The sequence below is a fragment of the Sinohyriopsis cumingii genome, chromosome 19, assembly GCF_028554795.1.
Source record: "Sinohyriopsis cumingii isolate HCF-2022 chromosome 19, ASM2855479v2, whole genome shotgun sequence".
Classification (NCBI taxonomy): Eukaryota; Metazoa; Mollusca; class Bivalvia; order Unionida; family Unionidae; genus Sinohyriopsis; species Sinohyriopsis cumingii.
This window is the reverse complement of record NC_142979.1, coordinates 67,832,456-67,954,351: the sequence shown is the minus strand read 5'-3', so window position 1 is coordinate 67,954,351 and position 121,896 is coordinate 67,832,456. Positions and strand designations below refer to the sequence as shown.

The 121,896-nt window shown below is 35.7% G+C and overlaps 1 protein-coding gene across 1 annotated transcript; it reads right to left on the bottom strand.

Annotated features, from left to right (window-relative positions):
• Nucleotides 1-6,582: 6,582 nt before the first annotated feature.
• Nucleotides 6,583-45,704, bottom strand: LOC149775885 (uncharacterized). The gene is made up of 2 exons (XM_089943074.1): nt 45,622-45,704; nt 6,583-11,765 (listed from the first exon to the last, which is right to left on the bottom strand). Exon 2 carries the CDS (start codon nt 11,752-11,754, stop codon nt 9,670-9,672), a length of 2,085 nt encoding a protein of 694 aa, XP_089799200.1. The 5' UTR covers nt 11,755-11,765; nt 45,622-45,704; the 3' UTR covers nt 6,583-9,669.
• Nucleotides 45,705-121,896: the final 76,192 nt, after the last annotated feature.

Sequence of the window (121,896 nt, the reverse complement as noted above, 5' to 3'; positions counted from 1 at the left end):
TACGAATATGGGTCATGGCTCACGCTTTGAACTGTCATTATTTGACTTGAAATAGCAGCTTGTTTTTTCAATACGGAAATGAATTTTCACAGTATAGGCATTCAAAATTTTCTAAATGTTCCGTATTGAATTGCTAAAATATACAAAAAAAAAACTGTTGATTATTATTATCAGGCCTATTTAAGGACAGATGGAAGTAAAAAGGAGAGAAGCCTAAAAGTAACAAGACGACGTCAGCGATATCCCTCAAGACCAAAATATGCATTAGGACACAGAAGGATTTGTCGAAGAATTAATTTAAAATCGGTTAAAGATATCGAAGAGTTCTTAGTAGTGGCGATTAGGTATGTAAATCATTTGAATATATATATATATATATATATATATATATATATATATATATATATATATATATATATATATATATATATATATATATATATATATATATATATATATATATATATATATATATATATATATATATATATATATTAATGCGTGTGTGTGTGTGCAGTTGAATATTTTTGATATTACAACATGTTATCTGTTCACTTTATTGATTCTGATTGGTCCAAATAAGCCCATGAAATTATTGCACAGTAACCTTTTTACTGATTGGGTGCCATCGTGGGAAAAGTTTCCTAACCCTGCCTTCTGGAACCTTTTTGCCACTACTATGAACATTTTGGCGGCTATTTTTTTAATCGATTCCCGAAATGGAATTGGAAAAAATAGCTAACGTCAGTTTGACTATCGCCAATTTATCCCACAGATGTCTAACAAATCATAATGATCTGGAAAATGGCCTCAAGCCCCAAGAAAAGAATAACAAATAAAACACATGTTATCAATCAGTTGATAGCGGGTCAGGTGGGGTGGGGTAGGGTGCATAGGTGGGAGCTATATCTGTAACATTGAATCCGCCCTATATACAAACATGTAAAATATTAACTTAAAAAAATTATTCTCTGTTCACAAAAGAATCTGGACATAAACCGATCTCCCAGCTGACATCACTTTATTCAACCGCAGCATATTTACGGGGTGAAATAGCTCATATCAGCTAATGTTTCTTATGTGATGCATTCCTGACTCTAAATAAAACTTGCTTATGTTTTCTGTAGTCTACTGTTCCAAATCAAATAATGCAAATATACGGCCACAAACCCATTACAATAAATCTGGGAATTTCTCCATTCAGTAAAATAATATTTTCACATTAATATCCCACCAATGGAATGCTTAGCAGTGAAACTGAAACAATTTGTCATTGACATGGATTGTCTACCCTAACCGGTATCAAGCCATTTGACAACACATGCATTGGACATGTGTTTAAGAACGACTTTGTCCGTGTAAAATGTTCAATTTCTTCAAAAGGACACTTGCTCTTTTATTTATAACTTGCAAAATCAAAACTACTTTTAAATGTTAATTGTTGTCGAAATGTATCTGAGACTATTTTACGAGCAACAAATGAAAGGTGCCCGTCTGCGTCAGAATCAACGAAGTTATTCATTCTTCTTTCTCTATAAACAATTTCCAATCAAATCAAGAAATGTTATAAAAAGAATCTCAAATGGGTAATGATTTAATATCAAATTTATGAAACTCGTTAAACATTGTCCTGTAGGACAACTGTTCGCTTCAAATTTTCAACCATCACGTTTGGTTTTATTACAAGGCAAGCGGTTAATTTACATCAGAACTATTGGTTTCAGCAATAAATCAAGCGAAGAATTTCATTTCAGCAACATCTGTGTCGCTTAAATTACGTAAACAAGTCTGAATGTATAAAATATGAGAATTTAAAAATGGAAGGAACAAAACTTGAACGACGTGTCAAGATTTGATATGATGCTCTTGCACAAATCACACCATATACACCATTACATGAGCTTAAATATTCGGACCTTAGTGTGATCAATGTCCAATTCCACTGGAGAAAAGTGTTCTTATTTAAATGTAAAGCACATACTCTAAATTTATATAAATTGATCTTGCAAATATACACATTTTCAGAAAATTAGAATTTACGATTTAAACGCAAAATATAAAATATTTTGTTTGAACATCCTGGTTTTGAAGTATAACATTAAAGCTGACAAGTATAAGACATTAAATATAACAAGTCATGAAGATTCATGGACCAATTTCAGCTTTGCTCTTTAAAAAAATACTAGCAGAAATATTTAAATTCATTGCCATTTAACACGAAATTCTGGACATTTATACTGTTTACTCAGCAATAGGTTATAGCAAGCCTGCTAATCAGAATCAACCTTTATAAATTTGATCAGTGTCATAAGCAAACGGCAAATGCCTTTGGTCTGCTGGCACACTATACGACGGGATAAGTAGGTTTACGTCCCTCGCATTAGGATGCACGCTATAGATGGTACAAGTTGGTATTGTTGTGCTGTTCTTTCGAGAGACGAGCCAGATTTCAACCATAACACATGGCATTCGGCATTCTAGTAAAACCAACTTTTGGGGTTGCATTGGAAACCAGCAAAGATAGACTTCCTATTCGAACTACTAAGCTCTAGTCTTCTCATTTGCAATACAACTCTCCCAGAGCAATTATATACAGTTTCTTCTTTAGGACTTGTTATAATTTAGAGAAAAGAAGCTTTAAATCTAACAGTGATTCAAAATAGGCGAACTTCTCAGAATCATTCTAAGGTGTTGTAGACATTTTATTCTGCAAGCGAGATCTACAAAAACAACGAGTAAATAATCTTGTTCTATGCCCTCCATATACGCCTCGTTCCAAAGAGCTACTCTTTCATTTTGGAAAACAATTTGAGGATATCAAACGGTAAGATTAAAGGAGGTCAACCAATTTAAAAGTGGAGTACTGACGGATCTGTAAGAGTTTACACTGTATTTGTAACATATGACTCCGGTGAAAGTTTTATAAGATAACCTGTTTTCAGAGGGAAAATAGTGTTGTTGAAAATATTTCCATATTTAGTTTGACAAAATTATTCGAGAAAGATCGCATACTCTTTTATTTTGACGGGTAATAGCCGCTGACAGTAGAGACTAAAATGCTCTCTCTAGCTGCTGATAGTAGAGACAGGAATCCCTTGTTCTCTCCAATGTGTTCCCCTCTGAATACTGGTTATCTCATAAAGCTTTCACTGGAGTTAGATGCAACACATACAGTGTAAACTTATATAGACGACTATAACCATGTATTATATCCAGCTTGAGATGTCACCCCCTTTATCCTATTTCCACCCATGCTAAGCCTGTCTATATAAACTATATAAACTATATACGACATTTTGTAAGCGGCACCAAGGCTGACGTTATGTGGAATTGGAGGTGGAGAAAGCCGGAAACCCAGATAAAGTCACTAAATTTAAATGTCGACAAGTCACTCTGGTATGCATCTGAGCTACAGCTCCAACCCAGGGCCTTAGATGTGCAAAGCGATCGCATTAGTTGTATTTTCTGCATGTTGTAAAGGATCGTCTTTGGAACAAAGCTTCCACGTATCTAGTGGACCATAAAGTTATGATTGTTGGAAGTACTGACAGAAGTTACGTTCCTCATAGAAGCTGTATCTAGTTGCATTTTTAGAATCAAAAGAACAGCAGTATATTTGAACTGAGATTGGGTTATACTTTATAAAGATTCTCTGAACCGTATTCCTACAAAAAATTATGCATGGTCTTCACTGAAGTAATCTCCACTTTTAATTTATTCTTTCTTTCTTTCCTTCGTTCTTTCTTTCTTTCTTTCTTTAGTTCCTCAACTTCATACACATTTTAATTGACAGATTCTCACTTAGCATCTCTCTTTTCCTAATTCTATCTTTTACCAACTCATCCGTTGAGCATCTTTGTGCTTGATATACCTTGTCAAAATGACAATATTTAAGTATTAGACTATTTGGCCTATTCAGTAATTAAACTGATATCATTAAGTCTCTTAATCATTCACCGTACATTCCTATGGATTTAAAATGTTTTAATTCAAAGAAGAAGGAAATTATCAGCCATTGGCTTTCACTTTATCAATCACCTTTTATAATGTACATCTTCGAACTTTCAGCTATACATTAAAACAAATACTGTATCTTAAACTAAACGAAAATAGGTACGTTTGTGTTTTTATATTGCACGTCACTTTTGTCACTATTGTATTATAATTGACAGACAGCTGTTGACAGTAATTGATAAGACTTAAACGCATAAAGTAACCACTATGAAAATATACTTGCCACGACAATGAAATCGTTTAAACAATATTTAATATATTTTTTCAATAATCTTCCATCTTTACTAAACTTTAGGTATACTATTTTGGACGCTAAAAGTTGTATATGTATGTATGTATGTATGTATGTATGTATGCATGTTAATGGCGTTAAACACAAAAAACAGCAACCATTCATACATGTTTCGTAACGAAATTTGTAAAACTGAATCTTTAAATTTGCTCTGTGGATAGAAGCTACAGAGTTAATGCTAACACATCTACATCTCAGGCATGGAACGGTAATATATGTGAACAATCTATTCACTTGACAAACGTCATCACCCACAAGGGAAGGCAATTTGTGTACAATATCTTCTCCGTACTTTAATTCGTACATTCAAGAGAAAGCACATATCTTGTTCCAGATTCAATGTTAGCATATATTCTAATTTGAACAGGACGTTTAAAAATATCTTGTTCTAAATGACAACTATTGCTTACTATGCATTAAGAAAATGAGATATAAATGCAAAGAGAGAACGAATATTTGTTTATAAAATTATAATCCTATTTACGAAAGGTCATATGGAGTCACATTTGTTAAGTAAAAAGTTGAACAATGTTTGTCTGTCTACAAGATTAGCTAGCATCTTTCACACCAATGGCATCTTTGACTTCAAGTTACCAATTTTCGACGTTGTTTGAATTGATGAAGAATATTTGTCAAATTAGAACGAAAATTTTGTGTAGCTGCCGAAATGTAATCGGATTAAGCCAACAGATAATGCAGTATTGTTAAAGAAAAACGTCTCCTAAAATAAGAATTTAGAATTTAATTCTTTAAATTAGTTTATGTAATATATTACAAATTTTTACACGAAAACTGAGAACATCAATCTTTTGTGAACTTTTGCACTCTGTTAATTCCTATTTCCATTTCCCTTCGTGTCAGTGTAAATGACTTACCTGCACTAAATGTCGCCGCAGATGGCGACAGCAATACATATCGCATTAAATGGAATCAGTCGAGAAAGATTTCTGTAGTAATATATTACACATAATCCGGAACATCTCTCACTTTGTTAATTATTAATCTTAATTAGACATTTTAACACCGTTACAAATTTCATCACTTTCAGTCTTAACTGATAATATAATTCTTCCTCGCAGATAATGAAGAAACACTCTGAGAATAAATACGTTGATCACCGCTAGCTTCGTTTTTATACTGGATGGATTATTCTTTCTCTGCACGTGCCATTGATGGTTGCATATATAATTGCGTTATCGTCACAAGTCAGTTACGATTGTAAATAACATTGTTTATTAAGGTGCTTCTAAAATAGAGTATGAACTTCAAATGTTGAACTATTACACCTGTGTAATGTCTGTGTGATTTAATCACATGTTAATGTCAAATCCTAAATATAAACACGATGGGTTGACACATGTTCTATTATCCATACCCGATATGCCGTAACATCCGTAAAGGAATGGAACAGGAAATATATGCAAGTGGAAGTATGATGTTGGTGAGCTGTAATTACATTGATAGCACGGGCATCGGCAGAGAAGGGAGGATGAATGTGGGACTGTTATTCCTCACCGCGATCCACAATTTGTTAACAAGTCAGTTATGTAGTACATAGATATATCCTTCTGATGTTCCCCACTGCTTCCGAAGAATATGGCTCTCCCCCTGAAAAATCCTACAAACGCCCATGATTGACAAATATCTAGATATAAATTTATACTCATGTATATGCATTCGTACGCACATACAATACAGGCACATTCTGATCCATCCAGATGCGTACGTTACATGCATGGATAAATATTGTTTCCATAGCGAGCTGTCCAAAATATACATGTAAAGCGCAAAAAATTATCTTACATGGGAAGGTTCGTTTGATTGATATTATACTCGACGCAGTTGTAAATCAAATCATGCGTACTCAGTAAACGTCCGAGGTAGTAAAATTCGTGAGTGACAATAACTTGTTTCACACACATAAGAAGAAACAATGAACATAGTCAGAAGTCTAATACAGCTAATCATGGAAGACGATTATAAACTTAACCACTGATGGTGTTACAAGCATCGTTCTACACACACGGTCGCGAAATGTTAGATGATGCACTGAATACAGCATTCTAGAATACCCAGAGATTACATGGTGAAACTGATCTTTAATAAACAACAAAATGAAAATTTTATGTCGCTTGTCCCAAGCACTGTACAGAGAGCTCCGATCGCTTCCATTTCTCCAGAGAAGTCAAAATAACGTACGAATGAGAAGCAAGGGAAAATGGATTTGAGATGTACACAAGAGTAAACAAATTTAAAAAATATAAGAAAAGAAAAAATAATTGCAATACAATTTAATACCAAAGAATAAAAAAGGTTTGCGTGTACACCATCCATCGTTAGCCTAACTGCTGTGGATGGACATTTTCAATTTTACTTCGCACTATTATTGCAGTATTTTCGATAAAAATGTGTTGCTTTTTTTCCTCAAAACTTGAGCAGGCTATTCTGTATCATAAGCCTTTTAAGTTTTCATATTTGTTTTCTTCTCCAAAGTAGAGATCGAACTTTGTTTTAACGTCCATTTTTATCCGTTAAAACGTTCAGCTTGAATTTCTTTTTTCGTCTTGCTTGTACTATTTTCAAGTTCAATGTACGTCAACATCACTAGTGCTGTTGTTGAATCTACCAACGCTGTTGCTATGCAAAAAGATTTGCACCCTTCGGTGATACGACAATACTATACGTAAAGATACACAGTCCGTATTTTGTAAATTGTATATCTCGTGCTGGTCTTATGTATATCTATATTTTGTGTAACTCATGGTAAATGATTTTGTCTAATTTTTGTAATTTGTATTCATGACTGTAAATTTTAAATTGTGTACGTGCATATTGTGAAGGTGCATATGGTCTGTTTTAAGATGCTCTAGAGCGTACAATTGCATAGGATCTATAAATAGATACTTAGGTATATGCTGACAATTACTAATAGTAGAACTATTAGTAAATATGTTTACAAGACTAAGCCTTATTCCCTTTGGCCAGATCAATTAGCTGGTATATTAGAAAAAATAAGTTAATTCCTATCGGATAAGTTAAGTCACATGAATATGTATTTTGAAATATTAAATTGAGTAGCATGATTTGTCACGAGATATTGCGACTTTTAGTCGTAATAGACTCTTGAAGGTGTATATAAGGAGAGAACTGAGCATTGCGATTTATTCTTATTTTGGAGTCATTCTCATATCGTGTTTCTGTTGTTATATCAAGTCTTCAGACGTGTTTATGTTGTACTTATGTATTTTTTGAGAGGAAAAACTTTGTTCGAACTTTTAAATGGAACTAGAGTTGGACAACGCCATTTTGACAACGTAATGATTCTTGGCGGACCAGTACATTTCCCATTCGGAAGTTTATACCAAATTGTTCATGAACCTTAATTTAATTATCTCAGGATTATTTTGGAACACTTCAATTATCTCAGGATTATTTTGGATTCACTTCTTAATACTATAAGTTACTCTCATGGTTTCATTAATATCTTTGATAACTAAATTATTTGTTAAGTTTTACCAAACTTGCTGGTTTTGCTTCTTTCTTTTACTCGGTTTATAATCATAGAGTCGTAACACTGGGTACGGGGGAACACGAGACTATTTGTAGTTTTAGAGTTGCAAAGTAAAGTAGTAAAACGTAGTGACATTTTAGACAATGGGTGCCGCTGAAGCGTCATTTTTCTAAATTGTCTATTTTCCTTTCTTATTTAGTAATTGTAGCACTTAACATTCATTTTAGTATTTTTTTAAGCAACTGAGTGACTACGAAGGTGATTAACACCCTTTTGTAGTTTTTATTCTGTTTTTGTTTGTTAACTGTCATTCTTTTTAAAGAATGAAGAAAAACGAGTAGCTACATATAGCAGGATTAAGTGTTCTACCTATTCTAGCTACATTTATATATCAGCATACCTTAAATGTAAATATTGGTATTTTTATAATGTTGAGCACACTCATTTCTCTATTGAAGCTTCACATGGATTGACAAGACTACACGTAAGGAAGAAAGTTAAATGTAGACTACTGTCTTTTTTGTTTTGAATAATTGTTAAACTTAGATATGACAAAGGCATTCAATTAAATTCTATACACAGTCTATAACCGACAAGACAGTATCGACGGTTTTATAGGTATTTGCAAGCGCGATGAAATATTTATGAACGTGCAAGTTCAACGTAGTTCTCATCCGACATCGCAATTATCTAAAAGATTCTTCTAGTTCAAATATTAATAAAATTTCTCATTTTTCATCAACAATACATGGATCGTTTAGCTATATGATTAAAATGTGTATTTTACAACCACTGGGTGGAGACGGATCAAACCTGACACGACGTTTTAGCAATATGTGTTTTCTTATCAGAATTTACTCTATGCAAGGAAAATTTTGAAAAATTACTTCAATTCATAGCGCTTAACCAATGAAATTTCCTTGAAATTATTGTAACATTCAATCATGCAATGAATGTCTTATTTATCGATCGGGAGACACAGGTCTTTGGAAAGCCTTTAATTACCATTTTATAAAAGGAATCATGAACAATTAATAAACAAGTATTAAATGTTTCTGAGTAATGACTGCCCAAGAAATTGCACTTCTTAGATTACAAAAATCTATAGTTATTCGAATACATATTCATGCCACTCAACCTGATATATTCATTTTGAATTCCAACTGAGCCGTTTTCCTTACAGTTATTCTGACACTGCTTTTTAGAATTTTAATTTATAATTGTACGTATGATAGTTGTGTTAACTCAGCTACTATTACTGGAGAGGATCCATACATTCTACATGGCTTAAGTAGCAAAATAAAAACAAAAAACAAAAGCAAATTAAAACAAACAACAACAACAACATCAACAACAACAAAACAAACTGGGAATAAATTTTAAGATGACGAGTAAGGTAAGTTGATACTTAATTAATTATTTTGTGTTGATGAAGGATGATGAGTCTGAAGACATCACCGAATCCTCTGCTAACATGATATAATTTAATAAAACTCGGTTCAGTAAGTTCAAGACGGTGGGCGAGAACACCTAAGCAAAACCGGGGCAATAACTCAGTTTAATATGAATTAATTCAAAGGCGAACTTAATCCACGCCTGTTTATTTCTAAGCCCCATACTGAACAGGGGTGTACGTGCTCCCTCTATAACTGATTGGATGGGTGTGCTGATACGTATAACACTCTATGCTCCCGTCATAGATGATTGCAGTAGGATATGCGTAAGGTAATGGCGTAACTCTTTCAAAAATATCTGTATAGGTTTTAGTATTGTCGTTCAAAACAATAATGGCCACCTTTTTGTCTGATATGTATTAGAATATTATTGTTTTACAATTTAATATGGCACGTTGTTACTTGACTATTATAAAAATGTGAATGACAAAAAGGAGCGATATGAAACTGAAACGTCTGAAGCGTGTCATGGAAGTTGAACTTCTATTTATATGTACAGTAGCAGATTTTTTATCGTTTTTGTCTGTACTGCCTTTATTATTAATGTTTTCTTTTTGTTTTTCTTTCTTTTCCTCACTGGCACGATGATATCGTGGTGAAGTAGATACAAAACGTCCCGAGCTTTCAACAATGTGATTGGATGGGAGTTCATCATTTGAATTACCTTGCCACCCATCATTTACAGGAATAGGATAAAATTCTGTAGGCATTGGAATGGTTCGACACGGAAGGTCTTCGACTGTTACATTGAAATCTATGATTGGAATTCTCATTTTTGCATTGGTATATGTCCAACTGTACCTATCACACTGAGCAGCATGTAGCATAAGAATTCGTTTAGGTTCAAGGTCAGAAAATATTAAACATCGGACATCTTCTAAATCATTCATATTTTCCATTAGAACAATTTTCTCCCAATAATGCCCTTTATATACAGCAGCACACTTATAATCCACCAATTCCGGAAGGGACTTACAGCCATTGAATTCGATTCGAATTCTAGTATCGTTTCTACAATGCTGATAAATCAATCCTTGACACATATTCCCATCTGCAAATACTCCATTGAAGATATAACTGTTTTTTAATCCGCAAGGTTGAAGTAGTATTTCATTTGCTATTTGTAAGATAGGTTTATATATATCCCTGAATGTTCGATACGTGTCTTTGATTGGTGCCGCGTCGGGCTGAAAGCGACCTCTATTACATATTTCAGTACCAAAATTAGATCCTTTGATTGGCCACGTATCACTTTGGCTAAGAGAATAGCCTATTACAGATCGACTAAATCTATGAAAACCAACACATGTGAGTTTTGGTCTGCAGCCATTTGTGAAAAGAGACAGCGTAGTGAATAAACGTTCGTCACGCGAGGGTGAATCCAGAAAAGACACACACTTAAACGTCCCGAATGAATCGATATGAAAATAAGATTCCGATAAATTTACATATTTTGCACCAAATTGGTCCCTTAGCAACCATTCTCCGAACAGTCTTCTCGGGAAGGAACAAGTAGGAGGGGAGATGTTAGGATCACATGCACTGCACGTCTTAGGACATTGCTGCTTAATATACTCATTGCATGGGAGACCGGCACAGTTTGAATGTTCATCTGAACAAAGGTTGTTAAGGAAGATCATCTCCAACAGTAGGGTGTAGTTCATAGCAGAATTATTTTGGGAACTGGGAGAAATGCAAGCTAGATCTGTGTACAGATATGCAAACATTTCATTTAAATGCTCCGTACGAGGCGGAAATCGAAGGCACCAAAGGTCATCTTGGCCACTTTTTCTCAAAACTATGTAGACGTTTTCTTCTTGGCGCCAATGTGCAATGCAGACTGTTTTTTGTACAATATCCATGGGTAGAAAATTAGAACAGTCACTTGACCTGAAATCGAAAGTTATCCCTTCACCGATCAGACATTCACTTTCAAATCTCATTGGTACATTCATAAAATTACATCCATGAACGTTTCCGAAACCATCTTTAATTTTCATATTGTAGCCGCCAGAAAGAGGGCAAGTGGTAAACTCTTGTTTCATTAGTGGATAAGACACAAGCAGCCAGGGGTCCCATTTTAGTTCGTTCTCATCACAGCTGCCGGAAATTGGTTTCTCAGTCAAATGCGTCATCTTAATCTGCGTTATTGATCTACTTCTAAAAACAAATTCGATACAGCCAAATTTTTCTTGACCGTAATTATCTCTATGTTTAATAAAAAATCTTCCACGATCTATTAAGTTCTCGCATAATCGTCTTTCTGTGTAAAATACCCGTCCGGTTTCTGTATCCTGTTCTTGTATTTCCATTATGTGTTCTCGGAAGTTGACCGCCGTGCGACGCCCGGTGCTAGTTCTTATATTCGTGTGCCATGCGTGTGGCTGGAGATATTCCGGAAATACACATAGAGAAACAAGATGGCGCACTAAGGTCAATACTAATAAGATTACAAGGTGGAGGTCTTCGCGTCGTCTGGCCATTTTTCATTCATCTGAAATTCAGAAAAAGGTACTTATTATATAAACATCAGGTTTATAAACTTAGCGTTTAATTTGGTATGGGTTCTATTTGGATGTATATGAAAATAATAACAAGAAGCTACAGGAGTGAAATCAAGATGTATGAATTTTATCTATATCATTTTATGCTTTCATAACAAACGGATTTCATTTTACAACTCGGTTTTCATTTTGGTCTAAACTCTTTAATTAATTTCGAGCAGAAAGTTGCGATTAAAGCCTGTGATGTACCAGAAAAGGAGTTGTAATTACGTACACAAGCACAATCATGCGTTAGAATTTTCAACAAGAACTGTAGGTGTTTCTGATACTGACTCTATCGATATAGAAGGCTATAAGTTGACACGTAACTTACGTCCTATGATGACTTTTTAAGCTATCCGATATCAAGAGACCAGACAAAAACAGGCTCACCCACTAATTGTATTGACTACCGCCTAAGGATAGAACATGTAATCATTGGTATTAGTGATAAACTGCTGTATATGTTGCTTCATCACCTTGTTTATTGTCTAATTATGGTCGGCAGACGAAGTGGAACCCTGCCTTACATATACCTTTCACATTCTATGAGTCAATAATTGTGGACAGAAGGAGTTAAGATAATTACTTGAATGTAACCAAATAATTAATAATGCAAAGGACGTCCGCAGAGAAAGATTTACTCTGAGATCATCAGATTTGCTTGAAACCAATTGTATATACTGTTCTAGGAAAATAGGTTACTTGTAGCGAAGTCATTAGAACTATCTAATATAATGTCTGACCTCGTATAAAAGATGTTACATAAGGCACACGTGAATCGGATTATCTCTTGTTACATCGTTGGGAACACAGTTCTTTATAAACCCATTGACTATTGTACAAAAAGTTTAAATGTCTCGATATTATGTGTAAATATTGCTACACATCACATAATTGTAATAGCCTAAGAGTACAAATAGAGAAAATACATGTAAAATTTTGTGTTGAAATTTTATTTTCTCGTGTGGACTGGCAGTGGCGTCGCTAGGGGGGTGCGGGGGGTGCGGACCGCACCGGGTGACACCATCTCAGAGGGGTGACACCAAAATGAAAAATTTCAAATTTTACAGAGCACACACTGCTCGGTCTAGTCGGATTTCATAAGCGGATAACCGATCATAGTTAAATACATGACTAGCAGGCACAGGGTGCCACCATGCAGTCTGCAGAGCGTCTGGTGCTTATTTCCAATACTCTCGCTAAGCCTTCAATTATTTCTCACGATCTGTGTGTCTGTGGCTTCATGTGAGCGAAGCTTTTCAAAACTAAAGCTTATAAGGAACTATTTACGATCCACCATATCAATTGAAAGTGATACGGTGAAGGATATTGATTTTGATGAAGTGATTGACAGGTTTGCAGCTTTGAAGACCAGGAAAGGAAAATTTTAAATAAAGTAAGTTTAATGTAAAAATAGCTATAACTTAACGTTGTTAAAGTTCTTAAATACTTTTACCTTCTGACCTTCGATTAATTTGTTTTTGTTCTTGTCATTTTTATACTGTGGACTTATTTTAAGAAGAAGAAATCCATGGTGGAAGTCTGGAGGGGTGACACCATGAGTTTACCGCACTGGGTGACACCAACCCTAGCGACGCCGCTGTGGACTGGAATTTCTGAAATACTCGCTTTATTCTTTTTGTCACGCAAGTTTTCAGCTGAACCGCCACCATTGAACAAAAAGTACATCGTTCAAACAACACATAAGGGAACAACATTTTTTTTTTCTAGTATGATTGAATGCTATACCCATCAATGCAGTTGTAATGTTGACACCCAGACCGCCTGAAGGAGACGTTTGTGTGATAAATTCAGTTCAACAAGTTCGTTCAGCATGTTGCTGGATCATTAACTAATCGCATGCTGCCATTTTGTTGTTTTGTATATTATGCTTATACTGATATTCTGTATGTACCACTATTTTCTCTCACTAAAGAACGTCCTTTAAGTGACTACCGTGTGTTTTTGGATCCAATTGCGATTCTCCAATTGGTCTCGCGAGGGGATCTAATGATGCAATTAATATAGCAAAAACATTCAAAGTTGTCAAACAGAGGTAAAATCGAACAGCACAGTCAACACATAGGGACTTACAATCATGTTCGTTTTATCAGCACATCAAATACACAGTAATATAGCCTGGTGCCAGACTGCCTAGAATATTCAAATATTCTGATCTTTATGGGACAGAGGTCGTCTCCTACGTGAGAAAAGTTCAGTTTGTGTCATCCCTCTCTCTCTCTCTCTCTGGAAATACTATAATTCATATATATCCTCAATTCGTATGAACAATTCTGACAATTTGCAACATTGAAATTTTTTATAAAAAATATACGAAATCAACGGCAAAATATCTCCATTTCAACCATAGTTGTCCCGCAGCGTTAACATTTATGAAACAAAAATATTAAATCGCAAAAAAATATTAGATGAGGTCTCTATCTAAAATTTCAGCTTTAAGTTGTTCTAAAGTAGAGCTGATACTAAATAAATTCAAATTCCTTCGAAACCTAATTCTTGTCATTCTTGAAATAGTTGTAATTTAATCCTCAATACGTTATTTCGCGGTAACATGCGCAATAATGCACAAGGACTACTTTCTATCTCACTTTTTTCTTACTGATTGTGACCACAAAATCGTCCATAGTTTATCTTCCAAGAGATCTTGCTGTACGTATAGTTCCCTCAATGTTTGTCAATTAAGTGTGAAACGTGAAGAGTAGGAAAGAACCAAATTCGCCGTGCAAAGACTGCGAAAGTATTATTTGACAAAAAAGATTCGATACCGTGAGAATGGTGGTTTTAGATGAGACGTTTATTCCACTAAGACAGGACTGAATTTGATTGTCCCTGCTTTCCTATTCTCTCGTGATACTGCTTTTATAATAGGGCGAACAGGTCATATATTCTGGCAAACGAACATATGATGATTGTACAAGCGCGACATCAATCACGATCAACTAAGGGCTCTCTTTTAGAACCGTTAAATTAAATTAATTAGTTCACGTTTCGAAGATATGCCTTCACGCTTCAGTCTCCGGAGGGTATGGTCGACGATCATAAATGGTGATACAGCTGAAATTTACAGCTTGGAATGTTCTTTGTGGTAATTCAAGGTAAGGAATCATGTAGTTCGTCGTCTGAGTTAATCTCATGATACAATATAAAATAGCTTATCTCCAGGAAATGAAAATGAACTTTTTTCCTAGTATAACTAAAGAATGCATCGAATATAATTGATTTCACAAAGTTTTCAGCAACAAAAAAAAAAAGTTGGAAAAATTAAAGCAAGGTTTTCGAATTAAAGCATAAAATCTTTCAGCTAGATTTTGTTAATTGGACACAAATTCAAAAAATTCACCCACCGATTAAACAGTTTTAGGATGCACGTCGAACTGTAAAATTAAATATGCATGAAATATCTTGATATGATGACGAGAAAACCGCTACGAGAGATAACTACTCTCTGCTGATTTTCACATACACTTGGAATCTCTCTCTCTCTCTCTCTCTCTCTGTGCTCGTTATAGTATATGTGCATTAAAGTTGCATGAAGCATATTAGTTGTTTTTTATTTCTTCATACGGTTAACTACTGAAAGCTAAACATTGTAGGAGCTGGATACCTTTTATTCCAAGTAGGCTAAAAATTTTTGGGAGGACAGCATTCTTTATAGGCTATGGGGCATGCGATTAAAATTATTTTATGATCACTTCTTCTCTCTGTTTGTCTCTTCATTTTGTGAAATATTAGTCACCATCATTTGTGTTCGCCACATTTGAGAAAACACTAACGCGCAATTATTCCTTATCCTACATCGAATTCGAAAGTTACATAGTACCTCAAATAAATGTGGCTGGCGCCCCTTGTCCACTGCACGTATTTTAGAATTGTTTGTATGTCTGGTACTTAATTTAAATACATGCAGTTGAAATGTTGGAAGTCATTTCTTCTACTCGCTGTACCTTTACATGGTGGTTGCATGAGTTTTGGGGAGCTATTATATCTTTGAGACTTTCCTATCTGCACACATAAAGACGCAAGGTGTTTCGGATGACTTAACTACAGTTGCTATAAACCTCTAAGTGTATATAAGCTGTTAGTCTGCTGCTGTTACTATGTATCTCTTTATGTATGTATGTATGTATGCATGTATGTATGAGAACAGTTTTACACAGCATATATCGAACAATGGCATGCCTGGAATATTATCCTGTCTAGGAAATCAAACTACTGATGCTCCTTACCAAAGCAAATCAATATTTCATTATTCTGACATAGTCTAATTCATCATATTTTGCTGCATCAAATTAGACGGTTGGCACGCGATTCTAATCGTTTTCCAACTTGTGCTATTCTCCCACAGAAAGTTTCAATTTCTGATCGAAAATCAACTTTTAGCTGTAAAATTCAGTGTTTAAATATGCACGTGGATAAATAAAAGGAAAATCAGAAAATTAGATAATAAATCACCTCCCTGTCCTGACAACCCTAATATAGCACAGCTTGATCAAGGTAACGTTTTATTGAGCAAATCGTTTTAGTCAAGTAAGTATAATTTGTAAGTGCCAATAATAGCTAGGAATTAACTACTAGTATAAAAATAGAATCAAAGATCGTACCAAAGAACAGTTAATTGCCATAAATAGCTTTATTAGCATCATGTGTAAGCAGCATTCTATAAAGAGAGAGAATTCCTAACAAGGCTATGTCTTTTGCTAAAAAAAGCATAATGATCTGATTAAGGTTACGCATGATAACAGACTATACGCATCGATAAATTAGAAGTCCAAGGTCAACACAAGGAACACTAAAGGAATTGCTAATAACTTTGTACCATAACAGTTAACTACATTGCAAATTAGGAACGAAATGAAGAATAACAATACACAGCAACGCCAGCACGGCTTGACTGCTTCAGCGTGTTCCTGGTAAAAATACTTAACTCTTATTTCATCGATATGATCTAGCCATTAATGTGTTAAAAATGTAGTTAGAACCAGCAAATACAAAAATCAACTATGGCATGTTCCGTGCACTTTCGATTAAGAAAAGGCCCAGCTTCCGACTTTAATATTTTACCAAATGTATCCACTATTTATGTATCTCAACGAATAGCTTTGTTTTCGACATAGTTCTAAGTCTTGACTGTGTTTTAATTTTAAAACCATGATGGCTTCATATCTAGCACCAAACACGAAACGATGCGAGTCAGGTGTCATGTACAGGTGACGTGTTTTGTTTGTGTATTGCAGTGTATTCAGGGATGCAGAGGAGGGAGTTTTTTTGTACTACAGTGTATTCAGAGATGCAGAGGAGGGAGTTCATATCCACTGTTTTCTTTAAGTATTGATGTATGTTTACAAAAACTGATTTGTGAACTTATTGGCCACGTGAAACACTTTTTTTTTTAAAATATGAAGAATCTTCTGGTATTCTTTACGAGGATTTAGCATCAGACAATAACAATTCTAAATTACATCGTTACGAAAAATAGATTTGCTGAAAGTATTCAATTTAAATCCAATATATATCTTAGTAATTTAGAATAGTAATTGTTTTTGAAATACTGTTTTGATTATATTACTTTAAGAAATAGTAGTCGCTGTTATAAAATATATGTCCCGCTGAATTCCGCGTCGTCATTTTCGGATTTTAATTCCAGTCAGAATCGACTGAAATGGGTTGTTAATGTAAACCGATTGATTTTGGCGACCATTCTTCTTGCCAACACTCTAACTGATTCATCTACATGAGATAATTGTTTGATGAAAGCAATAACCGTATAGATTCACAATTTAATAGGCTAGAGGTAGAATCTGAAACATCCGAATAATGATTCAATTAAATGTTAAAAATCCTTCTTAACATAATATTGTACTTAGCTAACAATTCCTTGAGTGAAATAAAACAAAACAAACCCAAAGCATATATATTTAAAAGTGGGAAGCTAGAGTCAATACATCAAAGATGCCACCTCTTTAATCAAAGGTTCAACGGACAAACTGTGGACTAATACCATTCCTGAAGTGTTGAATCAGCAGTTGTAATCAACTGTCTGTAACTTCCCCCCAATGTTTGTTCGAGACTTATCTCTATTTAGTTTATATTTTATAACACATTACCCATTCCAAAATATAGACTTCTTTTGCACGAATGTGGAGGCAACTATCCCAGTCGCATGTGGGTGTGTTTGCTACGTTCGAATGCTTATTCCAGCGGCTATGTTCCATCATGTTTTGGGACGTGCGTATGGTCGAGGAGGGTATAGGGGGCTGAGCATGCAGGCAAGGCGATTGTTGCCATAACAAGTAGACCCGGTTTCCAATCTCAAAAGGGTACGAATGAAAAATTCCCTAACTTGAATGTTACTATTCTTTTCCAATACAAACTTTCACTCCATAGAATCAAGGATCCTCATGTAGAATCCACTTTACGGTGTCATGTGTGTGTGTGTGTGTGTGTGTGTGTGCAATTTCGATTTTTAACTTAGCTTTAACAATTTTCATTGCTATGATGTCTGCAGTGTGGCAGTTTATAGTGATGTCTAGCACTGTGGCATCATGTCGCAGACATGTAGAATGATGTCCCACCCAAACACATTATCCTGACACCAGGCTGACCAGTCCTAACACTAAGCTCTTAATGTCGAGCTCCTATCGAGGCAGCTGTTAGTACAATTTTTATACATTTTTGGTATGACTCGACCGGGGTTCGAACCCGTGACTTCCTGCGGACGCTCTAACCACTAGGCCACCTGAGCGGTGTGTGTGTGTGTGTGTGTGTGTGTAGGTTACTGCATTTGTATGGAAAAATGAGAACGAGTTTTTCGGATGTAATACTGCACGACCTTGGAAGTGCAGTATATCCATCCGACAAAACGAGTTCATATTTTCCTATACAAATGCAGTAACCTTTTTATTATATACTCATTTTCTTATTCTACCTAAGGCTTAATTATATAAACAAAATACACTACAAGAAACAAAGTAAATGAATGTATGCCGTATTCCAAACTAAATACACAAGCGCAGATTTCATCATTACACAACACCATCACTATTAATCGCACATAATTCCGCCCAGAAAAATTTGAACTTGTCACGAGCTAGACATAAGTTTCGAAAGAAAATGGCGTTTTTGTCTACTTAACATTCAAATTTGGAGTCATATTGTGAATGAATGCGCATTGCAACAAGTTTTCCATTTGAAATCTGGAATGAACAGATTTTGGTATTTTTGTCGATTCAACGAAATTTCGTGATTATGGACTGGATTCATCTGTGCAAACTGTATATTAAATACATCGGATTGAAGCAGCGCGGGAGAAGCGTGTTGACATCTGCAAGTGTATTTGTTCTGTCATTGACTATTTGAAATCATAATGTGGGGAAAATATGAAGTCTTTCAATTGCAATTATCTAAAAGACGCTATTGAATTTAATGTTTATTTCATTTTGAGTGCATTAAGGAGGGTGTAATTGCACTTGGAATATAGTCGAAATTAGAGTACAATTTCGAAATGTGTAATCAAGCTTGAAAACTCATGACATGGCTCATGTAATTCGGATTTGCAGTACTAAGAAAGTACATTTTGAGGAAATCCAGGATGTAATACTGTAAATATATTTTTTGCCATTCTTATTACCAGCTAAGGAAGAAAAGTTTATGCCTTGTAATTTGCATGTTATTTGTAAGGACCCTGTCTGGCGTCTACTGTACAGCTAGCCTAAATCCGAAAAAAATGTATCAGAAAAGCTAACGCGGAATGTGCCAAAGCAGCTGGGATGTGGCAGTCCACGAAACATCTGCTTTTAGTTCATTCAGAAACAAATTTCATCAACAAAAACGTAAAGCGCCCACTACGCGAGTGTACATGATTTGTTTACAAATCAAAAGTGCTGGCGTCTGCGTCCATTGTTTGTTTACAATAGAAAGTAGTTTCTTTATGCACGTGAATGCAATATGAAGGTGTGAAATATCTTAAAATACTGAACGATTCTGACAATGTAAAGTTAACGGAGAAAAAAAATGAGCATATAAAAATTGCAAATATTATCTCCATTCATATAGTTCTACATGCACAATATTCCGTGTTATATTATTTGTAAGCATGCTTAAGAGCTTCAGATTTTGTCTTACTCCCAATTAAACTTTACCGGACATCAAAATTAACATCATATTCCATAGCAGCTTTACCTATGATATTAGTTGTTTACTCCTTTTATGTCTATTCGTTCACGGGATTACGAACCCAGGTTACAATTTTCTCCCTTGTGGATTTAATAATTTAACTATAATTTCCGACTCAGTGTAATGGAATTGAATTGGCTCCAACTCTGTGTCGTCATTTATCATTCCTATGCCAGCAACGAAAATTACAAACTCGTAGTGTCTGCCAATATTCTTTTACGTGATTTATAGATCGGCCTGTCCTAATATGAAATTTCAAACGATCGTATAAACATTGGCCTAGATTGATATCAGCACCAATTTCTGGCCGCCAAAATCAATCGGTTTCCACTAACACCCAAATATCAAAACAGCTACGGAGAGGCTACCATTTTAAACATACATCGCTTTTGAGCAGATCGCGATAATCCTGAAACAAATCGGAGTGGGTGCCTACACGTGTTTCCTGTTACAGTTTTTTACGCTAGCAGCAAACAAGCGTGAATGCAGTTTCCCAATATAATTTGTTACGTCATGAACATTCTGTGCCCTTTTAGGTAATGTAGTTACACGTCTCATACGAAGATCATTCGGATCTTTTTGGCATCGGGTTAAGTCTGTTTTAAGATCTAGTTTTATTCCTTTGAAAAAATCCACAATTTAACCACTCATAATAGCTTATACAACATCATCCCTGGCCACAGAGAAGGGTCATGCAATCTGATTGATTGATCTTGAATCATCCCACTAGTCTTCCTTACTTCAGAATGCTTATATCAACAGAATGTGAAAAGAGTGTTTCAGTTTAGACTCTTACGTATAGACTGTGCCTAATATAATGAATCTCATGAGACACATGCGGATCTTCTTGGCTTCAGTCCAGGTCAATTTCAATACTAATTTCTCTTCTCCCAAAATGTGTCATTCGAAATTAATCTCCCAATCTGATATGACTTAAGTTTGACAGCAGAAAGAATATTCCTCTTTCAGCCATTTTTTATTTCTGGGTGTCAATATGAGAACTAGCTTTCTCAAATTTTTGAAATGCATACCAAACATTAAAATAAATAAGAGGAATTTACTCCCTGCGAATGGCAGATATTGATTAGAAAAATAATAATTTGATGTTGATTTATCCGAAAATGTCAAATCACAGAGTGTCTTAATAATACATTTTAACATGAAACAATCCATCTTAAAGTCATTGCATCCAAGACAATCTATGTTATTGGGGTTTGTTTCCTTATTAAAAGAAAAGATTTAGAAGTACACTAGTTGTTTGAATAACCTCATTCAAAGCTTGGAGTGTCTGTGCACAGATTACGTGATAAGTATGATCATAAATAAATAATAAAAGACAAAGACTAATATTTTTTATGAAATAGCTCAAGATAATTAATACAGCATCAATTGAATTTCATATTTAATATTTTTCTATAGATGGCCAATTTTCCCAACACGACAAAGTGTTGGCCATTTTGTTCGGGATTTTTATGCTAGGGAAAGTAATTGTGTTTTTTTAATGATCTGTAATTGTATTAATGACTGTTATAGCAATTTTAAAGTCTTAATCAATAGTTATCGATCTTTCTAATATAAAAATGATTAATTGCCGGTTTCACAATACAGTACAATTACAAGTTGGTAAATTATAACGTACATCCAACCATTTATGTATCGAAATTACGTGTATTCAGAAGGGATGTTATGAATGGGGGGGAGGGGGTGATACCATTCATGCCTTAAATATGTCAAAGTATTCTGCAGTGTTGTGATAGCGATTTTTTAAGTAAGGTGGTTTATTTAAGTGAAAAATGGAGCTTATAAAACGTGTGGAGTGTGAATAGTATCCAAATTCGGTACAGAGGAATTAAAGGAAGTAAAATGGGCTAATGTCGCTATCCAAGCCTTCCTATTCTATTTCAAACCAAAACAGAAACTGGAGTAAGTTACTACACTGGTACTTCGACCGCACAAACAGCCTATGTTCCCCGTCGACAATCAGGATAAGGTTATGTGCAGTCCAATTTTTTTTTATTTGCACTAGAATGAAATAATTCAGAGATGACATTATAATGTGTTTGACTCCAGCGACATAATTAAAATCAGACAGAGAAAGGTTTTTGTTTTACCTCTGACGTTCACATAAAAAAAATTAGATTTGTAAGGAAATAGTGGCAACAAGAAGAAATTTCACAGTTTTAGTGTTGAAAAGTGGAACGCAATGGAAAAACAATGCCGACCTCTGCACTAAAACATGTGGCGTTTGGGCTGACTGTAAGAACTTTACTGGTTTTGACCGTGTGAATCCGGAAAATAGAGTAATGATGATTACTCATAGAAACAAAATAGACAAAATATAGATAAATAGACAAAAAAACATTATTGTATCTTGTCTGGATATCTACTGTACTGTGTTGTAAACAAAACCGATCAAAATAGCAAACAAAGGTTCCCCCAAATGTTGAGGCTTAACATATTTTTGTTCTTATCGTGTATTTGCTGCATTTAATGCGGTGCAATTTCGGTATTACGAAGTCGTAGATCTCGAATGTTCATCTTTTGTACATTTAAAGGGATTCTACGTCTTTTGATACTCCAAGTATGCTTAAATGAAAGTACGTTTCCTAATCCATGATATTAGCCCAAAATGACAAATGTTTGGTTGTATATTCCATAAAACATGTCCATGATGTTTATTTGTGTAACGTGTCAGTGTCGCAATCTCCTGAATTGCTATCATTAAAGGCAATTAACTTTCACTCTGAGACCAATGCGACGAAGTTTGATTACAAATTTCGAATGATTTTTTTTTTTATGGTGACCTACCATTTAAACCATGGTGATTTTGAAGATGTATCGTAATTGACAACTTTTGGTTTGCCTTACATGGGGGAGGTTCGTGCTGGATGTTTTGATAAACGTATCTGATGGCCATTGCCGTGTTGTCTATGCCCAGACGTACTATGCAGACATAATGTATTCCAGATTGTACATATAATGTACATTCAGCTAATAACAACTGCGAACAGATGGTGTTAGATTGCTGTTTAACATAATGTTAAGTCAATACAAGCATACTTTTAATTCAATTTCTTGCAAAATGAAGACAGAGGAAAAGTTTTAAATCCCGAATGAAAACATTCTGTGCACATTTCGAAATTGAGGATGTCATGAACTCGGAATGTTAGCAAGATCCCGGTGCTAGCATGTATATTGACGTGTCCGGGGAAAAATATCTATCAATATATCATGCCCCAAGTAAAGAAAAAGGTACATGCAATTAGTTTCATAAAGAAAGTATTCCCATATATATATATATATATATATATATATATATATATATATATATATATATATATATATATATATATATATATATATATATATATATATATATATATATATATATATATATATATATATATATATATATATATATATATATATATATATATATATATATATATATATATTCTTATGTTACGTGTTTAGGCTCGAATAAACAGTAACACAAGGAAGAGTGAAAACAACAAGCTTTCAAAAATATAACAAATAATTTATTTCCCTGGAAAAATACTGTAAAAAATATTTAAAAAATTAACTAACGGTTTCCAGAATCCAATCCAAGAATACTCCACGAATACAATTTTACAAGTTCTAATAATGAAATGTTCTAATGATTTCAAGTTCTATTCCCGACGAAGAATCCAAGATGGAAGGCGATGACACACGCTGTAACTTGTGTTGTATTTGTAAGAAATGTCTTTGTTCAAGAATTATGTAATAGCACAAAATATTTCCAGAGAAACTAATTTATCTTTTAGAATCCGAAAAATTAAAATACAACTCAAACACTCAAAGCTAGTCACAACAAAAAAAAAACAAAAAAACCTCAACTTGACATCAAGTGTTTAAAAGCCCCAAAACTCTGAGATCTCTCTCTCTAAACATCACTATTAATACTAAGTATTTCGCAATTTTGGAAATGACTGATTACGAATAAGAGGATCGCGTGATCATGTTTACATATAAAAAGCACGTAGCCATTGTATGTCCTTGATGAGACCCAATCATTTTACTTCGAGAATAACTTGTTTACTTGACCCTCAATCAAGGCCAGGAACTATGTTAAAAATAGAAACAGTTTTTCTATTATTAGGTATTTATGGAGAGATTCAGGTCAAACAATTTTTTTTTTGGAAAATATCAAATTCCTAGTAAACAAAATTACATTACATTGACATGTAAAGAAAATAAAAAGATTCCAAAACCCACTAACAATCAATTCAAATCAAACACAAATGAAATGAAATATAAATTAAATCAAATATATTTATCTGTGTGTGTGTGTGTGTGTTGAGGTCCCCTTCTGATTTTATCTGTAGAGACGGGTTGGTTACTTTGAAACAACTTTCTTTTTAAAAAATCCCCGACATAGTCATTTGTTTTGACTGCTGAAGGAGGATTGTGACACCAGAATAAGATGAATTCATAATATCTCCAAGATTACTGGCTCATCGAATAAGACTACCGAAAACTTGCAGTGTCTTGATCTTCACAGAATGACACTTTGACAAGAAATTGCACTTAGGTCTTTCACAACTTATTACTCCCCTTGACATAAATTAATTGGATGAGCGATGTACCACCGGAAATTGCTGAACTTCAAGTACAATGCATGATGTTCTCCGGAATAGATTATGAAAATATCATGTTTGTATTTTGTTTGCATTACAGCCATGTGTCAAATCGGTTATGAAGACCACTTGCATAAGGCAAACACCTGTCTATATCTCCTCACGTAAATAAGAAGGACTGCTTATTCTGGTCAGTTTAGTGACGACTAAACATACCCTTTAATCACAATCCAAATGTTTTGCATAAAATAAGACAATTTAGATTGCATCTGTCTTACATTTTATAAATTAACCAGAGTGTTCAACGAGGAATACTTACAACAAAAATAAAACTTATGTTAAAGAGACTCATTAAAACTTGATTAAAGTTTATGTTTGAGTCATTGTTCACAAAACTCAAACCTAGCTATCAGAACACTTTCCCAATATTTTGTTTTCCTCCCTGTTCCCTAAAATGTTGGAAAGACCTATTGGTAAAGGGTGCAACTAATGCGTGACAGTGGAAAGATTCAACACTGCTCCACTTTTTCAGAAACTTTTGTCCATGTCACACTGGCACTCCTTAAGCTGCATTCCATTCAGCTATTATCTGATTATCTTGGCAAATTTTCGTTTGTGTTATCAGATAAGGTCCCTTTCGCGTTCTGTGGTATCATTCGATAATTTGAACAATCAGTTTTGTTGGAAAAAATTCCGTACACGTAAACTTTATTTGTCTGCTTGCACATTGTCCTGGAGGCAATGCTTCCCTTGTAGTGCATGACGTGTTTCTGCTGTTTCCTCTTAATTTTTCCTATACCGTGATTTGACAGAAGCTTGCACAGAATTAAATGATGAATTTGCACGGAGCACCCAAGGCAGGCAGGACAGTAGCTGAACATTGATAAATTATAGCTCGGTTTATTTTTGTCCTTGAGTTAATTGAGTTTTATAACACCATGCTGTAAAATTTGGTATTTAATGGAAATTTTCCGAAAACTTTGGAATTATATAAACAATGTAAAGTATCTATGAAAGGTCATTACAAGAAATACGTTCAGTCAAGTACTACAAATACATATGGAGTTTTAATATCCCGTTCCTATAACAGGACTGAATATTGAAATTGATCTCGTGTGTGTGTGTGTGTCTGTATGTCTGTCTGTGTGTGTGTGTGTGTGTGTGTGTGTAACAGCTTGAAAGCTGTTAACGAGACTTGCACCAGAAAAGAAAATGAAAGATTCAACAACAACTGGAATACTGCCATAATGAGATTGCATTTGAACTGGCTTTTCAACTGTATCAGCAAGTAAGTTGGGCGTCCATCAATTAAATATTTAAATTTTGAGAGATATTTTATGCGACCAAGGTCGTTCTCGATGCACTGATTCAGCCACCATTGAACTGATAATAATAATAATATTAATAATAATAAACAAAAACTATGCCATTATGCCAAAGTTACATCCACTAAAACAATCGAACGCTGCCGCGCAAATATTGCTGGAGTAAGTAGGTTTGATTGAGTTATTGAGAGTTACATCTAAATAGGTAATTTAAGAGACTGAATGATTAAAATGAATGTAACATGTCTGTTTCCGTATACAAATAGCCTCGTTGATAACTTTTCTTACATTCCTTTCATCATCGCCTACAATTCCTCTAACATGGAATCTATTGCAGGAAAACTTTTGTTTCTAATGATAATTTTACGTAACATTATGTGAAGAATTTATCGGCTTGTATGTTATACAGTATATACTAAGCAACTATTGAAATAAAGAACTTATTTAAGTAATTCTTTTACACAGAATTGGCTGAAGTGACTAAGTCTATATATAAAATAATAGCAAAACAATATAAGTACAAACACGACAAACATGATTTACAGTTATAAGCAGTAATCTAAATCCGACAAAGCGGTATATTTGGTATAACGGTACCAATTGCGCAAGTTCAGGTGGGTGGAGCTTAAGGTGTAGAGAACATTGCATTCAGAAATAAAGAACAACACTAGCTGTGATTGGTGCATTATGTAAGAGCTGTACTGTCTCTTAGGCTTAAAAGAAGTTGTACCTCTTGGCAACATGTGAGATTATGTTAATTCATATCTAGATCATATTTTGTATTTTTTATGATTTTTTTTAAAAATGTGGTACACATGGCTGTAACTGTATTGTGACTAGATAACTCTTATCCCTGTCCAGTTCCAGCGGAGTTATCTCTCCTAAATGTAATGGAGTATCTGGTTTTGTCCTTGTCAAATTGACAATCTAGCATTGTTCTCTGTGCCAGTTGTGACATGCATGCTGAGGTGAGATAGGAAGTATATTTATTTTACAAAACATTAGCATTGAGGTATATGGAAAAACAATTGGTACCGTGATACCATTTACATCAATACATGATGTAGCAAGGTAATTTTAAGGGCCCCAAGAGGATTGTCCTACATCTGTTGTATTGTAATAAGGGTAGGCATGGAATAAAAGAAAAGATTCTTCAACATCGATAGACAGATTACTTTTCCAATTCATTTAATAGAGATCGATAGTTGTAAAGGAAAGCATCCCGTCTGATTAAACAAATGATTTAATTTTGTTAAGAAGGGATGGGAACAGATGTTTTTGAAAAAACAACTTTACAAAATTTTATATTAAAATTCTTTGTATCATGTATGTTCCAATTGTTGGTTTCCTGGAAATAGAAAATAGAATATCAAAGGAATCTAGACGGATTAGTGAAAGTAAGCTTTTATCGAGGCCAAAACAAGAAGATTCAAACAGTACGAAGTCAGTCAATAAATATATGCCCACCTCCTCTATTGGAGTAATTCATCGAATCGGTATTTACTGAGGCTTCATTCGATCCAATCACAAACATAACTGATACTGCACGTTGATTAGAAGCTCTGTTTTATTGTCATTACCATTAGTTGTCCTTCATGTGTGGAACAAACATACCTTGCAGATTTCTAATTAAAGACAATGATACACACTATAATTATTGGCTGTTAAAGTCAATTATTCATTTCTCTGACAAATTATTATACTTTGTAAATTGATCAGGTTAGCTTTTTATTATTAATCTGTCTATCCGATAATCTAAAAAATTATTCTATCTTTTTAAGACCGCGGAATGTAATAATTTCTGATTTTCCACATCGCAAATTCAAACCACGGTTCTGAAAAATATTAGGACAACACTAGTAATCACACACTATCATAAACACATCATTAATGTCGTTTCTCGTTGAAATAAAAGTAAATGTTAGCAATAATCATCAATGAGACATATGAAAGTCACCAATTTTACTCGAATTTTTTTAATAAGATCGATCATTATGTGGAACTTTATCAATATGGTAACAAATACACTGTGTATTATTCAAGAAAACTGTAGTAGCCTTTTTTGAGCTCCATGAAAGAGGAAACCCTTTCTCTATGTATAAGTCTGCAAAGGCTTAATAAAAAGGAAAAGAAATACACTTTCAAAATGTCGATACATGTATGTATGCATGTATGTATGTATGTATGTATGTATGTATGTATGTATGCGTGTGTGTGTGTATGTATGTATGTATGTGTGTATGCGTGTGTGTTTTTGTGCGTGTGTGTGTGTGCGTGCGTGCGTGTGTGTATGTATGTCCTTGACATTTAGGATGATATTAAAGGGTTGAAAAAATAAACCCGCTTCTCTTAATATAACGAAGTTTTCCTTTAACCAAAATTGTTAGCTTGACGCTACCTGGCCATTTTGATAACAGAGAATCCATGCTCTTTGTTAAGAATCAAGTTTAATATTTATCACGATATATTTGTCAATCATTCAGAATACTTATATAATATTATTTACGATTCTATGAAACACACAAAGCATGTAAATAGTTTAGGCCGAAAAACTGACATCGTCTTGTAAATTGTGAATTCCATTAAAATAGAAACTTAGAAAGTGAATCTCTTCATGATTGTCATCCTATAGCTTTTCTTATCAGCAGAATCGGTCACAACATGACCTGTTTCCTTAGAGGTGCCGATTATATGTTTTCACATTTTCTATAATTTTGCGTACAGGTTCTTACTACACCCCATGTCGCAGAACTTAAGTGAAGTAAAGAAACACTATGTCGATCATTTCGGCTTTCATTCGGAGTTTAAAATAATGATATGGATTGACCCTTTACCTTGAGACTTAATATATAACTGATGGAGGAAGAACCCAGGAAAATCTCTGGAAGAACCACCGACCCACCGGAGCTACTGGCTTGCTTTTTCACGTGCCCACATAGGCCAAATCCCGAGACTCGAATCCACGCAGCTAAAGTTGAGATGGCAGTGATCAGCAAGAGCGAGCACATTAGACCGCTCGGCCACATGCAACCCCTGCCTATTTATTTAAAACTAATCTCAGTATAGAAACGCTTTCAAGTCAAAAGCAATAACCCTGTAATGATAATTGTGGAAAAACTGTTTAATGCTTCTGTGACATAAATGTTGATTGCCTTTGTTGCAGAACTGTTTATTGCCTCTGTTTCATACATGTTTATTGCTTTTGTTGCATAACCGTTTATCGCTTTTGTTGCATCACTGCTAAACTCTATTGGAGCATAATTGTTTAATAATACTCAAAATCTAGTACTGAATCAAACCGCGGAATATACTATGCATTACGTTTCAAAGCAAATCACATTTATTGTCCAGAACACTCCTCGACAGATCTAGTAAGGATCAAAGCACATATGTTTACTGAAAGTATTAGTTGATATGACCACAGTGAAACAATTGCGTTTTAACACCATGATTTTCCTGTTAGAAATGAGTAAGCTAAAAAACTAAAAACAGTGTACAATGATGGATTATCATACGCTCAGTCTTTGCAGTTATTTTCTTTATATCAGTTAGCTGAGAATAAAACCTCATTCTGAAGTGATTAAACACTGAAACAATATATACACTCTTGAATAACAGATTTTACTCAGGTTTCACTAGTATTCGAACGCCACCCAATGTCACTCTGTATATATATATACATATACATATATATATATATATATATATATATATATATATATATATATATATATATATATATATATATATATATATATATATATATATATATATATATATATATATATATATATATATATATATATATATATATATATATATATATATATATATATATATATATATATATATATATATATATATATCACAGAGGCAAGCAACATTTTATTAGTACATGTGAAATAATTTGAATGCTTTGGTTAGAAGAGAAAACCAATATAAGTTAGTCTCTCAATATTTAAAAATTGATAGGTTGTGTATAGGAAGGTTAACGTATTTTCTTGATAATGGGAACGATAAATATTTCTTACCTATGTTAAAAGAAAACAAGTGAAGGTATCATTGACATGATTTCATTTGATGGAGTTTGATAAGAATAATTCTTATCATGGCAGATGCATTTTGTCTAAACCAATAATAATCTCTAATTACTTATTAAAAATGAGTCCACCGTACAGTGACCTTTTAATCTTCGATCAATAACTCAGGGTCTATTTAGAAATTAGACCTATACCCATGTATATAACTGCTTTTAAATCTGCAATTAAGTTGCACAAATACTATGCTTTGTGCTAAAATTTATAAACACACGCACTTTACTACAGTTGGGCTTGCAGTTATATCACAGAAAATAATATAACGAAGTAAAAACCTTCCAAAATAGTATCGAATATCGTTTAATTGTTTGGTCTGTCATATTAACAATTGAAACCCATTTTCATCAAGTTCTGTTGTCTCTCGTGACAACAGAAAAGCATATCTAAATATTCAAATATGTATCAATATCTAACAATTGTCTGTTTGTTCTTTTTTTCTTCTGTTTTTTCTGGGTGTTTTTTTCTGAATCAGGCACGTTCTCCATTTTTGTATAAGATAATGAAGCCAAGTTATACAGATGGTGACGGGCGCGAGTGACGTATTAGCAGCCAAGTTCTAGATAAAAAAATAATCTGGAGTATGAAAAATGACAAGCGTTACAGGATCGCTTAGACGTTGAATTCGTTAAACACCAATTAGCACAAGGCAGAACACATATTCCTGATTTTTGATATATTCTAGGATTGCAAATGACTCCAAGAACAGTATACGATTGACTTCATATCTTTATAATTTGGCAGTATTTTTTTAAAAAAAACACGAAACATATAAATTTGTTCTTGTATTAAGGTATTTCTTTCGGTATTCATACAGATGAGTTGAATTTGTTTTTTTTTTTCTTGCATGAGAATCGCAATGAACTGCCGCTATTTAAAATAGGATTGTGTGGAATACAAAATAAAAGTATTTCAGAGATTAGTACATGCTAGTGTGTAACAACAGATAATATAATTATATAAATTTTAAGGATTTACCGCAAAATATAATAATAATGTATTTCAGATACTCACAGAAATAAAGTAAATGCGTAACTTTAATTTATCTAAACATAACTTAGTGATATTTCAAAAGAAGATCAAAAAACTATCTGCACCAATTGGTCGCAAAAACAGTAATTGCAACATTTTATACTTGGGAAAATGAACTCAGTCTGTAAAAGCTTTTAAGTAAAATATGCCAGATTCACGGCAATGTCGATAATTCATAATTGGTTGATCGACATACATATTAAATTTTAATGACATTGAAAGACTTTCAAAATTGTATGTAAATATTCATTGTAATGTTGAGCACAAATCCTTTTCTTATGTATGTTCAGATAGATTGGGCCTGCTGGAGAGGGAGCGATGAACAACAACTCAGACAAGTTTGAGCATGCCTGAGAGAGACTTGTACCAGTACTCAGACAGGTTTGATCTTGCAGGAGAGGGAGCGATGAACAGGAACTCGGACCGGTTTCCTCCTGCAAGTGATGGATAGGTGTGCCAGTGCTCAGACAGGTTTGAGCATGTAATACAGGAAGTAATGTACCAGTACTCACACAGGTTTGAGCAAACAACTAAACTAAATACAATACATACGAAGGCAAATGAATATAAAAACATAAGTTATTTATAAGAAGATATTGGAGATCAGGAGGGGCAAGAAAGATGAAATTACTATTCAGAAGCGTATTCTTTCCATCTGTTTTTTGTCGATTGCCAAGTTCAGGCCGTGGTTTCGGGGAAGTTGTTAGGTCTCGGTTGTATGGAAGTTATGTATGTCTGTAATTGCTTGTCGATCTGACAAGTTTAGGTCGTGACTTTGGGGAAGTTATATACTATTATAATTGTTTTGTCGTGGTTCTAGGAAAGTTTTATACTCATCTTATTGTTGTCAAGTCGTGGACCCAGGGAAATTACTGTTCTAATTGTTTGTCGATCAGCAGATTGTTAGATCTAGGTCTTATGGACCTTATGTGCACCTGTGATTTTTTGTCAATATGGAGAGTTCAGGTCGCAGTTCTGTGGACTTTAGATTTGCATCTAACTATTTGTCTGCAGAGTTCGTGTCGCGGTTTTAGAAACCGGTATTTACTACTTGAATTGTTTATTGTTGCGTTCATGATGAGGTTCTGCGAAGTTATTCACGGCTTTAGTTTGTAGAGTTGTAGAGTTCAGGTAGAGGTTGTAGTGAAATTATATACTACTTTAATTGTTGTTGATCTGCAGTGTTCACGTCGTGGTTCTAGGGAAATTATGTACTACTCTAATATTCTTTGCCTGCTATAATCGTTGATCGACAGAGTTCATTTCGTGAATCTAACAAAGCAATACACTGTTCTAATTGTTTGTCTGCAGAGTTCAATGCATGGTTCTAGCAAAAGGTATGTACTGCTATAATGGTTCATTGCATAGTTAATGTCACGGTTCTTTTGCAGTTAAATATTGCTCAATTGCTTGTCTGCAGAGTCCTGGTCTGTATATTGAAGTTATGTATTGCTCTAATTGTTTATCTGCAAAAAGCAGGTCGCTGTTCTATGGAAGTTATGTACTTCAATAATTATTTGTCGAACTGCAGAGCATAGGTTGCGGTTCTAGGGAAGATATTACTGCAGTAATTGTTTCTCAGCAAAGTTCAAGTTGCAGTTCTGGGAAAGTCAAGTACTGCTTTGTCGATCTGCACTGTTCAGATCGCGGTCTAGAGAACTGTGTATTGCACTGATCAAATTAGATTAAATTTGCCTTGTAAAAGATGTATCTGACTATTCCTTCATTAATGTTATTAGCGATTTTGGAGACTTCAATGTCTAAGGATTGCTTGGAAGAATTAATCTTAACTATGGATACTTGTCAAATGGTAGTATTCTTCAAATCGAAACGGAGACATTGGAGACTGCCGTGGCAGTGTGACATAGACTATCCATTCGTTTCTGCAGTGATCTCACGGCAGCATATTATTATTGTTGTAGAAACTCTTTCTTGACATGTGTAATCTTCTTTGCGGTTACTATAGGAAGGATTAAGTCATAAAAGTATATTTTAAAATATTTGCATCGTACTTTGGTGATCAGCTGTGCAGCTATATTTCAAATAGACCAGTAGACCATAGCTTAGATTTTGTTTTTCAAATACACGACTGACTAACCTTAATATAAGCACGAAGCAAAAGATGCATCCAAATACTTGTAATGTACCTTCCAACCCCTCAGTCAGTGTAGCTTCTGGGTATTTGCTTATAAAATTGCATCATAATTTTAGTCCTCGTTTTCAAAACCATGAAACTGTTTAACTTTGTTTCTTTACGTCCACACTTAAAAATGTAACAATGCTTGAATTATATCACAATTTGAGTATACATTTATTTTAAAATACAAAAGATTAGCAGCAATCTTCGCAGGTAAAGATGTTCAACCAGTCTTTAATTACTAAAATTATCGAACATTGTTTTAATTATAAAACTATTAGGCCAACAGTTTCAATGTAAATCACAATTTTATTATTCATTTATGATTAAAAATACAGTATATTAGCATATTTCTTCGACGTTACGGAAGCTGAAACTGTCTTTAATTGCTCAAAGTCATGTACTATTATTTAAATTGTAAATATACACTTATGATACTCCTATTCTGAGGAAAAACTCCACCGAATACGTTATACATACAAATATCATGCTTTGACCTTAAGGTGACATATATAATACGTTTATATTCCGCATCACTATTTCTATTGACTGAAGGTTATTAATGTGTCATGTTTTATTGAACTAGACGGTATACGGGGTTATACACGTTGTATATCAGTATACGTTATGTCATTTGTTTTCTTTTTCTAACACCCACAGAATGAAAACAGGGTAGGTAGACTTCTTATAGTAATCTTGGCTTAAATAACCTTTTAATTCATGAATTATTGCATCATTGTTGCTAGGGGAAGGGATCAAAGGATGTCTTGAATCTGATATCTGAAGAACTGGATAAGGTGGTAACACAATGAATGCATGGAAATTGTTTCCCGTGATATCTTTGGCGCAATTTGCAATACCATACCAGTCAACGTTACTTGTTAGAATCTCATAGTTTTCCCTCCAGGCCTGTGTTATCGAAACCTTTTGAGCATGAAATTCAAGCTCAAGTTCAAAACTTGAAAAAAAATTAAATTTAGCTGCCAAGATAAGAAGGGCTGAAGTTAATCGTTACAGTTCACTGATTCAGACTTTATTAATAAAGGTAAATTTCGGACTGTGCGTTTGTTTCTTTTCTGACTCAGATATTCGTATCACTTAGACATATCAAGTAGTTTAGTTGGCAGAGCGTAGGACTCGTATTCTAACGGTTTTATACCTGACTGGGTCAGATGCCGCTTCGTGTCTTTGGGAAAGGAGCTATGATCAGTTATGTCGGCTTAATATATATATTAATGTGTTTACAGTTCCGTAAAACCCGACAAAATAAAATTGAAAAATGATCAGTTATATCAATATGTGTGTGTGTGTGTGTGTGTGTGTGTGTGTGTGAGAGAGAGAGAGAGAGAGAGAGAGAGAAAAATACTCATTATTTATATTATAGAACCCTATCTTTATTGAAGGTCTGGGTTATGTTATGTTTGCCTAAATTGTAATTAGTTGACTGACACATAGGATTTCCCCTTAATATAACGTCTCACTGTAAATGGTCAAAATTATAAATTCAAGCTCGGGCATTTGCAGTTGCCAATTTTAAATTATATGGTTAGAAAATTTATTCTCTGTTGTCACAGTCTTTATGCATCTTAAAGAAGTGTAGGTTCGAGCTTTAACGGAAGGAGCAGCTAATAAAAGGGATAATACAGATCTTATATTAATATTATCACTGCCATTTGAATTGGTGCAAGCACTGCAATTCCACTCACGTCACGACAGATTAACCCATGGTAACAACCACTCGTATCTTATCTTATATATATACATGCACCTTAGAGGATTTTGTATTCAGCTTACCATAATCTGTGTTACTTGGAATCAGCTACGCTCCTTCCTTTGTGGACAAGATAGTAAAGGTCCAGTATACGACTTTTACAAAGACAGGGGAAGCCAATGACGCACGCACAGCTAAGGTCTGAATCAAATACACGCTTGGTCGTGTGGGCGTCTTACTAAAGGACATTACAGATGCTCAATAAGGCACGTGGCTTCATTGATCACTCCATGAAAATAATCAGCTGAAAGTTCTTTGTTGTCAAAGTACAACTGATCGGACACTATTTGATGAGAGAAAGCATATGGTGCTGTTTCTGAGATAACTGTAGGATTCAAATGATTTTAAATATTGATCTATCGTTGTAAACTTGATTTGTTTTCACATACACATACTTTGTAGACAATTTTGTTTCTGTGTGCATTCCTCATCGTGTATCTTTGCAGACGAATGAGAACCGTATGTAATTGTATATTAATGAACTGCAGAATGCAAAATAGGATTAAATTGAAATAAAAATAACAGCAATTTAGAAAGATGGTGGACAAATTATAAAAGATATATGATATATACGGCAGCGCCGTATAATTTATAGAGGAATATCAGTTATCTATCGCTATGATGAATGTTATATTATGTTTTAGTTCATCAGACGAAACAACGAATTAATAAATTAAACGATTTAATGGAATCGAGATATATTCTTCAGCAAAAATCCCAGAAATTGAAAGTAGTTCGTTGTACTATTAACACGGAGCAAATAAAATACAAGTTCATACAGATTTCTGGCTCCAATAGATACGTCAAAACATTTAGCACAAAATGTGTGATCAGACAGAAAGTATAATTTATGATAGCTTGAACATATCAAGACCATCTAATGCATTCTTTCTCATGAATATTCTAAATTTTGATGATAACTGAAACCTTACGGAGTGATCTTTAATGAAGGGGTTATGACCACGAGTTAAGCCTTTATGCCCGAAGAGATTTAAAAACATATGGTCTGGAGAGATGCAGTAACTTTCACAAATGGCTTATTAAACAAAGCGACATCATCTCGATTACATAGTTTGCACCATTTTATGTCCTCATAGAAATATTGATTTCACTGAGGGCAGGGAAGATAGTGCTCCAATAAGAAAGCTCCGCGGAAATGTACCTGTAAAGCAGTGCTCGCGTTGATTAAAGAACTTTTTTTTTGTTGTTAATAAATGTTCCCTATTAATTTCTTGCGTAAGCAAATAATTCCTGATAGGCGGTTACTTTCAACTATTCATTTATTTAGAAGAACTCATTAACAGTTGAACAGTTACTTAAAATAGACGACTGTTTGTGGAAATAAGATTAATTCTTCACCTTGGAAATATATGATTTGATACTTTATTTCTTTGTTCCTCACATGTGCACACATTTATTTTATCTGACATGAAAAGAGCGCACAAACATCAATATGTAATCTAAGCAGCAATTTGAAGGTGTTTTGATTTCTACCTAAATCACTTGTTTGCATATGTCCCTCTCGTGATCCAAAGTTGTAGTATTGTGATATTTGTTTCGTCAGTGTTTTGGGAATCATATTATCACGTTCTTTGTAAATGCTTTATACCACTCTGTGTTGTATGTTGTATGATGGCTCTTTTCTGGTCGATATAAAAAAAAATTACCATTGTCTCACTTTCAAGTCCTTACTACAAAATGTGGAACAATTTCCTTGAGTTCATGTCCTGACTTCAAAATTCCTTTCAACTTCATTTAAGCATGCCAGTTTTATTTAAATGAGTTGATGCGTTCGACAGTATCTCTTCTTGCCAGTTTTCTATGTATCAAAATGTTACTTATCTTTTCATCACGAAGAATGAAAACAGGGTTAGCAAAGGTAATAACTAAACCTTTTATTCATTCATGAAATATTTTTATTATTAAGAGAAACCAACCATGAGAAAAGTTTACAGGGCACTGCGATCTGGAGAACTGGATAAAGAGGTAACCTAATGACAGCATGAAAATTATTTCATTCTTAATTTTGCATATAAACTGTAACAGAATCTATGATATGACCGGTCCCACTGTGGATGCTTGGCCAAACTATATAAAGCTCAGTATAACCTTCTTGGAACCAGTCCAAGTTAATTTCAATAGACGCTTCTTTCCCAAAAATAAGATCAATTTCGATTAGAGATACCAATCTGCCAGTTGGAATTTCAAGTATGTATAGAATGACTTTTCTGTTCGACCTTTCATTGGAATATTATTGTGACATATTCTAACTAGAAAAAAGTATTGTGCCCATGTGTTTGGCTTGCATGATTCGGGAAATTTTCTCGTATGCATTCAGCATTCATCATGCAGTCAACCACTACATCTTTTACTCCAGTAGGATTGGTCCTTAAATCTATTCCATTAAAATATTAAATAACACACATGGTGAATAAATAGACGCACACACACTGCCTATGCTGGCGCTGGCGAGAGAGAGAGAGAGAGAGAGAGAGAGAGATGTTTATGTTACGAAACAGTATCGACAGAATATCTAGTCGATTTTGGTTTTGATTTTGATGTACAATTACCGAAATCCACTTTAATTCCTTTGCGTTAATGTGATACTGACGTTTAGAAATAAAGATAATAAAAAGGATGACGGCTTAACATAAACACCAGAAAATATTCAAACAGAGCCATATTGGGATCTTTTAAGTTTTAAAATGTCAGGGGAGATAATTTTGTTACGCAGCGTGGTATCACACTCTGAAATCTTGTTTGAGTGATTGGTTGTGAGCACGTTCAATTATTGCTGTTTTTTATTATAATAACTTGAAACGTGCACATCTTAAGATGTCATAGATGAGAATATTCAGAACTGTGATTCAGAAGGAAAACAGTATTAACGTATTGTTCAGAATTGGAGGCTGCTTAAAAGTATCACGTTGGTAAATGTCTCTGAAACAAAAATTGCAGCTGAGGCATACCTAACATAAAACTAACATCCATTAGACACATCCTAAAGAACACATCTCTAGCTAACGAACTGTTGTTCATATATGTATGTATGTATGTATGTATGTATGTATGTATGTATGTATGTATGTATGCATGTATGTATGTATGTATGTATGTATGTGGCTTGCTTTATCTTTCTTCTCACTGCCATGTAGGATTGTCTTTGACAGTTCAGATGAACTTAGGACGTGACCATTCCACCTTACTTTGTTTTTGTTTACAGTGGTGAGCATATATTCCTAAGATCCAATTACATTTTGGATTCTAATGCGCAACTCCTAATTATAAACGTGGTCTAAGTATGAGATGTTTAGGATCGTTCGATAACATCTCATTTCTAAGGCATGAATTCTTCTCTCTAGCTCAGATGTCAGGGTCGATGTTTTACATGCGTACAAGAATATGGACACGACGAGAGAGCGCATAAGCTTGATTTTATACACATGCATGATGTTACCATCCTTCCAAAAGGATTCATGCTACTCAGTGCAGCTGTTGTCTGAGGAATCATGGAAAGAACCTAATGTTTGGAACCTTTATCAGAGGCGATAACACCCAGGTACTTGAAGCTTGTAGCTTTGCTCTGCTTCTGGCCATTCACTCTTATTTCCTTTTGGATGCCATTCGGGTTGTTTGTCAATAGCTTTGTCTTTTCAGCACTGATCTTCATTCAATACTATAGTGATTGCTCAGTTGAGATGGTTCAATATGGTTTCTAGTTGTTCTTCTCGTGCTAAGCCATTAACATCATCAGCAAAGAGCAGGTTGGTGAGTGTTTTGTCTCCAACACTGACACTAACATTGTGGTCTTCAAATGCATTGGAAAAATCCTTTCCAGTAAATGTTGAAAGAGTGGATGACATAAAGCACCCCTGTCTGACTGCAAACGTAGTTCTGAACCAGTCTCTTATATTGTCATTGACGAGAAATGCACTGGTCTCTTTGTCACACAGGTTCATTTGGTATGTACAAAACTTTTCCTTTCCGAAATTTTTTATAAACAAAATAACGAGTTAGTGGTGCTCCTGTGTGGAAAAAGCAATCTGTAAATTCGAAAATATTGAAGACAATTAACTGCAATGCGCGGTCTACCTAAACGAAATTTGAATATCTGACACTGCCTTTAATATTCACATTGAATTATACGCAAACGAAAAATTATAGAACATTCAGCTAAGATGTCAATTTTAACAAATAGCGTTCTGTTGTACGTAACAAAAAATATTCAGGCACAAATTATATACACTCTCAGGCTTCTCTGCGCATGTAACGATTCCATCACCAATACTGGCGCAAAACGCATACCGAATGGGACCAATTGACGAAAACAAAACACTGCAATTCTCACCACTTGAAAGCGACAATTGTCACCGGATCATTCTGCTCAAAATAATACTAATTTTAGACACACGGGATACCACCTCTTTGTTTTCATGACTCGCAATATGTGGGCCGTTCTGTGCATGGCTTTGAAAATTTTGAAACTTGGATTAAAATGCAGTCTTGTTCTAAGGTAAGCATTTCTATCTTTTAAATAATGTATTTATTTATACAATGCTAATAGATAAATATTAAATATTTTTTTTGGGGGGGAGGGGGGTACAAGTTCAAGAAGGTCGTGGAATGAGTCTTCATGTTTACATTTAGAAATCACATATTCACATGCATTTGAAATATAAATGTGGGATATTTTTGTACACTTTATGAACGTCACTTTCCTTAATGAAAGGGCGATCGTTCTTTCATGATGCAAATTGGATTTTCGACGAAATAAAACCACGTGATCCAATGTTTACATAAATGACGTATCTTTGTGCAGAATTACATGACGTGCAGAATAGACCGACAGGGTGTGCCACTAAGGGGCAGGGGTCAGGTTTTATGTACAAATTTAATGTCTCAATCAGCGACGTAGTATAAAGAATCATAAAAAATCAAATACACAAGTAAGGTCGAAAAAACCCATATTTTTTATACCTATATTAAAACAAATCATGTAATATTATCCACTTGGCCAAAGAAGTCAATGACAGTTTATAGCAGAAGAAGTTTATGCACCCCAATCCCAAATTTCTACCTGCAATTTTCATGTTCGAAGGTCTTTTTTGACACAATGTGATGCTTACAGTGCCAACACAGGCCATTTTCCTAGATGACTATTCTGCAAAACAGTGTGTACTAAACAGGTAGATGCAAGTGAAAATAGTTGTCATCCAAGCCGTTTTTGAGATATTCTACTTGCCCTAAACCCATGTGTTTATGCTATAGGAGGCTATCTCTTCTTCCTAGCCGACTATTGGTGTTTCACTGTCAACATACTGCAGAGTAACTATGGAAGATGTACATGCCTGACATCATTTTCAAGAACAACACAAGTCCGAAACACCTAGTTCACAAATAAATACATAACTTTAAATAGTAAACAATAATAGCTGAAAAAGTCACACCATAGCATTAAGCTAATAAATTTGTCAGGGGCCAATTTACGAAACTGGACCCTGCCACCTAATGCTTTATTTGTATTTCATGAAGCAAGGATAGTTGGGCCACATGTACTATAGCTGAGTTAATGTCCTTCCCATAGTACAAATTAAACAGAGATTTGTGTGGCAGAGAGAGAGAGAGAGAGAGAGATCATCGAAGTTTTTTGTCTCATGTTCCCCTTACAAGTCTCGTAACAAGACGAGGGTAGTAGCAGTAGTTCACTTGCGTATTCTGAGCATTGACCAAACATTATATGTTAACGACATATACTTGTTGGAATTATTATTGGCCATTCAATCTATATATACGGGGTTTTGTTTCATGCGTATCTAGTAAGTCAAAGGACAACTTGTATGCAAAATGTTAACTTGGAAAACATCTAATATTTTGGGCATTTTGTTAGACTAAATGGTAAATAAAACTATTTATCTATCCATTCTGTTCTATGCCATCAAGTTCATACCTTATACATAAACATTTTTAGACCTTCTAAATTATCTCTTGTTATGAAGGAAATGGCTGCCCTATGTTGTAATATATGTTTGCTTGGGGAAGATATATATGAATTACGTACTGATTCTTAGTCTCATACAGGTTATTCCCTCTCAAGAGTTTTGTCATTATTGCCGATGTCAATCGATACAACGTATCTGTAAAATATAACTTGTCCTTAGCGTATATGTTATAAAAACGAAAGAACTTGTGTCTATTTTACATAACTGGCTTAATTGACAATTTTTTTTCTAAAATAATGTTACCTTTAAAAATAGTTAGAAATATACTGTATAGACGAGCGCATGGTTTGAGTGTTTACGTGGAGGTTAATATGTTCAAACTAGTAACTAATCTGTTGCAGAACAACAACTGTAGGATACATGTCTCCAATGGGTTTCTTTCTTTAGAACTAATGAAAACATTGTATAGAATAAAAGGAATACAAATAATTAATATCAATTCCAACATATTTTGGGTAATGCTAAGTGTAATTGAAGTAACTCATAAGTACGTAATTATACTTCTTCTTTTATTTTTGTAACATTTATAAATTTCTTCTTATTATTATATAATTTATATATAAAATGTTTATTATATAATTTATATATAAAATGTCTCAGACGAATCACATATTGTTCTAACTGTTAATTTATTGCGCGATTTGTATGTTTTAGTCTTTGTGAAAATAATGATGTTCAGTGATAATCAATTAAGGTTTGTAATTCACTGTCTTTGTTGTCAACGGTGAGCACAATGTTCTTTGACTTAAGCACTGTCTTATGTCTGAACCAATGAAAATTAAGAGTTGACTCTAAATGCATGTGTAATGTTTTTGTCTTAATGTCTAATTATCAGCAAATAATACCAAGGATTTAATAAGAAATATATTTTATATAACGAATAAATAGAAGCGATCCTAATATTGGTCCCTGTAAAACCCAAAGCTTATAAGCTGGAACAGGTTCATACTTGACACTTTACGATGAATACTAAATGCATGCACCACAAATATATCCTCACGGGAGCTGAATCTATCACAGAGTGTGAAAAACTTTACAAGGTGGGAAGCATATCATGTAGACTTGTCTTGATGTCTAACTTGAATAATGGACGAAACTCACAGGTTTTAGTCCATAAAGCCTTATTGAATCTGAACAATATAATCAAATACATTGGTCTCATCAACATAGATTTGATAGGAGAGTCTGCATATACGTTCTTTACAAACTTGAATAATAAACTTGTCTATTACACTTGCGTGGTGGTGGTGGTGGTGGTGGGGTGATATTTTAGGCGAAGAGACGTGTGATATTCAACAGTGTTTCTTAAGCATACCGAAGAAATATATTTATTTATTTAACATTCATTTCGTAGAATAAGCCAGTTCCATTAATACAAGAGAGGTATTGTCAATGAAACTATATTACACCTCATCATTAACAAAACAAATAAACATCGGGGATACTTTTGTAACTGTATAGCTGCAAATGATGGGTGTGAAACTTTACTTCGTGAATAGCGACATTGCAGTTTCCAATATATAAAATGCAAAGTACTTGGAGAATAATGTTCCGTATGTTTCACGTATAAAGCATATATATTATAAAGTATACATCTTAAACCACAGTACGCTTTTTGAGTAAGATACCCTTATACTTTCACAGGAATTAAAGCTAAGCCTTCTCTTCGGAAAGTTGATTAACTCGAATTCTAAGCACAGCTGCATATACTCACGTTTATGTGTTTCGTTTTGTATTTCTCCTTGCAACGGTATCCCTACCCAAACGTTATTCCTGTGGAAATGCTGATTCGAACACTATATGCATAGTAATACACCTTTCCCAATCATATTACAAGCTTTAAAGTCTTTATATTGAATGATGTGGAAGGAGTGGAATTATAGGTTACTGCATTTGTATGGGAAAATATGAACGAGTTTTGGGATGGAATACTGCACGACCTTGGGAGTGAAATATATCCTTCCGACAAAACGAGTTCATATTTTCCCATACAAATGCAGCAACCTTTTTATTATATGCTCATTTTTTATTCTACCTATGATTTAATTATATAAACAAAATACACTAAAAGAAACAACGTAAATGAATGAATGCCGTATTCCAAACTAAATACACAAGCGCAGATTTGTCATTACACAATGACATCATTATTAATGCACACATAACTCCGCCCAGATAAATTTGAACTTAGTCGCGCGCACGACATAACTTTCGATAAAAAAATGGCGATTCTGGTTAAATTTGAAATTTGCAGTCATATTGTGAATGAATGCGCATTGCAGCAACTTTTCCATTTGATCTGGAATGAATATACTTTGGTATTTTATTTCTAGTCGACGAAAGTTTGTGATTTTGGACTGAATTCATCTGTGCAAATTATACATGAAATACATCGGATTGAAGTGGCGCTGGAGAAGCGTGTTTACATCTCCAAATGTGTTTCTGTTTCTGTCATTGAATGTTTCAAATCATAATGTGGGAAAAATATGAAGTCTTTCAATTGGAATTATCAAAAAGACTCTATGGAATTTAATGCTTATTTCATTTTGAGTGCAGTAAGGAGGACGCATTTGCACTTATCATCGAAATTACAGCACAATTTCGAAATATGATATCCAGATTGAAAACCTATGACATGGCTCATGTAATTCGGATTTGCAGAATTAAGAAAATACATTTTGAGGAACTTCAGGATGTAAAACTGTAAGTATATTTTATTTTGCCATTCTTATCACTAGCTAAAGAAGAGAGTATATGACTTGTCACTTGTATGTTATTTGTAAGGACCTTACCTTCCGTCTGTTATATAATGTAGCTAGCCTAAATCCGTAACATTGTATCAACGCGGAATGTGTCAAAACAGCTGGGTTTTTTTTTAGTCCACGAAACATGTTTTAGTTCATTCAGAAACAAATTTAAACAACCACAACATAAAGAGCCTCTTACGCGAGTGTACATGATTTGTGTACAAATCAAAAGTGCTGGCGTCTGCGTCCATTTGTTTGTTTATAATAGAAAGTAGTTCCTTTATGCACGTGAATGCTGTATGTGTATTGTCGCGCGAGTTCAGTATCGGGTAATATTGAACAATTCTGACAATGTAAAGTTAACGGGGAAACAAAAATGAGCATATAATAATGCACGTTATGCAGTTTTCTTTGAATGTAATCATTATTTCGACGGCAACCTTTACAAAATATAAGCTCAAGGACTAAAATCATACATCGTTAACTTTACTTGCTTGAAAACATCCGCAAATTGTTTCAATATGCTTTAATTCTAAAGTTTTTCATGAACACAAAACATAAGTCTTCAATGCCTTCTAAATACTTCTAATCACAAAAATATGCATATATAATACCGCATCATGTTATCACAATAAACGGTGACCTGTTGAATTGTGCGCTAAATTACTCCGCTTATCGTGTTGTCTCTAAATTTTGTACGACGATATAAACCTCACTATTCACAACTGCAAACCAGGCAGGTGCGGGCAATCATCGATTAATAACTCGATTAAATAACACTTTAATTGGTATTTGAACTATATATGGTGCACGATTTTAGTTACCTGATTGTGGCATGTCTTGTGTCGTTGCAAATTTGTTCTTGACATTATTCAATATAAAGGCCGTTAACAAGAACTCTTAACCTTACTAAGATATATGATCTGCATTTGCGCATAAGCTACAAGTACACGTCAGTTCTTGCATATAAGTGTCTTCTTCTAACCTTCTTATTTGATCATCAGTTTTATAACGTTATACATCTCTCATTAAATTACAATTAAATATCAAGAGTTAAAAGAAAAATATCTTATGTCAAGCTATACTTTCTGTTTGGTTCAAAATTTGTTGACTTTGTCATTAATCTTTATGACGAATCGTAAATAATTCTAAACAGCAAGTAGTTAGTCGTGTACTCTGTGACAATATTAAAACATTTAACCAGAACATAACTTCATTTAGCGAGAAAAAATTATTATTGAGTTTGACTGGTATTTATTCGAATAGAATCATGTAAGTATTCCATGTAGTGTATCATCAATAATGTTCGTGATTAGCATATATAATTTAGCACATGCCATATGCAGAGATTAAACTTAACATCCACTCTTTTTTGTTTGTGTGTTTATGTGTCTGTGTGTATGTGTGTATATGTGGGTAGTGTGCAATGCGTTTACAATAAAAACGAGAACATCAGCAGTTGCACACGCATGGCAATTGTGAACTCTATTGTAAGATTGTACAACGCAAGTTAAATTCGGGTATTTCATATGCTTTCCATCATTATAATTCCCTAAAAGAACGGGCATTAATGAATATTATTTCCCAAAAGCTTTTATTAAAATAAGACAACATAAAAGCATCATTATGTTTATTGATGGAACAAGTGGCTTTTGCTGCATTTCTTGCTTAAATTTACGAAGTGCGCGAAATTACTTAAGTTGGGGATAAAATCGATATATTTAAAAAAGAGCGATGCTAGAGGCGCCAGCGAAAATAACTGAAAGTTAAATTCAATTATGGTCGTATTAAAAACTGATCAACCCTCTCTGATAACCCAGGCTTCCTATCGTCCTATTAAAATGAAGTTAAAATCTACCTTATAGGTATGTAAGCACATAATCTTACCTGTTAGTCCTGGCATCTGGTACGTTTCCTTTTGGGCTCAAGTTAAGCTTCCCAACATGCTGCTAAATAAAGTCCAATGAAACTAGTAACACTTTCTCTGCTAGGGTCTGAATAAAAATACTCTAGAGCGTGAGCAATATTCAGTAAGTCACATGACATCATTGATCAGTGCATAATCCCGATCGAACACTCCTTCGGCCGAGATAGAGAACATACGCTGCTGATTTTGAATTGGTATTAGGATGCAAACGAATCAAGCTAATTAGAAAATTATAGCATCATATATTTTTATAAAACCCGCATTATTATTCCAAGCTACAGAAGCTATATATTTATGAGATACGTTTTGGAATAGGAATATCTTATTTTTATATTATAGCACATAAATATAACGGCTGTTGTTTTCTTTAAAAATAGCAACGAACGACACTCAGACGGATAGTACGTACTGAGTGAATAACGTATAGACTGTAGGAGTAACACATAGTGAATAACGTAAAGAATGTTGGATAGCGCTTACTCAGTGAATAACGTAAAGAAAGTAGGATTAGCACGTCCTCAGTGAATAATGTCAAGAAAGTAGAAGCACGTCCTCAGTGAATAACGTAAAGAAAGTAGGAGTAGCACGTCCTCAGTGAATAATGTCAAGAAAGTAGAAGCACCTACTCAGTGAATAACGTAAAGAAAGTAGGATTAGCACGTCCTCAGTGAATAACGTAAAGAAAGTAGGAGTAGCAAGTATTCAGTGAATAATGTCAAGAAAGTAGGAGTAGAATCAGTAAACCAAACAAAAGAATATATTAAATGTTTAAATGGAAACTCATACAGATAGCAGTGAACTCAGGAATTGAAATCACGGGATGTACATTATAACAGCTTCCTCGCCACTTAGTCATTACAAACAACACTAACCAGCAAAAATGTTTACTAGGACCTAAATTCAAGAATTTAAGTAAAATTTCTTTGAAAATTGATGAATGAAGCATGAACCATTTTAGATTCTAGTGTTGTGTAGCTGCTTATACATGAAATTTCAGTCATATCAAAAGTCTATGATTATGTTGTTTCTTTCAAATTGGAGTTCTGAGCCTGCGTTTAAGCTTACAATGTAAATTACACAAAATGCACGTTTAAAGTCTTCAGAGAAATATGAATTTCATCCGCCGCAGGAAAGATAGCACTCGAAGGGAATATGCTAGGAGATTGCACTCATGCTCTATATTATAGTGAAGCCGAACCTGTTTTAATGGCTGAATTGCTAGGTAAGTAAATAATGCTGATTAAATTTATGCAAGTAAATATTTTTTTTTCAGGCTGATACCCATAGCTATTCAATTGTTATTAGAATTACATCTTCATATTAGACATACGTTAAAACACGACATTTTGGGGATTATACAATGCAGATGAGGTGAGAATTTCACCTCAGCAATACCTGCTATGGCACCTAATTTATTTCCCTGCTTTGTCTAAACCAATATCATCACACATGAAGGTGCCTCAAGTACTGATTTGTAATCTGTACAATAATCGTTGAAAATGTACTGATAAAATACATTCAATCATTGACCCAGGAACCGAACTATTTTAACGTTATTTTAACAACGTTTATTTTTTTATGCATTTCTTGTAAAAATTATTTCGGGAATGACGTTGATAAGTTGCTTTGAAATGACTAGCCCAAAAATGTTTTAGTTTTAAAACATTTGATGTAATTCAATACGAAGTTAAGATATGCTTGAGTCAACACACATAATGTATTCCAACATAACTAATTATAAGATGTTTAGTTTTTACTACTAGACGTGGACTAATAACTATTTATAAGATGTTTTGTTCACACTACATTGTGTGGTCTAGTACCTAATTATGAGATTTTTAGTTCAGACTATATGATGTGATCCAATATCTAATCATACTATGTTTGGTTTCTGCTACATGTGATCCAATATCTAATTATAAAATGTTTTGTTTACATTACATTGTGTGGTCCAGTACCTAAATATGAGATGTTCAGTTCATAAGACATGACGTGGTCCAATACCTAATCCTAATATGTTTGGTTTATACTACATGACGTGGTCCAATACAAAATTATAAGACATTTGATTTATAGTACATGATGTGGTCCAATACCTAATTATAAGATATTTGATTTATAGTACATGATGTGGTCCAATCCTTAATCATAACTTGTTTGGTTTATAGTACATGATGTGGTCCGATCCTTAATCGTAACTTGTTTGGTTTACACTACATGATGTGGTCCAATCCGTAATAATAACTTGTTTGGTTTATACTACATGATGTGTTCCAATAACGTATAATTAAAACATATTTGTTTTTGTGATGTATAATAAATTTGTATTGTGTGTTGGCTCTTATTCATGATTATATGTTTATATATTTAATTTATATTGTGTGATTGACGTTTGTCCATAATTGAGGATATAAGTTGGGCTTACATGCATAATGTAATGTAGGATAAACATGTTTACTAAGTTTGATTCTGGACAAAGTTCTAATTCTGACCTTAGAATTCTCAAGAAACAAATTTTGTTTACAGTATGATGGACCGTTTCGTGAAGGCGACAAAGTGCTGGAGATCTACCTATATAAAATTGTTTATAACTTAAAATCTTCTGGAAATGAACTGTTGACCCTCATGTTGGTTTTCATATTATGTATCAAGTTTTTTTTTTATTAAGGTTTATTTTATTTGGATTACTCGTACCTACCTTATCATCCAAAGTGGAATTAGTCGTATTATTGTGTTCAGTTTTAATTTTAGAGGACTTATTTTTTCAAATTAATCACTGGAATTTAAAAGTGCTAATTGATTTAGGACTATTAAACCACTTTTTTGGAATTACCGTGAATCCACTGAAGGACATTTTGGATTACATCATTGTGATATATTAAGACTGTTGGCACATTACAGTATTCGAGACTACTGGCAAATGAGCACATTCAGTATTGGAACTGATTTGGAACACCACTGGGATTCATTCGGAACACTATAATTATTGACGTCTAATCTTTTAAGCTTTTACATTATGGGTGGTAGTTTTTCTTTCCTTTAGTTAAATGTTCTCGTTCCATTATTTATATCCACCGTAAATAAATATGCCATTTGAAAGAAAGAAACCCAGCCCTGATTATGAGTTCGACAATGCACATACTGATGCCGTTTTTCTTAATTCGAAATTTTTTTGATATCCGGCTTGACAATAGTGATATTAAGGGTGTTATTAAACTCTTGACTCAAATATTTTATAGTTTTATATAGTTTCCTATTAAAACATGTGTTCGATATTGTTTAAATCTGTAAAGGTTTGAAATCTTCTTTATAAGGTGAATCAATGCAGCTTAATCAGAAATTCTGAGTTCTTGACAGATAACTATAGCATTTAAACCTGTGATATGCGTAAAGATTTATGAATATCATCAATATGAATACTAGATAAAGTCAAATGAGGCACCCTCAAATCTCATCGGAATAAGTCTGGGCCATTTTCAATGGATATTTCTTTTTTTACATCAATTTTCTTATCGAATATATTAAGTGTGTATATATACGTATTTATATAGGTAACTAAGTAAATCTCTCTTCTAAAGTCTATATATAGCAGGGGTGCATAACCTTTTTCGGCCTAGGGCCAGATTGCATTTTCTAAGACCAATCGAGGGCCGCAAACACTAATTTCTTTCATAAAATTACTGTTCACCAGCCAGATTTCTGTGTTGTTTTGATTTGCTCTGAGGGCAGGACAGGACACGTTAGCGGGCCACGGGTTGTGCATCTCTGATATATAATAAGAAGCAGCTTTTCCTTTAATTGTTTTAAGGGAGCCATCAGTGGAAAAATGCTAGCAACATCGAGCCTTCACTGCTTTTAAATTATGCATAATAATCTAATATTTTAGGACTTTAAGACGTTATGGTGCTCTTACTGAGGAAAATAGAGTTTTATCGGCGATAAAGTAGCGGAGCGGTAAAAAGCAGCACGAGGAAGTTTCAGTCATTTCGATTACTCATTGTTTATGATGAATTATGTTACACCTCAATTAGGAAATTCTTTTATACGAAGAAAATAATTCTTCATTTTGTTGGTTTAGTAGGGTTTCTCCACCGCATAATTGCTCCGTAACTTCCATTACAGACTGTTGTTTTGCCAGAGATTGTGCCACTTGAGGAAAAGAAGGTAGATTTATTCTTCTAACATGAAGAAGTGAAACAGTTAAGTCCGTTGGCAAAAACAATGGCGGCTGACGTAGAGTAGACACACGAAGCAGCAGAGAGGGTGAACAGACTCTAATTGACTTATGCCAAATCACAAAATAAGCCTTCCTTGAAAATGGCAAAAACTCTAACTGACTCACTCACGAATCTAAAAAATAAGCCTTCCTGAAAATAAAATAAAAAAATAAAAAAATCGCGGCTGTGACTGGGGGGTTTGGGGATGGCGAGACAGCATCTTCTTTGCTGATATCAATTAAAAAAGTTATATCAAATAATGACAACAGGAGAAGCTTAGCTTATACAACACGTCTAGCTCGAGAGCGATTAGAAGCAATTAATAAATATCTACCACTGAGAGATGCTGTTAAGGGAAAACTACAAACAAGACAAGAATCTCAAGTTGAATATACAGAAGGCACATCACGATTATTTAGACCTGTTACAAAGCTACGGAGGAGTTACAACAGTCATTAGAGAGGGTCTTCTTCCATCAGTCAAACAAACTGCTGAACAAATTGCAAAGATAGCTGCAGCTCAACCTCAACCATTTCCTCAACTTGAAGATGAAGGTGAAGAAACACTTGGTGAAAAACCAAAAAGGAGAAAAAGAGGAGTTGATTTTAGGGAAAAATTTACTATAGAGGGTATACAAGAAATACTAAAACGTAAATTGAAACATAGACAGGAAAAAGCCAAGTTTGTTGAGTTTGCTGCTGAAAATTATCATTCAAGAGATAAATTTTTAAAACCCAAATAAGCTACAAAAGTAGATAGTGACACATGGAACGATTGGGTGTTTAAAATAAAACAAAATGTTGATCATATAGACAAAGAAAATACTGATTATAAAATTTATTCAGAAGGAGTAAAACGTTATAATAAAACACTAAAAGAACAAAAAGAACAAGAAAAAAAAACAAAAACAGAAACGAAAGGAAAGGGAACAAAAACGAGAACAGAAACAAAGCGAAAAAGAACCAAAAAAAAAAAATTGCAGCGACAACCTCCTAAGCAAGTGCCTTCCTTTCAACTTTCTCCACCACTGCAACAAACAGAAGAAGAATATTTTCCAAAGAAGAAGAAACGTATTTTTCAGATGATCTTTCTAGTGCTACTGGTAGCGGTTTTACTACAGGAAGTGGTCTTGTTACTTCATGCCCTAACAATATTCTGTCCGATGTAGAACGACTAGAAGGTCTCATAGGAGGAAAACGAGCCGGTAACAATTCTCCAGAAACAATCAATGAAGCAGCTGATATTTGTCGACGATTGTTCACAGGCGGTGTCATGGATATTAACATTTATCGTGAACTTATCGATGAACTCACTGATGACTACAGTGACTAAATGATTAGATAAATGGTAAGTAAATAAGATGATCATACACGATGGTGAACGCAGACCTGTAATGATCAGAGCAGTAAACTCACGATTACCTGTATATGAAGCATATTACGGAGACGGACTTGGTGATGATGTTCAGGGATTATTCAGAGGAATGACCCCAAAAGCAGGACCAATTGCAAAACAATTATCAGTGCAAGCTATCGACATGCTGCTGGTAAAGCCTTCAGTGCAATCAAAGACAGAATAGCACGACTATTACGCAGACGTCAGACGGTACAACCAGTAAAATTGCCATCCACTGAGGTTATGCCTGCGAATGTCAGTAAAAAAATAAACCAGACCGCAAATAAAACAACTAGCAGCCTTGATAAATCAAGATGTGTCGCCACTGACAGAAAAAGAAGAAAAAAAAAACATAACCGCAAATCTGATAGCGGGAAGTGGTCTACGGACAAAGACAAGGCGCAGACGGTAAATAATCCACCCACCATTTGGAAAAACACTATTATAATAAAATATTTAAACGTATATCTGACACATCATTTAACACAGATGCACCAGTTCCCAAAGAAGAGTCTATACGTGATTATCAGTATTATTCTTATGATGCACGTGTAACCGACTCACGTGGAAGAGTCTAGTTACAAGTTCAGGATACAAGTAGATATTTCCTACCCTCCATCAAAGTTGAAGGTAGAATTTTAAAAGCAGATGATACAGCATAGGGAGATGGTGATCGAGTTGGGTTTGTTAACAACGGCATAATGGCGTTATTTAACAGTGCTATACACAAGATTGACGGAAAAAATATGGAATAGTGTCTTGAAAATGTCGACGTGGCCATAACGATACGTGGTCTTGCAAGATACTCCGACGACTACATGAGATCAGCACGCCCAACATTGATGTTTGCAAAAGACATAACAGATCACCCAGAGCACAGAAACGTAACCATGGGTAATGTGAGAAACGCGGATGGAAAAACAGAAACACCTGCAGTGATATCAATGAATGTAAATCACAACTTAGGATGTACTACACGTCGAGCAATGCTAAACGACAATGAACAGTTTTCGTGCGCGATTCCACTGTCTCATAATTTTGGATTTTGCAGAAATTTCAGAAAGGTTATTTTCGGCGCTAAACACACAATACTGCTTGTCAGGAAACCCACCGATAACGATGCGATATGGCGTGCTGATAGAGTTGATGCTGGTAAAGTAACACTAACAAAACAAAACAAAACAAACTGTCGCTATGGATGAAAGTAATGACTCCATCGATTACTGAGGAACAGCGATTGCTTTCTTTCATGAACGTAGGCGGTAAATCGTTGCTGTCATGGCATACAATGACCCCAGATAGCGCCCCAGTTAACGCCGCTGGGCTGTTCACGTGGCAAATAGCATCACAGCAGGGAGTGACAGCATCACGGCATATATTTATCGCGCTTCAGAATAATGCTAGATTAAACAATCAACAAAGAAATCCAATGGTATTTGACAAATTTAGAGTGTCTGAAGCTGTTTTGAGGACAAACGGACATCAAGAACCTTCTGAAGAAATATTGTTGGATTTTGAACACAATCATGTTGCACGTGCATGTCATCGATGCACCAGTAGAAAATATGTGATTTAAAAATACGAGTATTTTATAAATGTCATCATACCGTCACGCTAATGTCAGTCTGACTCCTGGTCAGATTAAAATGCTACAATCCGCATCAGTAAAAGAACAGGAACCACACTAACGCTAAACAGTCAGATTACAGGCGGTTAAAACAAGCTATCGTTGACATAACGCCAAATTAAACATCTTAATAAAGACAAACAATCCAGGACTGGAATACGACTTGAACTTTCCGCCGGAGCCATCAAAGATTCTGTTAAAACAGGCGGTATATTTCCACTTCTCGCGGCAATACCAGCATTGATAGCCGATGAATCTCCAGCCGTTGCAAAAGCGGACGCGTTAGGTGCTGTTGGAATCGCTGTTGCAATGGCATTAAAACTATCAACGGGACAGGGCTTAAGACTTCCATAAACTCATCGAGGTAAAGGTCTGCGACTTCCAGGAACACTATTTTTTTCTATTGCGAGAGAGAGAGAGAGAGAGAGAGAGAGAAATTTCCTCACTTCACTTTCCTTTACAGTAGACAACGATTGAAACATGGAATCTTGAATTCGTTTTACGAACCTGTATTCCAATGGTAGTGTGTATCCCCTTCCTATTTACGTTCTAATAATGTTTCAAAATGAGACAGTATTTCATGATTTAATTCATCAGATATTTTTATGCCGTCTTTTTCTAATTTTTCTATTGCGGAAATAATATCATTGATATTTTCATAGTTTATTATGCAGTATATAATATATCTTTTAATTATATTTCTCAAATATGTAATATAATAAAATTGTGTAAAAGACAAACCCTAGATTATTGAAGGAAATATTTCACTTACCTTCGTAAAATTCAGTCGCTGATTCTCCATCTTTATAGTTATATATACAATATTTCCAGTGAGTTATTTTTGGAAACTCACACAAAATCCGTCTATAGTTATACAAAGAATATTTTCCGTGAGTTTTGGGAACTTACACAATGATTCACTGGAAAATCCAAACAGACTAGGAAGTCGAAATTCTCCGTCTATAGTTATTCAAAGCTGTCCGGCGTAGAACAGGAAGAATAATCCCAGTTACCTCCTTATTTCGGCTCAACAATTTAAAGAAATTTCGACCGTTAATTTAGATAACCTAATTCAAATACCTATTAATTCGTCAACCTTTGTGTCAACTATCCAAGAAATACCTCTACGCATTGCATTATTCAATGCCCAGTCCGTAGGACCACCGGAAAAGCGCACAGAAATAGTTAATTTTATCAACGACCAAGATGTTGACATATTTTTCCTGACAGAAACATGGTTTAAAGCATCAGGCGATGAACCCAAGTGTGCGGATCTGACACCCACTGGTTACTCCATCAAGTCGTTCCCCCGTAATTCTCGCGGAGGTGAAATTGCTGTCATCATAAAGAACTCCATGATAAAACGTCTTAACTACAAAACAACATTCAATTTCGACCACACATCGTTTGAACTAGTCCAAACCACACTCACACTGGAGCAAAGGTCAGTCCATTTTTTCTGCCTTTACCGCCCTCCTCCTAGTAGAAAAAACAAGCTGGCTTACTCTCTCTTTTTGGAGAAGTTTCCGAATCTCCTGGAGTATGGAAATTCGATAGGTGGCAACCTGATTATTCTTGGAGATTTCAACTTTCACTTTGACTGTCCCGGAAACTCAAATACATCAAAACTCATAGATTCCATTAATGTTTTCAACCTCAAACAGTCAATTAACCAACCCACCCATAAACATGGTCACATTCTAGACTGGATTCTTCATAGACCTGATGATAACATTCTACGGTCCTCCCTGGTATCCCATGACCTTGTATCAGATCACCTCTGCATTATATGTCATCTGGACGTATCAGTCCCCTAACCCTCCACCTTTATCTGCTACTAAGAGAAACCTCCGTATGATAAATAGAACCAAATTAATGCACGACATCCAAGCTAACCTAACAACTTGCTTACCTCCTACCGCAGAACAACTCGATAACTGTCTGAGTTCATTGCTTGACAAACATGCCCCAGCTACCAAGTGCAGAGTATCAATTCAAACGTGTTCTCCATGGTATAGCAGTGTTGGGGACCAGCTTCGCACTGCTAAAAGAGACCGCCGTAAAGCTGAGAGGCTCTGGCTTTCCACCAGACTCACTATTCATAAGCAAATCTATGAAGTCGCTAACAAGAATGTCATAAATATAGTCCATGCAGCGAAATCAGCCCACCACACTACTAAGATCATAGAAAGTTCCAGCTGCAAAGAGCTCTTCGAGATTACTAACAAGCTAATGTCAAAGAACAAATCAACACCACTTCCAACTACCTTCTCTCCAGTCGTCCTTCCGGACATGTTTGCAAATTTCTGCCGTGACAAAGTACAAACCATTAGATATAAGCTTGACACCACAATTTCAATTGACTCGTCGTCACCATACAGTTGGGATACAGAATTTGAGCGGCAACCATTAGCAGCATTTGAACCTGTCTCTATGGATTTCGTACGTACAATCGTGATGAAGCGTGCACCAAAGTCATGTGAACTTGATCCAATTCCAACATCACTGCTGCTTGAGTGCTTAGATGCAGTATTGCCTTCACTAACTGATGTTATTAATACCTCTCTCATCCGGGGAATTCCCATCATTTTTCAAAACTACCATTGTAAAGCCTCTGCTGAAGAAATCAACACTAGACCATAACGATTTAAAAAACTACCGCCCAGTTTCTAATCTCCCGTTCAGATAAAAATATCTTAGAAAAGGTTGTTCTATCCCAGCTTGTACACTTGTGTGTTCATTAGTACTTTCAAGACTAGGCTATTGTAACTCAATTCTGTCTGGTTCAACTCAATATCTACTCCAGAAACTTCAAAAGGTTCAAAACACACCTGCTCAGATCATACTTAGAGTACCACGATCAGAGCACACCTCCCCGCTGCTCTGTACCCTACACTGGTTATCCATTCCATCCGGAATCAAACACAAAATTTGTCCTCTGTGCTACGTTTCACTGTCGGACTATAGTCCAACATACCTATCCGACCTCACCCATGTGTACACAACAGCAAGATACTTACGCTCATCTTCTGACAATCGTATACTCATTATTCCCACTATGAAAACAAAGTCATATGGACAGCGTTCTTTTGCATACCAGGGCCCAGCAACGTGGAATGAATTGCCCACTGAACTTAGACACAAAGACACAGTGATCACATTCAAGAGTGCTCTCAAAACTCACTTATTTGGACTGCAAGAACAAACTTAAAGACCTAATAATGTTTCCTACCTGAAATATTCTCAGCATGTTTTTTATTTTGTAATGTTTTTCTAATTTCATGGTGTTTGTTTTTGTAATAATATTATTATGTTTTTTTTTTATCTTGTAGGTGTTGTCTAATGTTGTAAAGCGCTTAGAGCTTCTAAAGATTAGGCGCTATACAAAGTCCTCATTATTATTATTATTATTATTATTATTATTATTATTATTATTATACACATAATGTTTTCAGTGAGTTTTGGGATCTTACACAATGAGTCACTGGAAAATCCAGACTGATCAGGAAGTCGAAATTCTCCGTCTATAGTTATAATGTTTTCAGTGAGTTATTTTGGGAACTTACACAATGATTAATTGGAAATATTGTGTGTATAACTATAAAGATGGAGAATCAGGGACTTTCTAGACAGTCTGGACTTAAGTTTACGGAGGTAAGTGAAATATTTTCTTTAATGTGTTATGTCAATTATCATGTACATATTTAAATTGTATGATCGCGGTGGTTTAAATGAAAACAATATTTATTTACAAGTATTCTGAATTCTATCACCCTTGGCAAATCAAGGGACAATAATAACTCTAATCAATCGCGTTACCTATCCGCGGCAGAGTTATCTAATATAACAAAATGAAAAAATCCATTTTTCATACTTGTGTGAAAACGCTGATTTTTGTATATTATCTGCAACACGTTGTACCCCTTGCGAGTGAATACCGAAATACCTGCCAGCCGCGGTCATTGACTGAAATATTGTTTCTTCACCGGTCTCAATATTTAGGGATTTAACTGCCTTCCTTACAGAAGTTTTACATCTAGCAGCAGAAGGGGCGAACAGACCAAGTTTATTTCCAACTTTGAAAGCTCCTGCGAAATAATAATTTTCTGAAACTTTTATTTCCAAATTTGAAGGCTGCTACGGGGTGTTATTTTTGATCGAACAGACCCACGTGACATATATGTGTATCAGCGTGACATCTGTGGCGGGGCAAATTATATTTTTAAAATATTTGGTCGAGACCGATTCGATATCGTGATCGTGGGTCATGTAAATTTATCGTTATGAATCCATGTGGAGTTGACTGAGCACGACTAAAATAATTTTTAAATTTAATAATATTCATGTCACCATTACACCAAGTTTGATGAATATTTCTTAGCGTGTGCGTGTCAACACCGTTAAATACCGCTAAAATGCTACAATTATCTCTAATTACCTTTGGTATTTGTGTATATCGCTGAGTTACATAAATTACATCTGTATTTTTATGTCTGCCGCGAGAAAATATCCTGGCTGGATTTGCTTGTTTATCCAACATTACGTCATCGTACACGACTAAATTATTGATTTCTCCGTCAAGATCTTCCACAGATGGTGCTTCGTTGATATCGGTGATAAATTCAATGACGTTATCGCTTATTTCGGATGCGTTTTGGTTGAAATCTTTTAATGCCTGATAACATCGCTGATCGTCAACAGATGGTGCAACTAAATATAATTTATCCTATTTTAGCCACCGCATTATCAAATTTAACAATAACTGTGTTTTACCAGACCCAGATGGTCCTATTATTATCATTCTGATCGAATTTGGTAACGCGGAATGATGTTTAACCTGTTCGCGTTTTTTTTGTGGCTGAAAAATCAATTACATTCATGATATAATAATATTTATGGATTTATATTGTGTAAAATGTCGTTCACGCACTCCAACGGTAGGCCTAACTAAAGTTACGACGCGCAATAAAAGATCGGCAATGACTGGTGCATGCGCAAAATGTGGAACAAAGAAATTCAGATTTATTTTGTCTGGACAAACAAAATCAACTCGAATAAAACCTATAAAGAAAAAAGAAACACGTCGGTGATATCACTACAAAATTAAAATCAATACCTGGTGCTCCTTGGGAAAAGTATCCTGAAGAAAACCATTTACCCGGGTATAATTATTGCGGTCCTGGTACTCGATTAGATATTAGACTTGACAGTAACGATAATCCAAATCCAGGCGAAGATCCGGTAAATGCTATCGATGATGCGTGTCTTATTCATGATATCGCTTATCGGAGTGGTGATTTACAACAAAGACATCTCGCGGATGTAAATTTGATTCACGCGCTAAATTCTATTCCTAATAAATCTATCAAAGAAAGATTAGCTAGTTGGTTAATTAATACCGCGATGAAAGGTAAATTAGTGTTCGGTGCAGGTAATTAATAATAATGGAGTCAATTTATTATTCTCCGCGGGGATTTTGGCGAGGCAAAGCAGCAATTAGCAAACTTGCAAAAGCCGCTAAGGTAAAAATTCCCGTGGCGGCATCGTGGTTATCTAAGCAGGCTGTTTGGCAAATGTATCTTCCTCCGCCCAAAAGAATTGAACACGCACATTCTGATGTCAGCGTACCTAACGAAGTTCATCAGGCCGATATTATGTTTCTTCTTCATGACACCGTTAACGGTAAAACCTACAAATACGTGTTGACGGTTGATGATATCGCTAGCAGATATAAAGAAGCAGAGCCGTTAGCAACTAAAACAGCTACTGAAGTTGCAAACGCATTTAATAGAATTTATCAACAAGGACCTCTGACTTGGCCAAATTTACTTCAGGTTGATCCCGGAAGAGAGTTTCTTGGTGCTGTTTCATCATTGATGAAAAAAAAAATAATACAAATATACGGCGCGGTCACACCGCAATTCACCGAAATCAAGCAATTGTTGAACGATTTAATAAAACACTAGCTAAGCGATTATGTGGATATCAATATGCGAGAGAATTCATCTCTGATGAGCGATCTCAGGAGTGGGTAGAGAGATTACCAGATGTAATTAACGCAATTAATAACGAAATAACAAGAACAATAAAAATGAGGCCAGCAATTGCAATTACAAAAAAAATTATACCGATAATAAGGCGTGATTTTTCAACACGACCCGTTCTAGGTAGTTTCATCGTCAGGTATTTATATAAACCTGGGGAGGCTGAAGGTGGCAGGAAGAGAGCGACTGATCCCGTTTTTAGCGTAACATCACATAAAATATCTTCCGTAACAAGATCAACAGGAAGACCGGCAGTTTATATTCTTGATTCGTTAGCTCCTCAGCGTGGATTTACTCGCGAAGAATTACAAATAATTCATGCAGATACTCAATTACCACCTAAATCACTCAAATAACGCGTCTATTACATTCTAAACACGCTAATGTAACATTTTCTCGTGTATGACCGAGATTATAATTTTTTCTATCGACGGTAAATTGTCTAGGATCATTTTTTTGATATTTCCATGACATTATGCAATTACAATCTGCGCAGTGATCATCTTGTTGTTTTTTCATGAGTATTACATCGTTAATATCTAGGTCAAATTTGTAGTTATTTGTTTTGTCGTATCGCTCATAACTAGATAATTTTTTCTCAATCACATCTTCGGATGTTTCATCGTTAATTACCGCTGCGTCTAGAACAATTCGTCGTAGCTGAGATAATTTTCTAACTCTAGATACGGCTAAATAAACTAAATTTGACCATTCTATGCGATCATCAACAATCCAAACAATTGTGTCTGAAATAGTCAGTCCCTGCGATGAGTTAATCGTCATACCATAACCTAGCTTCCACCGGGATTTTTCTGCGTTTAACGCATCGTCGACGAGATTAATATCAACAGCGACAATACCATTTAATACTAAATTTTTCTTCCCCCGACCCGGTACATCAACGTCAATATTTTGTCGTCGAGTATCTGCCGGCCGATGACACAACGGTACTGGTAATAACGGAAATTTCTTACGTTGTAGTTGAAATAATTCTCGTTGAAGATTATCACGAACTATTTTTCTGCAGGCAACGATCAAATGATCTGGCCGCCATAAATTTAGAAAATTTTTCATTGATGTTTCGTTAATTACTTTTCTCATTACGTCGCATTGAATTTTATTTGGTTGTAATCGAATTAATTTCTTCAACTCAGTTAATGATTCATCAAGAGATCTATAATCGGTATTAATTTCTTCATAATAATCAACAAAATTCTTTAACCAGTTATGGGGTAATACACCGTTAATCGGATTAGGTTGACCGTGATCTCCGCACATTATCACGGCGGTATTTTTCAGCGATAACCAATCTAGAAATAATTTTAATGTTTCTAACGGAACTGTGCAAATTTCGTCAAAGGCAATAACTTTATTTATATATTTTTCGCCCATTCGCGATGATGTCCATGTACCGCCGCTGTATTTGAAATAGCTGTGATAAGTGCAAGAATTAACGCCACGTTGCTTCATTTCTTTCGCTAGTCTGTGCATCGGCGTTAACACAATTAAGTCCGAGTTTTTAAATAATTCGATTACTCGAGTCGTTTTACCTGAACTGCCCGAGCCGTTCACGTACACGAATTTATGCCTCGAAATCGGATCGTAAACACATGGTGATGAAGAAATTTCTGTCATTGTATTTTGATGATATTCGTCATTATCAACGACATCAGCAGATACACAATAACAAAGAATATCTTCGTTTTTTATTCTCCAGGTGCCCCATGCACCATCACCAACTAAATTTTCTAACGACGACGAGTACTTAGCGTCGATGTAGAATGAATCTGTAGCTACTCCAACTATGCGATCAGGAAATCTATTTATCATCGAAAGTAAATTAATACTTACATACGCAAGCATCGATGATCTTAAATGAGTGTATTGCGGTGATTCTCCGTCAAGATAATTAACTACGGTGCCTAATTTTGTTTCCTCGACATAAATTGTTTCTCGGTTACAAAATATACCTTTCGATGCGGTATCAGCAATTATAAAATCTAATTCAGCGTCGTCCATAATTAGCCTAGAATGATGTCGTTTGTGATCATAAGCACCACCTTGAGTAAATTTACCGATTATTTTTCTACCTAAATCTTCAGCGGTTTTTTCGTCGTGATCGGTTGGCAACCAGACTCTAGTTTGTTTCTTATACGAAATAATTGCTTCACTAACTATCAACGACGTTAACATGGCTGAATCTAACATATATCGCAATAACGCTGTATGAACCCATCGTTGATATGAAAAATGTTTACCAAACCAGACGTAACATATTTTATGTAAATTTTCAGCAAATTTAAATGATACGACACCGGCGAATCCGGTTAAAGGAAAATCCAGTAATGGACCATTAATTGCTACTCGAGTCATCTCACTTCAAGGATGCCCAAATTGAGCGAAATATTTAGCACAATCACCTAATCCTAAGAAACTTCCAGGATAACACGCCGCCATGTCAACAGATATCATATTGTGTTCCACAGTCCGCCGTGACCATATTCAACACAACTCATCTGGACATCTTTAAAAACTTCTTTTCGGGTTGGCTTCCAAAGATTTTTCTCTCTAGCAGCGTGAGCAGCAACAGATGGAACAGTAAAACAATTTGTTAATAATTGCTCGGAGTTCATCGAATATTTATCTGCTAATTAACTCATCGAGTCATGTAATGATTTATTTCTATACACGTCACCGTTAGGTCGTACAAACTGATCATATTCATCTTCGCTGCGAAATAACCACACCGATACCGGGTCGAATTTACTTATTTTGTGAATAAATTTAAACATGTTTGTAATAGAATTATTTGTAGTGGAATTATCTTCAAAATCCTCAGAATTTTCTTCATCAGAATCTGCAGATAATTCTGCTGCAGAATTTTCCGGATAGAATTTAACAACACGATCTCGTGGAAATATCGTCACCGCAGATGACCAAGCATGCGAATTATGATCAATTTGGAAATTTTAATTACTTGATAACGCAGCTACTGCAGTTATTGATGCGCCATTAATAACCGATTCCGCCCAGGTATTGAGGTTAAGCCAGATCCACGTTTCGTATTTTTTAAATGCTCCATTACTCGCTCAGCTATACAATTTATCACCGAAGATACTTTCAACAAAGACAGATTTTTAACATCTGGTTTATTATTTAGCCGATAAATTCCATAAACAACCGCACTCACCGGATACGCTCTAGCATAGTACGGTTTATCTATACCTGTTAATAATCCAGGCCGGCTGCTCGCAGATAGAATAACATTTTTTTTCCTCCGATTATAGGATCACGTTAATCACGAATAATCCAAACGTCGTCGTTCATTTGTGCGATAAATTTTATTCCAAATATAAATTGTTCGTCCTTGTGATTAGTTCTAATATAGTCAATTAGTTTTTTTGGCTCGTTCGTCGGTCATTGTATTGTCAACGGAATTAGATTCCAAGTTGACCAAGTATGAACCGCTCCGTCGTCGAAAAACTCCTTCTTGGATTTATCAGCGTCAGGTATATCATATTCAGCTTCATCAATGTCAAATAATTTCATATTTTATTTTAAACAAATATCTAAATAATAATGAACCAATGCAAATGGCTATTAGTCCGTTCGTTGACTAGTTGCAATAAATCATGTAAACGTGAATTCTGCGGCGAACATATGCCAGCTATCCGTAGGGGTAGTTCAGGACCAATCAGATGTATAAAATGTAGCGTTGGAATTCGGGGAAAAACTCGATTATGCATAAAATGTGGCGGTAAACGCTATCGAGAATTAAAACTGCATTATGACAAAAAAATATTGACAGCGACAAAATAATCAAATGTGAAGAAGATTATCATAATAGATTTCAAACAAATCTTAATTTAGACAAATGATAATTAGTATATGAATCCCCAATTCATGAAACATCCAACCATTGATGGCTACGAAGCATCTTGCGACGGTGTTGTCAGACATTGCAAAACAAAAAATATAGTTGGTAGCGTTGATATTTTCGGTTATCTTAGATTTAGTGTTACAAATCCAAAGAAAAATTATCGATGTCATAGATTTATTTTCGAATGTTTTAACGGACCAATCAAAGATAATCTTGTAATTGACCATATTGACGGAGATAAATTAAATAATAAATTATCTAATATGAGGGTTGTTACTCAGAGTGAGAATTTAAAATCTGGTAATGTTGGTGGACTCAATAAATCTAAGGCAGTTAAATCAATAAATTTAGAAACCAACGAAGAAATAATATTTGCGTAGATGACATCTGCTGGTAAATATTTTGGGATTCACTCAGCCTCAGTACGTCATGTTGCAGAAAAAACAATCAATTCAACATTTTCATACAAATTTGGTATGTGGATTGAATTTTATTATGTTCCTTTGATTTTAGATGAATAAATTCATTTCAGAAACAATAAAAATTACTTTTAGAAACATAATATTTTGTATAATGAACGAGGAAAATATCAACTATATAATCGACGCCATCGAAGAATGAAAAAATAAATTTAAAATAAAATTATCTCCCGAGTTAGATGCTGAGAAAATTGTCGAGGACTTTGATACACTCGCACAAAACAAACACGAAGGTAGATACGTTCTACCGGCTGAGTATAAAATTATAAAGAAAATTCAAGCAGCGATGTATCAGTCATTGGCATCCGTTAACGAATTACAGATTAAGGATCTTTTTGCATTATCTAGCATCGTTAAAAAGATTAGATCAGAATTATGTGACGAGTACGAATCAAGAAAAGTAATTAATACTCGAGCGAGACACCTAAGAAAAATGACAAATTCTGAGAATTAAGAATTGTGAAAATTGAAAATAACAAAAAATGATTTTTTTACTGTTTTTTATCTACCTTCACTGTCATTTTTTTACCGTGGTAAAGATCTTAAGATTTTCAAAATTTCACTAATAAATTAATATTTAACGTTTCTCCGCGCATATCAAGTAAATTTCCTCCTTGATCGGTTAATCTGAAATTAATTCTCGATAATAATCGATTATGACACCGCAGATAAATCGGATTAATTGGTTCTTGCACGATTAAAGATCCCGGTGGGGTTGTTGGTGAAAACGAATAAAGAATAAATCCCTGCTGAGCTTGATCTGACACTGACGCGTTTGCGCTTTAATTATTTTCGACGACATCCGCGTGAAGATTGACTGCGACAACATCCGTTATATTTACGATATCTGGCGAAATATGTAGTCCAAGTCCAGATTGATCATTATTATGCTTAAGTATAGATGCTGGCGGTAATGATTTTCTCCACGCGGCGTGTAATTGAGGGAAAAACTCATCAATAGCGTCAGTGACGGATTTTCTTAATTCATCCATGCTATAACCGTGAAATATAAATTTTTCCAGCGACTCCTGGGTCAATCCATACGCGGTCATAAATTTTTGTTTATTTCCTGATTCATCATAATTTATTGTTATTATCATTATATCGTTAAAACCCTTCATTTCAAATTCGATCGCGTTCATTGTCATTATTTGATTGGTAATCCCGTAGCGGCATGACTCTGATGATATATCAATAATACAATTTTGAAAATACCGCCGTAATAGTATTTCTTCCTCAAATCCTTGTTTAAGTGTTGTGAACCAATTATTGATCCCACTTAGTTCAATAGATTCACGTTCAAAATTAAATAATATATCGTCTTTACCTCTGAAGATAAAACCAAGACTATTAACATTACCTGGTATTCTTAATCTTCGTCTTGGATTTACGTATTTTAATGCTTGAGCTGGATTAAATCCACCAGCAGAAGTAGTGGTATAATCAGATTTTATAGCTTCTGGTATCGCTGGTTAATGAACTGGTGCAATTACAGGCCATCCTAATACGGTTCTGATTGAACTAGCATAAATATCAACAATATACGGTGATTTTACCTCAATGATCGAGGTTAACGTCGGTTCATGCACGGTTATTTTTACGCCAGGTTCTTTATCTCCGGTTATATTTTTTATTTTAAGTAATAATTCGTCATTGATTTGTTCGACCTGATAACTACCTGTTGCTAATCCAACGACGGTCCAATCGGGAGTATCCTGAGTACCATCGGTACTAGGTTTATTTTTATTAGCGAAAACAAACGAATTATTTGATAATAAACCGCCGAATGATTTTGATCTGATATTGGGCCAGCTATAATAAACTCGTAATTGTGATAGCGCGATTTCATCGACGGAAATTACTATTGGAAAATTAATGCTAAACTCCGGTTTAGTCGCACTCGCCGAGATCATTGTTGTTTTTTGTGGAGTTGTATTTGTCACAATCTGTTGCAGCTCCGTCATTATTAATATTCGTAGCTTTAAGATCGGCTTGGTTATAAACTTTTATCATTGCGGAAAACTCAAAATCAGATATATTCCCGTCATTGAGACTCTCTGAAGCAGCGATGATAATTTTGTATACGCGGTCGTTGCCGTGTGTAGTTTAAGCATGTACGAGGATAATTTTTCATTTGTGCACGAGGATATTTTTTTTGCAATAGTATTAAGGACGCCAGCAACTGTCGTAGTTGCACAAACAGCAATTGTAACAGCAACCGGTGCCATCATTGTTACCGCGGATAATATTATTCCGGCGCCGGCAACAGCTGCTGTTACCGAATAAACAACTACGTCGATGATAACTAATCTTCTCTGATATTTTTTTATTTTTGCCTGGTACGTATCTATGACGAGTTTTAACGAATCTTGCCACGACCGCGCTTGATTATATCTATATTCGGATGCGGTTATTATATTATTACAATGTGAATAATTGAGGCGTCTCGGCGATAAATTCTAAACACCACCAATATGATGTTGACGGTGTCGTAGATTTTTCTGGTGGTTCTAGCGTAAATACTTCTTCGACGTCTTTATTCATTAAAATATTTAGCGATGTAAAAAGTCTGTCAGCGGCATGTCTCCAGTAATATTCTTTAGTTATAATTCTGTATCTCGTCGACGAAAAAACATTTATCCGACAAAATCCAGTAATTGGACTAAGGCTAACTTGGACGCCAGTATTCGATGATTTAGATTTAGTAAGATGTTTATGCTGAGTTTTAGTTAACGCTAATTTATTTGGTCCGCCTTGAATCTAAGCATTTTTTAATGTTAATTTTACCCCGCAGGTTTTTGTCATATTTGATTGAAGTTTTTTTTACCTGACCTGGAGTCAGAGTCACACTAACATGATCGTATGGCATATGATTATTAAGGTTGATTTAAATTTAGATTACATTTTTTCTAGCGGTGCGTCAATGATTCTCATTCGGCCGCTGATACCTTCAAGAAGCATAGTTCTATCACTAAGTATTACCGCGATTGCTCTGTGATTATCTCCATGTGTATTAATTCTGGCCTTAAAATGTATATCAACGACAGATTGTTTTACCAAATCGAGATGTTCTAGCGAAAAATAATAGATCGGATAACGATTTATAAAATCTAACTGTGATATTTGCAATCTGGTGTCAATGTTTTGATCTCTACCCATAAAACGTAACAGGCGATGATATGCACGAGCTACCGAATAATTAGCAAAATGTATCGATATTTCTTCAGATGGTTCCTGTTTCCCGTTTATTCGTAATGATACCTCGCCAGCAGCAAAATTATCAAATATCATGTGACTATGTGTTTGATTATATCTATTAGCATTTTGAAGAGCAATAAAAATGTGTTTAGGTGCAGCAATACCTTGTTGAGATGCAATACGCCAAGTAAAATCACCGTTAATATTGATAGTGGTAGAGTCGGTAGTTGTTGTCAACCATGACATTACTGATTTACCACCTTGGTCCATAAAAGAAAGTAATTTACCTTCCTCCTCTGTCGATGGGGTTATTGCTGGCATCCACAAAGTAAATTTAGTTAATAATACCTTGCCAGCATCGCCAGCATCTCGTCAGATTGCATGATCACTACCATTTCGAACGAGACTAATTGTGTGTTTGGCTCCAAAAATTACTTTTCTAAAATTTCTGCAAAACCCAAAAATATGAGATAGTGGAATCGCACATGAAAATCTCCTGCTATTTCTTGATAACATAGTTCTACGTGTAGCAAAACCCATGTTGTAATTGGTATTTTCATCTATGATCATATCCTCGATGTTATCAACATTACCAGGAGGATCAGCATGATTTCTTGGTTGTCTTTTAGTAAACTGAACATGATCAGGATGGTCATTATTATCCTTGGCAAACATCATACTTGGGCCAGCTGATCTGGTAAAATCATCTGAGTACCTAGCTAGGCCTATAATTGTTGTAGCAAGATCAACATCATCGGTAATTGATTCAATCTCTCTTCCATCGATCATATATGTGGCGCTTTTAAATAACACCATAATACCGTTATTGACAAATCCAACTTTGAAATGTTCTCCATACTCAGTATTATCAGTTTTCATAATTTCACCTACAACCTCGATAAATGCCTCAGATGGAATAAAATATCTGGTTGTATCATGAATCTGAACTTCAACTCGATTAGCGCTGTTTGGTATTACCGCGTCATACGAGTAATATTGATAATCACGTACTGAGGTATCTTTGCTTATGGGTTCATCCATGTCAAATGCTTCGTTAGATGTCCGCGCAAACATTTTATTATAAAGATTATCTTCTAAAACGAAGACCACTGCCTGATATAAAACTGGTATTTATTGGTTGATTAATTTCTTGATTTGTTAATTTATTTATTTCTTGATTGACTAATTTATTTGTTTCCTGATTTGTTAATTCTGCTAATTTTTGATTTGCCGCGCCATTTATTATCTTACTAACATCGCTAGGCATCACAGCGGTGCTAGGTAATTTAACCGGTTGTTTTTTTCTTTGTACTAAATTTAATATTCTGTCCTTGACGGCACCAAAAGCTTTACCAGCGATATCACCAAGAGCAGAGACAGCTTTATCACGAACTACACCCATAGCTCTCATTGATAATTGTTTAATAATAGATCCAGCTTTAGGAGCTATTCGCAAGATAAATCCCTTAAAAATGTCACCAAGTCCATTACCGTAAGTATATCTGTAAATGGGCAACCGAGCATTTACCACTCGAACTTGCGTAGGTCTACGATGATGTTTGTGAACGATCATCTTTATTCATTAACTTGTTTATCTAACAACTAATCGCTGTGATCGTCAATAAATTCATCGATGAGATCTCTATAAACATGAATATCTACGATACCACCACGAAATAATCGCTGACAAATATCAGCCGCCTCGTTAATTATCTCTGGTGAATTATTTCCAGCATGTTTTCCCCCAGTAACAACTTCTAGCCTAGATACGTCGTTAACAACACTATCTGGGCAGACAGAATTATAACGGCTACCAGTGACACCAAGAGTTTCTTTTCTCATTTGATATACATATTTTCTAAAATTTTTATATCCTGGGTCATCAAGATTAACCCGATCACCTTTACTAGCAAAATATAATGCGGGAATCCATTCGTCTTCGGTAAAAGCATCATAACATAGCAATAAGAGCTAATTCATCTTCATTTTTAATTTTTTTCCAGAGTATCATTATTAAACATAGATGTAGGTACAATACCATGAAACGTCGATTGATCTGGTGGAACATCGAAAGGTTCTTCTTGAGGTTGTTGTTTTAGTTCATTTACTTCTTCAATAAATATTTTATAATGTGGATCATCTAGATTAATCATACTATATTTGTGAGTAAAATACAAGCAAGTTGGTCATTCATCTTCACTGACCCTATCGATATGTCTTTGTAGTAAATATTTTTTCTCTGATCATAATCAAATGCAGCAATTTCAACTGTTCTACTTCGATCTTTTAAAGATGTAAAGGAATTTTTATTAAACATGACGCGGGTAATTTCTCCTCTATTGGTATTTGTTGAATTTGCACAGACTGTGGTTCTGTAGAAGGTCCTTGTTCTAAATTATCTACCTCAGAAAGATAATCAATAAAATTAGGATTGTCATTTTTAACTTGATCAACATTATGATGCACATAATATATCCACTTTAACCAAGCATTACTACTTACAGATTTTTTGGCATATTCAGATTTAAAACATTTTTTCGTATTTTATATGTATTTACAGCAATATAAGCTAATTCTTTGTTATTTTTAGCCTTTTGTATAGCATTAATACTTTCATCGGTAAATTTTTCAATCGCGCGAACTCTACCAGTGGCTTGTTCTGTATCATCATCATCTATATCTTCATCCTCAGCTTGAGGTTCAAGTCCAGATTTAGGTTTAAACTTAATTTTAGATTTAGGTTTATACTTAATTTTAGATTTAACCGCTGGTACGAGTTGAACTGCAGGTGCAGGTGCAGGTACAGGCTGAGGTTGAGTTTGTTTTTCAATTTTTTTTAACACCGGAAGAATACCTTTTTCTCTCACATCAGGATCTTCAACATCTCCAAGCAGGATTTTTTGGGTGGTTTCAGTGACCGGTTTAAATATTTCGGTTGATAATACTCTAAATTCACGTTTTGCATCCTCATATGCTCGTATTTTTCTTTTAACAGATTCTCTCACAGGAAGATATTGTTTTATTGCTTCTAATCGTTCTCGTGCTAATCTAGCAGAATGTGGTTCTCCGACACTCATGAATATTTAATATACTAATAATTTTAATTTATAATGATAAAAAATTTACGCATCGGTCACGACCAAATATTTAAAAAAAGTAATTTGCCCCCCCACAGATGTCCCGCTGATACACGTATATGTCACGTGGGTCTGTTCGATCAAAAATAACACCCCGTAGCAGCCTTCAAATTTGGGAATAAAAGTTTCAGAAAATTATTATTTCGCAGGAGCTTTCAAAGTTGGAAATAAACTTGGTCTGTTCGCCCCTTCTGCTGCTTACATCTACCAGAATTACCATGTGCAGAATTCTCTCTCTGTGTAATAACTTGAAGGTCGTGTAAAGAGTTATTGAGTTTTTGTCAATCAATATGATTGATCACAGGAACATCTTTGATCACCGCAAAGAAACATTCGAATATAAATTTATGAGAGAGATACCTCTTCCCCTCGACCGTGAATCTAAGATAACCAGTATTATCAACAATACCGACTGGCTTTTACCGCTGACACTTTCTGATTACACCATCACGAGATGCTTAATAATTTTTATAATATATATATTATAAATTATTTGAGTCATTGTATATATAATATTTTTCATTTAAATATTTGTTTAAAATTTATATGGAAGGGTATGAGAGATTATCCACAATCGAGCCTTGGAAAACTTCGTTTCCTGAATCCAGATTCGATCTTGACAGAAGAACTCCTGACTTGCGGAGGCGAGCTCTGCCTGATCCGACGAATAATCTGATTAATAATATTCGGAATGCTAATAAAGAATTTCGTGATGATGGGGTATCTCACGTATGGTCGACATTCAAAATTATACGCAACACCAGAGGTGTCGACTCTGTCATCGACAAAGGTGCCGACGAAGTCATCGATGCTACAATGAAAGATAAGCGGGCGAGAAGATTATTGATTATCTCAACGATCAAATATATTTTCTCAGAATAACTTTTATTGTGCTAGCAGAAACAGATTCCGCTGAGTGGATTATCCGTGACAAACGTCATCCTGTTTTTCATAATGGAAAAACCGCTGTGCTAAGTAAAAATTCCAAGCCAGGAATGTTGACTAGTATTGATAAACCATATTACGCTCGAGCGTATCCTAAGACTGCGGTTATTTATGGAATTTATCAGCCAAATGATAAACGAAGCATTAATGATCTTGCGCCAATGAGATTTTCAAATCTGAATTGTGTAGCCAAACGATTATTTGAACATTTTACAAACGCGATGCGTGGAATTGGGTTAACGGATCTACGACGTGGACAAAAATAAACAAATGGGCTGAATTAGTCAAGGTTACCAGAGCTACAATAAATGATATCGCTGAGTTAGGAAATAAATTACAATTTCCAATAAAAGTAAAAACGGGAGATTTTATACGAATCAAAGAATAAATCGAGAGGATCCCCAATTGAAATTATTGATCATAATGCGCACGCGTGGACTAGCGCAGTGACAATATTTCCACGAGATCGGACTGTAAGATTTTACCCCCAAGACTCTGGGAAACACATGCTTGATTTTATGCACGAAATAAGTAAAAACGATCCTGTATCAGTATGGTTATCTCAAAGTTCCGATGATGAGAAATATGATCAATTTGTACGACCTAACGGCAAAATATATCGTAAAGAATCTCCTCATGAAGAAATGTAAAATATTGCGCAGAAATTTTCAACAGAGAATATTGAACAATTGTTGAATAATTGTTTTACAGTTCCCTCAGTTGCAGCTCACTTTGCAAGAGAGAAACATTCGTGGAAGCCAACACGATTTGAATTTCTCGAAGACGTGCAGCTTAGCTGCTTTGAATACGGACACGGTGGATTGTGGAATACTAAATATAATTACAGCGAATTTATCTCTGTTGATATCTTCGCGTGTTATTCGGGAAGTTTTCTTGGTTACGGAGAGCGTTCTGGATATTTTAAAGATTTGGTCATACCACAAACGAGATGACTAGAGTATCGATAAATGGTTAGGTATTGTAGGCACTTTTTCAGAAAAACGTTGGGCACCAATAGTTTTATTACGATATTTGCTCGATCCAGCGATGTTGATATCGTTGATTGTAAGTGAGCAATTCTATCATACCGTCCTCAGACCGAAGTTTGGTTACCACCACCTGATAATGATAAAACTGCAAAAGATAACGGTAGAAGAATAATCGGTAAATTTACTCAAGGAGGGGCATATGATCATAAAAGACATTGTGCATGATTAATTCTAGATGGTGCTGAATATGATTTTATAATCGCAGATGCAACAAAGAGAGATATATTTTTAAGTCGACAAAATGATTACTTGTCTAAGGGAACACGATTAGGTACACTTGTTGTTTATATTGATGGCGTGTCACCTCAGTTTACTCATTTAAGATCTCCAATGCTTGCTTATGTTTCCATTAATTTATTATCGACGATAAGTAGATTACCTACCACTGCAGTCAGAATTGCAACGGATTCATTCTACATCGAAAAAATATTCAGAATTACTGACATAATTTACTGCTCATGATGCATCATGGGGTAAATGGAGAATAGAACAGGAAATGTTATATCATTATTCTGAATCCGCAGATGTTGAAATCAAAGATATTTATTACAAAAATAATCAGATATCAGAATTATCATCTGCACGTCCGTGTATGATCCAGTATCCCGGCACAAGACTGTTTATCTAAACGGACCGGGTAGTTCTGGTAAAGCATCTCGAGTGATCGAATTATTTCGACAGAATTTAGATGATATGGTTGTCTTAACACCTACACACAGACTTTCAAGAGAAATGAGAGAACGAGGAGTGCAATGATGTATTTACAGCATTTTTGAATGGAAGGGAGACGCATGGACTACTGATCGAATGGGAGAGAAATATATTCCAAAACTTATTATTTGGGATGAGATATATATAGTGTCGCTAGATACATTAAAATGTTGCTCGATTGGTTGTTATTGAAAAATACAGCTGTGGTCATGTGCGGCGATCATGGTCAACCACCGCCGTTTGTTGGGTTATCTCCGCATGAATGGCTAAATAATTTTGTGGATTATTATGAAGAAGTAACTGATCATCATAGATCTCTTGATGTAGAATTAAGGGAGTATAAGAAATTAATCAGACTACAACCGAATAAAATTCAATGTGAAATAATTTTTTAAAATAATTTCAGAAACTTCTAGGAACGATTTTCTGCAAGTGTGGAGACCAAATGATTTAATAGTGGCAAGTAGAAAGATAGTTCGTGATACACTTCAACAGCGATTATTTCAGTTAAATAGAGAAAAAAATTAAGATCTACGTGTACCATAGTGTCATAGACTAGCTGATACACGACGACAAAATATCGACGTAGATATACCAGGACAGACTGAGAAACAGAATCTCGTATTAAATGATGTTGTTTTGGTTGATGCCGGTGTTGTTGAGGATACGCTGAGCGCGGATAAGACTCCATGGACACTGGGATACGCTATGACAATTCACTCATCTCAGGGGTTAGCCATCTCTGATACTCGAGTTTGGATTGTCGATGATCATGTCGAGTGGTCAAACTTAGTTTATCTTGTAGTGTCTCGAGTCAGAAGAATATCTCAGCTGCGGAGAATTGTCATAGGCGCTACAGAAACCATTGATGATGTCCTCGATGGTGGTGATATAGTAAGTAAAAAATTAGCTGGTTATAAACAAAGTGACACAAAAAACGAGACTTTGATCTCGATGTTGAATTTATCATAGCGCTAAAACAGCAGAAGAATACTCATTTTGCAAGTTGTAATTGTACAATGTTGTGGCGATATTCAAATAATGATCCAAGACGATTTACCGTGGATAGAAAAGATACTAGTCTTGGTCATACAGGCAAAATATGATGCTAACCTGTCTTGAATGCAATCGGCGCAGAGGTGCTAGTTAAGTGATCGCGGTGGTAATTGTGTGTCTTCAGGAATTACTTGTAATTGTTCACGTGTAAATCTACTTGCAACATCAGCGACAGTTAACGCGTATTTGTATGTTAATCGACGTCTTCCAATTTTGATAGTATCATGTGGTAGAAATAAAATATCAGCCTGATGAACATCATTAGGGACGCTAACATCAAAATGTGCGTACTGAATTGTTTTAGGCGGTGGTAAATAAATTTGCCATATTGCCGGTCATGCTATCCATTTTTCAGCAGTAGAACGTTCGACACCTGCTGCTTCGGCGATTTTACTAACCGCTGCTCTACCCCTCCAGTATCCTCTTGGGCTATAATAAATCGATTCCATTATTTCAATAATAGGATGATTAATTACCAGCTCCGAATACAAGCTTACTTTTCATCGCAGATCTCACCAACCAATTAGCTAATGATTCTTTGAAAGATTTTTTTTGTTGTAATTTAGCGCATGAATCAATTTTACATCTGCAATATGTCTATCTTGTAGGTTTTTACTTTTTTAAGCTATATTATGAGCGTGACAGGCTTTATCAATAGCATTTACTGGATATTCACCTGGTTTTGGCTGATCTTGGTTGTCAAGCCTGATATCAAGTCGAGTACCAGGACCACATTAATTTTATCATGGAAGATGTTTTTTCTGCCGGGTACTTAGCCCATGGTGTTCCTGGTAACTTTGTTAACTGCGCGGCAATAGCACCTCCTTTTTTTTAAAACTCCGCCTGTTGAAATAAACTTAAATTTTTTTGTACCACATCGTTCACATTTGCCCGTAAATGCTTGTCGTTTTTTGTTGTTGTTGTTGTTGTTGTTGTAATGGTTGTTAGTTCACTCGTGGGCGCATTTCACAGAATATAAATCCATATCATTTATTATATTTCTACATCATGGATGTAATTGATTTTTCGGCAACAAAACAAGCTAGAACCGGTCAAACATCATCCAGCATTTCCAAATTCTATCCTAATGATCATAATACGTCCATTTGGAAGTGGTAAAAAGCAACTGCTGCTTAATTTGATAATGAGATAGCTCAAATGGGACAAGATGTATTTAGTGCCTCCATCTGTGGATGATCAGAGATGCTACTATGTACTGAAAGACTTTAACGAAAACGCAAAGTTGTTGGATGAAAACGGTGATGATGTTTTTAAATTTATTACTGATATTAATGAAGCGCCATCTGTATATGATATTGATGGATTTATTAATAATTTAGTTGTATACAACGAAGCAATGCTGGATGAGCAATCAACTATTTTCACGCGATAGACATAAAAACACAGATATAATTTATGTTACTCAGCGATATACACAAAACCAAAAGTGATCAGAGATAACTGCAATATTTTAGCTGCATTTAATGGTGTTGATACACATACTTTGAGAAATATTTATCAGACTTGATGCAGCGGAGATATGGACATAATTATGTTTAGAAATTTATTTAGTCAAGCTCAGTCAACCCGGCATGGATTTATAACAATAAACTTACATGACCCATGATCGCGTTATGGTATAGGTCTTGATAAACATTTTGGATAGAGCAGCAACGAGGGCGCTGTCTCGGCACCCCCAGTCACAGCCGCGATTTTGTGTGATTTTCATGAAGGCTTTTTTTTGCGATTCGAGAGTGAGTCAATTAGAGTTTTTGCGATTTTCAACGAAGGCTTATTTTGCGATTTGACAGATAAGTCAGTTAGAGTCTGTTTCCCTCTCTGCTGCTCACGAACTGCAACATGAATGGCTATTAAGAACATATATAATTTAAACTCAGTAAGTCTTTAGGGCGGTCGCGTGTTTTGAGTTCAATACATGTCGACATATATTCAGACTATGTTATCATCATCCAAAACACTGACACGACAGGAGACCAAATACCGGATTAGAAAGAACAAACCATTTGTCATAGTACCGCATATCTCACAAATCATAAGCAATAATCTGAAAAATAATGTTTTAAAAATGATGTCTAACTGTTATGTATATCTATAATTTTGTGACTCCTGGTACATGATTATATCTTATTTTGTTAATTTTTATTTCATGGCTGTAAATTGTACAACTTGTCGTCAGTTAGACTTTTGCCTACGTGACTTAGGTCTGCATTAGGACTATTAAGAGCGTAAAATTACATAGGATCTATAAATGGATGCTTACGTATGTGTTGATCATTGCTAATAATAATCTTAAAAAGACATTATAACGACTTTTGGGTTAACTTCTCATTTGCTGATGGGTTTTGGATGGTTCTAGAATAATTCAATAACCTCCCATTGGCCGGGCTATGTCACATGAATAGGCAATTTTTTATTAGTGCAGCACGATCTGTCACTTGGGGGATGTTGTTAAATATATTTGTAATAGAAGGTGTATATAAGGAGAAAATTGAGCAATCAGATTCATTTCTGTTTTGGCGTCATCCCCATTTCCAGTGTTCTTGTTGCAAGTCGGCATACGTGTTCCATGCTGTATTTAGATATTATTCGAGAGTGTTAAAACATTTGTTTGAACTGTTCAGTGGAAACGGAAAGTGCTCATTATTTTGGACTATCATATTATTCTAGAACTATTGTGAATTATTCAAAGGATTTCTGGACAACGTCATGTTGACAACGTCACGATTCTTGATGGGCCAGTACATTTCCGGTTTCGAAATGAATACCTTTTTTATGACTTCTATTGAACTTTATCAGGATTATTTGGGACTCACTTCATAATACTGTAGGTTCCTCACACATTTTCATCATAATATTTAAATTTACATTATTATCTACGTTTTACAAAACTTGTTGGTTTTCCTTATTCTGTTACTTGGTTGATGACTATCGAGTCGTACCAGTACCCGAAATAGATTAGATTCATTATGCTTGATTTATAACTGATTATAAAATAATCTTAAGTACAAATTTACATCTTGTAAGCGACATCAGGTTATGGAAAATTTGAAGCATATGCCAATTTATACAGACCTAAGTTTCTATCTTACAAGTTCTAAAATTCGGTACATACGTCAGGTTATGCATGTCTAAGCCGTTTCTTGTATGTCGGACACATATTTGGTCCTGTTATCAAAGCTGAGTCTTCTATCAGAATAACGATACTATAATTGGTGTTGGCAACCTATAGCACATGTACCAACGGTGGCACGCCAGACTCTTCGCACAGGCACGCTGTACGAACTGCAGTTTTGTATTGCATGTACAAAACACAATAACGAAATTAACAGGATGAATATAACTTGGCACGCATCATTTATCAATTGACCGGGCCTGTCGCAGCAGTTCCAAAACGTTGCTTAGGCCTGAACTATAGTAAGTAATATAGTGGGATACCCTAGCCTCAATGGAAATCCCAGTCAAAAAGTTTGTGGGAACGTCTAGCCTCAAGACCTTCAGACCCACTGAGAACGTCTAGCCTCAAGGGGAATTGAGCATGGGAAATATTTGGACTGTATATCATAAAGGGAAAGCGGGGTTGTTGTATAGAGACATTAGGAACGGTACTTGCCACTGGCAACACTGTTGCAATTAGCTGACCTCAATAGGACCAAACAGCGGGAAAAAATAAAACATTTGGCGGGGTGGGACTGATCCTAGATGATTTGACATATATGGGTAAGCCCGTACGGAACAACACTAACGACACTAGACTAGATAATTCAATGTTTGTCCTTATCTTGTGACGAGAACAGGTGAATGGATTGCAGTCAGCCGCTGTTATTTATAGTGGAAGAGCGGTTCGAGACGGAATGAGTTTCTTTTTCACCAATCCAAATACGCGTTACAAAATTCAGTCACAGTGCGGAGTCTTTCTTCCAATCCGAAGAGAGCTACCTGTGTCATCACATTCCCTATATAGATGCGCTAGCGTCTGTACGCAGTGAATTAATGCGACAGAATTTTCAAACATGACGGAAGCTAAGAAGAGGATGAATTGGGGTACACCGGCTGTGGAGACGAGAAGCAATGGCATAGCAGCGGCTAATAATGTCAACACAGACTAACTTGGGATTTAGTCTGTTTTCTTTCTTCTTCGCAAGAATTGTTTCCGTTACCAGCACCTTTGCCACCTTCTCCTTCCTTACCAAACGTCGATGAATTTAAACAGAGACAGACAGAAGAAATGGAGAAATTTTACTGCAGCAGAAAGAAGCTGGACAAGCTTTACTCCTTCAACAGCAACAACGAGAAGAAGAGACAAGGATGAAATGACAAGAAGAAGAAGAAGCAGAGAACAAACAAGGTTTAAGAGAGAAGGAGTACAGTGAAAGTCAAGCGGTGACGGTACTCTTAGATATTTTAGCAAAGTTAAGGAGTCTGAAACAAATGTATCAGACTTCTTTATTACGACTCAAGAGAAAAAGACCTTCTCGAGCCTTGCAGCCCAACCCTATTACTACGTCTGAGATACCCATCCTTGTGATATCTACCAAATCATCAACATAAGCCATTAACGAAGTAGACCTTTGCCGTGGCAACGGCTTAAGACAGTTAAAGCGGATTACGTCCCGTTCCTGAACTTGTTACTTTAAATAGTTTAAACACCCAACGATGCATTTCAATGCCACCGATTTTTTCGAAAAGTGATCAATTCATTTTGCCAAAATCAATTGAAACTCAACATCCCTATTTACCAATTTCCCAAGACAGAACAGTACCACAAGAATGGCATTTTCGCAAACCACGTCGATGCCTTTTTGAAACTGAATGAAGGAAGTCCAGGGGATACCCTTCCTGGTGTCGCTCACCCGAAGACCAAAAGAAATTCAAAGAGAAATACGGGGAACAGGAAGCTATCCCTTTATACCACGTGGAGAAAAACGAAAGAAGGCTATCGTGTGTCGAAGTGATGTTTAATTACTTGTGGGGTAAAATTGGCACAACGATCATGTTTACCCAAGACGGAGTATTTGACAGAACCTTCCCGCTACTTCCGGATGATTCACAACAAAATCATATACATGAAACACGTGGACTTTGTTCGTGAGGAATTGATCTTAGTCAATTACGAACAAGAACTGGACTTTGTAGAAGCCAACAATTTGGAAATGTCATCATTGCGGCTTACGTGACAGCTCATGCACGCTTAAAATTGTACCAAGATTTAGAACTGTTAGGAGATCGAATGATGTACTTTGACACGAACAGTTGCATCTACATTGATCGCCTGTGGCACTGTTACCCGAAATTTGAAGGAGACCGTTTAGCAGCCTGGACGATCACCGCGGCTACAAGATCCTAAGTTTTGCTAGTGGCGGTCGAAACAAATTTGGCTACAAATACCGAAACAAACATGGAGAAGTAAAATTTTCAACAGACATACAAGTTCGGTGATTCTCAAGTGGAGTGTGAAGTTGTGCCTTGCAGTGAGAGCGATGCCGTACTCTGTGACCTCAGCGATGCAGCAATGCAGCAAATCATCATGGGCACTTTGCTATGACTACTACTACTACTACTACCACTACACCTACCATGGAAAGCGATGCTGTGAGTGTCAAACCTGACGGTTGCGAAACGATGCCACTCGTTACAAAACACATTATCACTTTACTGGTGTTCAATGTCAATGTCATACTCCACGTGAAACCATTCAGCTACCACCCTACGGATGTCATCCAAAACGGCGTAAACTCCTGCGAATTGCCAAAATCTTTTATACAATGTAAACTTAGTTCAAGAGGAAACTTCTGAACGGTGTGTTGTGATGTACAAGTTGGCAATTAAACCATTTAGATTCGCCACTAGAGTACGACCATCTCTGTGCAGAAAGTACACTTAATTTCCTCCGATAAAAAGATGTATAAAAACTACCTACCATGCCACGACTTTTATCAGTGGTGATACAACAGATTCTGTTGAAGGAAATCAATGAGAGTATTTAAACGGTGGAGGATTACCAAGACTTATTAAGAGAACTGTGTCCATTGAATTGGGGTCATGGTGTAGAGTGTGTCTTAGTGACTAGCTTTCTGGGATTTCGTTTACCAGCCGAATCCTTTTGGACTCTTTAGGAACAGTACCTACCACCAAATAAAACATGAAAGTGGTCCCTTAAAAATGCCCACGAGAGACTCATTCTGTTAAAAGCCTTGCGTTTGTATCTTGATACTTCTCGACCTCTACGGCAAGAAGAGATTCATCAACTTTTAGATACTGAAGATGTGTACGACGATCTTTAACGGTTGGTGACAAATGTGACATCGTATCTTTCCTGAACATGCATGTACCTTTGCATTATTTGTATGTATGCCGTGTCCACAAGTAGGGCACAATCTCAGCAGTTGGCAAGCATTTTTCAGCTATGAACCTTGCGTCTTAAGATGTTGCTGTTAACAGGTTAACAGGTTGGACTGACAAAACTGCTCTGACAAGCAGGGGAATCCACTCGTTCTTGTCCTTTGTACAGCCAGGGTTTAGAGGCCAAACATGCTGAGCATTTCGATCCACAATGCTTGTGTTACTCTCAATTGCTATATCCATTGTCACATTTCTTACAGCAATAACGTATCCAAGGAATGCAGTGATACTGGTGATGGCATCGACATGTTCATCGTGATGATGGACGTGAATGTATTTTCCGTCTTTGAAACTTTTGCCTTGAAAGAACAAAGATCCGCGGACTTGTTGAGGGTTTAGATCGTGTCTGACCATATAGTTAAACACATTTGGTCATTTTAAACGACATGTTATGATATAACGAAGAAACAATTAAACTGGTTTACGCGCAAAGGGCATCATCGTAATGCCAGTGTCATTTATACACTCAAAATGTATTTCAACCAAGTAAAGCATAATGCACCATTAGTCTCAATGTCATTACGTGGTCTTGTTTAAAAGCCAAAAAGATAAATCGCAAGTGCAAGTCTTAGCCAAAGAGTTAGGTACTCCCTGGCTGACTCATGCGTACGACGATGCCACTCAAACCCCATATGGCTATTTACTCGTGGGTTTCAAACCCATAACCCCCGATTATTTGCGATTTCGTACCCATCTGTTTCACCATAGGTGCCAAAACGGAGGGCCTGTTGTGTACACATCCTCGTCGTCGACTTAACCAATTTTGTTTATAGAAACCTACGTCACTTTTGGTCTGTCTCACAGAGCGTCAACATGACGTCCCTTCAGTCTCATCTTCCCGTCAAATTGATTCGTGCCTTGTACGGCATCAGTCGTGAAAAAAATCCACAAATACGTGCTGGTGTCTTAGAAGCCAGTCTCAAAGAAGTCTTACGATGGTTTACGGTGACAGCACGTCAGTTACTGCAAACATCGTTCACATTATTCATCAAACCAAACGCAGAAGCAAAAGTAGCCTTGACGCAACTGGCCAATCGCCGCCTCGACACTCAAACCCAAAAGCAAATCATTTTGAAACATGGAGGTAGCGGTTCTCTAGAAGGTGTCATCATTCGTCCCTCTTAAAATGGGATCACAATGCCCCAAAGACCTCTCCAAGAAAAAAGCTAATCCCGATAAAGCCAAATGGACTCAAAAGAAGAGAAAGAGCAACTGTGTCAAGACCAGGTTACATCCCGAGAAAAAGAAAAGCCCACAAAAAAGAAAAAGAAAAGTCCCCAGAAAATACCCCAGAAAACAGCTTCTATCCGCAAGAGAGTCCGTTGGGCCAGGACGCAACTTTTGATTCGCAAACCATGACCTGCTTCGACAGTGGCCGCGTCTCCAGTAGCCACAGGTTCTTCCAATACTCCGTTGTTAGTGATGCCTGCCAAACCCAATTTGACACCCGTTCTTCCTTATTCGATGGCACAAGTGAAACCCACGTCTCCAAGAACGTGTCCTGTATTGGTGACACCCCCATTCACCTCTTTAGCTGCTGTTGCCGCTGCTCAAAAAGTATCCGCCCCCAAAATCAAAGTTCAAGAGAGATCGAGCTTGTTGCAGAATTTACTGGATTTATCCAATCAAGAACTGTCACGATTTAGTCCGTTGCGAACCCCTCTACGACGCATGATGCATGTCACCAAGTTGATACGACGTAAATACAATCAGTGGCGACGCAATCCAGTATAAAAAAGACTCGTGATAAAAGATGGGTCTCAGTGTTCTTGTGCTTCTGCATACCTGAAGATATCCCTTCAAAGAAATGCACACCGTCACCGTTGTCGTTCTTCTGTACAAAAATGAAGCCTTGTGATCCGAAGAAAAAACGCTTAGTCAAGCATCGATGTCACTCCCAGAAAAGACACAGTCGTCCAATAAAAGAGGAGCAAACAAAAGGGAGGATTCTTTGGCGATTTTGGAAAACACATTGTCACCTTTTTGACAAAGCGATAGTCCAAAAAGGGACAAGAGAGCGGTGCCAAGTCATCGACGTCAGTGTATGTTTGGTGTATGCCCTGCAACCGACAAACAAAGATGTTATCCCCTCAGAAAAAATTCATTTTCTAACAGTAACGGAAACAAAAGGAAAGGATTTCCTCACCGTTTAGCCATATATTCGGACGTGTTGTCCGTCCTGTCCATGCGAAAATTTCCATCCATGCGAAAACAAATCATTGAACCTGCCTTCAAAGATGTCATCGATACCGTGTGCGAATGTTGTTTGAATATCTTGAAAAATTGCTTGGCCAAGTATCGACACTACCTATTCATCAAAGAAAAAAGATGTTGGCGCAACGCGGAGGATTTTTACCTCTGTAAGGACTTCTTACCATAGCAATAGTAGGACCTACGTTGGGACTCCAGGAAGATACAAAGGACCTCTGGAGTCAAAAGATCTCTGACGTGACCACTGAAAGCCAATGGAAGGACGAAGACTGACTTTAGTGCCTTACAAATGATTGATGGAATACCTTCGTTGGCAAGAACAACAAACCCAACATTTGCCTCTCAATTCTCATTTGACCGAGTTGTCCGAGTTAGAGCTCGAATTGCAATCTTTGATTAATCGCAAAGGTTTGTCCGAAACAGAAAAAATGCAAAGGTACGGTCAACTGTTGCAACGACTGCAGCTCTTTCACCAGAAAGCTGTAGACGAAACAGCTCAGCCAGCTCTGAAAATCTTTAAGACCCTGATGAAAAGTCAACCACCATCGCCACTATCCCCAGTGACGAAAACAGAAACAGGAGAAGAAGAAGAGTTTCAAACTCAACCAGGAACAGTACGCAAGTTAACACCACCACCAGAGAAAGTATGCAAGTTAACAACACCACATACAGAACTGGATGGATTAAAAAGATGATGGCCACCCTTTCTTCATCAGAAGAGAAAAGGAAAGAAGTGAAGAACAAGAACATATTACCCTTGTTCAGATATACTCCTCCTCCTGGACACATATCGCTCACTGGACACGCAAACCATTACAGGCCAAAAAATACCACACGAGAAAAAGAGTAGCATCAGTGAAGAGTGAGTGACTTATTAACAAAAATGGAGACGGTGTTAGCCAGCATTTACTACAATCCATTCATTCATGCGAGATACGGAGGAGATCAGAAATTATATCGTGCTGCCAAAAACCGTCTGAATAGTCTACATTTACCTCAAGTGCAACGATGGTTACAAGAACAAGCCACCTACACTTTACACAAATCCATTCGAGGAAACGTTTCCAGAAGTCGCACCCGATTGGCTACAAATATTTGTTTTGTGTCATAGACATATTTTCTAAATTTACATGGGTCGTGCCTTTGACTTCCAAATCGAGCAGTAAATTATTGCGAGCCCTTCAACTGGTGTTGAAACAAAGTGTTCGTCACGCTCTTCTCTGGCAAACCGACAAACGCACCGAATTTCTGAACCAAGCGTTCAAGAAAAAAGAATTAAAGAATCCTGACATTCATTGTTTCACCATCTAGAATACCGAAACTAAAGATAGCGTAGTGGAACAAAACATAACGCACCTTGAAATAACCCATGTGGAAATATTTTACGCATCAACACACTCTCAAGTATATCGACGTTTTACCACACTTGGTTCAAGCGTACAAATAATCTAATCATTAAAGCATCGTACGTGCCCATCCCAAGAAGTGACTCCCGACAACGAAGTGCTTGTTTTTGAGCCCCTGTTTGGTACGTATGCGATGGTGACAGTCCCAAGAAAAGTGTAGTGTTGTCAACAGGATATTGGTGCGCATTGGCAAAACCAAACGCACTTTCGACAAAGTTTACTTACCCAACTGGACCACTGATTTGTTTCGTGTCACTGGAAGTGTGCGTCGCCGTCATCCTGTCATCTATGAATTGGAAGAAATGAAAGAGGAAGTGTTAAAATGAACGTTTAACTTGCAAGAATTACAACGAGTAAACAAAAAAGAAGGCGAAGTGTACGACATCGAAAGCATTCTCGAAAAGAAGATTCAAAAAGTGGGAAAACGACGTGTGAAAGAAGTCAAAGTACGACGGAAAGGATATCCTTACAGTCTTGATTCTTGGATCGACTCTTCGCAAGTGACCATCATGCCCGTCCACACAGCCTCAGCTACCACTACCAATGCAGTGACCATTCCTTCACCTAGTTGTTCTCTGCAAGATCTTCAAAGCAACCCTTGTGTGTGTGGTGTGGAGGACGTGTGCCTAAAACGCAAATCATCTTTTTCTGCTAAATCATTGTTGTGTATTATATCATCGGTACTGCCATTGCCAATTTGAGTTTGCAACAAGGAGACAAACAAGTGTGGACTATTTTACTGAGCAGTTGCATCGGTTACTTTAATCCCAATTCTTCCTGAAATACTCCTCTAGCGGTAACAACGAGAGTCTTGCGCCTTACGTCAATCACTATCTCAGCAGTCACCATCCGAACAACAATCCTCTTTTTGACACTCCTCTGACTTCGAGTGACCACTCTGACATCAGAACTCTGGAATTATGAACAACAATAACCAATTTTACTTGACGATACCCAGTGACAGTTCCATGGAGTTGTTTCCCAGCAATACTTTGTGTTGCTACACGGCCAAATTACCTCAGGTCATCCAATTGTATCACGAAGCCCATTGGGAAGTGGTTATGGTGGAAATTATTCACCCTACACAAATCCAAAACATCACTGATAAGCAAAACTTTTTGATTCCGAAATCCTATATGAACAATTACAACAAGTCAAGAATGAAATAGGGTTTTCAGGTATCAAATATCGATCAAGCAATCCATTATTCACCATCTATATTTTGAAAATTCTGGCAGGTTATTATTTTAGCAGACAAAATTTGGTGGACACAGTTTCTTCCATGTTCGAGGACACGCTTAGCAAAGCCATGAACAGATTTTAAAAAAGTCACCCTCGAGTACCATAAAGTGTCTTGTCGCCTACCGATAAAAGTTTAGGATGCCCAAACGTTGTCCATCAGTTGTAATCGTGACTTATTTGAAATTTTCGACATAGACACAAAAATGTCTCTGAACTTCAAGCCGAAGATCAGCATCAATACGGTAAAGAAGTTCTCCAAAATGTCATCATCGACAAACACTCACCTTTCCTGAGAGCAGGCAAAATATGTCTTGCTTCAAACCGGCAAAGATATTTGGGGTTGACGAGAAACTCCTATAAATGCCCTGCACGCTACAAAGTCAGGCATTCTTGCTTCCCTGACGCATCAGCAGGGACATGGCATAAAGACATTACGAAAACACCCCTTCAGAGGACTTCATACTCATAAAGCTACAAAGACTAAGAAAATATGAACCGTAGGAGACTTAGACGTTTTTGATTATTAAAAAGGAATCACAGAGAGAAAATGATGCACCGAGAGTCTTGCGCCTGTTCCAAGTCATAACTGAATATATTTTCCATGCCACCTATTATGACGACGATACAAGAATCCCAATGGGTCGAATTTCATCTAGTTTTCTCTGTCAAGGACTCAGGATCAGCCTCCATTGAACTTGAAACCAAATGACAGCCCGAAGATTACATCGATCTGAATAGTAGCTACTTGTACATGAAAGCAAAGGTTTTCGACGCGGACAATACGGATCTAGAAGGCGACGAGGTACTAGTCCGTGAACAATTTGTTGCATACCTTGTTCAGCTCAGTGACTTTGTATTTGAATAACAATATGATCAGCAGTAGCATGGATACTTACATGTATCGAGAGTACCTGGAAATTCTTTTGACGTATGGAACAGACGCCAAGAACACTCACCTGGATGCCTGCGTGGTATGGAAGCCTGACACACGGGGAAAGTTTAACATTCTAGATCACAGCAATGCGGGGTTTAAAGACCGTAAAGAGAAAATTGTTTCCAGCCGTAGTTTAGAACTAATGGATCGTTTGTATTTGGACAAGTGGTTATATGAGAAGTCTTTGCTGAACGGTGTGGTTGTCCGCCTAAGACTGAATCGCAGGAGTACCGCTTTCCACTTGATGGCTAATGCTGCTGCTTGCAAATGCAAAACCATCATCCAAGACACCAGACTCTACGTACGATGCGTGTAAGTGTTACATAAAGTGGGAAACAACATCAATCACACATTATGCAGAACGAACGCCAAGTATTTGATACGACGCGTGGAAGTGAAAACTGTCACTATTCACGCTGAACAGCGGTCCATGCTCGAAGTTCATTTGTTCCAAGGTCAGTTACCCAAACATTTAATCATTGGTATCGTCGAGATTCAGCCTTCAACTGAGACTACGAGGAAAATCCTTTCGAGTTTCAACACTTCGTCGTGTCCAAGATCGAAGTCAGTCGCGATAGCAAGACACTGTGTACCAGACCCTTCGAACCTGACTTTGACAAGAATAATTACTTGAGATCGTACTTGTCCCTGTACGAAGCCACCGGACAGTTAGGGACCAACACCAGTCACGGCATTTCGTACGAGGATTATGCAGGAGCGTATGATTTCTGGGCTTCTGGTTTCACTCCAGACGAAGGGAGCAATAATGGCCATTTCCACCCTATAAAATCCGGCCAGATTTGTGTGGAACTTCGGTTTCAAGCACAGCTGAAGGGGACATTGAACGTCATCCTCTATGCTAAATTCGACAATACCATATAAATCAACAGATTGAGAAAAGTTATTTTAGACTATTAGAAGCAACTGAAGACTGTAATTCCTCTTTGAATTGTGGAGAATCTTTGGAAATGGAATGGGAGGATACTCTGGAAGCAGAACCCCAAGACAAAGGTAAAAAGGACGTCCTAGTCAAATTCAACACGATACATGTATGATGCTGAGTCAAGAAGAAAGATTGGACGAGTATCTGGACGAAGCTTGGAGTCTCATCTCGGAAGAAGCCGTGTTGCATCTGTGGTATAATGACTTGCGTGATAATTCATCTCCTCCATTGATGGCTCTAGAGATCCATCACATCGAAGCTCTCTTGGCTCTGAGTGCGGAGACGAAGCGAAGAAGCGGTTATTTGTCAGACATTTTGAAACAAAACTTTAGGATTGAAATGAAGACTAATAATTACCTGTGAAAATAAACCAGAAAAACAAAACAACACAAAAAATGGATACATGGGAACTTTATTAACTTTTGAACCACAGTTCGTACACTGCTCTTTGGAATCCTGTCATGTGTACTAAAGATGAACTGCCTCATCGCCAACCTCAAGACCATCAAGCTTATGTCATCAATACGGACGACAGTCATCTTCCAGGAACCCACTGGGTATCCGTCTACTTTCCCCGTGATGGTTGTGTGGAGTATTTTGATTCGCATGGATTGCCACCTTTGTTAGACAACATAGTTTACTTTATGAGAAGAAATGCCCAGACGACATGATTCAATAATGTGAAATTTCAAGGCACATAGTCCATAGTGTGTGGACAATATTGTGTGTATTTTCCTCATCAACGCAGTCTTGGATATTCTTTAGAAAATTTACTGACTAATTTTGATCGTCACGCTTCTAGAAACGATGACAAAGTAGATCGATCGTTTTGTGACCATTATAGCTATATTTTGTATTTAGCTACGAAACGTAGTGTACATCAATGGCCCAATGACCATCAGTGGAAGTCTAGCTTAATTTCACAACGTTGTCAACCTTGTCAAAAGTCGTTTGTTACTTGAAAAATTTGTTTGTTTGAAAAATTGTTAATCGTTGGATGTTAGCTGTTTGAATAAAAAGTGTTGTCTTTTGAAAAATGTGTCTGTCGTTTGTTTTCATTTTTTTTCATTATGCATGCTCTTTGACATCTCTCTATCCGTCACCATCGGATCTACAATCATAGCGTTCGAGCTCTAAACATTGTAGGAAATTATCTATCGCGTCCGCGCTTCAACCATATAAAGTGAGACAGTCTCCAGTCTGACCAGCTATTGTTGACTCATTCTCCTATGAAGATATGTTCAAGATCAGCCAAGCTAAACGACGTTTACGAACCGCTCCGGTGGCCTAGTGGTTAGAGCGTCGGCCGATGCAGGAGGTCGTGGATTCGATCCCCGGCCGAGTCATACCAGAGACTTAAAAAATGGTACTAACAGCTGACTCGCTTGGCGTTCAGCATTAAGAGGTTAGTGTTAGGACTGGTCGGACTGGTGTCGGGATAATGTGACTGGGTGTGACATCATGCTACATGTCTGCGGCATGATGCCCCAGTGCTAGACATCACTATAAACTGCCACATTGCAGACATCGTAGCGATATGACTGAAAAATTGTTAAAGCTACGTTAAAAATAAAAATCACATCACATCACAAACGATGTTTACGTGAATTTACATGGTGTCAGGCAAAGCCTGATACCCAAACCTGAAGAGATAGAGGATGTCAGAATGTTGAAAGTAACCGAAGACCTTATGAAAGTGCTCTTAAGAGAGTAAATCAAGAAAGAGAAAGAACAATGGATGGAGAAGTACAGAATTCATAAGCAGATAGTGCAGCAGCAGCAACATCATCATCATCGGCAGCAAAAACAGGAACCAGACAGAGGATTTGTCGACTGCCCTGTAGACTCGAAAGAGTTCTCCTTTTCTTTCCGTAGAAGCAGGCCCTATCCTGTTGGAAAGTCTGTCGCTAGGCGGGGACACAATCTTAGACTATAAAAGATTGCCATAACTCTCCGTCCACAAAAACAGCCCTTTTAAGGGCTACCCCAATACTCTAGAAAAGACATAATAGTTCAGTTGCAAATTGTATGCTATTAAGTATAAAAATAGAAGCGTGTCTATAAGCACTTCCTTTCCGTAGTGTGTCAAAAATAGTATGTATGAGTTTGTGTTTGTAGTTAGTGTTTGTAAGTAAAAAGTGAGTGAGTGTTTCTTTAAGGTCCGTGCGTTCCCTATTTATTTTATAATATAGGTCTTGCAAGTTTTTGTAACAGGAGATGTTTTCCTTCACGTCCGTGCGTCACAAACATAAAGCGAGAGCATTCGTCAGTCTGGCTACCCAGCGTTCGCTCGTTAACATTCACAATGAGTAGAATCTGCACATGATTGGAGCTTCAGATGCACCTTGAGGATACCACGTGCCTCCTGGATGATCTGGTCATGGAGGCAATGCAGGAAAGTGCCGAACTTGAGGAAGAGGAGGAGAAGAAAAACAAAGAAGAGGAGAAGGAAAGAAAGAAATTATGCTGCCTCACCTGATGCTAAGACAGAGCTATGAAGTCAATCCGATGGTGAAGACACCTCCACAGAGACAAGCACCTGATTCATAACCAGCACAGAGACCCATGGTCTTAAACATAGAGAACTGGGCCCATGAATTGGAGAGGCAAGAACGAGAGCCTCAATGTCCGCAGGAGGGAAGGATGCAGCATCCACTGGTGCAGAAGAGGAGGAGGAGGGAAGTCTTCACTATCCTCAAAGTGAAAATTGGGATGATGGGGCCACTCATGTTGCTTCTGCGATCCAAATAACAACTGTGAAATGAGGGCAAGATTGGAGCCACTGTTGTATCTGTGGTGTCCCGCCTGGATGGTGCCAGCATCAAGCTGCTGCATGTGAAGTTTCAAGAAAAACAGCCCTTCTCAGGGCTATCCTGATCTCTAGAAAAGAGACTATTCAAATTGCCAATTTGTGTAACTGTGGAGTATTCTGATTAAAAACACTCACTCCTTTACTGATGTGATTGTGTGTGTGTGTGTGTGTGTGCGTGTGTGTGTGTGTGAGAGAGAGAGAGAGAGTTTGAGTGTTTGTGTGAGTGCACGTACGTTTGTGTGTATATGTGTATCTGTGCTTGTGTGCGTGTGCGTACGTTGTGTGGATAGTTGATATTGTGGTTTTCTACTCTTCCCGTGTGTAGGATAGTATATTTGTGACTGTTGTTTCTTCTTCCCCTGTGTGGATAGCAGATTTTGGGGTTTGTATGTGTTGAGGTACGTTTGTGTGGATAGTATAGTATGTGTTTGTATGAGTGAGCGTACTTTTGTGTGGATAGTATATTTGGGGTTTATATGACTGCGTGTATTTTTGTGTGGATAGTAGATTTGAGTTTGTTATTTTATTCTTCCATCTGTGTGGATAGTAGATTTTGGAGTTTATATTAGTTCACGTTTGTGTGGATAGTAGATTTGTTCTTTTTTTATTCTTCCCTCTTTGTGGATAGTAGATTTAGGGGTTTATACGAGTTCAAGTGCTTTTGTGCGAATATTAGATAATATGTCAAGTGAGTCTAAGAGATGTTTTTTCTTTACGTCCATGCTTGACAAATATTAAGTCAAGCGTCCGTCATTCGCGCCATTCTACAGGGAATACTCAAATACAGTTGATAAAATGAAAATGAAGGCGTTGCAGGAAATCGTGGACAATTTGGGGATGATAGAAGAGACGCTGGTAAAACGGGAACAGGATCACTGTTCTTATAGTCCCCATCGAGTGAACATGGAAACAAACAATTTAAGAAAGTCTAAGGAAAAACTAAGGGAAGCGATGAAAGAAGAACAAGAGGAGAAGGAGGATGAAGAGGATAGAAGAAGAACGAGAGTACGTAACGACTAATTAGAAAATGAAGAAAACGAGAAGAGGAAGAACGAGGAGGTGAAGGAGAAACAGGAGGAGGAAAAGAGTGAGAAGAAGAAGCCAAAAAGTGTTAGACAGAAAATAAGAACCTGGTTGTAGAATAGAAGAAATTAGAGGAAAATACAAGAAAACCAAGGGTCCTTTTCAATGCCTCGAAAAGATTTGCTTTCTTGCCTAACAATTTTTTAGCCAATTTTATAGTTAACGTATGATAGACTGATGTTCATCAATCTATGTCTGTATGTTGTATGTGTTATAAATGTCTTTGCCAGTCCAACCCCGCCATGCGTTCTACGTTTTCCCACGCTGCTTGGTTCGATTGAGGTCAGCCCCTTGCAACATTGTTGCCAGTGGCTCGTACCATGACGTCACCTCACCTGTTCCATTCCTATTGTCCCTATACAACAACCCTACTTTCCCATGACGATATACAGTTCCAATATTCCCCGTATTCAATTCTCTTTGAGGCTAGACGTTCCTAGGTGGGACTGAAAAGTCTTATGGCTAGACGTTCCCGTGACATTTTTGACTGGGATTTCCACTGAGGCTAGGGTATCCCACTATACTACTATTGTATGACTACAAATATTTATTCTTGAGTCTTCTTATTGCTGGTAGCCTTTCTGAAAGAACGTTATATTTTCAAGGAATAGTGTACTTATTACGTTTGTGTCAAAAACACTTTAAAAATATAAACTTCAATTTCAAATTAACGTATGTGAACTGAGGGAAAGCAACTTTTATATCATATTTGTTCGGAATCGGTGTTCAAAACTACACGGTTAAGCGTGGTTTGTAACCACACGGTAATTTTATTGTCAAAAATCTTGGAAACCCAAAGGTTTAATATGATATTGCAGCATTTCATTTTATTATTAGATGGTAATTTTTAGACCAGTTAAATGTATGCCTCAATATGGTCGAACACACATCCTTAAAGGTTTTGTTTTTGATATGACGTTAAGAAGCACTTCATGATCTTCACTATTTTTTTTTAAAACTCGAAATCTTACGTTATATCGTGAGTTGCTAGTTCGTGTAACAGTCTGTTCTTCATATGGATGGAAACTCTATATCTTCTTTAATTTATCAATGCTATTTAATCATGATTAAATTGTTTATCATTAAATGTTGCTGATATAACACGAAAAAGTTGTCTGCTACATTACGACTTCGTGCAAATAATTGATCACATACAGAATGTGTAAAGCCTACTTCCCAATGACGTTATCACTGGATAAACAGAATAAAAATAAACAAATTCATTGCCATTACAACTACAAGCGATATCCTGTTTCGAAAGCAAGAGCTTTACTTTACATACACCGGCTACAGAATGTCCCGTTTATAGTTGTATTTGACTTCGTACAACAGTCCTTACACCAGGTACAACCTGACGTATTATATTTTTTTATCTGACTTTGTACAACATTCCTCACATAGGGTAAAACTTAATATTTTTTCATTTGTATCTGACACTCCTCGCACTGGGTACAACCTTCCTGTTTATATTTGTATTAGACATTTTAAAACACTTCTCAGATCTGCCCTGTTTACATCTGTATTCTGTATATGACTTGGTAAAACATTCCTCTCACCGGTTATAACCTGACATTTTTAGATTAATGTTTGACTTTGTATAGCACTTCCAGATTTTAATTCATATAACCGCCACCGATCTGAACGACAGAATTTTATGTTTGATATATTTGGATTCCTTTTATACAAATACTTAGGTAATAACTTCTTCACACATGGAAATGAAATAACATGATGATAAATGTATTCCTTCACCGATGTGAGAATGGTCCTATTTTAGGCGGATGTAATAGCATAGCTCTGGATGAATATGCCATTCTCAAGGAAATGATTGATATACAATGTCGATCTATATCATTATTTTGTCGACTAGGCATAATTCCATGAGCATTCTATTGACATGGATTTTAAGCACCAGCATAATGTGAAAATGATTTCGATAGTCCATTCTGTATGATAAAGTATTTGCTCTGAATCAGCGGAAACATATTTGTTCTAAGCAGAGTAAATAATTGCCTAGACAGCACACCCCCCCCCAAAAAAAAAAAAAAACTTAGGCAGAGTCTTCTCTGTTTTGGATATTGATTCTTGTTTTCATTTTCTAGACGTGGCGTGATGCTAATAAATCATGTGACGAGGAGAACGAAATATGCGAGCCTGTTTGATGGCAGGAGTTTTCAGTGACTTAGATTCAGGAAGCAAACCAATATTTCGGCCGTAAATTCAAAAAACAAGCCAAGAGTTTACTACAGTGTCAACTAATAATCTTTTAACAAATTTACACAATATCTGGTAGGTACATTTAAAACGTCTAGGTGACGGTTCTTGTATTCATAAAGTTATCTTTCATCCTTTTATATTAATAATGGTATTGGAAAACTATGTGTTTTTAATAACGTATAAGGAGCTTAATGTTTCCTTTGAGTCAACCCAACCCATCTAATATACTGAAATCCAGTATGTGGCCCATTAATGCCGAGTAAAGCTTGTGATGCACGCCAAGGTTGTGGAGAAATACACACTAGAGTATGTGATCTCAGAGAAGTTGAGTAAGTCAGTTGACCTCATTGCTCAATGAAATCGGGTCACAATTAATACTTCCAGTTCTGTATCCACGAATGTAATTCTAGTCTATTTTTAGAACATTTTTCCCTCTCTCATTTTGTTGGTGATAGAAGAGTTTTATTTATGCTTTTTTGGTAGGGATTTAAAGGTAATTGTTTATTCTTGAGAGTATGAGCTCAGGGTGTTGTTGTCTGTGTGTATTTCGGCGACAGTGCACAGCGAGTAACAAGGCCTATGTGATGATCCGGAAGTGAAATCTGTGTTCTGTTTACATGCTGCTATGTTGACAGTCTAGCATCTTGAAAAAGAGCAGGTCAACCTTTGACGAGAACTTCACCGTGAAGTCATCTTTGAAGGTATTTTAGATTAACATATGATTTGTATTGATTGTCACACAGTGGAAAGGTCAGTACTGAGAAACAAATGTAGAGAACATATAGTAAAATTAATTGTGTTCTATGTCCTGTCAATGTATGACAATGATCAAATTATTCTTAAAATAATGTAAAGAACGGAAAAGTAGAAGGCACACAACCAAACAGTAATACTTTTGCAGGACAATTAATATTTTGTGTGATCTTTGCGTGTTCGGGAACAAATGCAAGCAGAGTTTAGATTATTAATTAGAATATGAATTAATAAGACAATAATAAGTGTATGTATTAGTAAGTGTATGCATGAGATATAGACACTTGAAATAGGATTAATAAAATAGTGTCTTCAGAAATGGAGGATTCCAGTGGTTAACTGTTTGGGTTGGGCTTATAAAAAGACTGGACGTTGGATTTGTCTCGATATTCTACAGCAAACTAAGAAGTAAACATTTCAGCTCGCATGCTTCATGTTTACCTAGGAAGCCTTCTAACGTTTTGGCCTAACAATGAAACTCTGTTGGAAACTATAAGTAATTAGCCCAGAATCCTTGGCTGCTGTTGCAATATTAATCGTCTATATAGACATTACTGGGCGTTGAAGGAAAGCAATAAATCCGAGATTTTCATTCCATTGACGCAAAAAGACGTCAGCTGTAATCGCTTCCATACCTATGCAGGTTTTCTCATAATTTCTTTCTTGATGTCTTGGTATAAACAAAAATGGCTCTTTCCAATTGCTTTAGCGAAATTACTCATCAAAGAGTACCACTGTACTTTATAATTATTATTGTGAAAAGGAATGCTGATTAGTGTTTGTTGTGACCTATGACATAGTGTAGCCATTAGTGGTCGACCAAATTTAACTCAGAGTAAAGAAGACATTATACCTGTGCACATTCTGCTAAAATATGCTCAATGCTACGATAGCATTTTAGAAAAAGATGGAAAATGTGTACATGTACATGTTTTAGCTTCTGTCCACTGTCATCGGTCACCGTAAGTTTCATATTGCACATATACCAATATATAATGGTAGCATCAGTACAGTATTACTACATTGTCCGTACAGCACAAGACCAAAGAAAATGGAAAATTCAAAATTGTTAGACATGTGCTTGCTTCGAGCTAAACACTTTTGATAGAGTGGGATTAATCTGACTTTGAAAAAACTCAATCGGAATTTTAATAGACGGATTGATAGATGTATTGTTAGGTATATTTGATTTAATTATATCTGATGTAACATATATTTATTTCAATTTAATTGTTTGTCAGATTTTTAAAAAAATATTTTTCTATACATGATATTGCAATGTAAATTTATTCACTAGAGAAGATATTTTTTCAGAAAATAGTTTGACCTTGACTGTTAGTTAATAAACACCAGGTGTTGATCTAAATCCTGTCCTTGTTTCAAAATGTGTAGCAACCATCGTAAACAATTTCTATTTTATTTTAAAATGATTGGTTGTTTTCGAGGTCGTGATGGGACTTTGTCTTTAGTTTTTTTATTTCTTAGAGTAAAATGATTGATTTTCGTTAGGATCATACTGGGGGTACGTGACCCTTAACAAGCATTTAGCTTCTATAAACTTCCAGAAGATGATCACATTACCCCTTCTTTACGTTTTAGAAAGACCATATAACCCATGTTTTGAGAATTAATCTCAGTAGCAGCTGGGCTGTTAAACTGTTAGTTGTATGTTGTGCTGTTTGGAGTTATTTCAAATTACTTGGTTTGGAGTTATTTCAAATTACTTGGATTCAAAAGAATGAATTCTGTTATTTTTCTGGAAAATACGTATGCTCATGTAATATTATGGAGCAAGAACAGTTTTGTTTTTATACAAATTTATTCAGGTATCAGAAACCGGAGTGATAATTCTTGTTTCTACAAAGAACTGTAGACTTCAACAATACAGATTGCAGCATACGTCATCGTCTTCCATATTGGATTCTTCGTCGGGATTCGAACTGGAAATCAGTAGAACATTTTGTTATTAGGACTACTAAAATTTTATTCTTGGGTTATTCTTGGAATATTTTTGGATTTGATTCTATAAAACCATAAGTTCATATTTTTTCATTTTTGCAGAATTTTTTCAGGGAAATAAATTATTGCATTTTTTCAAAGCTTGTTGTTTTCACTCTTTCTTGAGTTACTGTTTATTCGGGTATAAACACGTGACATAAGAATATATAAAAAGCTAGCGCAACGAACCACAATGCAAAACACATATTAATTAGTTCTAGGGTGTGATATGTTAGAACTATTTATTACTGAATAAAATTGTTTTCAGAATCATCGACTAGGCCAAAGAAATCCATGCAAACGCTGAACTTCTGTTTTCAAGAAAATAAAGGTTTCATTTATTAATTGAATCTTTACAATCATATTAATGCTTTAATAAAACAATTTATCTCTTAAACTATTTCGTTTTGTTAAGAAACCGTTTTCATTTTCATTAGACTACGCCTTGGAAAAACTAAATACTTTAAAACTATTCGCAGCTAAAGTGTCTTAAAAAGTTTCAGCCTCCATATTTCCTTTGAAATAAAATTATTGATATAAAATAATACCTGTTCCTTCTGATACAATTAATCCATTCAATAAGATATCCAAGATGTATTGAATTTTATACGGATCACGCTTTCCTTTCATGTATAGTTTATTCTCTTTCCGAAAAGACTAAAGTAAAGACAACATCTCGCATATGATTTAGTCAGTTGTTGCATATAAAAATATCGATATGGAAGCATTATTTCCATTACAGTCCAAATTAAATTATCACAGAGAGGGAAAGGAAGGTATCTGAAAATCCACAGGGAAAAATACGATAGGCATGCTCACAAATGTATTTTTCGAAGATGTCAAGAACTTTGAATCACATCACTGCTCTGATGTCAACGTCTCATCGATCAGACCATGGTAATATGTCTATTAGTACAATATTCAGACCAGAATAACAAACTTTATGCTGGTTTTCTAGATAGATTATTATTTTCTAACTCGCCAGAGAATACGTGTAATACATTACTATATTCAATTTTACTGAAGTCAATTTTTTATGTTACAAGGTCTTGTAAATGAAAAAAATTCAATGAGGCAATTTTTTCTACTACAGTTACTTACTATTGCTTTTTAAATTCTAAACGGAAAGATTAAATTAGGCATAATAAAACTACAAACGCACTAATCATGGAGCTGATAGGAGATATATTTCACCGTGTGGCAGATGCGATACAGAAGACCGTTGATTAATTTATTTCCTTTTTACATATTGAACACAAGGAAGCAGAAAACATGTATTAGGCGACCTTTTATGACCTGTGTTAGGACTGTGCATGCTTGTGAGACTTTGTAAAACTTTGCCATAATAGTTCACGAGCTCTGGTAGTTACACCTGAAGTCTCATCATCATGTTGGCCCTAGTAACAGTGTTTGGTTTCAGCTAGGCAGTGAATTACTAGATATTATGAGATAAACAATCTTAACATTTTACCGGAGTGAAAAAATATCATATTTTTCACTGACTGTCAATTGAAACGCATAACATTATAATCATGAAACCCGAAGCCTTTCTTTGACGTTTACGTAGTCTGCTGCGGTAAATATAACCGCCTCCCGATAATGACGACTCGAGTTCAAACCCGACAAGGCGCAAATCACTTATTTCTTCTTCGTTTACAATTTTAATTTGAATTGGGAAGGAGAAGTATATTAATGTTCATATTTTCACTGCGAATAATCACAAAACACGGCAGAACATAAATGATAAGCCATTGACATCGCACCGGATTCTGTAAGAATTCTGCTACTACAGCCTCTTATACTCTAAGCCTTCTTTGTGCTATCCAATACGCTTGAGCATAAAATAAAAAGAAGATGAATGAATAACGGATCTATTTCATCTCGTATGTGAAAATCTTTAGATCTGCGATTTGTATTTGACATTTATTTATAGCCACAGGTTGAAATTATTCACACATTTCACATTTTTGAAGGTGCTTTAATGGATATATATATATATATATATATATATATATATATATATATATATATATATATATATATATATATATATATATATATATATATATATATATATATATATATATATATATATATATATATATATATATATATATATATATATATATATATATATATATATATATATATATATATATATATATATATATATATATATATATATATATATATATATATATATATATATATATATATATATATATATATATATATATCGTTTTCAATTCTAAACCTGTCGTGTCTTTTAAACGTTGTTTTTTTCTTAGTATTTTGCTATAAGATAAACAAACTGTTATTTTATTCTTTGCATTGGTTTAATTTTCTGTGTGATAGGAAATATAATCCAGCATTTTATTCAAATCCATTGTGCCGTTTTAAAAATATGGCCGAATACGAGTGTCACCATCATGTATAATAGTGACTGCAAAAAGTCAGACCTGATTTATCGCAGATATTTTGATCTGCCGATTCTCTCTTGCAATAAAGTTCTGGAACTGTTGAAACAACATCACATATAACAGTGATGTTAAACTGTATATTAAATAATGAAAATGAAATCAGGTTATGGAATTAAATGATGAAACAATGTATAAGGCTGACAAATGTGTGCATCCGACTCTAGGAACTCACTGCCTCTCACTATAACAAGACAGTATACGTTTGATTTGTTATGCACACTCGTATGCTATGAGTTTACTGCTAGGATGTTTACTTTAAAAAGGAAATCAAACTGTATCTAATTTATGTCAAACCTTTCCCAAATCTGCCGACGTAACTAGTCCTTTCAACCAACTGACAGCTTGTCACACAAGGGACCGACCATTTTAATTTTCAGAAGTGGGGGGCGACTTGCACTTTATTTATAGTTGGGACATATTTTATTTAAGTAATTTGAGGGTTGGAATTTTGTTTTTCCAAAAACCTCATCTCTGCTCACCAACCCCTATTTCTGAAAATTAATTGGCCGGTCTCTCACCGCAATGGACTAAGCAAGGTCCGGTACAGGCTACTGATTTCACATTAGAAGACTTTACACACATGAAGACATAACTTGTTTCAAGAAAATCAATGATAGCGCTAGCATGCAAGACTTTGGCAAATATCTAATTTTCTGTGCCTGTTTACACTGAAGAAAATCACAAGAAGTTTGTTTACTGCAACAACCTTTCCAGAAAAACCAACATAAAAATCCCAAAACTGAAGAGTAACAAATCAGTGTAGCACTCAACTGTTTACAAACTAATCTGAATTAGATTTTTTAAAAAAACTTTCATTTTAAGCATATATTAATAAATATCTCCAATATTTTGCTGTATTAAAAGATTCTGCAAAATTAGCGAAAAGAATAAATTAATATTATATAAAGAAAATGTGGATTGTGTACAATTGGGGGGGGGATTAAAACAAAAATAACGAATCCTTTGCATTAATTTTTTCATTTTTGAATTAGGTAATAAGGTTTAAATCAACAAGCTAATTATTTATGCAGTTGCAGGCATGTGACTGAAACTAATAACGTACTTACCATGAATTAGTTGAACATCTGCATTGAGCTTCGAATTATAGAAGTTCAAGCCATGGAAGTGGTTGCTCTATTATTTTCCATAGAGCAAAGGCAGGTCGATAGATTTGCCGGTAACTATCAATAAAGCAATTTAGATAGCGCCGTAGAAGTTAGTAATGTTTCAATAAAGTCGTTTCCGTTTTGGACGTAATTATTTTGGAAGCAACACTTTGTTTTTCAATCATGTATTATCTAAGTATTGACCGGTAAACTCTATATGGAAGAAAGATAATAACGTATGAACACCATATACCAAGGGTTTTTAGTTCTAGAATGTCTCTGAAGATAACATTGGATTTTTTTAACGATGCTGATGAATGTGTTTGATGTACAATGAACAGATATCACGAAAATGTAATAAATACGGTTTCGTCGATTATTTTTCTGACAAGAAAAGAGATAGTTCAGGCAGCACACTTAGCTTAAACCATCATAAAAATGAAGGTATATGTATTGTATTTAAGAACTGACGCAAATATTTCAAGATGCGGATTATTCTTTTTTAATTCATAATGGCATTTTCTGAGTAAAATCGATTCACAGTGCCACTATTAACAACAATATATATCAACAATTACAAAGGTAAAATACAATTTGTCACTCTGTTTGAGAGTTCAGACCCCTTCATTTTGGCAGACTTCGAAGCTTTCTCTCGCCAAAGAAGACAAAACAAATTTGAAGCTCACGCTCAATTTGTACACATGTATTAGTAATCTCTTGCCAATTCCGCTGAGCACCATATATTTGTATCTTACGCGTTATTTGCAAACAATAAAGTCACTGCATAATAAATACGAAGACAAGCTATTTGGTCCTTTGATCTTTCTTAATCAGTCATCCCAAAAGCAACGGCTAAGATTATTGCTAAAGGATATTAATAAAATCGTTTGTACGATTATCCTAAGTGGTTACGCTTGTCATATTAATGCAAGTTTTGAAAATTTGGAAATCAGTTTGCTTGAAAGTATTTAATGAATGGTATGTCTACACACTTATTAATTTAAATGGTATGATATGATCTATTGCATGTCTCAGAAAAAAATACAATGACGTGGTTTTGTATCTTAAAGACATTTTAGTTCTAATTGGAAAATGTTACTATTCAATAATAGTTATTGCATAATTTTAACAGAGTCCCATTCATTTTGCCTTCCTATATTTGCACATATGTTTTATGTAGGTAAGGACATAGTGTAGCTTTAAGAAGCAACAACAGAAGCATCAACAACAACAAACAGCAAACAGAACAAAACATAAAAAACATGTTCGCCAAGAAACACAAGAAAACAAACAACAACTTTTGCATACTATCATTAACCACGTAACGTAAGACCACTAGTATTCTGGGAAAACATGACTTACAGGGACGAGAATGGTAGGCTTAATAATGTCAGAATATTTTTATCGTTTTAAAAAAGAATCATTGCGATGACGATTTCAGAGGATAAGTCAACACTGATAGAAGACAGGACAGTAGTTATTGACCATGTTACAACCTCTGTCTCAATTTCGGAGACAAAACATGAAATCTCAAACATAATGGTACAATTGCCGTATGAAAGGAGAAACACATTTCTGTCAAGGCAAGTTGACGGGTGTACCATGCACCACAGATCCCCTACTTGAAAGATCACAGTATGTTAAAAAAAAAACGAAAACGCATAATGCATTAAACAAATTTAGATGTTTATGAACAAAACTAGAAATATTATTATATTTTCAGCACAAAGTAAAGTTTACCTCCAACGCAACGTAACAACGCTGTTTTCGTCCCTGACGTAAGCATGAATATTTTTAGAATTTAAGACGTATGAAGATAGCAACTTTAATTTTTTAACTTTCTGTTTTGGTTTCGGTTTCAATGATGATGTACAAAATAGCAGCGTTTTGTCCTTATTTGGCTTCAAGCATATATTATAATTGCTAGTGAATCTAAACTTAGAACTGCATGGACTAATTTAGTTTGTTGAGACGACGCAACGATTCGCTCACAGCAATATTTACCAGCAAAATTCAATACACTATTTACAGTTAAATATGCCAAGTTATTTCAAATAACTTCTTATATTATGAGTCTCCCAAGGTCGTCTGTGAACTTAGAAAAAAATAATATAACAATGTGTTACAGCTATTTTATTTCTTTATTTATTGTAATGTTATTATGCAGTATGTCTGCAATCCTTTTTGTTTCTTTTGCTTTCAAATAAATTTGACACACGATGGAAACAATGTGTTCTGTTTCCAAGTAATTACGTTCAGAACGGAAACGATCTTACCGAAACAGTACTAACTACTACGGCGCTATCTAAACTGTTTTATTCTTAGTTACCTGCAATGTATCCACCGGGTTTTAATGTGGACCGAGTACACCGCATTTTATGCCTCAAACTTCATGAACGCTAATTGATTCAAAGGTCAAAGGACGTATCGATCAGTTTCAGTCAGTCTGACATCCAGACAACTAGTAAACTAACTTAAAGTATGGCCTCCTTATCTCGAAACCAATAAAAGGATATGACAACTTCAATGTAGTTTGGAATATCTAAAATTTTCATTGATAATAGTATAACAATATTTAAGCGTATCAAATGCTTTCACGTTAAAGCAAGAGTATCATTCATCATCATCGTCATCGCACTACTAAAACAATCACTACTAGCATCATCATTTTATTCTAATGACCAGCACGGTGTGCTTGAATTAAGTTTAATTACATTCAAGTTAAATTCTACATCGCATTTTGATTGGCTAATAAAGAGGACTTCTTGTACCTTCGACATCGCATTTTCACTTTCAAAGAAATAAGGTTTCTTTTTAAGTTATATATCGAATTGTTTTTATCAAAGAAATTAAATTATCTTGGACCTTTGATATCGCATAGGATTATCAAAGAAAGCACTTTATTTATATTTTTATAAAAAGGATATTGCGGTTGACTTCTGTTTCCAGTAGAAGTATGACACATTGACCCTTTTTTCATACGGTGGGATCGTCCAATGAAGAAACTATTATGGTGATTTTATTATATTGGACTTTCATTCATCGCTACTACAACTACTACTACTACTACTACTAGTAATAATACTAATAGCTGCAAATACAAGGACCAGTAGGAATTGCTGGACTATTTACCTGCTGAACTACAGAAACAGCTTTGACCTATATATGATTCAGAACGGCATTATGTACAGTTTATTAAAGGAGTTATGTGATCATAGTGGGATATTTATCAAAGTCTTAGTTTTGCATATCCTCCTCCAAAATAAATAATGTCGCCAGAATACAAAAGCCCATGTTCGACATCCATGGTTGATCGATCAACAAGATTCATCGTCGATGTTTGACTAACTGGCAATTACCCTCCTGTACAGAATTACAACAAAATTTTGGTTGTAGTTCACATTGATTTTATACTGAGCAAATTAGACAGACAGACAGACAGACAAACGGACAGATAGATAGATAATACGCTAGCATCTGATGCTCCTGACATTTACGCATTTTGATCTCTACGGAAACAAAAGATAGAAGAAAAAGAAAACACACTTACCCATTCTTATTGAGATCTGCTGCTCTTATGTCATGTTAAAGTGACACTGAATAACAAAAGCTGAATGTTTATGCAAAGTAAAGCTGAAATATCTGATGGTATCGTTGCTTGTAAAAAACAAAACATGCCCATATGTTTTTTACAGTTAAATGTTGGAGTGCAGGAAGGGCTGCAATTACAGTGTTACTAATTCGAACGGGGCCCCGAATGGCCGAGTGGTCTAAAGCGCTCTCCGTTACGGATCACTGCCATCTCACCTCTGTCTGCGTGGGTTCGAGTCTAGGATTCGGATAATGTGGGTATTTGAGAAAGCTTGCCAGTAGCTTCTCGTGGGTCGGTGGTTCTTCCTGGGTTCTTCCTCCACCATTAATACTGGCCGCCATGCATAGCCTATCGTGTGTTGAAAAATGGCGTTAAACCCCACAACAACAACAACAACTAATTCGAACTCTGTTAGACATAACTATCTCTTAGCTCTCTATACTAAACACTTCCCCACCCCCGAAACAATCTTAGCAGATCTGTTGGTAGTTATTATAAATAACACAGTTGAAGTCTCCCAGTTTTCTCACTGCTTGTTAGGACCATTGTATTTGCTGCCTCTATCTACTTTCCTTTGCAGCTCACCAGGTTCAAATGGAAAACGGGGTAACTAAGCAGACTAAAGGTACATTGTCTGTCACGCAATGCTGGATGTAATTCTCAAATAAATTTGTCTTTTTTTTCTGCCCAGTAATATATATATATATATATATATATATATATATATATATATATATATATATATATATATATATATATATATATATATATATATATATATATATATATATATATATATATATATATATATATATATATATATATATATATATATATATATATATATATATATATATATATATATATATATATATATATATATATATATATATATATATATATATATATATATATATATATATATATATATATATATATATATATATGGCACACAATCTAGGTGACATGGACGTTGCAATATTACATTATTTTGTTCCTGTTTACCATCAAGTCAGATACAAGTTACAAGTCGCTGAGTCTAGGATTCGATGGAAATTGGTGATGAAAAGTGTCACCATATATCACTTAAACCAATCACATAAGGCATTTGAAGAACCAATGATGCCATAATTTTCAACGCCACATTTTAATGTCAATACAATGCTCAAAATCAGTGTAAAATCTTCACATATCTACATATTGTACTCCTTTACGAACTACCATTAATATCAATGTTATGTTTCAGTTTGAATTTGTCACTGGATTTATTAAACGATTTACACGCCACGCCCCTTGCTGCATAGCATTCAAATAACAACGTCAGTATTTTAGCTAACATAAATAATGGTCCGGGAGTTCACTAATTACTGCTGGAAAAACTGCAGCTTATAACATGCAACGGAAAACGCACAAAGTGTATTGACCGGTTTCGACCCAAGCCTGTGTAGTTGCCACCGATTTACATCCCCACTACACAGTGAAAAGAAAGTTTTGCAGGTGAAGTCAGCTTCACCTTACAATGTGCTGGTGGGTTGAAATACTTTGATTGATTCAAGACCCAAAGAGTTACAGCCGTCTGCAAATCCTTTGGCGAAATACAAGCTAATATCGTAATGTGAATAGGGTGGGTGGGTTTGGTATAGTTTAATATGCACAGTGAGTAAAACGTAAACAGTCATGAGTTATTAAATTAAGAACGACATTTAAATGTGCTGGTGCAATACGTTTTGAGGGAATAGGTATCAATATGAGGTAAAAACAATAGGCAATCTGATATTGCATTTTACACGCAGTAGAGATGGCATTGAGCACAAATATTCAAATATGACCCCAAGCCATATTGCAGAAATTAGGACTTTTGAAAGTCTGATCATTTATTATGCAACAAATTCAGACATGACAATTTTAATGATTATATTGTAACCTGTCCGGTGCATTAAAGAAAGCAGTTATTGTTGGTCTGCTTGGGTTAAGATCTTACGGCAAGTAAAGTTGATAAGAAGTCCATAAGTTTTCCGGAATTTTTGTGCAAGAAAGAGTTAAGCATAATTATATTTTTAAAGTTACAAGGCTTGAAACCAGTGTAATTTGCAATCCATGTTGAGATGTAAAAACTAAATAAAATTAAAACAAAAAAATATATATATGATGGTTGAAGAGGTTAGTAGAACTGATATGAAGGATAAAATCAAATGGCATATTACTAGCATTATGTTAGGACTACCTAAAGTCATGTGGCATCCTGTCCCCCTCCCCCCCCCCCCGATAAAAAGAAGTTAATTCTCTTTGTAAAAAAAATCATGAAGGTATGACGTGCATGTGTGAAACAACGGACATGACTCTCATTTGACGTCTGTCAGTTCTTTTATATCTGGACATTTTTCTGGTAAATATCAGGTACAGCCATGCAGTGTGACTCCAGAAATCACATACAGACTTGTTCACAATTACCGTGACCACGAGGCTCAGGATATGTCTATATGGACTCATCAAGCATAACTCATGAAGGTAGAGCAGACCAAGCGAGTGTTATTATGAACTTTAATCAATCAACCTTAATATCAATACTTTTGTTTTTTTTTTCCTTTTATATATTCATATTCTTTATTTATATCTGGCCACTATATATTACAATCAGAGTTGGTAATGCGTATATATGCATCACAATATTTACTGTCTTTGTTTAAATTTAAACCACTCTATCAAGCCGCTAAAACACTGGGAGACTGGTATTAGAAAACTTTTGCATAGTATCTCTTTTATATTTTTTTTCTTTCCATATACACAGTAAGTTTCTTACGGCATCGAACTTAAATGACAGGGTTGCAATAAGACATATGCGATTAGTTTTCTATGATCACAATATAATTGATTACTAGATATAATAATAGAAAAAATAAAGCTTTTAAAGTTGGGCGGATATATGGAAAAAAGATGCAACAAAACTTCAGGAACTTATTCTCCATTGTTGTAGCAAACATAGATTATGAAAAACAAGAACATGTTTCTAGAAGTCATTAATTAGGGATTATAATAGGAATTGACTGTTTACGGAGACAGTGTTTGATAACATATTCAATCATGGAGAATGGACATAATTTTGATATGATTGTTATTATCACAATATTTTTATGACTGTATCACTAATCAGGTCTTCCCGTGAGAAACCAACGCCAGAAGGTAAAAACAAAGAGTATATTCAAAACGTGTTATGTACTGTTATTTGCGCAAACATTAGAGTGCAGGTTAAGTATTAGTCTGTCAATGGGGATTATTAAACCATAATAACATGGAGAAGAACTACGAACATGATATTGGTTTTCTTGGGATATTATTTTTTCTTCGATAACGTCCAACATTATAAAATTTTCTATCTCCACTAGAACAAAGAATTACTTTTGCAAAGGTGTCTTCACAAACGAGGAAGAGATTGTAAACAATAATAATCAGGGGTTTGTGTCATATAGTTCCGTTTACATCAGCATGTCATTGTTTAACCATCGTCTAGTCAGATATTTAAATAATGATTAAAGAATAAATCCAGTAGGCTACGTAGTTCTTCCCTTGGGGTTTTGAAACCATGATGCCTGCAATCGGTAAAAGCTGCAGATATTGTTGTACCATTAACACGCCTTGAATGTAGACAGTGTCACTTTTATTTTTCTTCTAGATAGACCATGAAAGGCACATCAGAATACAACTTAACTGATAATAGGAAAGCTCTGCTCGAATGATCTTTATATCTTTATATCTGATATTTACAATACACATCTTCCCGTAACACACGTTTAAGCAAATCAAAGAACCAAGAACAATCAAAGTCTCTGAAGTCTTCCCTAGCGATTATTACATCAAACAGCTGCAGTACAAACAGCAGTTTATCTTACGTGAAGCGAGTATAAGCTTTGCATGAGAAAACCCATTACTATAGATTGTACTTAATTAATCACAAAACAATGAAGATATCGTAGTGTTGGTTGGCAATGGATCTATAAGTTCGTTTATGACCTGAATAAAAATCAGTAGTAATCACACTGTTTTCCACTTATGTTTAAGCAAAATTCATAATGCTTTACAAGGCAACTCACGAGATCAAAGTATTTTAAAGGAGAATAAGAGGGAATCTAACATGGAATGGGAGTTTTAGTTCGACTTATAGTCATGTGATATATATATATGGCATGCAGAAGATCTATTCCTATTATAATCCCAATTTTATGACTTCTATAAATACCTTCTTGTTTTTCATAATCTGTATGTTTGCTACAACGATGCAATGGAGGATAAGTTCCTGTAGTTTTGTTGCATCGTTTTTCCATATATCCTGCCAATAACTTGCAGGCTGTCAACAAGTTCAAGCAATGGAAAAAAAAGAACGTCTTCAGATCATCTAGTACCACTTATAGTCATGTGATAGCATATATTTTGGGCATCCAGAAGATCTAAAGTCTATTCAGATCTCAAATTATATAAAATGTAACATTTCATGTTTGATTAAACTACCGCATTCTTTCTCGGTACACACTGATGAGCTAACTTTAATAAAAGCCCATTCAAGGTACGAAGTTACTCGTGTTCTTGAACATCAACTGACAGTGCCTCTGCCTTTCGTGTGATTTCATTCGTTATCTTCAACGGTGCTATAATATTTATAGGTTCGTAAATGAGTTTAGTCTCGTACTGTATGCATGAGTAGGTACAAACAGGAACCTCGTCTGCGTGGACAAGATATTGTACCCATGAACAAATACTTGTCATTCATTTATTACGCATCATTACACGTCTGTAAAACTGATAGTTTCGCCAGAACTGGCCAAGAATATGAAAAGGGAGTTGGAGAATAGATCTAGACCCAAATAAACATATTTACTTCTATTAGAAATATTTCTGATTTTAAATGCATACTACATCCCCGTTTGTTTGTCCCCCCCCCCCACCGATTTCAAAAACGAGATAGTTTAATGTGATAAAAAGTGCACAGAACTAAGTCAATTGAATCATTGTTTTATGATTTCTAAACTGACTGTGACCAGAATGGCACTAATGCTGCATCCCCTGCACCATTTCATGTTTAACGGACTTTCCATACTAACATGGCACCATATTGCATACACCATAGGCTAGTTTATTTCCGTCAGACAACATAATGGCGTAGCTCATCCTGTTCAGCAACTGCTGAATAATTGCGTAAATTACATAACATTGAGAGTTTGGAATTATATCCCTCTGCATACATGAGCATAGAAATTAAACCGCCTGTTAAATCCAAATGAAAAGCGTAGTTGTCATTTTCCTTTGCTTGATTCGACATTGTAAATATCGGAAGCAGACGACTTATGTATACATACATATGTAGTCGTGATACACCACTTTGCTGAAAATGGACTTGTCCAGAAACTAGAAATGGATCCGAGCATGTCCGTCTATTGCACTGAATACTTCCCTTAAGCATGAAACGCGCATAAGATGACGGTGTTAGGGCCACTCTACCCAGAGTCAGGTTAGAAACTATAAATCAATGAATGAATTGACTAAGTTCCTTGCACTTTTTATCACATTAAAGACTTCCATTATTTAAATCGGTAGTGGGGTACAAACAAACGGGTTTGTATTATCAGACTATAATAGAGATTAATTTAGCTATGTATTAATTTTTTTTCCACAAAATAAAATAAAAAGTAATTTCGGGTTATACAGAAATGAACTGAATTTTGGAAAATGTCAAGTCCAAAATGCAATGTTCCATTACAATATCATGCAATGAAGAAAAAGAAAAAAACTAACTAGCAAACAAAGCAAATTAAATATGCATAACAGTAGTGGTACATCAGGGTGGTCCCATCTATTGATTTCACCCTTGCCCAAGCTTTGATTATGTTTGAGCGTATATGAAGGTTTTGTGACACCACTCGGAAGCAGATATTCATCTACAAGTAGGACAAAATTGTTATCGATACTAGAATCCGCTGTCAGCTTATCTAACACCTTGTTGATAAAATCCCGCAACGTCATCACCGCGTGGCTGTTCAAAATTCATCACGTTTATGTGATGATAAATCTTAAACATAAACATCAAAGATGGTTAAGTGTTGAGTCCGTCGAATTGAATTTCTCTACCGGTGACGAATGATATCAATGCTGCATATGTAAAACGTTCTGGAACTTTATCGTCTCCGATTAAACACGATAGTGATGCAAAATACGCTTGTGATCACTAATCACCATTGACAATGTACCCCACCAGCCGCCAAATCCAGTTAGGATGAATAAATACGATCAGGACTCGCGCATATGTATGATAGGGATTGGGGGATGAATTAGTCTACCAAAACCGTGCCTAACATCAATGAAATCAAGTCAAAAAATTTTGTGCGGACTCTTTTTCCCCTCTCATTCTTCAGTGAACATTTCCCCAACTACAATCTACGAATCTATTATGCGTATTAGTGATATGAGGTCCAAAACCACAAACGCGGTGTAAAGGTACGCCCCTCACTTGCGTGGGTTGATTGGTGGATTGTACCTTCTTTCAAGGTGTCCTCTTTATTTGGTTCTCTCTATCTAGGAGATGATCGCCCTCTGTGTTATTGCCCGGATCGAGTAAACTTACAGGTGGAATAAACAGAGATCTGAGCAGATATATTGAACAGAATGACATGAGCCCCCGTACGAAAAGAATCAAAGTTTAATCAATCACATCAACAATGGAGATAATACAATACGTTAGGAAGATACACTTTTTTGGAATAAATCTTTCACCGAATTTCAAGACACAAATATATTTATAAAAATAGCCGATCTGTTTTGCTAATAGAATTAGTCATCATACGATCGAGTGAACAATCTAAGTCGTTGCCTTGTACAATTGCATAACCTGCGTAGCTCTGGTTACCTCCAATTTCATTGTAGCTGTTCTCTGTCCTTTCGCCCTTTCTTTTCTTCCTTTTTCTTTCATCTATCTAACCTTCCTACTGCTTCACCTCCCTTCGGTCCTCATTCTTTGTGTTAGTAGGTGGATGTGTAAGCATGTAGATACACAGCTACTTGATTGCGTCAGTACGTATGTAAATCTGAAGATACGTCGGAAGAGCTATTTTACCCTTTTAAAATAATAAAAAAGCGACCTAAATTTTCCGTCGGCTATCCTACTGGGATTAGATCATTCCTCCCCTTCTCGTTATCAGATCTTAAACATATACCAAAGGCTATTTAGTCGGGCCAAGCATGGCGTACGAAAACAATCCTAGTTTAATAAAATTAATGTATTTCCTACTGGCTGTAACGGTTCCACTCTCGTCTCAATTGCACAAATGAATGAATGAAATCCATTGCAGGTCGTAACTACGAAATTTCAGCGAATACACGCATTCAAGTCTTTATCATACGTGAAATCATTTAAGATCGGTGAATTCAAATGGATTCCCGTAACTCATATCAATATAGGTTATACATGAATACCCAGTTCCTATAAAAACAAGACGACAAAATTCAAGCGATTCGACAATCTTATATAAAGAAGATTATTGTACGAATTCCTATATATATAAACTCAACACAGTTATACTAATATCAAGAGAATTGATTTACGAATTTAAACAACTAAACTCATGAACATATTATCAGATAATTCAAGCAAACATTATATTGGCATAAACGAATTTCAGGAAATTTTGACGCACATACCTGTGCTTTCAACGTTTTTCTCTACTCTTACCGCCAAAAATTGTGACCGTTGAACCTTCTGACCTCCGGTCCCTTGGACAAGTGATTTACGAGAGAGAATATCTTTCAAATTCCTCTCGGAGTCCACGTACGTTTACTTTTGCAGCAAAGCTTAGACTAATTAGAATTTTTCGATGTGGCGATATTTAAAACTAGGAAAGTTTAGTGTGGGAAACACACCCCTTATTTAGCGTAACCAATCAGGATTAAATATTTTACCGCCTTTTATATCTAGGCGCCAAATCTGGGGTCAATTTGACCAACGTTGCGACTAACTGTTTATGGACATTTTCAATTTTTGAGAGTTCCACTATGAAATAGAAGTTTAACCGTGTCCCTAATAGCACGTCAGGCTGCTATATAAACAAAAGTGTAATTAGCCTCACTACCGTCCCCGACCAGACATTTAGAAATTCTTGCAGTATAGCGATTTAACAAGCGCATGTCTCCATAAATCTAATTAATTGTTCTCTGGTCTCAAACTAACGTGTTCTTCATAGATCGACAGAAATTTGCCCCCTCACATAGGCCCCTCCTTGAAGATTGAAATCAGGGATTTTTGGAGATCTAATCTGATTCATTTACACGTCCTCGGGTGAACCCTTCACCTCAGACGTCCCTAGTCTACTTAAGCAGTCAGCCCCAACATTCTCATCGCCTTAAATTACCGTAGCTGGACATGGTACTGTTGCAGAAATAATGACCATCTCATTAATCGTCCATTAGTTAGCTTAACGTGAGCTAAATAGGCGAGTGGTTGGTGGTTAGTTTCTAGAATAAACTTTCGTCCATACCGGTAACGTTGGAATTAAATATCCTAAAGATAATTGCCAAGCATTCTTTCTCAGAGACTGAGTAATTGTATTCTGCAGTTGACAATTTCCTGCTACTGTATGCAATCAGGATTATGTTTCCGTCGTGCTCTTGTAATAACACTGCACAATAACCTCTATCACAAGCGTCAGTACGTAGGACAAAATCTCGTGTCATATCAGGCAATTTCAATACTGCGTCTGACGTAAGCCTGTCCTTCAACATCTGAAATGCTCGTTCACATGAGTCTGTCCATATAACTTTCGTCGAAGTCAAGTCAGTCAATGGGCTCGCAATAGCGCTGACGTTAGCAACATATAATCGATAATACCCTGTCAGTCCCAAGAAAGATCGAACTTCCGTCTTAGTGGTCGGCCATACTGCGTCCCTAAGTTGGTCGACCTTTGAATTATCTGGGGTTAACGTGTCTTCGCTGAGGGTATGACCTAGGTAGGTTAGTTTCCTTAACCCTATATGGCACTTAGACGGTCGTGCTGTCAGTCCCGTTTGCCGAAGTCCCTCTAAAACGTTTTTCAGTAAAATGATATGATCGTCCCAAGTAGCTGTCGTTAAGAATAGATCGTCCATGAAGTTCGAAACTCCAGTCTCTCTTAACGGTTCAAGTAATTTTCTCATCATACGCGTGAAGACACTCAGCGCATTCTGGACCACGAATGCCATGACTATCCACTGGTAGGTCCCATCTGGAGTTGCGAAGGCAAGTTTTACTCTGTCTTCACTTTGAACTGGAATTTGCCAGTATCACAAGGACAGATCGATTTTCGAAAAATGCTTAGCATTGGTCACCGCGGCAAATATGGACTTAGGGTCAGGTAAAAGTTCTACTTGGAATTCCGTGATCCTGTTCAGCTTCCTGTGATCAACACAAAATATGTGTGTACCGTCTTTCGTCTGTAATAACACAACAGGAGAGCTATACGCCGACTCAGTTGGTTCTAACACTTCCAGGTCTATAATAGCTTGAATTTCATTTTGGACAGTTTCTAATTTCGCATAGGGTAGCGGATATGGTTTCAACTTCACTGGCTTCTCATCACGTAATTTCCGGGTGAACTACACCAACTCGGTCTTACCAGATCATTCTGTCAAGACACTTGAGCAATGTTGGAGTAACGACTCCACTTCCTGACGTTAACGTCCCGTCAAGGACAACGTCGACTTAGGTTTCTTCCCTCGTGAAAGGACAACTGAGGAGTACTTCCGCCTATCCTCCGTTGTCGTCGATTTCTTCTTCCGTTACAACCGTAGCAACCGCGAACTCTGTGGGTGTCTCTCTTTCACGGTAACGTTTCAGGAGATTTATGTGGTACAACTTCTCTTTGTCTCCTACCCGAATACGATAGTTCTGCCCACCTTTTTTCTCCGTTACCACAAATGGTCCCCTCCATGAGACTTGGAGTTTGTTGTGCTCTAACGGCAGCAACAACAACACCTTATCACCCACCTCAAAGTGACGTTCCTTCGTCTTTTTATTGCAACGTTTGGTTTGATGTCCCCTTGCGTCGCCGATATTTTCCTGAGCCAATTTATAAACCTGTTCCAGCTTGTTGCGGAGATCAACAACATATTGGTATGTTGTCCGCACTTCCTCAGATGCTTGATCATCCGTCCATAATTGCTTTAATACAGCCATGGGTCCCTTGACTGTCCTCCTATAGACTAATTCAAAAGGCGAAAAAACCAAACTAGCCTGTGGTACTTCTCGATACGCAAAACGTATCGCGGAATGGTATCAATCCAAATCCCTGGGTTGACCTTCACAGAGCTTCTTCAGAGCCTGTTTCAATGTTCCATTGGAAAGCTCCACCAAACCATTGTACTGCGGGTGATACGGGGTAGTCGTCAGGTGTCTAATGGACAGCAATCTATTTACCTCTTCCATCACCTGGCTCACGAACTGAGTCCACTGGTCAGTCCGTATTTCCTCAGGGACACCGACTCTCGACCAAACTCCTAACAAGGCCTCAGCCACCTGACTGAGTCAATGTTCTTCAAGGCCACGGCCTATGGATACCTGGTCTCAAACTAATGTGTTCTTCATAGATCGACATAAATTTGCCCCTTCACACGCGGCCTTTGCATCCACGTGTTATTTCGTCACAACACTGGCATTGTCTTTGATAAATGCAAATCACACACCAGAATCTCTGATTCCTTGATTCTGTAATCTCACCAAGGATTTTTTAGCGGCCTCAAAACAAATGTTTTATATCTAAGTTGGACGTTTTAAGCTTTCCAGTTTGATCTTGAAACTCACATGCTCGCTTGCGTTGATGCAACGACAATATACGGTTGCTTAACTCGATGAAATCCGCTTTGGCGGTAAACCTGGTTACATTCACATCGACACCACCCCGTTGTGCATATGCGATCACGGGCGTCTGTAAATGTCAAGAGACATTCGTCTACTATCAAGCGTACGGAAGCGTTCCATAAAACAGCGGTAGGGTGTGGACACCTCGGGAACGTCGATTGGCAAAACCAAGATGTAAATAACCAACAACATTACTTGGTTGTGTAGGCCATTACGAGTCAAAATAAAAATAATAAAGATAAGGGTACGTCACCGAGTACAAGATTCTATGAGTTATAGGTCCTGTTTCGATATCACATGCGGTGGACCATCTATGCAAGTATTTGGGGACGGAGTGATCAGTTCTACGCACTTTTAAGTACATGTCGACCATAAGTGATTATATTGCACGTGCAAAATAATTGTTTGCGATATCAATCAATACTTCTTCGTAGGGTTTCTGATGAGTGTTAACCGAAACGAAACTTCAGACGCTCAGACGCTCCTAATTGGTCAAATATAATTGTACTATGGATCTCTCAGCCGGTTGCCGAATCCACAAAGGAGTTTTTCAGTACGCTGAGAATTTGTTGGGTACTTATTTGCGCTGAAACTGCTCAACATCCTAATCTGTGGGGTCTGTGTGGAACGTGAGAAATGACAGCTTACCGTCCTTCCAGAATCAATAAATGACAACAAGCGCGTTTCTATGCATTGTTGTGAAATTTCGCTGTAACACAATTGTGAGTTTGGCAACAAAAAAAAAATAACCTTGCCGATATATCTACAAAGCCCGAATATATGACTGAGGAGCATCGCACAAGAAAATTACAACGAATTTCGCTCGTTATCATCGATGATGAGTCAATCAATGTTGTGATTCGAGTTTGAAATTTGTATGGCTTAGCCACCAGCACCAGGGCGGGCAGGTTGATGATCCATATACGGGATATGATCGTCATGTTCTTTTGCACCATTGTGAAACACAGACGGGTCAGCAGACCTCGCGTTATCATTGTTGTATAGTCCAAGGATCACCTTGGCAGTGTCAACGTTGTCCAAACATGCTTCGATTTATTTTCTGTATATGAGACATATCGTGCTGCTTAGTAAGTGACAATCGTGATGGTACATTCCCGGTTTTGTAGTGGGTTTTTTCTTGATTTTATCGATAACTTGGATGTGTTCCTCGGTTGGCTCGTGTGTTTGACCAGCGGTACAAACGTTTGTTCGAAGTCAAATTGTCGCGACTGAAGCTTATTTCGGACGCTTGCATAAACGGCAATGCAATTGCAGAGATTTGTCAGGTATTCGAGGACGAGTTTGCGGCTTCCATCTGCATACTCTTTTATGACATCTTCAGCAGCTTCGCTGCTCACTGTATCTTTTGTCGTGGTTACTGTACATATTATTGTGGTCATTAAATTGGCTTAAAACCAGTACGATACTTTTCTTCTGGAAGCAGAGCCTCATTTGGTGGTCGACAGCACACTAGGACCAGTGATCGTGTGTCATATTCATGTCTGCCGTTGAGAAAAGCTGCTGCCGGGTCCATTAACTGTAATCTCAAGCGATTTGATAAACTCTTCCACTAAACGCAGCCGAATACTATTGGCGGTTCAGTTACTCCATCGCATCTAGCAACAATGTGGCAAAATTATATGCGATTGTTCCCAACTTGCGTCTTATATGACTGCACCGCTATGCTCTCAGGAAGAAAAGCTTTCAAGGGACATTAATGCGTTCAACGTCTATGTAAATATCATATGTCACCCTCATATTCCGTTTAAAAACATTCTAGCCGGGGAGAGGCAAAATTGTACAGTGCAGTTTTTTGACTAGTCCTCTGCAAAACTCATGGTCGTTAAGCAAATGTTGTGTGATGATGAATACATGCATACGGATAAGACATTCGCGAAAATATTTAGCACGCCAATAATGCTACTGCACGTGTTTTCCTTGTAACAGCAAGAGATCGGGGTTAAACGGCCAGCGAGAACCTTCATGGTGGGGAAATAACCTAAGCCGCTGAAGGCCACTGCTCCGAGCGGGCACATTAACGTAGATGCCAGTGTTCAACTTATTGATGTATGTAGCGTCTACAGGGAATTCTGTTTTACCAAGATATTGTTCATCCAGGTGTTATGGGTATTTTCCTGATTGGTCTTTATTATTGCATGCAGGATACACAGCAAACACAATCGTGCTATTGAAACAGCAATTGTCGCCGTTTTGAACCTTTATAACTACTGGCTGAATAATACAAGATGGTGTTGAAATATAACTTGACCTGCGGAAACGCTTGTATCGAAAAAGCTTTACATAAAATTCCGTGCATCTAAAATGCGTCCATCCTGAACCAGCTTGGGTGTATTCGTCACACTTTCTGGCGATTGTTGCAAAACCTTTGTCATTATCGTCATTGATTACCTCTGTATCCTTCAGGATTTAAGATCACAAAGTCATCACTCCAAAGTACACACATCAGGTGTTGACCCTGCTGACGCGTTCCTTGGAGGAAATCAGCATGACAAAGAACTCACCGATAACACTATTCACTTTGAACCCGGGCCAAGATGTGAGTGGTGTTATGCCGCATCCTGCAAAGTTGATAAGATTCCCAGGCGCATGTTCGAGAGAAATTTCACGAAGTTGATGCATCGCTTAGTTGATGATTTAAGCCCGTGACTCTGAGTAGTCGCTTTTGCACGTTTCTTTCATTACGTTTTGTTACAGTTGTTTAGTTGATATTTATATTTGTATCACTGTGATGTAATCGATGGAGTGTGTAGAGTTTTGTATGTTATGGGTTGACACTATAGAAGGCATGAGCCGTGATTCAGATTTTGCAACCAAGGATGTCTAGGAAGCCTAAAACATATTGTTGATGGCTGGAAACAAAGGGTATGGGTAGTTGATTCTTTTGTTATAGACACTGGATAAAAGCCAGTTAGTTGCACATTTATGATGTTGGTCATGAAATGTTATATAGACTTTGGCCAGTGACTTACACTTGAATTGTGTCTGTATCCTGGTGATCAGCCATGCCTTGGATCCGGATTTTGCAAACACCTGCGTTTGTAACGTTCCCGATTTCAGAAAAGTTAGCATTTTGACAATCTTGTCTTTTATTCATTAAGCTTCCTAAAAACCCTAGATTATCTGCAAACGAAAATAATTCCCTTCAGCGGTCTTCGGAACTCAAGGGTACCTATTAGGCCAGAATATGACTAAATTGGTGATACTTTTTTAAGTTCTGCAAGTATTCCATATAGCAACTTAAAGTTATATCTTTTGACTGACTACTTGTATTTTTAGTGGGCCTCTGGTTGAAGGTATTTTTTGTGCCAATAGGATTATTTTGGAGAAAATGTTACTCTTTTGATCATTGTTTTCAACAAACGAAATCGCTGCAGAAGTGTTCCAATGAAAGTCTTGGTAATTGATCCACAATCAGACTAATGCTTCCTTGTTCTTGTTCCATATTTCTGTCCCATCTAAAAAAAATTTAACGTTGGAAAGATAACATTTTGAATAGCTACCAAAAATGGTTTTAATTTAACTTAAATATGTCTAATGGTATCAACAATACATTGCTTCAAAAAGTTTAAATTATTGATGGTGACTTTTACACAGTATCTGTTTGTTTGAGGTCTAATTTGTTTTATAACACGTTTTGACGTACTAATCTTGGCAATATTTCAAATGTGTGCTGTGTTTGTACAATTACAGATCATTATTTTCTTCCAGTGTAGAACCGTCATTTAACTGATTAGGAAACAAATGTTGATATATGACTGCACCTGTATAATTTTGTCTGCAACAAGATATATTGATTGGTCTGCTATGAAGAACTTGAAAGAAATCAATGGACAAATCAAATAAATGTATTTTATGTCATTGTTTTCCAACTTCATTTCTATCACTTTGTGAGACAGATAATACAAGCAGTTTTCGAGGCGCAGAAATTAAAACTTCATTTCCCAGCGAAAGTCTTATCGATTCAAATTGCTCTTTACTGATACCATTACTAAAGTGGGGTGGGGGACCTGGCTATCCTGCCCGGTCTAATGTTGCCCAACGTAATTGATTCATTCTTATCAGATATTGTTTTGTCGTATAGAATGACAGGAATAAAATTATAAAATCATCGAGTTTGTCAATAATCTCTAACATGGTTTATGTACGGTGTCAATTACTTAAGTAGTATGAAATACACGCATGTTGTTATGGCAAGACCAGGTCCAATGCAATATAAATATCTGGTTTCGAAAATCTATTATTTCTCACCAAATCCAAATTCTTCTCTCAGCGTCTGACTACATGCTAGACGACCCATTTACAGACATCCCCTACTAATATTGATCTTCGAAATTTCGTCGGAGACTTGGCTTTGATTTCCATATTTGCTACTACGAATCCTTAAACGTTCTTTGGTATAATTATGCATAAAAAGTACACACACTGTGTATCACCTGATACAGTGCCGGAATACCCATTCATCACACTAAGCACGTGCTTAGGGCACAAGCCCAACAGGAGCACCAAAAGAATTCAAATCAATTGTTGATGATAAAATTCATTGCATTATATATGACAATTGCGATCTGTTTGTACATGTATTTTGATTTGGAATGATGGCAACACTGATATTTTTCTACCTTGTAGCTTTTAATATTTGTTTCTTCGAGTTTCACATTTTTTAAGGGGGGGGGGCATACTATTTTCAGCATTTATGGCCATGGAAGACCTTAGTCCAGCACTGACCCCAGACCACCAGAATACTGTACAATTTTCCACAACTCAACGTAAACACAGAAGTTTAAAAGAGTCCGTCTAAAAGAGATAATTCTTAAGAAATTATCCATTTCCGCTACAGTGCGAACTTTTTAGATTAATGAAATATTACAGAAAGATTCGCAATAAGACAGAAAAGAAAAGAAACAAAGAAAGAAAAAATAATGAATGAGTGGCTACAGATTAAAGTTAAGATTTTATAATTATACTATTTAGATAATACACTTGCCGCATTCTTTGAAAATGCTATTTAATTTTGTTTCAATTTTTTAAAATATAAATAATAATCTGCAAGAGCATTTTTAAAACATTTCAAGTCTCAAGCTACCCTTATAAAAGAAACTATTCCAAGAACTTCAATTTCCCTATATACAACTCTGTGGATGTACTAAGCTGCCATCCATATGACGAGCTTCTTTATTAAATGTTATCAAAATGACGTTATGCTATTATATATATATATATATATATATATATATATATATATATATATATATATATATATATATATATATATATATATATATATATATATATATATATATATATATATATATATATATATATATATATATATATATATATATATATATATATATATATATATATATATATATATATATATATATATATATATATATATATATATATATATATATATATATATATATATATATATATATATATATATATATATATATATATATATATATATATATATATATATATATATATATATATATATATATATATATATATATATATATATATATATATATATATATATATATATATATATATATATATATATATATATATATATATATATATATATATATATATATATATATATATATATATATATATATATATATATATATATATATATATATATATATATACCAATTTGTCGTGAGACCCAGGCCAAATCGGGGAAGAGGGTGGGGCAGGGGGAATATGGTCACGGCCTCAACCCTAGTGCCATCGAATGCGTTTTTTAAATAAACAGTTCTGAAAATATAAAGTTTGTCCATAGTTAGGCTGGGAAGGATCAGGTCGATCGTACGATGCTTCTTTGCTGGCTGCGATTCTTTCCTCGTCTTGGATGTTGGTGTACAAGGAGCAGACGTTCATAGTTACGAGGAGTGTTCTATTTGGAAGGCTAGATTCTTCATGTTACACGTATTTTATCTTAGCCCTTATTTCTAACACAAGTTAAGACTGGGCGAAAAATATATCTTTTTTGGATTCTTATTCTTTGTTGGTATTTAAAACATGATATTACGATTTTCGCAATGTTTAAAGGAAGCACTGACAATGTTGCAGATTGAACTTTATCTAAGATCAGATTATCATTCTGCAAGAAATAAATCATGCTCACATTGATACTTCTCTAACTCTATTGATCTGGATGACACACAAATATGTGTCAATTCCGGTTTGAACATAAAACATGGATCCTATGAAAATTTACATATTTATTAACAAGTGCATTCCAAATTTAAGCGTAACATTTTTAAGACGATGTCTGGTTATATTTTTAAACATCTAGCAGTATTAGTACGATTATGAGTGTGAACTAACCGATGACAGTTTTCTTGGCGTATGAGTATTTCGGATTGTTATTGTTAAAATATTTAACTTTGTTCTAACATATTATCGAAAAACCAAATGTATTATCTAATTATTTCACATTATATTTTAAGTTGGCAATAAGTATGTCCATAGATGCTTTTGCTCTTTCACACTGTTATATGCAATATTTTATGTTTAACGTCCATATGTCGATTTATTTAATCCTGTGATAAGTATATATATTACAAGAGACGTTCTCTGTAATCTACCTACTGAAAGACTGTGAAGTTGCAACCATTGGGAAACATTATTTGATTTAGCCGTATGATGCGATGGTGTTGTTCACTTTCATCAAGACCATGAACATTATTGATGAGAAAATATTGAAATATTGACAAAGGCAACCAAGACCAGAACTTGTCAGCTGACAACGTATCGACTATTGGACTGTGCTATAAACTTAATACTGTAGAAAAGGTAAGACTTTCGGTCATTTTGTATCAAAGAGCATTTAGTCCAATTTGTGACGTGATAGAGAGCAATCTAAAAATATGGTATTGCCTGACAACCAATCCAGATAGAAACATGAATAAAGGGGTTCCATTTATAACTGTTTCCGTATGTTAGGTGGGTCAACATATTTGATTAATCAAATGTTTGAATTAGCATTCACGCGGCATTCGGAAGAAAAACATATTTCATTTCTGGCTGCACCGTACACAAAATAGCAGGCAAGCTAGAAAGCAAAGAAATAAAGACCACTTTTAGCGATAATTAGATAACGGGATACGAAGGTGAGAGATGAGAGGACGAAGGGGCGGAGGATGAAAATATCGTAGCCCGTGTATAGTTAATGGATTTCTATAGGTCTTACGGTTTCTTTCTGACCTTGAAACTTGTCACAAATTCTAACTCCATGTTGAGATTTATATAATTCGATGCATAGTGAATATACCTTAACGTGACGGAAATGAGCTTTCAGAAATTTAGTATTGCGTGTACATTCAGAATGCTTAGAAACTTCTAAAAAATAGTGAAAAGAAATCAGTATTATATCTTCCTTCTTAGATTCTAATTACTCTGTATACAATCGCATTACCGTTCGGAAGTGTGGTAGAGAATTGCTTGAAAGAGGGCTTATTGATAATTTACAAATCGTTATGTATTATTTAAAAGAAGTTTTCTTAATATTTACATCACATTACTATATTAATATAATTATTGATGGTTCAAAATATTTTTTAAAAAATGCAATGAAGGCTTGAAGTATAGAACTTTGGTAGAAAAATATCAGTCCTGATCCGTGGTACAAAAAAAGACCAATTAAATTACAATTAATTAAATTTCAATTGGCAGATTGCATGAGTCATCTGAAGAGACGAATCAATGTATGAATTAATACATGATGCAACAGATATATCAATGCTGTGGGTTATGCCCTCTGTTCTTCCTTCCTAATTCCACTCTTAAAAGGAACAATCGATAACATTTTCAAACCAAATCAAAAGAAAATTGCTGAATAAATTGAATATAATAATGCCAGCTTATTGCTACATTCTAGCAAGATATGTTAGTATAAAGGAACTATGATTATATATTGGTTTTGATCTACAATTCAGACCTTTACAACGACAAAAACTCACTGCCTTTGTTTAAAAAATTGTTAACCGTGTTCTTACAATCAGTGCCAATTAAATCTTTGGAAAACCTTTGACCTCTAGCTTTGCCTCATATTTTTTATTTGTTTCTGTTTTTCACACAGCCTGTTCCGTTATTACATTAAAAATAACTCAAATTCCAACCATATAAATGGTTCCATACATAAGAAATAGCTTTATTTATTTACGTTACAGAGGAATACTTTTATATATGTAATGGTAAATAACCATTATTGTTTCCGTATATCCTAATTATACGTCGAGTACAATTGTAACCCGCCCCAAACAAAAAAAAAAAACATAAGACATAGAACCTGATCTGCCGTCGCATAATGCGAAAATGAATCAGGATCTATTTGTTTGTTCTGCTAATTACTCATAGCATATATAGATCCAGATCTACCTGCACATTATAAGTCAT

What these genes read in the sequence shown, in the direction of transcription:
- LOC149775885 (XM_089943074.1), bottom strand. Translation starts at nt 11,754, where the DNA reads ATGGCCAGACGACGCGAAGACCTCCACCTTGTAATCTTATTAGTATTG.